Raw genomic sequence first — 131,796 nt, forward strand, 5'->3', positions numbered from 1 at the left:
ACTCGGCGTACTTGCCGTCCTTGAGGAACCTCGTAATCCTGCTGATAGGGAATTGGATCCCGGCCTTGGAGCTCCTCGATGTCACCTTCTTCGTTGTGCCCACGCCTATCGCCTTGCCATGACCAGCCATCTCTCTCACCAACTGTCGACGACAAAACCGTTTTGTGCTCGAGGAGGCGGCAATGGAAACCAGAGGTTGTGGGAGGCGAGCCACTAGGTACGAGAGGGGTTGGGGTGAGAGTGGGGACTAGGGCGCAGATGGAGGCAGCAAGCAAGGGGCGTATATGGAGGCGGTAGGTGGGGGCACAGATGGAGGCCATAGCTCTCTTCTCATGTTTTTCTTTTGTGTTGATGAGTTATCTCTGTTTTCTTCCGTATGATTCCTTTATGTGGTTGTATGTTGTATACAAGCTTGGATTTGTACAACCTAGATAGTTCTCCTCAGCCAGCTCCTCCACCCGACCGAAAGGAAGCGCTTCAAGAGGAGATCAACAAGCTCCTGGAAGCAGACTTCATACGAGAAGTGTTGTACCCAAAGTGGCTGGAAAACTCCATCACGGTCCAGAGGAGATCTAATTTGTTTAATAATGACATGGTTTACATTTTTTTCTCTTTTCCATGCATGTGTGTCATATTGTAAATACAAGACATCTTAGTACCTTTCTTATGGTCCTACATCCTTTTATGTTCTGAAGCTTAGAGATGACTTTTCAATATTTTGGCGCTCTGTATGATATGTTCCTGGACTATGTTGTTACCACTGCAATTCCAGGGCACAATTTGTCAGTACTCACTAAGCAGTGAAAATACAATAAAGATGTTTTCCAATTTTCCATATAGCATGATGGCAAAGTCTCTGCAAAATGAGAGAGAGAGAGAGAGAGAGAGAGAGAGAGAGAGAGAGAGAGACTTCCATCACAAAGCAGCTAGGGCAGTAGGGCTGGACTGGAAACCCTAAGGAAGTGAGTGTGAAGCTTATATATTAAAAAAGTGGGTCCATAGGTTAGAGGTGTGGAGCGGGTACACAGACGAAGCAGACACGGGTAGACTAATTTCAAACCCATCTCTCTGTATCCGTTTGGTTCAATTTCAAACCCACACCCATACTCACGGGTAAAAATTGAAATCTAAACCCGCGCCTATTAGGATTTTTACTCACGGACATGTAGGATATGCTCATTGCCATACCAAAATTGTGGAGTCATTTAGAGCATATACATCTATTAGTGCTAAGGAGAAGCTAAGGGAGAGAGAAATGAGTTACTATCGGTGCTAAGGGATGTAGGTATGTGTGCTAAGGTTAGAATGCATGGTATCAACGCTAAGGTTGACTACTGATGCTAAACTTAATTTTAGTAACAAAATTAAATATTTTAAATCACTTTAGCACATATGAATAGGTGCTAAGAGATACAACACAAGTAACTAAGAAAGATGTGAAGCTAGTTAACTACCCTTAACGTCTAATAGAGGTGGTAACAGATGTACATGCTCTTATAAAGTAACAGGAAAGCGGAGTATAATTTTCCGCTTAGCTGTACTGGCCTGGTGGGTCTAGCATTTTTGGTGGATTGGATATACCAAAGTTTTTTTCTCAAATTTATCTACTTCATAAAAGAAACTATATGTACGCTGCAGGACATAGGATGGCACCGTGCATCATGTTCCCTGAACCACGCTGGATCCGTTCAGGCTTTTATTTAGTGTTTTGCTTCACTGGATACGCGTTTGTCTGGTTTCCAATAGATTCCTTTGGACGTATCCATACTTGTTTCCACTGGTGATCCAAAAACCGAGATGGCAAGGTGTTAAATTATTAAGCCAATAATTTGAATTGATTAGGATATTAGGATGGTCATGGCGCTCTAATCTTAACCGGGAATGAAGTTGCCACGAAGGTGCCCTTTGCAATGATTAGGAATAATCCTCCTTGTGTTATCTGTTATGCATGATTCTCAAGGAAAACATTCTTGATGGCTAGTAATAGCATAGGGGAAACATACGGTAGAGAGTGTGCGAGAGAGAATAGAGTTCTGTAGATCCGGCGTCTCTGCCGTCGGAGAAAAGAGGAGAAGGGTCGGGTGGGAAAGCAAAATTGATAGGGTTGGATTGTTAAGAGAGGTTATTCCGTCCAATTCGTACCTAATGGTTGAGATGCACCGGGCTCATAAGGAGCAATAGTCAAATACCGATGCCAAGAGGAAGGGCAGGGTAAGAATAGAGATGCAAATTAATTAACCTAAAGTTTTTCACTGATTTTTTTAGTTCAATCAATAATACTAGTTTTTTAAAATTATTATACTCCTAGGTTAATTAATTTGCATTTTTAAGACAAGGGGAGGGGAAGCGAAATTGAGAGGAGGAATAAGAGAGGTTACTTCGCCTAATTTGCACCCAACAGTTGAGATGCATGGAGCTGATAAGGAGCGATGCTCAAATATTTATTGTGTTGTATTGTTTATACAACAGCTATATTGTTTCACCTGTTAAAAAAAATATTGTCCGACACTATTTTTTTCCCAATGCAACACACAGGAAAATTTGCTATTAGAGGAAAAAGATGTTAGAAAAAGAACGCAGCACAAGCATGGTGATGTAGAATGATTGTGGTGCATAGGATGTGTGGCTTAGGCACGCCATGTGCCACAACAGAGCTTAGTTGGGCTAACCAGACGCGCTGTAGACCGAGCACATCCGCAGAACACACAATGCATTGCTTGCCGAGGTGGAGCTCAGCAAGGCGGTCAGGTGAAGTGCCTTAGCTGACAGCGCCACGGTTAGATTTTTGTTATACATAACAAAGCACGGACATTCAACTAGTAGAACTCTAAAAGAAAATTCACACGATGTTCTTGTGATTAGTGTGCAAATTCTCCGCGTTATTCCGGAGGTAGAGTAGTTCTCACTTGCGAAAAAAGAATCCACCGCGCGTGACATTTCCCCAAGCTCTACGCGGCACCGAGATTCGAGGCACGTCGAAAACGTTCGGGGGCTGGAAGCTGCTGGGTGGCAGGACTGAGCACTGGCACGCCGACCCAGCCGACTCGGGTTACGTCACGATACGTGCATGCTCTCGCAAAACCGCTCAAATCCGCACTAGCCCGAGAGCCGAGGGCGCTGTGCTCACCCAGCGCGACAAAGTCGGCGAGCATGCTTCGCCTGGCTCGGCACGCTTGCCGGCAGGTTTCGCCTCCACCGCGCGACAGGCCGAGGGGCTCCTGCGTGCTCCGGTTGCACGGGCGCGACAGGCCGAGGGGCACGCCTGCCGCGCCGGTTGCACGGGCGCAGGGGTCGCGTCGATCGGCCGTGCGTCCCCTGAGCCCCGAGCGTTTTCGCTATTAGGGCCGAAGATTTTGGGTGGGCGGCATGCAGCCGGGCGAGGGAGGATAGTTTAATTTATCGTCGGTAATAGTTATCACTGTTATCAGACGATTCGACATCGGATTTATAAATCAAGCGATTATCGATTAAACTCAAATTTAAAATTAAAAAAATCAAATAATTGGTGAAATTTAACCTGTTTCTATCGAATTACACCGAATTACTATGTGGTTATCGCCGGTGGGTGGTTTTCGGGATCTAAACGCATTTGTGAACCTTACAAGGGAGCTGGAGGATCTCTGGGGAGCTGGTGATTTCAGTGGGTTTGGATGCAGCCATGTTAGACTGCATGGCATTGTCGTGACTCATGTTAGTACAAAACTCTAGCGCGTGTGTGGGTAGTGCCGCAGTGTAGATACGGGGAAGTCTGCACGGTCCTGACGAAGACTGTATTGACAAAATAGACAATATATCGAACTTATATTGTAAAAATAGACAATACGTTACCGTATTTATAAATATAGTATATGCATTCGGCACTTCATTTACTAAAAATGGGTTTTTGGTACACTGTGCACCGAAAAGGGGGCCTGAGTGTCTTCGGCACCTCACATACTAAATACGGTGAACAGTGTCGTATTCAGTACGTGAGGTGCCAAAAGAGGTGCCGAATACGGTGTATAAGTATTTGGCACGTGAGGTGCCAAAAACACTCGGATCCTACACGTGCTGCACTTTCGATGCCGTATTTTTGTCACGTGTAGCGCTTTTGGTGCCGTGTCTTGTCGCGTGTTGTTTTCGGTGCTAGCTAGTGCTATAAAATGAGAGATGACTTCAGTTGAGAAGCAGCAGTGAGGAGAGGAGTAGCAGCGCGAGGAGATGAGGAGCAATAGGAGAGGAGCAACGGGAGCAACAGCAACACGAGTCGAACATTTTGAGAGTGTCCACTTCAGTTATAGTAAGTAATTAGATTGTGTATTTAATTAATACTTAGATTAGTAATAGTTCAATTACATTTGTTTAATTATATTAAATTGATAAATTAGAGTACTTAGATTATTTGTTTAGTTTGATTATATGAATTTGATTAGTTAGTATAATTAGATTATTTACTTAGTTTAATAATATAATTTTTATTAATTAGTATAATTAGATTATTCCTTTAGTATAATTGTATGAATATAATTAATTAGTATAATTAGAGTATTTATCTAACTTAATCAGAGTATTAGAGTTATATGATTAATCAAATTAATTAGTTTAATTCAACTAGTTTTATTAATTAGCTTAATCACATATGTTAAGTAGAGTAATATGATTAATCGGATTATTTAAATAGGATACTGTGAATTTATTTAATGGTTGTCAAATAATTATTATGTAACTTTAAATATTAATTTTTATTTTTAATAGATGTTTATTATTTGATAATTATTTTAGGATTCCTGCTATTTAATATTTATGTAATAGTTATTCAGTAAATATTTATGATTACTTTTAATGTTTACTAAATATTTAATCACAATAATTATATATTAATACTCAATTAATGTTTATTAAATATTTTAGTTCAATCTTAAATATTAACTATTTCATTTGAATTCAACATTGATGATTTAATTAGCATTGTTAATTACTTAAATATTTAACATTGTTAAGTACTGTGCTATTTAATTTGTATTGTCAATTTACTTATTATTTATCAAGTGACATAATTAGTTATGTACGTATATACATATAAGTAGTTATTTTATTGCATGTATGTTTGTTTAGCAAATACAGTATGATTATCTATATTTATTATAGAGCGTTCCACTGTTTTGCATGAGAGGCTTATAATAATTCAAAACTATCAACACATAGAGAGTCCGGTTAAGCTACCTATTGATCTAGATGGTCTAAAATCACATCTTATGATCTTTTTGCGTGTGAACCAGCAGTCTCATACTGTTGTCCTAGAGGATGTGCGGCTACGACTTGTTCCAAACAGCTCGATCATTGTCTATACATTATTCGAGATGAGAAAGAACAACGCATGGGCTTTATACTCACGCAAGGCATTTGAGGAGAATTTTGAAATAAGGGTATATGTAAATATAGTGTCATGACTAGTGCAATGTGATGCAGTGACTAGCGTGAAAGAATCAGACCAGCATGTGATGCATGAAGAGGAGGGAGTGCGTGTCAGGGAGGATGGTTTTAGTACAGAGAGAGCCGGACTGAACCCTTCTGAGATAGATGCAGGATGCATGAATGATGAAGCCGGTGGTAGCAGGGATGATGAAGCTGCTAATAACGATGACCTGATGCCGGTGATCCAATACTTTCGTAGTGCTAGGCTGCTGGATTGTGCCGTCATTGAGTATAACACCTAATCTAACTAGGGATATCAGAATAGCGGTATCTAGGTTGGACAAAGGTTTAGTAACAGCGAGGAGGTAATCTACTTTATTAATAACTATGTTGTAATCACAAGAAGGGACAATAGGTGTGCCTGGTCTAACCTTACGGAGTATGAGGTTAGGTGTATGAACCACTCGAATTGTCCTTATATCGTACGAGCATGTCGGTGACATAGGAACCAGGGGTCCCCAAGTCCCGAGGCCAGGACAGCAGAGTGCCACATAGCGCCCTCCCTCGGGGATTATCTTCCCGAGGTCCGAGAAGACCATGTCCCGGGAGAGAGTGCTCGGGGCTATGAACAGTGGCCCCCGAGTACCCGAGTTCCCCGACGACCCGAAAAGGCCGAGTTCCGGGAGAGGATGCTCAGGGTCATGAACAGTGGTTCCCGAGCACCCGAGTTCCCCAATGACAAGAGAAGTCAATTCTGGGAGAGAGTGCTCGGGGCCGTGAACAGTGGCCCCCGAGCACCCAAGTTCCCCGAGGACCCGAGTAGTCAAGTTCTGGGAGAGAGTGCTCAGGGCCGTGAACAGTGGTCCCCGAGCACCCGAGTTCCCTGAGGACCAAGAGAGGGCATATTTGGGATAGAGTACTCGGGGCTGTGAATAGTAGTCCCCGAGCATTCACAGTTCCTCGAGGGCCTGAGAAGTCCTTCACCGGTGGTCCCTACAGGGGCCCAACGGTGAGGTGTCAACTGGTGAGAGGCCCGATGCTGCATTTAAGAGGGCGCGTGACCTGTCACTTCCAACCACTCCCCCAACGCTTGCTGTCAGTCCCTGCCACGGCTTAGTAGGGAGGCGTGGGGACATTTAATGCACGGGTCCCATCGCGCGTCATCCGGCACCCCTCGGGATAACATCGCAGGGCTCGAGGTACAACGCCTGCTGCGCTGCTGTGTCAGGCACGCTCTGACCGGGCAGGCACGCGTGGCTGCTCGGTGGCTGCCCGACAGACCCTCCCCGCTGCGCCAGCTGGAAAGCGAAATGATGACGACGAAGACCGGACGGGGGCGCGTTTTCAACCCTCCCCGTCACCTCACGTAGCAGCCCATGATGGTTGCTTTCCTTTTATAGCGCTTTGAAACTTGCGCCAATCCTTTCTGGGCACGCCACCAGCCCCACTAGGTATAGAAGAGGGGTGGGCTCACCGGAGAAGAAAAAGAGTTTTTAGAACACTGAGACTGAGCTCTGAGAACACCGGGGCACATCAAGACGAACTCTGGATGACGTTGGAAGAAGCACGAAGCTCTAGACTTAGACAAACATTCTTGTAACACAGCAGATTCTCAGAGAGACATTCTTAGAGCATTTATAGCATACACACAAGAGTAGGGTATTACGCTCCGTGCGGCCCGAACCTGTCTAAAAATCCCCTGAGCATTTACTTCCTCCTGCATCCTATCATCCCCTCCACCTGCATCTCATTTACTCCCATTTATTTCACGTATAAGGCGGACTCAGAATCATCCCCCCGACCGAATCTCAAAGGGGTCCCTCCGGATCCCCGCTTGAGGAGTTCATCCTCCGACAGAGCACATAAGCCAAAGTATGAGAACTATTTTGTGATCAATAGATATACCCCACATACATACAACGAAGAGACTGTTAGGAATATGAGCTACGCCATTGATGCGAGGTCATAGCCTAACTCCTCATCATCCTTGTTGGTACACACATATGTTTGTCACCAAACACGATTATGGAGGAGGTGCAGACTAAGACGAGTATGTTGATCAATTACCACACCGCATGGTGAGCGAAACAGAAGACATTGAAGATGATGTTTGGAAGCTTTAAAGATTCTTACAACTATGCTTCGAGGCTACTATAGAAGATTGCCATAACGAATCCAGGGACTCAGTGGGCTATGGTGGATGAGCCGATCAAGCTAAAGGATGGGCCATATAACACCACTGATTGATACCTCATTAGGTTACTCTGGTCATTTGGATAATGCATCAAAGTTTTCAGACATTGCAAGTCTGTTGTATGCGTGGATGCTACATTTCTAAGCGGCAAGTATCATGATACTCTTATGACAGCGATGGCGACGTATGCAAATAATAAGTACATTCCTCTCTCCTTTGCAATGGTTGAGGGTGAGAACAATGATAGCTAGTTGTGGCTCCTCACCTTGGTGAGGACACGTGTCGTGGGCAATAGGGAATGAGTCTACATCATCTCAGATAGTAACAAGCGCCTTCTGCATGCGTTGGATGTGATGTATAATAGCCCAAACTACTCTGTTGTATGGTCTGTGTGGAGAGAAGATGATGCATATGAAACTTGGGCGTGAACCTGTACACGAAGTACCATAATAAGTCTCTTGTAAAGATATTCAAAGGGTTGTGTCTTCAGAACCAGCAGACAAAGTTATGGAGAGAGTTAAATGAGATCACTCGTAAGATGATGACAGAGCAGCAATCACATAAGGACCATCTGTGGATGCAAATAGTAGGGAGGGAAAACTATCATTAGCCGTTCATGTGCTACATTTAGCTAGTGGATAGTAAGGAAACTGGCAGAGCATTGGGCCCTAATCCATGACACTGACGATATTAGGTTAGCACATAGCATTTTAATGATCATGTTTTACCCTTTCTTATGCAAATAACCCTTCTAAAGTTATTGTATCCCATATTAGATACACCATCATGACAACGAACATAACGAAGGTGTTTAACAATATCGTAAAAGGTGTACAAGGCCTCCCGTTATGTGCCATCATTGAGCTCACATTCTATAGAATGACCGACTACTTTCGAGACCATAGTAATACTACTATAGAGTGCAGTACCAGTTCACATCTAAGGTAGAGGAAATCATGTCCAGAAAGTGGAACAAGGCACACTTTTATCAGACCAGGATCTACGATATGACCAACAATGAATTTGAGGTCATGTGCCATCGTAAGTATGCTTTAGTGTATAACGCAGAAAACACCATGCAACAATGTCAATTTGGGCCTTATAAGGTTTATATGCAATAAGCTAAAACTGCATCATATCTCGTGCTCCAATGTCTTCGCCGCTTGCAGGGACATGAGCGGCAACGACGGATCACAGTACTTCACGATCGATACATCGAGGAGCTCATGACTTCCAAAGATGTGTTTCTTCAAGATCGGAAACAACTAAACAACAATCGAGGGGACTAAGTGGGTACCTTATCCCCGAGTACGACGCACGGATTCTGGAAGGCCTAGAGCCACAAGGCTACAAAGTGGCATGATGTAGAAAATGCTATTGGCGGCCTACGCAAGTGTAAAATTTACAAACAACCTGGCCATGACAAGATGACCTGTCCAACTCGACAGTAAACTATCATGCAACTATCGTACTGTATTGTATTAGAGTTACTGTAATTTAGTTTGTTTCATAAAGTTATTCATAGACATGGTTTCTATTCTAAATTATTATTCACCTTTAGCTGTACTACCTATTTTTTAATATATTGTATGATACTAGCATCACAGACGATGTTTTTTTATTGAACCATAAAACTTGAAATCATTATCAAGGCTCATGGTGGTCATTCCGAGCTTCTTCAGTAGTGGTACGACGAGAACCATAGGGAATGGATAATTTGCATACGGCATCAGGTACCACGGTTATATATGTTTTTTAATTACCACATAATTTGTTACTTACTCAATACATATATTGGATACATTTTCAGTTGCTTCCGTTGTGTGCATAGAGTATCCACATGATTAAGGAGTTAGACCCTCGATTTCACAAGTCACTCGCATAGACAGGACTACTACCTTTTGCTCTCATGATGGTCAGAGTTCCTATGGCGAGCGGTGGCAGGACATCTCTCTCACCGATTGAGGTAGCACTGCTCACAGGTCTCATCGAGCAGTGGCATCCTGAGACGCACATGTTCCACTTTTCTTTTGGTAAGATGACCATAACATTGAGGGCCGTGGCTATGTTGATTGGGCTGCCGATCAGGGGTGCCCCGTTAGTAGTTTTGCAACCAACAAAGAAGTAATGTAAGGGTTACGTTGATGGTAGATAATTATTTGTTATGTAATACTGTGAGGAACCGTCCAAATAATATTTTAATTAATCACCAGGAGGATCATTATTTATAATCATAACCTCGATGATTAACCAGAATATTATCTCGGTAGTCTCGGTACGTGTTTTGTGTCCAAGATCGGAACACATGCCTTCCAACATTTAGCATCACAACATAGCTTAAGAAAGAGCAGGTAATTAACATTTATATTACAAGTCTTTAACAAGGACGATGATGATGACGAGCAAAGGCACACGTGGCAGGGGCAAGCTCATGCCGCTGGGATGAGGGCCACACACCCGCTAGACGCTTACACTCTTGAGGATTACGTGTAGTGTCATTGTCATTGAGTAGTCAGTACAATTATTCGGTGCACATGTACTTGTTCATGATACATGTATTATTCACTTTATTTTTTAATCATCTCTATTATATATTATTCATTGTATTATTAATGTAATTATTTTTAATTTCTTTAATGTTTATCAAATAATTATGGCATATAACTTTATTTATTAGTTATTTATTAAGCATTGTTACATATTAATTATTATATTTAATACTTGTTTAATGTTCTTATATAATCAAGAATTCGTGTTTTGGTGTAGAACCAGAACGTTGCAGTCATGGTTCAAAGAATCTATAGCAGGATCTTCTAGTATAGACTTTCTATGAACACCTACAATGATAGATATAGCACTTAATGCCTCCTTTCTGCCGGATCCCGCCTCTTGTCGAAGAGTCACTGACCACCAGAGAGATAGATCTCAGTGGAGGGGTCGAGTGCCTCCTTAGAAGGAGGCACGAGGAGGCCTACCGTCAAGGAGGGGTGATAGGTCGGTGCGGTGAGCGACGAAGGCACGCACGGAGACACATGTCTTTTGTTGAAGTCACGCGCGAAAGGGCGTGGTGGTCGTGGAACTACGTGCTGATGCCCACGTGGTGGCCATCGGAGGAGCGCGTGGTGGTGCTTGTGGTGGCCACGGAAGTGTGCATGGAGATCCGCGTGGTAGCCATCGGAGGTGTGTGTAGAGGCCCGCATGATGGCCGTTGGTAAGTCCTTTCGTCGGGGATGGACACCATCGACGCCCTAGATAGCGAAGGGAGGGGTTCCATGGACGCCATCCAGAGCGTCATTGGTGGACGTCGATGCTTTGGGCGTACAACGTGACGGCGACGCCGTCGGTGAGGGCATCATTGATAGAAAGCTCCGAGCCGTCAACGTTGTATTGTGCACTAGAGAAGCCTTGAGTGCTTACTCTGTTTTTGTGCTCGTCGTCTTACCACATGTTGATTTGTACCTTGTATTCCATAGATCAGTGATACTATAGTGCTCGCCTTGGTTAGATGTTGAGATCGATTGGTCTTTGTTCTGGCTTTCTTCTGGCTGATCGATGATAGAAACTAGGTGCTGAGATCGTATTACAAGTAATTATATAGTGACAAAGAAGTAGAGGAAATGGAAACTCTTATTAATTTATAGAGTGTTTACATATTTATACATATTGAATAGATATAATAAAATGAATTGACTATTGAGAAGATACGTCTTTCTAATAAATACAACTCTTAATAGTTAATAAATTAATTATATGATTAAATATCTAAATGATGTCTCTTCACTTGATATAGTTATTTCACCACACGTGCGACACCCGCCATCCGCACGAACGGCACCCGCACGGCGTTCGCCCGTCTCGGGTCTCGCAGATCGCGCAGGCGCCCGGTTGCGGGTCAAGGATTCTCCGTTTCGCCAGATGCCATCAACGTGCAGTGCAGTTGCACCAGGCCGGGAATCCAGATGAGCGATCGGGTGTGAAACCCTAGCCCGCTGACTGATTCGTCTCTTACCTGTCAGGCCGGTGAGGGGTCAGTGACAGAGGGACTCACGGCGAGCTGCATCTGCATGCACGTGCGCGGTGCAGCTCCAAGTAGCTGGAGATACCGGAGGCGAAGGCGCGAGGAAGCTTCGCGGGGGGCGCGGAGTCGGAGGCGCGTACATCCAACCGCAGCCGTACCGGCACCGACCGCCTCGGCGTCCGTCGAGCCCATGAAAATGCAAGCGAATCCATCCATCGTTTGGGTCAGGCTGGCAGGCACTACTGTATTTTACCCGCGTCTGGCGCAGGAGACTGCTCGGGGCCTTGGGTCACGCCACGCCACGCTGCTGCTACATGTGGCAACCAACCTGGCAAGACGTGAAGTGTCAGTACTGGCTGTACACTGTACAGTACTTTAATGTACTAACAGTGGTGTTTGGCCCCGTCTGGCGCTGTGGATCACTGGTGGCTGGCCGTGCATGGCCGTGGGTATGTCACGCGATGGACGCGAGTATCTGCCGTACGTAAAATACTCTGCCTTGCGCCGTGCTACGGTATCTGTAAACCTGAGTAAAAACAGGATAACAGATCAATCTTGCATAGTTCTTTCCCATTATTTGCCCTTTTTCTTCTGCGGTGATAAGGCCCGGTCCTCTTGTCTCTTGATACGACGAATGCTTCACATTGCAGGTGCCTGATCTCTGGTTCTGTGGTATCATATCTGCTGTTAGGCTACAGTATCTGTAAACACGAGTAAACACAGGATAACAGATCAATATTGCATAGTTCTTTCCCATTATTTGCCCTTTTTCTTCTGCGGCGATAAGGTCCGGTCCTCTTGTCTCTTGATACGACGAATGCTTCACATTGCAGGTGCCTGATCTCTGGTTCTGTGATATCATATCTGCTGTTAGGCTTTGGATATGTTTTCTCGGTGGTCCAAAGATCGGTTACTGAGAGTGTGAGACAGCATACTTAAGTTCTTGGAAAAGAAAAGGAGACATTGATGGCCGCGTTGGATGAACTTGAGAACTGGATTCATGTGGCAACAGGCAACAGCACCAGGCTACTGCACCTGCAACAGCACCAGGCTACTGTACGGTGGATTAGTTTGGTTGCACGAGTGTGACAGTCTGACAGCCTGATTGATGCCTGAACGTAGAACCTATGCACGAGATGATAGATGCCCATGCCACAAGCAACAAGGCAAGGACAGAAGGCCATGCCATAATGTGTAGTTTCAGAAGAATTTGAAAAAGCCATATCTCGCCAGCATTTTGAAAAGACCGAGGTGGAAAAAGTAATTTTAAAGAGCCATGGCTCGAGAGCGTTGAAAAGACGAAGGTGAACAGATAGTACTTAGCGACTAGCACACCAGAAGAAACACCCCAAGAAAAAACATAAGGCTCGGCACGAATGAACAACGTTCGGTAATATAATTTCATATCTATTCCAACAAAAAAAAAAGAATTTCATATGTATTCTGGGTTCAAGTTCATAGAATGTTTTGTCACACGTGGCAAAGCTGATACTTGCCAATCCCCAAGGAAGTTTTGGGTTGAATTTCACGTGTAAATCCTGTACAGGTTTCAAAATTCGATAGTTTCCTCTGCGAATGTACAAACAGTATTCACCCCAGAAGGGTGTAAAAATGGCTCTGTCACAACAATGTAAAAATGCCTTCGCCCTTTAAACTTTTCAATTTGTCCCCTCCATATGACAGATGCAACATGAATAAGCTTTAATCTTGATGACTATTCCTCATCTATATGCCTGTATGGCTGTATTGTATAGGGCATGTTATTGAAGGAAGCTGTTCTGTATGTTGTATGGCAACAATCAATTAGGCCACTGAGTGATGACTATGTCAAGTCATTTGATTGGTTATTGCCGTCATCCACATTCTGTGCATCTGTTGTGCCACATTCTAGCAGTGGCATCTCAGTTGAATTCGATACCTCGGGAGAAGGTACCTCTTTCTTAGTACTTTGCACGCCTGTAGATCGTGCAAGATCAATCCATTGCTGCAATAAAAACGGTTGTCAGTAAAGCAACACAGTGCAAGTACTACGATGCACAACTCGTGCAATGTGTCTATGGAGTTGGAGACAACAGAATCAATCCTTTTATCATAAGGTTTTCAATTCTTTCCCTGAAGATATTAAATAGAATTTCATCAAGCAAATAAGCTACTTAAGGAGCTCTACTCAGTGGTTGTGAATACTGATGATTCTCTTCATTTCAATTAAACCAGTATCAGTCGAAGATCAGAAATGCTGAAGTTCATGCAGCATAGTTGAACAGGCAGAACAAAAATGCCAAAATGGAAAAAAATAGTGATTGGTTCCAGATTAGGGATGCTAGTGCACTGAGTCAGCTTGTCTCGCCTACCCATCTTAGCTCCTTTTACTACCAACCATGCCTACAAAGTGAACCACCAATTAAATAGGGAGTCAACCACTAATTAATTGTTTGCTAAAAAGCCCGCCGATTAATTGGAAGTGGAGGGTCGCTCACTTGCACACCTTATTCTAGACTTCTTTTGGTGGGTGCCATCGTTGATTTATTGCTCAAAATACGAAAGAGACTATATTATTACTTAAAATACAAAAGAGAATGTATATTCTGTTAGATATATATATTGCTCTGTGTAATGCCCCAGTCTATAAGGGGTTTTTTTGCATATTGTCACTTGTATATGTGTATTAGAGCTAGATTTCTTTTAGGACGATGCAACACGTCCGATCAAGTTCCAATCTCCCATTACCGTCGGTTTCCATCCGACTCGCCGGCTTCCACCTAGTCGACGTCCTTCCTCCACCTACCCTGTCGGTTTGCTACCTCCACCGCCCTGCCTTGCCTCAGTTCGCCGCCCCACCCCCCATCTCCTCACCGCGCTGCCACCGCTGGGCTCTTGCTCCAGTCACGCCGGACCCGAGCCGACTCCATCTGATCCGACCGGATCAGAGGCAGATCCACCGGCCTCAGCCCCGCCTGGCATCCGCGTGCTGCGCTAGCTCAATGTCGATGCTGCCTCTCACTCCACCGCTGGCTGCCTAGGCCTTCAGTACTGTCGGCCTTCTCCAACACCACCTGTCCCGAGTCGGCTGCCCGCCTGCTCGTCTCGTTCCCGACTCGGTGTTACTCTGTTCTTATCTGAACCGAGGTAACAAGAAAAAACAAAAAAAAAATGTGCAGCAACTTGCCGCTTTCTTTGCGCTTTCGCCATCGCTTGTCGCTTCTCTTTGCACTCTCGCCATCGTTCGTTGCTACATGCTGTTTCTCGCTGCTACCTTTGCGCTCTCACTGTCGTTCATCACCTCTTCAGGATGTCATCGACCACCGTTTCAGTTCCTCGGTGCTTTGTAATCTTTTATGGTGCACACCGGGACTTCGGGCAGCATATGCGCGTCATGCGTGGCTTCATCTTTGGGGTGTTCTATGTGGCGACGTTCCTTGTCCGCCGTCCCTTGAACTTCCGATAGAGCCTGTGCAACCGACTGTCGACAAAGGAAACAAAACAACTTTTGACATCGCCACCACTGCCTTTGAGAAGGTCGTCTCTGCCTATCAGAAAGCTTTGGAGTTGTACCGTGATCGGTTATCTGACTATGCTCAGTGGATGGATGATGATGCTCGTGCGGCGTCTATTCTGATTGCTAGTATGGAGCCCATGTTTTCATCTAAGATTGTTGGGTTCTCTACTGCCTTTCAAATGTGGACTCATCCTCATCAGACCAATGAACCATCTAGGGATACTCTCTATCTACCTGTTCGTCGGGAGCAATCTCTTCAGTAGGGTGATGCCACAGTTGATGCTTTCTATGCTCAGTTGTCGGATGCGTGGCGTCAGTTGGACTCTCCTGCTGTTGCTGGTTGACACTCGTCAATATTGCTTGGATCTGCGTGCTGAGCGTGACTTTCGACATCTCTACGAATTCATGACTCACCTTCGTCCGGAGTTTGAGCAGCATCAAGCTTAGCCGCTTGCTCGACATCCTTGTGTCACACTTGTGGAGGGTCTTACAGAGCTGCGCTCAGAGGAGACTCGTCCACGTGGTTCTGGACTGCTGCCACTTCCTTCAATATTGGCTGCTCGTCCACTTGTTGCACCTACGTCTTCGACTGCACTGTCGTCAACTCCTCGTGTGACTCCTTCGTCACATGTGCTCTCTTCAAGTGGTGATGGTCACCCTCGCTGTGCATACTGCAGCAAGGAGGGCCATGTCGAGGCGAACTGCTACTGGAAGAAGCATCTTCGATGTTCCTCTGGTGCTTCTACCTCGGCTACCTCCTCGACTACCTCTTCGACTTACACTCATTAGGAGATTACAACGTTGCTTCGTCGCTTGGTTGCTACCTTTGGCTCTGCACCGACAAGTTCTGCTAGTTCTGCTACTCTCTCTTCTGTAACTGAGAGACCACCTTCTACACAGTCAGATACTTCACCTTGGATTCTTGACTCAGGAGCATTTTTTTCATATGACTTCTGATTCTTCCAGTCTGTCTTCGCTTCATACTCTTGTTTTTCCTATTCATGTTGTTACCGTTGATGTTACTTCTCTTTCTATTGCTGGTCAAAGCACTCTTTGCGCTTCTTTTTTTAGCGTCTATTCCGATGCTCATGTTCCTCAACTCACCATGCAGCTCATATCAGCTGATCAACTTACTGACATGGCTGTCGTGTTATCCTATATTCTGACTCTTGATATGTTCAAGATCGTCACACGAGTGCTCTGGTTGGTACTGGCCTTCGGCGCCATGATTCTCGGCGTCTATGAGAGCTTGATTGTCTTTGTCTTCCTTCCGCTGCCGCCGCCAATCTTTCTACTTCCTCGACTACTAGCTCCTTCCAGCAGTGACATGTTTATGAGTCGCATCTGTCTTCATTAGTTTATCGTGGTCTTTTAGGGTTTGTCTCAGGAGATACATCCTTAGATTGTCAGGGTTGTAAGCTTGGTAAACATATTCAGCTTCCTTATCCTAATAGTGAGTCAGTATTTCAATGTCATTTTGATATTGTTCACTCAGATATATGGGGTCCGACTCCCTTCGTTCCAGAAGGGGATCATAGATACTATATTATCTTTATAGATAATTTCTCTCGCTACACTTAGATTTATTTCGTGTCTTCTTGTAGCGATGTGTTATCTATATATAAGTGTTTTGTCACTATGATTCACACTCAGTTTGACACTCATATTTGTGTTTTTCATGCTGACTCTGCTGGCAAATTTCTTTCTGGGCATCTACGTTCCTTTTTTGCTGAACAAGGTATGTTGTCTCAGTTCTCTTGCACTGGAGCTCATGATCAGAATGGTGTTGTTGAGCGCAAGCATTGTTATCTTCTTGAGACTACCCGTGCGCTTATGCTTGCCTCTTCTATTCCACTTTTTTTTTTTTTTGGCTAAGACAGTCTCCACTGCCATGTACTAAGTCAATATCCAACCCTCCTCTACCCTTAAGGGTGAGATCACTTTTGAGCGTCTATGTGGACGCCTACCTAATTACTTCTCTCTTCGTCTTTTTGGCTGTGTTTATTACGTTTTCTTGCCCCTCATGAATGTACCAAACTGACCGCTCAATTTGTTGAGTGTCTTTCTTGGCTACAGTGTTGAGTATAAGAGTTTTAGGTGTTGGGACTATGTTGCTCTTCGGATGCGTATTTCTCAAGATGTTATTTTTGATGAGTCATGTCCCTTCTATCCATATACCTTTCCCTCCACTTCTTTAGCTTTCTTGATCAAGCCACTGTCTTTTCTCACTTTTTTTGCTACACCCATCACTGTTTCCTCCTCTCTTCCCCGAACACCGTTGGTGCCTCCTCCTGTTGTACCTTCTTTGGTGCCTTCCACACCTTTAGCCTCCACCTCATATGGTCCTTCTCCTTCTGATCTTGTTGAGCCTTTTTCTTTTCATTATACTCGTCGTTCTCGTGCTACCTCTCATCATGTTGTGTTGTTTTCTTCTTTTGGCGATTCCGTTCCTTCTTCCTATCCTCGCTACTCTCTTCATGATCGTCATTCGATTCGTCCTCCTGATTGATTTGGCTTTGCTAGTGTTGTTCCTACCGAGCCAGCTTCTTACCGTGATGCTATTGCTCATCAGGAATGGTAGCATGCGATGGCAGAGGAGTTTGCTGCTCTTGAGTGCACTGGCATGTGGGATCTTGTTCCTCTTCCCCACATGTTCGTTCTATCACGTGCAAGTGGGTCTATAAGGTTAAGATCCGCTCTGATGGTTCTCTTTAGCGCTATAAGACTCGTCTTGTTGTCCGTGGTTTTCAGCAGGAGCATGATCGCGACTATCATGAGACTTCTACTCTGGTGGCTCATATGAACACAGCATGCGCTCTTCTTGCTGTTGCTTCTGTGCGTCAGTGGTCTATCTCTCAGCTTGATGTCAAGAATGCATTTGTTAATCGTGAGTTGCGTGAGGAGGGTCTACATGCACCCGCCGCTAGTGTATTCTTTTCCTGAGGGTATGGTTTGTCGTCTTTGTCGCTCTCTGTATGGACTTAAGCAAGCCCCTCAAGCCTGGTTTGAGTGTTTTTCTTCTGTGATCATTGTCGCTGGTTTTTCTGCTAGTGCTCGTGATCATGCGCTCTTTGTTCATACTTCCTCTCATGGTCGGACTCTTCTTCTCTTGTATGTTGATGACATGATCATTACAAGAGATGATTCTGAGTATATTGCCTTTGTGAAGACTCGTCTCAATGAGTAGTTTCTTATGTCTGATCTCGGTCCTCTTCACTACTTTCTTGGGATTGAGATTTCTTCTACTTCTAAGAGTTTCTTTCTGTTCCAAGAGAAGTATATTCAGGATCTTATTCATTGTGCTTTTCTTACCGATGAGCGCACTGTTAAGACTTCCATGGAGTTTCCACTGATGGTGAGCCTATTGAGGATCCCACTCGCCACTGTCATCTAGTTAGGAGTCTTGTTTACCTTGTTGTCACTTGTCCTGACATTTCTTATGCAATGCATATCCTCAGTCAGTTCGTTTCTACTTTACTCAGCTCCACTATAGTCATCTCCTGCGTGTTTTGCGCTATCTTCGTGGTACTATCTCTCATCATCTCTTCTTTTCACGCTCCAGTTCTTTATAGTTTCGTGCTTATTTTGATGCTACTTGAGCTAGTGATCCTTCTGATCACTGGTCTATTTCTGTCTACTGTGTTTTCCTTGGTGGTTCTCTCATTGCTTGAAAGACTAAAAAACAGACCGTAGTTTCTCGTTCTAGTGCAGAGGCTAAGTTGTGAGTTATGGCATTGTTGACAGCAGGATTTTTGTGTTTCTTCTCTTACACCTACTCCTCTTTACTTAGACAGTACATGAGCTATCAGTATTGCTTGAGATTCAATGAAGCATAAACTCACCAAGCATATTGGTGTTGATACTTCTTACAACGGACACATATACATGATGAGGTGATTGCTCTTCAGTATGTTTCTTCCGAGCTTCAATTGACTGATTTCTTCATGAAGGCTCAGCACAAGTTCTATCTCTCCAAATTCAGTGTGGTTGATCCTCCATAAGTTTGAGGAGATGTGCGTGTGTGTATTGCTTTGTGTAATACTCCCAGTTTATAAGGGGTTTCTTACATATTATCACATGTACATGTGTATATATATATATATATTGGCTCAAAACCTTCAGGGAATACAAGTTTGCTATTCCTAGTATATTCATTTGCTTTTCTTGTTGAAAGAAAAAGGACAAAACTTGTTTGTGTAGTTGAACCAGCTTAAAAATGAACATTAACTACCAAAAATATTATCATGTCAATATAAAGTGCAAAAGTGGCGAACCTGTGTTCCCCAGTACGAATTAATTATCCTTGAGACAAAGGACAATAGGTTAGCAAGAAGTGGCTGATTATAGTAGGCCATCAGATCCTCTCCTAGACGATGCTCAATCAGACCAGCAATGACCTGAAACATGTTTATTGAAAAGGGTTAACAGTCTTTAGAAAAATAGAGGAAATCATAAGCTGCATTCACTTGGTAATAATTTCTTGACAAGCTGCATCATTGAGTTACTGAATGCAGATGAGCTGCAGTTGCAAGGCCTCATTTTACTGTTATACTATCATCCCACTCTCAGCATGTTATACTATAGCACATTTTAGCCATTCCTACCATGTACTCTGATATATGCAACCACATAGAAAATAGCTCTTCATAATTAACCAGAATCACTTAAGTGAACAGATAGGTGGTCTTGATGAAATACCTGATACCGCAGATTTGCTGATGTTCCAAGGAAGCAACTGTAAACAGTTGCTGACTTCCAGATTGGAGATCTTTTGCGTCCCACTTCCACACTTGCAGAAGGTTTCAGAACTTGACGAGCAGCATACAAGACATCTGAAGCAACTCCAGCTCCAATACTAGAAATGAATCCAACACCGGCAAGTTTAATACCACCCATTAGCACTGATGCAAACCTCTGGTTCATGCTCCAATTTTGCCCCACAATACCCTTTTGAAATGCATTATCTGGCAGTGATCCTAAAAATCCTTTCACAAGCTCCACACTCTCACCAGAGCCATCATCAGCAAAAGATAAGAGCGAGATAGTAGGTGCAGGAAGCCACACTGTAAAGAAATCAACAACAGAACCTCTAATCGTATCAGTAAGAACATAGTCGATCTCTTCAAAAAACCGTCCTTTTCGTTTTTCATATTGCGCTAGAAGAGTGGTAGTTATTGATATGCCCTCTTCAATAGCTAATCTATGCAGGAACTTGGGATCTGCCAGTAATCTTTCACGGAAACCCTGCACAAAATGATCAGTTTTAAGTTTCAACAATTTCACCATGCCACAGTCTTCTTACCTAAATATCAGCCTCTCTAATTGCATTTCTACAAGGGGAAGCAGTGAGAGATAAAGATTACAATAACTGCTTACTTGGAATCGGTGAATCAGTTCAGCCATAAAAGGGTATTTCTCAAGGTCAAAAAAGTTCTGCAATATCTCAGGAGAAACTACACCAAGATCTATTCCTTTCTGAAGATCCTGTCATAAAAATGCAGAAAGTTTTGTCAGCTCTAAACATAAGAAATTATTACAGAATTGAAAATGATTTGGTATTGCAAGAGAGTCTTCAAAGATCGAATAATTATCATAACAAACATTTTCTGGCTCTGTCAATCATATATACAATTTTTTAGTACAGTTTAAATTTGCCTTAAAACTGATACCTATTCAAAACATGTTACAGTTACTCAATTAAAAGGAGATATAGCACAAAGAGCACTCAACATATACTGAGAAAGAGGAAGTGATAACCTGGGGTAAAACTTCACGCCTCCTACCAGCAGCATTCATAACTCTAGCAATTTCAGCACGATCAAAGCAATTTCGACTACATGGCTTGGCAGCAGAGTACCACAAGAAATCAGCTACAGGGATTTCACCCTCTCTTCTTATGTCTTGTCTCTCAGGATCAAGAAGTATCACAACTTGTTTTTTCTTTTGCATCTTTTTAGATATTCTGGCAGGAACGCCAATTCCTCGAGGCCCATATATAACATGGCTTGCACCAGTTACCACAACGACCATCCCTGAAGGATCTCTACTAATAATTTCTTTCATTATTGTTTGGGACATGGTATAATCATCAACTACTCTTGCCTGTGCAGATAAATATGAGCTCGGGCCAAAGGGGGAGCCATGAGTTGATGAAATCTTGTCAATCAATGATCGGCCTGAGATAGATGTAAAGCCAGAAATGAAGCCTGAGCCAGCCGGAGGAGCATACAACTTTCTTTGTGCTTTGGAAAGGCCTCTAATTCCTTCAGCTTGGACAGTTCTTACCACCTAGTCAAGAGAAGGACTAGATCATTTTCACCAAATAAAGTAGAGAAAACTAAGCTTATAATTTCAATATACAGCATATCAGACATTTTCAAGGAGGTAAAAGCATTACAAAAAGTATACATGATACAAAAGGTGCTTAAGCAGGTAAGAGCATTAGAATACATGGTAAAAGAAAAGGCTTGCCAGTTGGAATACTGTAAATCAATTTCAAACTATTACAATGTCACAAGTCCACAATCTCAGAAGTATCAATGACCAAGATTAATGATGATTAACAATATGCCTGAATCACATACAATTATGCTGGATAACGTGAGAAGCAATTACAATTACCTCAAGTGGAGTTCCACAGGCGACAAGCTTGATTCCATTATCACGACAGTAATTCAAAAGAGGTTCATACTCCTGCCATCTCTCTGGTGCCCAGTGAGATGTATAAAGCCTTAAGTTGTTGCCATCAATTCTGCATAAAGCATAAAACTGTTAGAAGTTCATCAACAAGGAATAATTTGAAGGCTTACACAATGTACTTTCTCCACAAGAAAAAAAGTAAAGGAGAAAAAAAAACATTATCAGGCTTTAGTTTGAGCTTAGCTTGCATGGAAACCTATATGGCTATAATAGCAGTAGTCTAGTAGATGCAGATAATTCTAGCAAACCCTCAAGTATGGAACTTGAGAGTGCATCGTTTGTTTAGTTAAGTAGTATCAATTATTACAACTTACAAGACATTGTTAGCTACATAGTTGCGATCTTGCCACTTGGCCAAAGCGAAAAAGTACAACCTATTCTCCTACTTCTCAGCATCTACGAAAATCGAACTACAAGATGACAAGAACTAACTCTAATTGCATTTTGAAGTTTACGCAATTAGGACTTGGCATCTCTTAATACAGAATTAGGACGCATCACAGCAAGGGAATAATCCTCTACGCACGTCGCTCAGCTATACTCATCACAACTAGGAAGAGGTAAAATTCGCTGTCTTAACAAACAGGGAGAGCAACAACCTTCCATCCATGAACCAGTTGAGCTGCTCTTGGAGGTCGCAGGGGAAGGCCTCGAGCGCGAGCGAGATGCTCCTCCCGGCCTCGGCGCACCCTGCAGCAAGCTTTCTGACGATCTCGAGCTCGAGTACCCTGTCGTCGCGGTCGGGCGCGAGCTCGGCTTCGCCGAGGTACACCACCAGCGCGGCCATCAGCTTCTCCCACACCCTCCGCCGCGCGTCCTTCCCCACGGCCTGCGGCTCCCCGATGACCGTGGCATCGTAGACCCTTGACAGCGCCGCCGCGTCGGCCTCTGCCGCTGGAGGCGGGGGCGGGGGCGGGGCCGGAGCGGCGGGCGCCGGCGGCGGAGGCGGTGGTGCCAGCTTGTCATCGGCCGCGGCGGAGGCGGCGAGCGGGAGGGACTGGAGGACGGTGGACGCCGCAACTAGCGAGGGGACGAGGACGAGAAGGTCGCGGCGGGTGGCGGCGCAGAGGCCGCCGCGGGAGGAGGCGGGGGTGGAGGTGGAGGTGGAGGTGAGGTGCGGTGGTTTGGCGGGGAGGTGGGGTTTGAATCTGAAGGCTCCCGGGGTTCGGGAGGGCGCGTGCGGCAGCATTCTCCCGTGCTGACACAACGCCGGAGGCGCGACGCGCCGGCGGTGGCTGTGGGGGGGAATGGAGGGCCTCGAGTGACGGAGCAGTTTCGGGTGGTTGGGTATTGTACTCTCCAAGCCAGATGACCGTATTTTGCCTTTCAACTGTCAACACATATTTCTTTTTAAAAATAAGCTTTATTAACTTTAATGGTTACCTATCGTTACCAAAAAGCACAACTACACAAAAATTTATCCTAACCTTTATATAACTATAATACACACAACATTGATCTGAAAAAAAATCAACCCAATATATAAAACACATAAAACAAAAGACTAACAAGATAGAATTGTATCCCCTGGTTATTCTTCTGCTTATGCTTGAATATGGAGTCTAAGACAGATGAAGCATAATTTTAAAATTCGATCAAGGCGAATGCTTTGATATTTCTTCCAAACTCTGTTTCCAAATCCTTACTAGCCAGATGACCGTGGTTTGCCTTTCAACTGTCACGACATATTTTTTTTAAAAAAAATAAGTTTTATTAACTTTAATCGTTACCTATCGTTACCTTAAAAAACTACAACTACACAAAAATTTACTCTAACCTTTATATAACTATAATACACACAACAGTGATCTGACAAATATCAATCTAATATATAAAACACATAAAACAAAAGACTAACAAGATAGAATTATATCCCCTAAATCAAGGTTATTCTTCTGCTTATGCTTGAATATGGAGTCAAGATGGATGAAGCATAATTTTAAAATTCGATCAAGGCGAATGCTTCGATATTTCTTCCAAACTCTGTTTCCAAATCCGAATTCATCAACCTAAATGGGCCCAACTTATGGCGGACATGTCAGGAATTTGTTACTAGAGGACAAAAATGCATACTGATGCGACCCCAGTTTCTATTGGTTTGTAATTTTTTAAAAAATAAAAAGAAACGAAATTCGTCGCGCCGCCTGCAGATTGTGCAGCACAGCCGCACAGGGCTAGATATTTGGGGAATTTCTTGTGGTGGAAATCAAGGTGAATTTTCATGGCAGAGCTCGAATGGCATCGGTATCCGATCGCTGTTGTTCTTTCCCTTTGTGGCGGGGTTTCGAACTTGTGTGCTCGTAAAGCTCACAAGTGAGAAAGAAATCTTTGGACAAATGATCACAGGTTACAGACTAGAGAACGGGACAAAAACGATGCTTACGTGTAGAGGATAAGCAGTGATGCCGAAGTCGATGGCTCCAAAAGGGGCACCAAGGTGCCAACCCTATCACTGGCTCTCGAGCATGTCCAGTCAGCAGTTTGCAAGACGAGTGGCTCGCCTTATTTGCACAGACGTGGCTCTTTGTGCGTTGGTGAATGGTGATTCGGACACCCGCAATAATATGAAGCCTAATTTGAAGACATAGTTTTATAGAAAATAGTTTAATCTTCACAAGAATCAGGAAAAAATTACAAACAGGGCGTCAGTGGTTCCAAAAAATAAAAGAGAGAAAGGTTCCGAGGTTAAAGAAACAAAAAACGAGAATATGGAAGATAACATGTAAGTACAAGTGTGCAACGGCTCAAGAAGACGAAACCTCATGTACCTGGTTATCTCGGGACGCAGGGAATTCACCCAACTGGTGCCGTGTTTTTGTACAGAAAAAAACTCAATATTACATAAAGCCCAGCCTTAAAAAAAAAGGGACTGGGGAAAATGGTACTATGTTTCCTGAGAATTTTGAGGTACACAACTGGAGGTATCGATCCCCAGAAAAATCCTTGGAAATGCATCCCTTCAAGAACGGAAAGCGTAAAAATGCCATCACATGATTCTCAATGTTGTAGTCTATGTTCATGCTGCAGAATAACAGCTCGAATTCACCTGTCTCTATACATCCTACTTCAGCTGCTCCTGTTTGCATATTCATTTGCTTCTTCTGCTACCTTTGTCCATACACTAGCAAAATGATCTGAGTATGCAGCCTGAACATTGCAACAGGAAAAATCAAAATTAGCGATGCAATTTCAATCAGCTTTGCATGGTAAGATTGACTGATTGACTCATTTCACCTGCACATTGATGCCACCTATACACGTGGGTGTTTTGCAGCAATAAACAAATAGAAGATGGCAATGGTACTTGATAAAATGAGCTTGCAAACTCTTTCTCTAAGTTTACAGAGGAGATGGCGTCCCAACAGTACATTGTGCACCCTACTACTAAAAAAATTCATACCACTGCATCTAAACTGTCTGATGTGAACTTTTTAAAAAAAAAAATATTGTCGTCCCAACCAAAGGGTTGCAAAACTAAAATGGTCGTCATGCATGTCTTTTTCTGAGTCAGTAGGGCAATAAATATTGACTGCTGATGTCTTCAGCAGATCGACTAGAACTCAGTCTCAGATGCTGTCAATCATATCCAAATCAACATTAGATCTAGTTGTTACTTCAAATGGTCTCACGACCCTACAGCTTTTATAGTATATCTGCCAATAGAGACAGCATTGGAAGGTGTCATTTCATCTTCTGTAGCCTGGCTGTTCTCCTCCAATAATAATACAGATTACTAGAATTTCTCTTCCAAAGTGGCGTTGTCTGAGATATGAAGATTTACATATTACCATCGCAAAGCATACAGTGAATTACACAGCTAGACCTATAAGCATTGTTTTGATACTCTAAAGCAGTGTGTTATTTGTGCTTTCGCTCCTGTTTCTAGAGAAATAAACACAGCAATCTATTAAATCAGCTATAGCCAGTCCCCATTCCGTGTAGTGTAATATTTCACAAGCCCTGCTAGTCCTCTAGTTCTGACAGTTTTGCAACTTGACATCCCCCACACCCTGACACCCCCACGCCCCCTCCTCCTTTACAACCTCAGACTAGGTGCACATGGTGTCTACAAGATCTTAAAAACGTTTAGGTGGCGCTCAAGCTAAAGGTTCACATGCAGAGAGATAATTGAGTGGCCTTATTTTTTTAGAAGCAATGGCAGGAGCTCAGCCTTTTTCTAAACCATAGAAGAAACTGCATGGATACAGATCAAGCATTCAACGGTCATGTTTTCTTTCTCTCTAATAGCACGTTGGTAATGTTTGAAATTATGGAGGTATGAAGATAGATCTACAGTAGTAAGCAATGCAGCAGACAGCTACCTCAACTGATTAAGTTAATCTTTCTATACTTTGTTAAAGGATTCAAAGGTTAGTGCAAAATGCAAACAGCAGGACAAAGAATAAACCATGTAATTAAGTTGAGAACTCCTACCTGATCTGATACAAAGCCTTTCAGCATCTCCACCAAATCCTGGCGCCTTTCTTTGTTAAATCTTCTAATTTCATTCGTGATGTTTTCCTGCATTATCAGAAATAGTGAAAAAGAATATAAGAAAAGCCGCTAAAACTTAACGCCGAATTGCCAAGCAAACAATTTGGGATTTGAAATATAACAGCAGAACCATGTTCCAGCCTTCCAGGCACTTCTGAGAATCCTATGTTTGCTAATGAGCATTTCCGTAGCTTAAAACACTATAGTAAATGGAATTAGTTCAGACTGGGTGAATGGATTATGCTTATATAGACTATCAACTAGTGACGTCTAGTGACAGGTAATGTGTTAAAAGAAAAACTTAAGCAGCATCTCTAAAGTACTGCAAACTGGATAGGCTATGGTCATACTTGGCAACTAGTCTATTGCTCATCTCAAAATAGAGAATTATGCTCTTTGAATCTTTGTAAGAGTAATAACCATATTATAGTTGATTTTGTCACCAGAATTTATATGACAGTGTGGAACTATGCAACTAAGAAAAGCAATTATGAATTAGTAACGCATTATTCACCAGGTCATTATCATAAGCACAAAACGCAAACTGTACATGTTCTTTAATTCACAAGTTTGGACAAATTACCTTGATAAGTTCCAACTCTTTAAGTGCATGGCTTTTTGCATCTTCCGTGGCTCTTATTATTTCTTTCAGTTCTTCTATTTTCTGATACCTTGATCTCTCCTGATCCATTCCTCTTGATGTTACAGATTCAAGTTTTCCTGCCCGGATATGCAAGAAAAATAATTCTGTTGACAGATTTTGCACACGAAGTAAAGCACTGGAACGATCAGTAAATGCATTATGAACAGAAGCCATTGTCTCCATGTATTCATGGATAATGCCCTGCAAAAGCAATAGAAAATATTAAAGTTGGGGGAAAACAACAATTCTAGTAAAAACCTATGCTCAAGTAAATGTTCCTAAAAGTCACCCCACGTACCAGATGTTTTACAATTTCAGCATTTAGTTTTGTCTGAGATCTACTGACTCTAACAACCGCATTTGCAAAATTACTGATATCAGCAGCTCGTCTTTTCTGAGAACTACATGTAGCCTGCTCCCTTTCAAACTTGGCCAACTTGAAGAATGACATTCCCAATTGGCCTGTAGTTGCTCTAAGATCATCGTAAGCTTTAACAAGCGCCTCTGCCTACAAATGATGCAATGGTAGAAGATTAGCTAGTGTACTTTGCACTAGTACATAGTTCTGAAAACTTATGATGCATATTTCTCTGCAAGTTGCAAAATGTAAGTGTACGGGCACTTCTCCAAACAAGCACTCAGAATTTAATCACCTCCATTTATCCTGTGTTTCTGTCCACAATGGCAATAACAATGACACTAATTATGCAGAACAACAACAAGAGTGCTCAACCATGAAAGTAAACGATTGCAAAAAATGCTCAGTTACCTGCGGAGATGCTGCCACAAGGTGCTGCTCCAAGTCCTCAAGCTTGGTCTTGTGCGCAAGGTACTTTGTGTCAATCTCCTCCTCCACTGGAGGCGGCCTCACTGCCAACCACCCATTTGTTACTGTCTGCTTCATGTCCTTAAACACCCCAAAAAAGTCCCTCCCGCTCTTTGCAGGCGTTGCTGGAGGGGTAACAGCCATGGGCGTGGCAGCACTCATTGCGGGACTCCACCTGGGCGACTCACCCTCGGAGGTGGGGATGCCGCTAGGCTCTGTGAGGAAGGCGTGGAGGTCAGCGCTGCGGCCGACGCTGGGGTGCGCGGCGAGGCGGCGGAGGTAGCGCTGAAGCGCGGCGCATCGCTGGTTGACGAAGTCGTGCCGCTGCATGACCTGACCCTCGACGACGCTCTTGTCGGGACGCGCCGGGACGAAGAGGCCGCGGTGGGTCTCCGTGAGGCGGTCGGCGAGGGCCACCACGTCGCGGAAGCGCCGCCGCACGCGGAACTCACCGCCGTCGGCTACCCGGGTGGTGATGAGGTAGGAGACGTAGCTGACCGAGCCAGGAATGACACCCACGGCTCCAGTTGCGGGCTCCGCGTTCTTCCTAGGCTCGGAGACAGTGATCTGAGCGAACCCCGGCGACGCCTCGCGGGTCGTCGTGGCCGCGGCGCGGGGAGCGGGGACTGGCGTGACGTCATCCTCACCTTCCTCGTCGACGAACGCGCCGTGGTTCGCGCCGGCGGCCGGAGAGGATGAGGTGGACGAGGGGGATGGAGGCGGGTGGAGCAGTGGGTCGGTAGAGGCGGCCTTGGCTGCGACACTGGAGGAGGAATCGAGGGGTAGGGTTTTGAGGTCCTCGTCGGCGGCGGCCATCATGGCCACCGCCGGCTGTTAGGGTCGAGGGAGGAACGGGATCTGGCGGGGAATCCGCGGCGGAGTCAAGTCGGATTCGCCGCCGCGAGGACGCGTACGCAAAAGCAAAGGCGAAAACCGTTTCGTGCTATACACTCAATGGCAGGTGGGCCCGGCATCTCTTTCATTTGACTTCGCCGTAGCGTCCACTGGTTCAGTTTCAGAGTTGTGCAGAACTGCAGCAACTAGAACAAAAAAAACTCATGAAAGAAATCGAGTCCGTTCAAATCGGATAATCAATCAATAGGGAAAAAGAAAATAAAACTACATAACAATTGTCCTAATTGCAGCTTTGCTGTGAGCAAACGGATCTATTCAATCCCAAAGTCCAAAGTAGATATGCTAAAGTGCATTTGCAGTTGCAAAAGACGAAAGCATGCCTTATCCAACCCTTGACTCCTCCAAAAAATCGAAAAACTTTACTAAAGGCATGCTTATTTCATGTCTAATGGTGTCCCGATTAACTTTAATGGAATATGACTTTCCAAAAAAATATGGCCAACAAATTTTTAGCCCCATGTGTAACAAAATTAATTAAAAAAACTGATTGATTGGGTGCCCAACCACCTGCATGCAAATTCTTATCCGAGCGATCGGAACTTTGCAAGGGGATCGAAGTAGTTGGTTCCTGCCAATTTGTTGTTCTCACCTGCCGTTCCTAACTCGTGAAGAGGCTCGCCGGACAGGGACTCTGACGCGTTGCATGGTGGCCGTCGGGAAGGCCCGGATTCGCCAGGTCGCCAGCCTACCTCATGGTTGGTCAAGGACGGCGAGATGCAGGCAGGCTCTGCAAAGTTGGAGATCACTGCTTTTCTGATGTTTTCATTGTTCAATGTTCAGCCTTCGTGTCAAATTGTCAACTGCTGAGGCAAAGCTAGCATTGTTTCTTCTGTTCTTCTTATGGATTCAGAATAAGTGCGTTCAGATTCAGTTTTCACTTTCCAACAGAGGGAGCATTTCAGATTTTCAAATGCTCAAGGGCAGTACGGTTGCAATTTCATCAGTGACCAATCTCTCGTATTATTTGTTTATCGGCAGTACAAGTGATGGTTCATTTCACGACGATTGATCTGTTGCAAACTTGGAAGCTAAGGCTTCCAAGTTATTACAGAACGACGATTGATCTGTGGCTTCCAAGTTCATCTTATAAAATACAACACCAGAAACGTGGCATCTTGAATTGGACTGAGCAATCGGATTTTGCGCCATTGTTTCTCGTCACAAGATTGTTTCCGAAGATTTGTTGGAACAAGTATTGACATCTGTTGCAATATTGGCTACCAAATCCACCTCCTCGCTTCAAAAGTCATTACAGAATGACTTGAAGCCGGTTCAATTGTGGACGCACAAACGTAGACTGCCAAAGCTCAACGCACTAGATATATTCTGGCCAACGATTCATATGGCAGAAAATACAACTCGTGCTGGAAAAAGTCATGGTTGACTCCTAATCATTGTTGTGTTTCGAAACCAAGTTCCTTTGTCCACAAGTTTTTGCAAACGATGATACGAAAATGCACAGACATGCATGCTTTTCGCCATCGCTGGCATATGATAGCGGCAGAATAACTGATCACGAGAAAGATGGTCAACAAACACTCTATCCTGACCTCTACCGTTTGAAACTGAAGATGCGTGAAGGGATGAACAAGAGCACGAGCAGATCCGAATTGGAGCAGTAGATCGCAGCAGGAAACAAAACCGTACCTAATTCGCGTGAAATAGTTTGCTTCTTGGCTGAATCTACTGCTCCACGCATGGACACAAATGCTGATGATTTACATAGAGTTGAACGTGGATCATACAAACTTGGAAAATTTGATTATATGCCTTAAGTTAATCAAACTTTTATAATATATCCGAAGTTGATCTTACTTTGATTAACAAATTTTCATATTAAGTGAATAATAAACTTTGTTACAAACTAGTCCCTATAGACTAGACTTGTCCCTATGAGACATATGATCAAAAGATTACTAACTTCGAATATATTATCAAAGTTTGATCAACTGTAGAACATGTAATCAATTTTCCCTACAAACTCTGAAGTGGACGCAAATGAAATAACCGAATGACATGACAAGTTTGACTACGGTGCAGATGCAGCTCTACGTACGCGGAGGCGTGTGGAGGAAGCGCTGCCTTCTTCGGTGAGCTCGCGGCGCCAGCGGGGGGCAGGCCAGTGGGTGCACCAAACCATCTGCATAGTTGAATGATCACACGATCAGCTTGGAGCTGCAGGCACCTGTCAATGTGATGGCTGCAGCATTTCCCCCCATGCTGAATTCAAAAAGTTCAAAACCTAATCGACCAACCAACCAATGCAAAGCGGGAACGGGCGAGACAAACGCTTGGAGCCTGCGCGTTGTTTCGAGCGCTATATATACCGTGCGTGCTCGGTGGCGAAGCCTCATTACCAACTCGGAAACCTTCAGGCGAAAGCTTCCAGCAGCTCCTGTCCGGTGCGCGAACGCAGACGCGGCAAAGCTCGGTCGTCATGGCGTCGTCGTCTTCGTCCCGGTTGCTCGCTCTCCTCTCGTGCCTCGTGCTTGCCTTGCTCGCCAACGCCGAAGTGCACCACCACGAGTTTGTTGTACGTGATCCTGACTCTGCCACGGCAATGGATGTATGGTGCAGCTGTTTTTAGTGTGCGTTTGAACCATTTTTTTGGCTGACGCGTGTTTCCTTGGGTTGCGTGACGACTGATCAAGGTCCAAGAGACGCCGGTGAAGAGGCTGTGCAAGACGCACAACATCATCACGGTGAACGGGCAGCTCCCGGGGCCGACGCTGGAGGTCAGGGAGGGCGACACCCTCGTGATCAACGTCGTCAACCGCGCGCAGTACGACGTCACGATCCATTGGTACTTCTTCACTTTCTCATGCATAGCATGGTGGCATGCATCTAGCTAGCTCAGGGCGCGGGTTCAGTAACCTCTCCTTCGGTTTTGTGCGCGGCGCGCGACGTGCAGGCACGGCATCCGGCAGCTGAGGACGGGGTGGGCGGACGGGCCGGAGTTCGTGACGCAGTGCCCCATCAAGCCGGGCGGCAGCTACAAGTACCGGTTCACCATCGAGGGGCAGGAGGGCACGCTGTGGTGGCACGCGCACAGCTCCTGGCTCAGGGCCACCGTCTACGGCGCGCTCATCATCCGCCCCAGGGAGAACAAGGCCTACCCGTTCGGCAGGCCCTCCCGAGAAGTCCCCGTTGTCCTCGGTCTGGACCCTGCTCTTCCTTCCCCTGTCGTTGTTTCACGTCTAATTTGGCCGCTGCCAGTACGACAGCGATAGATAGTTATCTGAATGAAATGAACAAAAGGGCGAGCCAATGAAATAGACACTGAAAATTCTGGCAATGGTGGATGGACAGGGGAGTGGTGGGATGCGAACCCGATCGATGTCATCCGGGAGGCGCAGAGGACAGGCGGCGCACCGAATGTCTCCGACGCGTTCACCATCAACGGCCAGCCCGGTGACTTCTACAACTGCTCCCAAAAAGGTACTGCTATTCTCACGTGCCCATATTTGGGAGCATGACACGCAAAACTTACACAAAACACACCATGCTTAACTCCTCTCCGTAATGCGTCTTTTGGTCGGCAGAGACCACCGCCATTCCGGTGAAGCCCGGCGAGACGGCGCTGCTGCGGTTCATCAACGCTGCACTCAACCACGAGCTCTTCGTCACCATCGCGCATCACAAGATGACCGTCGTCGGCGTCGACGCGTCCTACACCAAGCCCTTCACCACCTCGGTGCTCATGATCGCGCCAGGGCAGACAACCGACGTCCTCGTCACCATGGACCAGGCGCCCACCCGGTACTACATCGCCGCGCGCGCCTACGTCTCCGCGCAGGGCGTGGCCTTCGACAACACGACCACCACGGCCATCATCGAGTACGACTGCGGCTGCGCCTCCGACTTCGGCCCCAAGATCCAGCCGGCGTTCCCGGTCCTTCCGGCCTTCAATGACACCGCCACTGCCACCGCTTTTGACGCAGGAATCAAGAGCCCCGAGAAAGTCAAGCTTGCGGAGCACGTCGACGAGTACCTCTTCTTCACCGTCGGCCTCGGCCTGTTCAACTGCAAGCCCGGCCAGCTATGCGCCGGGCCGAACAACAACACTCGCTTCACGGCCAGCATGAACAACGTCTCCTTCGTCTTCCCGCAGACCGACTCCCTCCTCCACGCGCACTACTACAAGATCCCCGGCGTGTTCACCACCGACTTCCCGGCCTACCCGCCGGTGCAGTTCGACTACACTGCGCAGAATGTCAGCCGCGCCCTGTGGCAGCCAGTCCCGGCGACCAAGCTGTACCCGCTCAGGTTCGGCTCCGTGGTGCAGCTCGTCCTGCAGGACACCAGCATCGTCACGGCAGAGAACCACCCCATCCACATCCATGGCTACGACTTCTACATCCTCGCGGAGGGCTTCGGCAACTTTGACCCCAAGAAGGACGCCGAGAAGTTCAACCTCGTCGACCCGCCTCAGCGGAACACCGTAGCGGTGCCGGTAAGCGGCTGGGCAGTCATCCAGTTCGTCGCCGACAACCCGGGGGTGTGGCTCATGCACTGCCATCTCGACGTGCACATCACCTGGGGGCTGGCAATGGCGTTCCTGGTGGAGGATGGGTATGGCGAAATGCAGTCCCTGGAGCCGCCTCCTGTTGATCTTCCGATGTGCTAATGATCACCACAAGATACTGTGCCGAGGATATGGAAGCCTGCTCACGTTTTATGTTCAGTTGCTTCTTTTTTGGGGGGTATTTGTGATCTTAAGTTCTAGGGGAGTTGATTTTCCAGCATGTTTTGAACTTTTCCTCTGCAAATCTATGTAATTTTCAGTGATATTCAGCATATTATTTGGGAATAAATTCTTTTTTTGTACCGACTGTTACTGAATCAACGTGCAACAGCAAATATAAATGCTGTCCTTGATGAAATATCCAATATGGACGACTTCAACGGTCCAAACCCAAGAAAGCCTCGAAAAAATTCTTAGCAAAATGTAGCAAGTATGAAGTATAAGAAAATTCAGCCAACCATTAGTCGATACCTAAAATGGACATTTTAGACGGAAGAGATTGCGATTAACAAACCTACAGGCCCACTCTTAAAAAACAAAAAGATCAAACAGAAGCAAAAATCTACTATCAATTCAAAAGTCTGACAATGATAAGAGTATGGAGCTCCAGATGTTTCTCAAACTTCCAAGATACAAGCCTCAATTGCAAATCCTGATAATGGTCGAGTATGGAGCTCCAGGTGTTGTTCAAAATAGGAAACATACAAGCCTCAATTGCAAATTTGCCACTAAAAGCTGAAAGCTGGATTCAGAGTCAAGGTGCCCTCTGCCCAGCACCAACTTCCGTTACCCATGAATCAGACATCGCCCCCGATACAGTCAGGCAACAGTCTACATAAGTTACTATGAAGAATTCCTAGAAACTGCAAAAGCAAGATCAAATACTCCAATGACAGGTAAATGCTACCTTCTGTACAAGAGAAAGAACCAACGGCAGTTTCAGAAGGATGAACCATCCTCTATAGGTAGGCAAGCAAATAATATATTCCTCCATGATCCAGCCACAACATAAGACAATGGTGTATAATGAAACTAATCTCAAATTCTCAATCCTCATCTGACATTTTCAGTCATAGCCAGGTCAACCACCGCTGAAACCCTACTAAAGTTTTTTGTGCGAATGAAATCCTACTCAAGTTGATTCAGCATCAACATTCAATTGCATTCGACAAGCAATCGTAAGCAACATAAGGTATCTGTCTGACATATAAATCATGGATAGATGGCCATGAGTAGTTCAAACAAGCAAGAGCCATTCGGGTATGTTTGGTTTTCTTGCCCACCCTTGCCTAGCAAGGTTAAAGGACAAGTAAGCATGTTTGGTTCTTTTGCTTGGTTTGAATTTGAGCAAGGTGGACTAGGATTTCCTTGCTTTTGAGGGAAAACCAAATTGGCTCTCCTTCCCTGGCATTGCCAAGCAAGGCTAGTGAGCAAGGAAACCAAACATTCCCGAAATTTTCATAGGTTGACTTACAATTATGAGACTGCCTGTTGTGACTTGTGTGATAAAAATATATTTATGCAGCACTCAACAGGATTCGTGGTTAGCCAGAAGGATACTACAAAACAATTCCAACATCGTATTGGCAGATTTTTTTTTCTTTGGCAGCCTGAGGTGTTTGAAAGCAAGAATTTTCAACCACCATAACCTATTCCAAATGTGACGTAGATTGAAACAATTTAACTATGAATAGCATCTTAACTGCAGCGAAACACAATTTGTACAGTGTGGATTTTTTTCATAGTAAAATATTAGTAGGCTCTAAGTTGTATAGCTTTAGGATTACAGATACACATCTCACTCAACGCTTTATGTTCCACTTAAGATTTAGCTGGATGCTTACCTTTGCCACAATGGTGGTTCGCCCAGTTTTCTTAGCCCCATGGCTAACCTGTCATATCCTATAAGACTTTGGAACTGTTGTGGACAGTGGCAAGCCTAACCCAAGAAATAAACAGGACGTAATTTATTTGAGCTCTTAGCTAACGTGCAGCTTTTGTATATCAGAAACTACTAGTTCTATTCTCTCCAAAATGTATACTGCAAGAGTTACACCTAGCAATCTCACATGATCCACCATAGTGCAATATAACTCAGAACATTAAAAGACAAATATTGCCTATAGGATCCAATATCCACCACAGCACCGAAACTTTCTGAGTTCACATTGAATTTTGCACAAGAAGATAAAAGTTCTAAGGAGAGCAGAAAATAACCGGAGATCCATAAAAATCGTCATGTTGTCCAAAACACAGAGATACATGTTAGCAAATTGACAATGCTCACCGTCACCAAATCTGGTGAAATCTAAGAGAAGTATAGCTCTCGCAGATTTTAGCATAATTCGAGGCACAAATTAGAACCACAATCAGATCTGCATGTCCATAGCTACTGGCACTTAATACCAGTCGTACGCAAAGCATACCAATTCTGACTTCAAATAAATTCCTCGAGCCAAGTACCCTACCGGATTTTACCAGCCGTCGACGCGTTAGACCCCAGATCCGGGTGACGCGAGGAAGGAGAGCAGCCTGCTGGTGGGGTTGCCATTGGTCGCAGCGCTCGGATCGTCAAGGAAGAGGTCCTCGGGCATGCGGAAGGCGCCGTGCGCGGCGACGATAGCGCCGCCGACCAGCAGGCCGGAGATGATGAGCGAGGCCACGGACGTGAGGAAGAAGGCGAGCAACGATGCGACGACGAGGCCGAGCAGCATCTCGCGGTCGGTGAATGTGCGGCCGAAGAGCACGACGGGCTGGTCGGAGGCGCGGAAGACGTAGAGGAAGCACCAGGCGCCGAGGATGCTGAGGAGGACGAGGAGGGAGAAGGGGTGGGCCAGGAGCGAGGCCGCGAGGGAGAAGACGACCACGGCGGCGTAGTTGACGCGGAAGTAGCCGACGTTGCGGCGCAGCCGCGAGGTGGCCTCGGAAAGGGAGTCCGGCCGCGAGAAGGCCGACCGGTCGAGCAGCTCGAACCACGGCCGGCGGTCCGCGAGTGAGCGCCGCGCCGTGTCTGAGAGCCGGCTCACGAAGAGGCGGAAGGCCGGCGTGGCGAGCGTCGCGTCGGAGAGGCCGGTGCCGGAGGACGGCGCGGAACCGCCGCCGGCCGCCGGGTTGGTGACGGGGAGCAACGGCGCAGGCGTCGGTGCGGAGGCCATGGCGCTTGTTCTGCGGAATCGATTTGGGATGTGCTCGATTACGGGGTGGCGCTTTCCTTTATGCTTCCGCGTATTGGTGGTTCCATGCCCGCCTGCACTACATAGTGGATACGGGGCCAACTCGGGGCCCACATGTCATGCTCGTCCTCCGGTTCTTCGTCTCGTGTTTAGAACATGGCTTTGTCACGGTATCACGTAAAATGGTCTGTCAATCTCCTTTACCTGTGGGCCTATACCTAACGAAGGGAACTATTTTACGGCCACACGCCACGTGTCGCTCTTTCTCATCCCGTCTTTCTCTTTCGTCCTCTTCAGATCTTTCACGAGATGAGAATGTGTTTGATTGAAAAATAAAATATATGGGGTAGAATTATTTTTGTTTTTTAATAAGATGTTTTTTATTATTTGTTTAGATAGATGAAACAAGTTAATTTTTTGTTTTATTAGTGGGATTAGAGTGGATAGTATGGGTTAATTTTTTATTTGGTTAGATGAATAGTTTGGACTTTATTAGTTATGATAATCTTTTGATGAACTTATCTATTAATCCTGAAAGCAACTATATAAATTGATTTTCAAATGATATTAGTATATAATTATTATCTCTAAATTATATTTTATTCCACAGTCTTAGATTCACATCTCATGTTTTGTTGATGATTCAATAGATGACTTGCGAAGAAGTTTTCAGCCTCCTATGCATTTGTTGTGCACTTCAAAAGATGGTAGTTGTCCTGAGCACAGAGCCTCTTTCACCATAAGAGATAGCTAAAAAAAAAAAAGAAATACAGTACACAACTACACTAGATAATAAAATTAACTTGGTTACTTTATCGAAGTACGGATGAGGGAAAAAGCTATACATACATAAATATTGGAAAAAAGGAAAAAGAAAAATAATGACCATAATCAGTTTCTAGCCTCTTTTCAGCACAGGAGTTGTGCCAAGTCAGATGTCTACTTCATAAACAATTGTTCTTACTGCAAGTTGCAAATACAACATAGAGTTCCAAATACAATTATCTTAACCAATCGAATCGGAATATGTATACATTTAGAAGAGAGAGTAAGCAACAACAATTAGAATTTTCAAGTTACAGGTGTTGATCCCAACCATATCTATTTAGATCTTCTCACAGAGAAAATTATCGCAGCTTAAGTACCAATAACTTTTACATATACTACTAATTCCCAAGAAATAACACAAATTAACTAAACACAAACTTGTCTCCATTGCAAACACCATCACAATACACCATATTGTGAGTTCCCCCTTCTCTGACTCCCACGTCACTCTTCCTTCCAAGATATACCTCTCTATTGCTACTATCTGCTTCTCTCTTGGTCAAAATTAGCCAACTTGAGTCATGAGTATAAATAAAATTTGTTTTTTCTTTTCTGTAAGGAAATTAATGCAAGCCATAGTCTAATTTCTATCTACTTGTATTGTAGATAGAAATTCGAATCATTCCCTCGAGCCGTATGAGGAGAAAACCTCCTATATGTTTCTAGGTGGGCATTGTTTATCTACATCTATTCAATAAGCTGTCTATCGAATCGTTGCAATTGATGTTCGATCTCGAAGAGAAGGAAGAGATCTTCAAAAAGTAGGTTTTTATGATCCGATGCAGGGGAAGAAGGGCACATGGGAGATGGCTCGGGAGCAGCGCCAAAACAACCTATGCCTTTACAAAAATCTCTTGTTAACAATACCAAAATCAAACAATTTTAATCTTACTTGAGTCAATAAAGAATAAGCAATAACAAACTGAAACCTATGCACCTATGCATTGTTCTACTAATACTCCCACTTTTAGATATGTACGGAGCATTTGAAATTATAACATAGGTAGCATTTAATATGTAATTCAAGTTCTGCTCAATTCAAATACTCAATCCAAAGACGCTAATCATTCATTCTGGCCATGGTTGTTGTGCAGAGCAATTTGGGATGGGCACTAATGCAGAAAGAAAACTACATAGAGGCGTAGGGGATGTACTGGTAGACGCTGCTCATCTGTCTACGTGGCGCCGACTCCCACCTCAAGGTCTATGAACGTGCACATGAGCTGGCTCTTCGACACATTGCTGATGGGTTCGTCCTCCAGCATCTCGTAGCCATAGCTGTGCATGACTCCTTAGGCAACCTGAAGAGGACATGGTCCTGCGATGCCATGGACAAGTCAAGAGCGGTGGAGAAGGAGTGGGCCATAATGGAGATCTGCATCTATTGGGAGATCTGCAATGCTTGAGGGGGGGGGGGGTCCAACGAAGGAGGGAAACGTACCAGTGCTCGGAGGAGGGAGCGTCCTAGCGTTGTCATGGGGTCTTTGGAGTCGGGAGAGGCCCAGCGGTGGAAAGATTTCTTTAGGGGCAGGGGGCGGCATGAGTCCTTCGAAGGAGGGAGGTGGCTGGCGATGGCGATGGGTCACCGGAGGAGGGAGGAGGTCAGGTGGCACTACTTCTGGGAGAGGTTAAGGGTGACTCATTGTGAGAGGTGAGAGGAACGCGAAGGGTGAGGAGTCATGAGACGCGAAAAAGAAGGTGGGATGGCCTCGTCTGGCTATTTTTGAGGGACCAGCTCATCCAGAATATTGACGAATATCCTCTCATATTGGACGATCTCATCTTGTCCGGATCCACCAACCAAACATGGGATCATCCAAAAAAAAACCTTAACAGAGCCATCCTATCCAGTCTTATACCATGAACCAAACACAACACTAGTGCTCCATGATGCCTAGCTCCACGCCTCTATCGCTCGACGGCCACAAGCGCCTCCATCATCATGGTTGTTCGACACCTCTTCCTCAACAGACAATAGAGCAACATGCCTCCATGATGACGCTCGTTATGCATAGTTATTAGTGTCATATTCTCTTAGTATATTAGTGATTATTTATTATTAATAATAATACTAGCCTTAACGGTATTCGTGTATAGTATCGTATGATTATGACTTGTAGAAATTAGTAGAAAAATATGACTAAATCATACACAAATGGACCCTACTGGAATACATGCATCGATCCACTAGGAAGTGGCCCACTTGGAGCCCAAAACCTAGTGATGATGCGTAGCATGGCCAGGGTGCCACACGACACTATCATTTCAATCCTCACCTCAGCCTGTAAACGGTCGAGACACCTTCCCCTCACACAAGCCTTCCAAAAGCTACAACCGACTTTGCTAAGGATATTTCAAAGATGTCAAATATGGAAAACTAAATTGTCAAAGATCTAGACATATCTTTGTGAGTATATCTCAGAAAATCTATACTACTGGAGCCACACGAAAGCCCCTAGGCATCTTCTAGAAGGAGGACAACCGACCTACGAGTTGGTCTTGGTGTGATGGCCAACTCCTAGCACTATATTAAGATGACCCTCTCGACATTTTTGATATGGAAGATCCAAAGTCTGGAGTCAATAATGGTGCAATAACTTCAACTTTAGCTTTAGTTATCTAGACTAGTTTAAGCTAGTTTAAACGATCTAATTAGACCAGGAGGCTCTAATTAAATCGAGGTTTAGAGTTAGAACTGGCGCCATCAAGGTATGCTACGATGATAATTGTATCTTATACTTTATGAAGTTTCAATAGTTTTTATATTAAAGATTTATAATCATGTATTCCTTTTTGGTCCTTATTATCGTACATGTTCATTATCCTTAGTCTATTTTGCTATTAGATGATTAGTTGGTAGATATAATTATGGTGATTAAATCTATTAGTTAAAATTAGCATGGTAGTTAAGGTATGAACTGAGCTAGGTAAACTGGACACACACTAATCATTCTTAAGTTTATATTCAATGAACAGCCGAGGGTGCATGTACCCTTCCTACGTGACACTCTAGGGAGGCAAACCATGAGAACTTAGTAGCTGATAATTGAGGGGAATTAACATATTTAAGAAAGCTTATCATGTATTATGCATTGATATCTTTATTCTATAAATCATACATATTTGCTACCAAGATAATACTCATTATATATCTAGCTAAGGCTTGAAGATATATCTGTTCTTTAATCTTTATGTTTAAATACCATCATAACTATCAACAAGCTTAACCTTCTATGTAGTTGCTTTGATGAATAGATTTAGTTTGTTAGTTTAAAGTAACCTTCTATGTTCTTTAATCTTTGATATCTGTGGATACAATAACCAATGTCTAGTTTAAAGTGTTACAATTGATCCGTGCGTTTGCAGTATTTTTATCGTGTGCATAACTAATGTCAACAAACTCTTTTTGACGTTGTTGCCAGGAACCAACAACATGAACTATAGGGTGTTTTATTTTATTCTTTCAGATTAATTTTAGTTCAATTACATTGTATATTATACATATTGTATATATTCTGTTTGTCCACTAACATGGACAGGGTTAGCAAGAGAAAAAGCTAATTTGCCAAAGAATATTATGTTCAATCTGGAGTCACTCATCAGAGCAGCTAAAGCTCGAAAGAAAATCATTGCAACCTCTTCTGCCATAACCCTATCAGATGACAACACAAAGTCACCATACATTGAAGAGAAGCCACTGGAGGATAACAACAAGAGAAAGAAGCCAGATCAGCCCCCATCAAAGGCATGGGTTCACGACAATCTGATTCACCAATCAACCGCTACGGAGTGCCAAGTCCATCGAAATCATTTTCACTCAATATAAGGATGATAAGGGTGGAGATCATGATGATATCAAGCCTTCCTTCATCCATATGGTCAGACAATCGTTGTACATGGGAAAAGAAGATGCAAACCTTCACCTCCGACAATTTCTTTAGATCTACAACACATTCACAATGAGAGGCATGAACGATGACGACATGAAGACACACCTCTTTCCGTTCTCTTTTGCGGGAAAGATGTTTCAGTGGTTGCATAGCTTGCCAAGAGAAACAATAGCAACTTGGAATAGTGTGGCTACAACTTTCATCACTAAGTTCTTTCTGCCAGGCAAGACTAACCAGTTGCGAAACTAGATTAAAAGCTTCACCAAGCACAGTGATAGGACTATTGTTGAAGCTTAGTAGTGCCTCAGGGAGTACGAGACTACATGCCTAATCATAGGCAGATATTACAAAACTTCTATGAAGGACTACACTGCTCATCAAGGGATCGTCTTGATGCATCAACTGAAGGGTCGTTCTTAAGCAAATGAGTCAATGCTGCTAAAGTACTCTTGAAGATTATTCTAGAGAACCAAGGATGAGTGTTAGAACATACCATTCCAACATCTACAGGGAAAGATAAAGAGCATACTAGAGGTAAATGGTGTGGACATTCTGGTCAAAAAAATTGAGACACTCACTAGAAAGTTGGACTACTTGGGAGCACCACGTGACAAAACTCACTCAATTGAACTAAAGATTTACTTTCATCTAACTAACTTTAAAAAATAAACTAAGTAATGACTTAGAACTACCCGTTGGATACCCACCTACATCCCTAATGACAGCTTACAATTTGATTCTCTTTTGATCCAAAAGCTTTCAAACTTGATTAAAAAAAAATTCAATTCCAGAACATTCAATTAGTTAGTAAAAACTTTTAATTGCAAAGCTTTCAAATTAATTAGAAAGATTTTGGATTGAATATGAGAAATTTTTTGGTTGATTCACAAAACTTTCCATTGGAATTTGTTTGATTTGATCATAGAACTTTCAATTAAAGAACATTCGAATTGATTTGAAGGACATTCTAGTCAGACGAGGAGAAAACTATTCATAATATTAAGAGGAGAAAAGGGATGAGAAACAATAAAAGGTGAAGAAGAAGAGGAAGGGGAAATCCATGAGAGATGGAAGAAATAGTGGCACTAGCTCGACTGGGCTCGCCGATGATGGCTCCTCAGACACACGGACGCCTTGTGAGGTGCGGCGGTCATGAAGGAATTATAAATCCTAATTTCATTCCCTTTTTCCCTTCACATGTTCGGTCCCACTCGTCCCGCTCTTGATGCGAAACACCGAAACAAGAAGCCATGGACTCGTAGTGGTGGTGGCCTGGTGGGAGCAACCACAGAAGCCCATGTGTCGCACGACGAGATGTGTCCGCGATAAACCATTCTAGAGGGTAACCTCTAAGTAAGATTTTTGATTCTTAACTTTGCAATGGGCCGATTAGATCGTTAGCCTTCTTGGCAGCCCGTGTTACCGGTGTGCATGCCAGACAGCCTACCATTTGCTTCATCTATGTTTAGGTTAGCACCAGGCTAAAAATCAGTACGAGCCTCTGTAAAGCTCACTAGCCCAAGCCTCTCGGTTCTATGTTCACCTCCACTTTCGCGTCAATCACAGCGACATCAGGCTATCTCCAATGACTTCTCATCGCGAGTCCCGTTTCCTTCACGAATATATTATTATTCACTTCAACGCTCCAACGCAGTCTAACGATTTCTCTTCACCGAAATTCTCTCTTTATTTTCTTCACCAAGATTCTCTCTTTATTCTTTCCATAAATCTCTTTGAATTTTTTTATTAAAGATAAAATATTAAAATTAGAATGAAATAAAGAGAATATAATTCTAGATGGTCTCACGCCATCCCCGTTCAACACCAACGGGCAACAGCAGCACCCCGGCACGACTCCGTCTCGTCTCGAAGTGCCGCCACAGAATCATAAACTCCGTCCCTGTGGCCCCACCTGTCAGCTAGCATTTAAGTTTCTCATCTGCAACGCGAACGGAGTTGCGCTGCATTTATCTTTCCCACCCACTGATCCACCACCGGCACCTGCCTTTCCCCTCTCCCGAGGTCACCGCAGTTTTTACCAACCTTTTCAATTCACCACCGTCGCCATGACTTCATCTGACCGTCCATGCGACCAAGTGACCAACCCATCCATCCATTGACTTCATCACCGCCCCGAATTACCGCCCGGTTCTCTGCCATGGGGACGGTAAATTTGCTAACCGGCGTGACAGTTACTACGGCGCCACCACTCCGGTCCAACCGGTGAGCGGCCACTCCTTGTCCCTTTCCGCTAAACCACCACGGCACCACCGCTCCCTCCCCTCTCCGCCGTAGCCACGCGAAGGAGCTCAAACCCTAGCCGGAACCGCACGCAGATTGACGGGAGTTGGGAGGCTTCCGGCGACGGGTTGCTCGCGCAGCGGCCGATGGCGGAGGACGGCGAGGAGAAGCTGCTCGCCACGGTGCAGCACATCGTCCAGACTCTGGGCCGCACCGACACCATGACGGAGGATATACTGAAGGTGTTCTCCAACTATGACGGGCGCTTCTCGCTCGACAAGCTCTACGCCACGCGCGCCGCCGCCGCGGTGGCGGCGACCGCGGTTGGTGGGGCTGGGGAGCGCTCGATGCCGGCCTCGCCGCCGATGCCGCCTCCGCCGGCGGCGTCCTCGGCCGCCGCGGTGATGCCTCCGGTGACGTCGCTGGAGCGGACCGTGCGCACGCTGGACCGGCAGATCTCGCAGTTCGTGACGATGGATAAGCTCATATGGGCGGACTCGGGGGACGCGGACGCGTTCCTGGAGGCGGTGGACGACCTCATCGGCACCGTGCAGGAGCTCGACGCTGCCAAGACCAACCGCGGGTTGCTCGACCGAGCCGACGAGCTTCTGAGCCGGTGCATGGCCCGGCTGGAGGACGAGTTTCGGGCGCTCATCGAACGCCCCGACGACGCGGCGCCGCAGGTGCCCGGTGGGTTCGGGTCTGATGAGAGCGAAGAGGAGGACTACGACGCGGACGACGGATTCGGCGACGAGCCAATCCCAATTGCCAAGCCAGTCTCGGACTTCGACGTGGTCATCGACGCTCTCCCCCCGGGCTCGGTCTCTGACGTCCATCAGATTGCGCGGCGGATGGTGGACGCCGGTTTCGGCCGCGAGTGCGCCGAGGCCTACGCCGCAGCGCGCCGCGGCTTCATCGACGAGAGCGTCGCTCGCCTTGGCATCCGTTTCCGCACTGCCGATGAGGTCCACTCCTCACCATGGGAGGAGCTGGAGTTCGACATTGCCCGCTGGATCCCGGCCTTCAAGATGGTGTTCCACATCTTGATCCCCAGCGAACGCCGCCTCTGTGACCGTGTCTTCGACGGCCTCGCCCCTTACGGCGACCTCGCCTTTGTTGCTGCCGTGCGAACCCAGGCGCTCCAGCTTATCTCATTCGGAGATGCAGTTGCTGCTGCTAGCCGCGCACCTGAGCGCCTCTTCCGTGTCATAGACATGTATGAAGCAGTTCGAGACCTCCTTCCTGACCTCGATCCTGTCTTCTCTGATCCCTACTCTGCAGCACTTCGTGCTGAGGTCTCAGCTGTTTGCAACACCCTCGGCTCCTCAATCAAAGGTATATTCATGGAGCTCGAAAATCTCATCCGCCGTGACCCCGCCCGTGTTGCAGTGCCAGGTGGTGGCATACACCCAATCACTCGTTATGTCATGAACTATCTCCGTGCCGCATGTGGGTCACGGCAAACACTGGAAGAGGTGATGGAAGATGATTTGGGTGCTGTTGGCGCAGCAGCTATTGCTGTTGATCCTGACCGCCCCACTTCATCGTTAGCTGTGCACATAGCTTGGATCATGGATGTGCTTCACAAGAATTTGGAGACCAAATCTAAGATATATAGGGACCTGCCACTTGCTTCCATCTTCCTAATGAATAATGGGAAATATATTATTCACAAGGTGAATGACAGTGAGCTTGGGATTTTGCTTGGCGATGAGTGGATGAAGCAGATGATGAGCAGAGTGCGCCGGTGGAGTATGGAGTACCAGCGTGGGGCTTGGGCAAAGGTCATGTCAGTGCTGCAGACTGGAGGTCCTGGCATTGGCAGTATCCCTGCGAAAGCCATGCTTCAGAAAATGCGAATGTTTAATGGTTACTTGGAGGAGATTTGTGCGGTGCAGTCAGATTGGGTGATCACTGATGAGCAATTGCGATCAGATGTTCAGACAGCAATAGCAGATTCCGTGATGCCTGCATATACAGGCTTAATTGTGAGGTTGAGATCATCTCCAGAAACTGCGCGGGAGTTGTTCATCAAGTACACCCCAGAGGATGTTCAGTCACAAATCCAACACTTATTTGAAGGAGTGGCCAAGTGATTAGTGCATGCTATGGTGCTATACCTGTGATTTTGTTGTCATAACTATTCTAGGATATTTGAACTTTGGTCATGGTGATATTCTGGGCTCGATGATGTGGTGCCATACAGTTTGGCTTTGTCTTAGATGAGGAAGTATTGTCTTCTGACTCTTCTCCAGTTGTGTAAATTTGTAGGTGTTTCTGTATCAACTAGTGATGGTAATCTAATTTGTCATATTAATAGTTGATTCTTGCTTGGCTTAATTTCTCCTTTAGCTTTGAGAAGTCAGCTGTGCTTTGTGTATTTCATCTTATTTAGTTATCTTAGTATTTTATAATCAGTTACTCAGCATATGTGCACAAGTGATGAAGGTAGTGTACTGTTTCAATATCGGTTCCACCAAGATTTAGGTATTGTGATATTGTACAGTATAACACAGCTTTTACGATGGTTAGTGGTATTGGTTACAGGATAAGAGCCCTATTCTAGAAACGATTGCTAGCTAATTTGCTCGCTCCTGGATTTTTGCCCCAACAGATCCAATCATGATTCTTCTTTTTTTTCTCCAACTGTACCATGTTTACAATGTAAATCTTCAATATCATTTATTCCATTTGTGAAATAGAGTCTCATCATTAAGTTGCAAAACAAAGGTGTTATGGTTAGGCCACTATGAGGAATTTTGTTACTTAAGGCTAGTATTGAAATTCAATTTTGTTAGCACATTTGAAAGAAAATTAGAAAGGGCTGCTTGAGTGATCAGGCGTTATACACAACTGTACTTATACCTTCAAGGTTTCAAGAATTCAATAACAGTTAACTGAAAGATGAGTTCAATGCACACAGCCTCTGAATATATTTATGTATATCAGTATATGAGTTACTCATGTTTATTTGGTTGTTCTAACTATGGATGAGTTCGATCCTAAGTTTTTGCACATATGCGCTAGATGGCGCATAGCACATCCATGAAATTCATCACAAATTCGGATTGTGCATCATGTAGCAAATTTGTTCTTATTTTTTTCCCCATGCGACTGCATTGTTTCTCAAAGTTCGCCTTTCAGTTTTCAACAACTTGATGTGTTGGTGGAAAGAAAAGTCAAAAGAGTACAGTTGCCACGAAATAGTGCTTTGAGGTTGTGTTGTTGGATGTTACTATCCTGATGTAAGCTCGTTGTGACCCTCCAACCAATTGTATAGAAGTAATGCTGTGGTTGTCCACAATGGACAACCCATTGCCCCTCGTACATAAATGGTGGTCTGTTGCGATTGTGTATCATTTTAGAACATCAGTAACTCATTTCCATGGAGATCAAGTTAGATGTATCTGGGCGTGGCAACAGGAAGACATAGTTTTGCATCCTCAATTTCAGAATTCGCCTTGGTGAGGTACGTTTTGCGCTCTCAGTTCTTTCATGATTTTAGTGTGAATTATGAAATGTTTGAACTGGTCAATTTTGCCAGCTGCAGAAGATCGGATTGGGTCCACCATCCTCTTTCTATGACTTCTACTGAGGACTCAGGAGGTTCACATATTGAAAGTTATAGATCTGCACGGACCTAAGAATGGTTACTTCATAGCATTGGTTACTGGCATGGAGGATACTCTGCAAGCCCTTGATGATCTGATTTCCCAGTTCCTTGGCTTGGAGCGGTCCCTCTGGTCCAGTTCTGATGATGCTGATGCCTTCCTAGAAGCTGTGGATGAACTAACTTCCACCATCCATGACCTCGAGAAAACCTCAGCAGATCATGTGCTCCTTGAAAGCTTTGACCTCCTTCTAGAGCGTTGTTCCTCGAGGCTTAAGGATGAGTTCCAGCGCCTGATTGGTACATCTGGCTTTGATGACAACCATGGTTACCACGATATCAAGAAAAGCCATAATGATGACGACAGTCACACACTTGTAGCACTACCGATTAGAAACTTTGACATCATCATTGATGCCCTACCAGAGGATGTAATCATTGAGGCAAATCGAATTGCAAGAAGGATGATTGCTGCTGGTTTTGGTGATTCATGTGCGGAGACCTATGCTTCTGCACGGCGCAGCTTCATTGATGAGAGCATTTCCCGCCTTGGGGTTCATGCTCACTTGGCAGAAACGTTCAAGACAGCACCATGGGCGGAGCTTGAGACTCAGATCAGGCACTGGATCCCTGCAATCCGTGTTGTGTTCCACATCTTAATCCCAAGTGAGCACCACCTATGCAATTGCATTTTTGAGGGATTCGCTTCCTACAGTGACCTTGCCTTTGCCACTGCATGCAAAGCATTTCTTCAACTCCTGCCCTTCGCCAAATTTATTGCTGCTTCTGGACAAAATCCGGAGTGTCTGTTCTGCATAGTAGACATGTATGATGTTTTAACTGATATCCTTCCTGTCATGGATGAAGCCTTTGATCATGAGGTGGCTGCTCTTCGTGAATGCCTCGGATTGTCAATTAAGGGCATATTTATGGCTCTAGAGAATCTGATTCGCTGTGATCCAAGTGAGTCTGCTCCAACAGATGGTGGAGTGCATCCGATAACAAGGTATGTAATGAACTACCTTATGGCAGCATGTGTGTCTCGCCATACTTTGGAAGAAGTTCTGCTTTTGGAGTTTGGTTGTGCTGAAACATATCCTATAGATCCTGATCGTCCAACATCGTCACTGGCAGTCCGCTTTGCTTGGATTGTGGATGTGCTCATGGAGAATCTTGGGTCGAAATCCAAGGTTTATGGTCATGTCCCTCTCAGCTGTGTCTTCCTGATTAACAATGGGATCTATATAATGAAGAAAGTCAATGGTTGCGAGCTTAAGATCTTGTTGGGTGAGGATTGGACCAGGGTAATATCTTCAAAGGTTCGCCGGTGGGTTTTGGAATATCGTCGGGCTACCTGGGGAAAGGCCATCTCAATACTTGAGATGGCCAGAGGGTCTGAAGGCAGTCCAAATATTATGATAGAGAAGCTGAACCACTTCCATAACTTTGTGGAAGCGGTATGCCAGGTGCAGTCACGGTGGGTGTTGGTGGAGAAGAAGCAAGCAGTGGATTTGAGCAATTTCGTGGAGGAGCTGGTTATTCCAGTCTACAGGGATACAATTGAGACGTTAAAGGTGACAGGGGCTGGAAGGGAGTCATATATGCAATCTGAGGAAGTGAAGTCACGGATTCAGCAGTTGTTCAAAGCAATGGTGCGGTGATGAAGTGTCTCTTCTTGTTACTGCTTGCTGATATTATTACTCTATAGAGTAAAGTAAGGTGTGTTTCTATGTCTCAGTCACCTGTACTGTTTCACAATATATATGTTATAGTTGTTCATGTTTTACTAACAAGGATCATGTGAAGTTCCATAGAAACTGTTGCTGATATACTAAACTTGCCCAATATATGTATATACGTTTATAGTGGCTAATATGTACGCTATAAGATATACTGAACTGACAGAGGATGCTTTTTCAGTGGAATATATGAAGGCTATCCTAGCACCTTTTGTTATCGAGGAACCCTTTGTTTTTTTAAAAATATCAGTATAACTCGTAGACGCACGCACACATTCAAACCCTTTGTTGAACCTACAATATTTCTGTTTAACTATGAATCAGACTAATACTATGAGCCATTGCAATTCAAATTCTCTGTAACTTCTCTTGTGAATCACATGCCTGACTGCCTGAGGGAGACCCAGAGTCATTTACCAAGTGTAGCCATCTCAACTCTAGTCTAATCACAGTTCTATGCCTTAGAGTTGTATACTCTTTCCTTAAATCTGAAGGCCAAGGCATATAACATGATAGGTGCTAGACATTCATGGGGCTCTCTATATATAGTGGACTGAAAGTATAAAACCAACATAATGAGCTGGATGCATTAATACGAGAAAGAAAACCTTATTGGGGCATTTGATTCATTAAAACTGTGGGATAACATCTTTAACTATGTAATCATTTACTAACCTATAAACCCTCTCTGTTGGGTGCACTGCATCATAAAATACATAAGATGACACATTTTTGCACATAGGAGTCAATGCATTGCAAAGTAGAGCGACCTCTCTGAGCCCAGTCCCACAACATCCTCGTGTTGTCTCTGTAAATCCTGTTATCATGGAAAGCCTTTGTCACAATTGGCACAGTCAACAAGAAGGCAGCCTGTGTTGACATGAATATAGAACTAAAAACTGATACATATGCATTTTGCAATTGAATCATTACGTGTTCTGCTTTTCTGCCACCTTCTAGTTTTTAGCGGCCAAGTTTAGCTCTGTGGTGTTTAATATTTCTGCTTTGGCTAGGATTTAAGGCGTTGTCTCTGTGTTTTTGTTTCAGAATTGTAAGTGATTAACTTACGGCATAGCTCTTGCCTCTAGTGGATTAGCCATAAATCATGGCATTAATAGAAAACATTACCATATTTGGCTGGGTCATCAAGGATCTCCATGAGAGCTTTGTATGCATCCAAGTACACAATTTTGCTTCCATGCAGTGAACCTTGCAATGTTGGAAGTAACTTTTGAAGTTTAGAGTTGTAGACCTGAGCATCTCTGTTTTGCTCATCCACACATGCCCTCTCAGGGTCTCTGCTCAATGTGATTTGGATAGGTGTGCAACCGAACGGTGGAAGGCCTGCCAAGCAGAAACGTCGGCCCCCAAGATCAAATAGTTCCTGCATTTCAATTTAGAGAGATTGAAAGTGGAGTTGTGCCTACTTTTGAATTGGAATAAAAGAATTGTGTGGAAACAATTCAAAACGGAGGAAATCCCTGTTTTACCTTGACATAAGCTTGTGCTCTCTGGAGGATAGTGTCTTGGTAGTCACTAATGTCCATCTTCCTCCTCTTCGATGAACGATAGTAATGTGAGAAATCATTGGTTCCTGAGCTGATAAATATTAGAGAGTTGGCAATGATCCTGGAAGCCTCCTCATGTCCTACAATGTCCCTGAGCCGGAGGAGGTAGTCCTTGAAGAGGTCCACCTGCGTCGACATTGGCAGAGTATTGGACAGCTGGGACGTCTGGTCGTCAAACCCTGAACCAGCCGATGCAAAGTTCACCCCTGTCATGATGTCATTGTTTGACAGCTTTGTATCCAAAAACGGTGGAGAGAATTCTTTGAGTTGCAGCTTCTCGTTGAGGAGGTCTGGAACAAGCCGGCCATTAGAGAACCTCCCTGTCGGCTTCTTTCCTGGGAAGTCTCTTCCGTAAGGAACATGGTTTGCCACAGCCAGTGTGGGGATATGATTGTTGTTGCCAGTATCGAGAACGGAGTCGCCAAAGTAGAAGATAGCCGAGAACTTTGGTTGAATTCTCTTGGAGGAAGAAATGGCAGTGGAAGAGAGGAGGAGCACTAGGAGAAGAACAGGATGTGCCATCAGAATGACCTCCTTTCCTGCGTATTAATCCTCACTTATTGCTCTTATTATATTCTAGAAGGCCCATGCACGCCTAATAAATTTGGGAAACATTCAGCTGATTTGCTGGAAATAAGCATATCTTCTGATATTCAGTTTTCATAAATGCCTTTTTTCTTTTCGTGACTCATGGCCTGATTGTCTTTTGCAGCGTGGAAGATTTTGTATCCTACTGTTGGTGGACGGCATGCAAGCATGCAGTGATTATTGTGCAGAGTGCAGAATTTGGCGCAGAGCAAACATGCTGATGCATTGTATGGCACTTTTGATCTTGGAGTAACGCCGCTGAAATTATACAAGATAATCTGTTTTCATATTTGTGGTGCGTAGTTCAGATTGTATATGACGTGAGCATTCTAATATGGTTCCCCTCCCCCCCCCCCCCCCCCTCTCTTATCTGAAGCAACTATATTGGTCACAAGAAAACAATGTACAGATCAATATTTGCTGTAAGACAGAATGTGCGCCATACACAGCAATGTACGGACGATGTATTAGAGAATTTAGAGGGTCCCTCCCTGTTGACGATTGGTGTCGGTCGGGAGTCAGGACAAACTGCAAGCTCACGGGGTGTTGGAACGTAGTCTGATACCGTCCTGAATGGGATTGCCCGGTTGCCTTCCACTTTCTACACGCAACCGGCAAGCTGAAGCAGATGTCCGCTAATCTGTGCGCTAGCCACTTGCGCATGGAGAGTAAATGTGTGCAGTGATCCACTCTGCCAAAGTTTTGGTTAGTTTATGGAAATCGAACTAGCTAGACTTTAAGAGCAATGGTTTTGTGTGTTATGGTTTCAGTCACCAAGCGCCTAGAGGCAAACCAATAGGGCTAACAGACTTTTATCCTCCGTGACAGCACTCGTCAGCGTCGATGCTAGTACGACTCCGAGTCTCTTCTGGCTCTCTAGCAAGAAGGATCCGCAGTTCCACACCAGTGTAGGTGAGAGTGTCGTCGTCCAAGGCTCTCAAGCAAACAGAGAGATCTCGCGGACGCGGACCGTGTGTGTGGCGCGGCACGCGCACCGCAGCTGGGCGGCGTTTCGGCAGCGTGCAACTGTGCAAGGTCCCCGCTCGCACAGCAAAGGCCTCGGCGGTCGGCCCACGGAGTTCCGCAGCACGCTCGCCCGTCCCAACAGGGAAGGGAAAATTCTCCCTATGTCAGACTGTGTATTTAAGATTTATGCTGGAAGGTTAAGTAAAAAACATAAAAGTAGTTAAGAGAATGAACAGATGAACAAGATTGATGAACGATACAGATAAATGGTACTTGCGCACCACACGTTTGCGGAGTTTCGTTTTCTATCCCAACAGCAACCCCCAATCGCGATAGCTGGGCTGTTGCAGACTTGTGGCACTGCCTTTCCGCCCGGGCCTGCGCCGCCCTCCCCAGGTGTGCAGCTTCATTGTTTGGACCAAGTTTTACTAGCTGTGGTTAGCAGTTTACTGGTTACACGTTAACCGTCTCATATAATACAATCTAGAAATTTAGATGATGTGGAGGAAAGAGGAGGTGAGAAGAAAATATGCTTATTTCACGAAGCAACGTCTCATAAACTAAAATTTAGAACTACAAGATTATTCAAACACTATTATTCGAGTTGTCATTACTATACAACTTACAACATTTATTTTCTGTGTACAAATTAAGAGGCTATAGGGTTACTGAAAAGATAACTTATTATAAGTGTTGCCTATTAAATCGTTTTAAGCTTACATATTAATATATAAGATGACTAGGACAGCACCAATGTACTTCCCGTTAGGCCCGCAAACACATTTGGAAGCCGGCATAGACATCCCAATGCACGTTGACCGGGCTAGCCTTTCCGTCTCATCAAAGATAAGGTTGTTACATGATGGCAGGTCGGCAGCTTTCTCCATGCATGCACTTGATATTTGTTGACGGTGAAGATTAAGGAACGGCACGACTGTGCCTTCGCTACCACGATGGCAGACAATTTCCGACCACCCACGAATGCACTAGTAGTTCAGTTAAATAATGGGTTCTGGCTCTGCGCGAGCTGAAGTTCTTGTCAAAATTTTGGGCTCGAAACAATTAATAATCGAACTAGTAGATGATCAACACTACCGATTTAGTTAATTCCAAACCACCTTCTCCCTTTTTGTTCCTTTGAGAGGAGAACAACAACTAGCCAAAGCAAATAAATCGACAACAACTAGCAATTCCTTGTCCATACTAATATCTGTCTTTCACGTATAACCATTTTGGTTTATTCCTCTTGTGTTTCTCTTCTATATTTTATGCGGCCAATGTGGGCCAATGTGGCTATTGGCTGACACATCAAAACTTTTAGCTAGTCAGCTGATGTCGTACAAAGTGTCCAGATTAGCTTGATCTCTCCTTTGTTCATCGATCATTCATTTTGGGAAGTTTGCACCTCATTGCGTCATTTGTTCGTTCGCGTTTTCTTTAATATTTACGTATATAAGTGAACACTGAATCTGTACCAAAATGTTGAAGTGGACCACAACATAAAAAGGCCATATATAGATTTTGTTTCCTCATGCATCCCGATAACCCGGCCATGAACATGAGCGATTTACTAGCAAACGTACGTTACGAAAATCTAAGCTAGTTCAACATTGACATCTCGGTAGACCAAAGAAACAGATTGTTATGAAGCGCAAAGGGGCAGCGGAGACAATCTGGTCATGTCACGCGCGTTCTCTCGTTTCAGATAAAGACATCTCTTTTCAATTTACTAATTCAGATACATGGGAGTATATAGTATCTCCACGTACGTAACCTCATTTTGATTCATATTTTTCTCAAAGAAAATTATATTGATTCCTATTATTGTATCCAGTCCACGAACGAAATCTGTTTCATTTGGACAGGAGAGACACTGCAGATCGACTTCTGATTGAAAATTAAAGGTACGTCGTCCCTGCACTGCGTCTGCACGGTGGAATCCTCGTTGGAAGTGCAACCAGTTCAGGCAGAAACTGGGCGGAGGAGCCCTGATCGAGCCTGCGCTTTGGGAAATATCACATCGGTGAAACGGTCAATTCACTAGTTTCATTCATCGGCTGCGTGCTTCATTCTGTCCGATTCTGATGGGATATATTCTGGCGCTTTGCAAATTTTAAAACGGATGCATGCTCCTAGTACGTACAACTTTAATTTGGCCAGAGAGCCATCTTGCTGACAGCGTTTCCACAAATTCCAGGGCATGCAAGCTAGGAGCAAAGAGGACAGCCCGATGAGTTGCAAGGCTTTCGTGATTGATAATTACGTGTGAGTCCATCAAACTTAAGTTACTGAAACAACCTACAGTAGGACACATAAGGCTAGATAAATTGAAGTTAACATGCATGGATGCACATCCATTACCAGAAGTTATCACTACTCTCAAATGGTGCATAATATAAACACCACAGGCACAACATGATACTCAAATGGCATCTACATTCTATTATCAAGTGGCCAAGCATGCATTGATTTACCAACTGATCTAGCCATGCGTGCATGTACATCACACTTAAGAAACTTTGCATCAATCTATTTCTGACTCCATGTCTATTTCTCGCGAGTCTATTCTACGCTTAGGTGTACTGTAGTTCATTGTTACGTCACCTCAGTTCCAACTCAAAAATCTGTCAGTTACGATTAAGAAAATAGTCAGGTATGATAGCATTATAGTTAAGTTATGATCACATGACAAAAGATATATAATTACGATCAAAGAAGGTATCCGATTTGCAATCATATATTTATAGTAACTGACCTATCTTGTGGATCACAACTATACTGCTTTTGTGATCGTAACTGAAAGGTGTGAGCAAAGGTGAACAAGTTACAATTACATGATAAAAAGTATATAATTACGACTAAAGAAGGTATCCAAGTTACGACCATATATATTTGTAATAACTGACTTATCTTGTAGATCGTAACTATATTATTTTTAATGTAACAAGGGTGTATGTAGAGATGAATCACGTTACGGCTAGACACAAAATATATATATATATGTGTGTGTGTGTGTGTGTGTGTGTGTGTGTGTGTGTGTGTGTGTGTGTGTGTGTGTGTTGGTACAAAAATATGGATTCTCGCGCCAACACATGAGCACCTCGTGTGTAATCCGTAGCACTATGCGCATGACGTTCAGCAATGGAGATAATTATTGCATTTTCGCGGCAACGAGCGACCGATTTATGAGAAAACCAGCAAAGGATAACTAACCCAGCGAGCAGCACCTGAGAAGTCCATTCTGGCATTGCGGCGATGGATCTTCGTCAGCAAATCGCACCCAAGAGGGACTCCGTCAGGGCATGGTTAGCCGACGGTTTGTCCTTGATTGTTAAGATAAAAAAATGAGTAGCAGGAGGAGGAGGAAGAAGGAGGAACATGACTACATGAGCTAGGCAAAAGAAGAAAGATAATGTAAATTATGTTTGATTGATTGGTTGATGTCCTCAATCGGCCATGACCCTCTCATATTTAAAAGAAAGCAAGTCTTAGCCGTAAGAGATTAGGACTCCTAATTTAAACCGAACAAGACTTACAGATATAATTCGGCTATGCCTACCTGATCTCCAAACTTTCTATAATAAACATATATTTCCTATTTGAACAAGAACTATAAAACTACTGAAACCGTAAGAAAGTATTCGGTAAAACCACATAAAACTGGCTACTTTGACGTCTCTGCCATAATGAATTAGGTGGAGAAATAGAGCTAAGACATCATAGATCTGTAATAAGGGAAAAGGAGAGAAGAACTAGAGAGTAGTGCCGAGCAGCTACCCATACACATTCATGCTATTCCCAAGTCATGGTCATTTGCCATATGATAAAACAAAGAGAGGCTATAATGATTTTTGGACTTGATTGTATGAATCGGTGGGTGGCCTTTCCAAGCCATGGGATTAAATAAAGAGAGGCCATCATAATTTTTTGACGTAATTATCATGGATCGGTGGGTGGCAGGGTACGCGTGGGTGGCGTGCATGAAGAGCGGGCGCAGGGCAAGCAAGCGCGGTGCATGTGTGGCCCGCAGCTGCAGGGGGCGCGAGGCAGGCGCGGGGCGAGGACCTGTGGGACGCGTGACGGGCGCAGAGGGGTCGGGGCGGGTGTAGGATATGGTTGGCTGGTTGGGTTCGATTGGTGGGGAGGCCGGTTGGTTATGTTGTGTCTATGGTGTAGAATAGGTGTAGACTAGAAAATTTGGGGCACCGTTGGCGTGCCCTTGGTGCCCTCTTGTGGTAACTCTCTTACAAGCGGTATTTATCTTTAGGCTATGCAAAACATTACTCTACAGTGGCTCATGTAATATAGTTCGAGTGACACACAAATGAATTGCATGTGTGCACCTTGCTTGAAATCCTCAGACAAAATGAACATTAGATTAAATCCTCATAAAAAATTTCACAGCATGGTTATGTATTTATACAGATGGACTTAACCAATACAATATCTTGAAAATGCATGGTATAGAAATCCATTTTGTTTCATATCTATGTACAAGCTTTTCCCTATTAAAGCATAGAATATGTAGAATGTCCAATGCAATAGCAGTTTGATACAACTAAGGCTGTTACTTAGACAATAAAAAAAAATGCTCAATGCAAAGGTAGCATAAGAGAGTACTAAAAATAGGTAGATGATTTCTGCATGTTGCTAGGTGGAGCCTTTAATAATAAAAGAGGTGAGCATGAATTGAAAAAATAGCTAGAAACTAAAAAGAAGCTACAGAACAACATAAACTATGACAAAAGAAGATGATCTGTCATGGCAGCATGGTAATATATACATTGATCTTGCAAAACAAAAATGGTTTAGCAATTTTAATACTGTAAGTTGTACTCTGCAGGAGCTGAATAAGACACATGAATTGATCGAGTTGTAAACATTAAATTCATGAATTGTTACACTGCAGACGCTTAGCGCACAATTCCTAACGGCCACATGCTAGTCACTAGCACCTTAATATAACAACTTAAGGGATCAGGCTATGCATATGAATTGTCACATAGTTAAGTTATCACAATAGCAAATAATTCATTAAGAAAGTCACCTGTATAGGGAAGCGTAAGGGATTTTTCGCCACTGCAATGGTTGGGATTTGTGCATCATTCACAAGGGCCTCCTTATCATCCGGCTTTGTCACTGTGGTGAACAAACCAGCACCTGATGAAGGCAATTAGGTAAATCTTAAGCGAAAGAGTATGTTGTTGAAATAATTTTTTTTATTAAATATTACCATAAGGTTCTTCAATAGTAGAGATCAGCATATTATAGGCCAAATCAAACTATTGAGCATGGTTTTTGCCTTCCTGTAGGCATGGTTCTAATATTAGTATTATATCATATAGAACTTTAGCATATATGGAGTCACCGTAAAAGGTTACGTATTATTTTAGACTATAACAGAAATAGCTAATAATAAGTAATATAATATAGTAATCTAGATTGTAAAGCTCGAAATATTTTATAAACTTACCTTTTGATAAATGATTACAAGGTCAAGATGCTTAACCTCATCCTCTTCATTTCTTCCTCTAAATTTCCACATCCTATAAACTCAGACACAGATAATATGTGTGCTCTCCTGGTTGTATTTGTGAAAACAAGCCGATATTCATATGTAAAAAAGAAAAGAAGAACATGTGAATGTGTAATATTTTTTTGTTAGAAATAACAAAATATTTCCTTGTAGACTATATTTTGCGTCCTTGATCCACATGTCCCATTATCATTCTCTATTAGTATTTTTAATCCATCTTTACTTGTAACACGAGATGCTGCAACATATAATTATCCATGAGTAAATACATGTTTTCTTAAATACACCCTTACTTTTGACAATGTTTGTCCTTGGCTTTTATTTATAGTCATTGAGTAGCAAACTTTTATAGGAAATTGACGATGGTTTAAAGTAAATGGTCATAGAAATCCTTTTGCTGTTAGATTAATACGTGGAATATAAGTTTTTTCACCAATATGTGTTCCGGTTATTATAATCGCCTCTATGACATTGTTTCCCAAATTAGTTATTATTAGTCTAGTACCATTGCATAGTCCCAAACTTTGGTTTAGATTTCTTAGTGGCATGATTGGAACTCCTACTTTTAGCTAAAGTTTATGTTACAGAAAATTATTAGCATTTAATGTATTAAGATACTCAACAAGGTATAAAATATCAGCATCGTTGCATGTACCAGAACATTTTGAGATAGAATCTGTACTTAAATAGTCTCTATCTTCACCTGGTACGAGTTTTATCATATAAGAATTTATCTCATCAACTATTTCATTGGTTGTTGCTACTATTGCCCTGTCTTTTAGATAATCTGATTGTAAATATTTTGATTGGAATTCAGGATATATTGTGTATACTAATGCTTTGATTTTAAAACCAAAAGTACGTATCAATAATTCTTCTGGTATACCTATCCATGTGGAGTCTGTGTCATCATTATTGCATGATGGTGTTAAAGTTCTATTCCCTAAGTTTAAAACCTAGTTGCTTAAAGATTCTACGTCTTTGTAGTTTGGACTATTCGGATTTATTTTTTGCAACCACATATTTTCTGTGAGGTAAATAATTTGCACATGTTTCCAAATATATGACTTTATAATAGCAGCGTTAATGATCTAAGATGTAGACCCGCTTCAATTACTAGTAGTATTTGTTTCGGGTCCCCACCGAGTACAACAACTTTGCCTCCAAATGGTATATCTTTAACTGTTGTATCTATCTAGCTCATTATATCCTTTAATGATCTGTCTAGTGCTTCAAAGCACTATTTATTCATCATTAGAGCCTCATCCCATATTATCAGTGATGTTTCAATAAGTAGCTTGGCTAGCATAGTTCCACGCTTAATATCACACATTGAGGTTTCATCGATATCTACTGTTATCTTAAACCTTGATGTGTTGTACGACCATTTGGTAGCAATAGGGAAACCACTTGGACCAGCTCGAAGGCAACACCAACTCCTCCATCGGCTTTGAATCTAGGGCAACGAGATCCTCCAGCACTCGCCCATTCCGCACCCTTTCCCCTGGTTCAGGGGAAAGCAGGATGGAGAGTCGGAACCTGACCGGGTGTACGAACACCCTGCACCTCCGCGCGATGAGCTCGACGATGACCATTTTGGCCGTGCTCAACAAGACGCTCAGCACGGTAGGCGAGAGCATGGTGACCATGTATGCGACAGATGTGGTCATGGAGACGACCATGCGCCACACCATAGACACCAATGCCACCGCGACGACTCTAACGATGATGACTATCGTCCCAGCTGTGACACCTGCCCTAGGCGTCCACATGCCCATGGTGGTGATGGGGGTCGTGACAGGCCTCACAGGGAGCGCACTCGCTCCCGACGATGGAGGGAGCTGGACATGGGACGTCGTGGGACTCACCATCGCCATCAACATGACACCGTGTCCGAACCCACAAATGCGCTCCCTGTGAACTTCACTTTCAAGCTTCCGTCGCTGGAGGAGCTTTGGGCCAAGGAGCTAACCGACCTACAACACCTATTCTCCACCCAGGCTGCGGCTCTTCGCGTTGACCTTTAGCACGTTTTAGGTGAACAAGTTCATTCATCTGTGTGTTATTCCATTTTATCGGTGCATTCTTGGCTACGTGACTTGCAGGACTCTCAAAGGCGATGGATGAGGGACATAGAAGAATACATCGGCAAAGCCTGTCACTTGGTGGACATGCTACTCACTGTTGATTCATCGCCACTGGCTGGCTCGCGAAATGAAGCTTGGTTCATCAGGTCTAGAACCGCAAATCCTCCCCCTAATGTGGGGCCATCGAAGAACCTTTCAGCTACTCCCTCAGTACAATAGGTTGAGGAGGCCCTCCGTCGTATGGAGCCCACGACGGTCGCTGACCTCACCACCTTACCACTCCACTCGAGCCCCTCTATGGTGGTGGCCACCCTCACTCAGGCTACCCTGAGCCTGGACTCCATGTCACCGGCTTCTGCTCTAGTTGCGCCACCTGACCAGTTCCTGTTGGGACTGGGTGCTGGGTCTGACCATGAGACACCCGTATAGGCCACGTTGAGCCTGGAAGCTAAGGGACTTACGCCTCCTGTTCAGTCCTTGTTAGGGATGTCAACGGGTCTCCGATCCCAGTTCCCAGACGGGGAATTCCCCTATTAGGGGACGGGGATGGGAGCATTTTTTTTCCCACGGGGAGTTTAACGGGGAAAAAATCCCCTCCGTTGGGTATGGCGGGGTAGGGATGGTTACCCATCCCCCGTCCCCGTTTCCCCGCGAGTCCCCGTATTGAGCTGGGCTTATGTAACCCTAATCGATTCAGCCCAAAAAAAAAGTCCTGTGGGCTGTGGGCTGTGGGCTGTAGCTGGTCTTTAGGCCTACTGATCCTCCACTCCTCCTGTCAGCCGGCCCACTCCAGTCTCCACTCGGTGTCTCGGTCGGGCACTCGGGCCGCACGTTCAAGCGACTAAGCCTCTGGCCTCTAGACGGTTTTGGGCTTCTAGCCACTCACCGACAGACCCTCATCGGCTCACCCACTCTCAGTCTCAGCCGCCAGTGCCACAGCACAGATCCTCATCCTCACCCACTCCCACTCTCCCAGTCGCCAGGCGCCAGCGCCAGCCGCCGCCAGGCCCCTAGCGGCATGCCTGCACCCTAGCGGGCAGCGTCACGCCGGCACGCACCAGCGCAGAGGCAGCGCCCGGCCCTGCGCCCCAGCGAGCAGCGGCACGCCGCACGCACCAGTCGCTGGACGAGCAGGCAGCGCCCTGCGGCCTGCGCCCCACAGCCCCAGCCCCCAGCGTTGCGCTCGCTGCTCGCGCGGTCGCGCACTCGCCGTACCTCCGTCGCGCTCGTGCACGCCAGCAAACAGTAGCAGGCCCCGTGCCCCTGCCGCCGTCCCGCCGTCAAGCTCGCGCACGGCGCACGCACGGCAGCAAGCAGATCGAGGCACACCGGCCACCGTCCGACCCGTTCCGTTGCAAATGGAGCAGATCGACGCCGTCATGGCTTCGCCCTCCTCGCCGTTAAGCTCCGACGGCGACGACGCAAGGTGAGAAGCGAGCTCCCCCTTCCCAGTCCTCCTCCTACCTTTGTATTTGAGTTCGAGTCGTGTCGCTGCGCTGTTGTGTAACTAACCAACGTCGGGCGGTCCACGCGAAGGAATGCTAGCAAGGACCGGCCACCACCTGCTCCAACCGACACAGCACTCGACGCGGCGACCGCTGTTGTACCCCTCGATGCGCAAGGTGCTGCACCTGCACCTGTCATCATGCGCAAGGTGCTTCGAAATCCGGCTGGGAAAGGTGCCGCCGTGAGGAAGAAAAGCCGCCTTGCGATTGCAGGAGCCCCAAGTTCCCCAGAAGCTACCTCCTCCGGCGTGCATTTGTTGAAATCCATGGGGTTCGATTCCGAAGCTCGCTAACCCTCTTTTCAGTAACAAATTAGCATATGGTTGTTATTGATTCTTGGATTCTATGGTCGATCTGTATTGCAATTTGTATTGATGTATGTCTTGTAGCTTATTTCTGTATTGCAATATGTATGTGTGGTCAATCTGTATGGATGCTATTGTCAATCTTGTAGCTTATTTCTGTATTGATGTATGGTCAATCTGTATGGATGCTATGTCAATCTGTATTGCAATTTGATTCCTGATGCTTATTTCTTTTGTTTGTCAGATTCATCATGTCAAGTCCATGTACTGAGAGTAGCAGCCAACAAGAATCACATTCTGTTAATGACTCAGAGCCAATACAAATTGATGATGATGATAATGAGAATGTGGCTGAAGATGTGAACTTTGGCACAAAGAGAAAGCTTACTTCTGTTGTTTGGAAGGAGTTCAAGGTGAAAGTCTTGGGTGAAATTAAAGCTCAATGCCTTCATTGCCACAAGCAGCTTGGAGGAAAAAGCAGGAATGGAACGAAGCATCTTCATGATCATTTGAAGATATGTACATTGAGAAGAATCAAACTGAAGGGAGAGAACAAGACACTAGCACAATCAGCTTTGAGGTTTAATTCTCAAGAGGGAGGGAAAATATATGTGAAAAATTAAACATTTAATCCAGAAGTAGCTAGAAAAGAGCTTGCTACCATGATTATACTACATGAGTATCCTTTATGTATTGTTGACCATACTGGCTTTCGGAGGTTTGTGAGTGCACTTCAGCCATTATTCAAGATGGTGACTAGGAACACTATTAGCTAAGAGTAGTACTTTTATGTATCTATCACAACATATAAGGATATTGTCTAAGTTTCTATGATGTAATTTTAGGAAGGACATTATCGATGCATATAACGAAGAAAAGAAAAAGGCCCTACAGTACATGGCAGGAGCTAAGTCAAGAGTGTCTATTACTACAGACATGTAGACCTCTGAAAACCAAAGAAGAGGGTACATGGCTATTACAGCTCATTTCATTGATGACTCTTGGACGCTTAGAAACATTATCATGAGGTAATTTCTTGTTGCCATTAACTTGATTGAATTGTAATTTAGATTCTTGATTGAATTCCTTGCTACCATCAACTTTAATTCATAAATTTGATTGCATTTCTTGCTGCCATCATGTAGGTTCATATATGTTCATGCTCCACATACAGCTGAAGTTATTTGTGAGGAGTTGTATGAAGCTTTGGTTGAATGGAATATTGATGAGAAGATCTCTACGGTGACTCTTGATAATTGCACCACAAATGATGCGGTAATTCCTGAACTTGTCAAGAAGATTGGTAAAACAAAACTCATGTTGGAGGGGAAACTATTACATATGCGTTGTGCTGCCCACATTCTTAACTTGATTGTGAAGGATGGTTTAGAGGTGATACAACTTGCAATTGCAAAAATTCGTGAAAGTGTAGCCTTTTGGACAGCCACACCTAAAAGAGTAGAAAAATTTGAAGAAATTGCTAAGTATGTCAAAGTCCCAATTGAACACAAGTTAGGTCTTGATTGCAAAACTCGGTGGAATTCTACATACAAGATGTTTAGTATTGCTTTACCTTATGTGGCGGTTTTTAACCGTGCAACACGTGTTGAGAAACTATATGATTGTGCTCCAAGTAAGGAAGAATGGACTTTTGCTAGAGAGGTGGTTGAGAGGCTCAAGATGTTCAATGACATAACTGCTGTGTTTTCTGGAACTAATTATGTCACTGCCAATATTCAGCTCCTTAAAATTTGTGAGGCCAAAATGCAAATTAGGCAATGGTCTGCTTGTGCAAATCCTATTATAGAAAAAAATGTCAAGTAAGATGATTGACAAATTTGATAAATATTGGAAGGACATTAAAGGACCAATGGGAATAGCCACTATTCTTGATCCTCGATTTAAGATCGACTATCTCCTTGGGTTTTTTGAGACCCTGTTAGTTCAGACCAATGAAGTGTGTATTGAGAAAGTTAATAAAGTTAGAGACTCTCTATGTAATTTGATGAAGGAGTACCAAGTGGAAGAGGATGAGGATAACACAGAATCATCAGCTCCTCCACTTGACAATTCGGGTTTATTATCTACAATCAGTGCACGTGTTGCAAGTAGAAGACCAACAATCACAAGAGTCAAATCTGAACTAGATAGGTACTTGGAGGATGAGTTGGTTCCAATTGCAACAGAGAACTTTAAGATTCTAGATTGGTGGAAGGTGGCTGGGACACGTTATCCTACATTGAGGAAGATAGCACGTGACATATTTGCTATTCCAGTCAGCACTGTTACATCCGAATCTGCATTTAGCACTAGTGGGAGGGTTCTTAGTGAGCACCGTAGCCGGCTCACTCCGGAGATCTTGGAGGCCCTAATGTGTTCACAAGATTGGATACGCAACAAGTACAAAGGTATATATGTTGTACAACTCCTATTCATTCAATTTTCAATGTCATGGTTGCAATGTAATTGTTGTCATCTTGTGATTGTGTTTTGTAGATGATGATAATAATGATAAGCCTGAAACCTTTTGGAGTTGCCTTCAAGAGATCCTAGAAAAGATGGAGGTGATGTTCATGTTTTGTTACAGTAGAAAAATGTATGTTTACTCATTTCCTTGTTATATATTTAACTACTTTGCTGCATGTAGGGACTTGCACTTTGTTGAGAGCCTCAGGAGGACAAGAAGTCAAGAATGCATGTGCTTTTGTGCTTTTGTTGCCTTGTTTCTTCCTAGCTGTTCTGAGGATAAGAAGTCAAGACTCAAGAATGCATGTGCTTCTGTTGCCTTGTTGCTTCCTAGCTGTTCTGAGGACAAGAAGTCACGACTCAAGAATGCACGTGCTTTTGTTGCCTTGTTGCTTCCTACGTGAACAATTGCTTTGTTGGTATAGCTCTCTCAATCTCTCTAGAACTATATCTGTGTGAATTGTGATGTTATTATGATGTTATGATGAACTGATGCTCTTGTTAATTGTTATCTTGTTTTTTTTTTCTTATGTGAATTTTTGATGTTGAGGTATTGTTTTGATCACCTACTTGCAAGATCAATTGATGATATTTATTTCTTGGTAGCGGGGACGAGGACCCTGCCGGGTACCCATTCCCCGCGCGGGGGCGGGGATGGGACAATTCCCCCCCCCCCCACGGGCGGGGACGGGGACGGGGACAGGGAAATTTCTCTCAATCGGGGACGGGGATGGTTACCCATTCCCCGCGGGAATTTTCCCTATTGACATGCCTAGTCCTTGTCGCGTGCTGATCAGCCTAGGCATGCTCTGGTGGAATAGGTTCGAGATGTGCGCGATCTGGGGACTCCAGCACCTTGCTAGGTAGGACGACATCTTCGCTGGGGACTCCAGCACCCAACTCGATAGTGCCCCAGCTGGACTAAATGTCCACACCCACGGCTACCTCTCCGCCGGGCACTGCCACACCGAGTTTGGCAAGGATGTTCGTGTCTCCTCCACAAGCAATGCTCCCTACCTCGGCACCCCCCATCATCAAGTCGAAGATCAAAGTACAACGCTCTCCGATTGACCCCACCAAGCTTCGGCACAGTAGCAATATGCTCAAGTGTCTACCGATACAAGAGCGAGCACGACGCAATCTCTGCAAAAACCTGGGCTATCTCAAAGACAAACTCTCTCCGATTGAGTAGGCGATCAGGGAGTACCTCGACATGTTCAAGTCCCCCTTCCCCCAGGAGGTTATTTCCACTCTGACAGCTCTTTTCCACATTGATAACGAGGACACCAAGGAGGTGGACCTGACTCTCATTGCCCTCGGCGGCCAGGAGGCAACAGATGGGGTTGCAAAGACAACCCAAGTAGCCAGAACGCGGCCTGATGCAGCGCTTCATGATGTCAAGATTGTGCTACCTCTTATGTTTCTTCGATGGCTTCTACACTCTATTTTTATCTAGGTCTGTATTGTGTTTCGCGTCAGTGTAGTCCACTGCATTGGGTTTTCAGTTGCATGGACGCCCGGTGCACTACTTGTATAAGAACTATTTGCAACATTTCACTTTGCTTTGTCTGTGTGTTGGCTTGTGTTGTTTTGCAGCTCCAACCAGCTTGTCAAATGAAAGCTATTTTGCAGCGCAAGCACCTATTATCCATGTTAAACCCATAGTTTGATATACTATGTTGGAATGTACAGGGCTTGAACAAGAAGGCAAGAAGAGATGCAGTGCACGAGTGTCTCGCGTCAACGAACTGCTATATCGCCTGTCTCTAGGAAACAAAAGTGGGTACCATAGACCAAGCACTTGAATGCTACGTGAGTGGCTTCCGTCTGAGAAATTTTGCATTCCTACCAGCTAACGAGACGTGTGGGGGAATCTTGTTGCTATTGAATGATGCCTACATTGATATCTCAGAGCTTGAACAAAAAGAACACTCCATCTCGGCCAAAGCATCAGTCAAAGAAACCGACACTTCCTTCATCCTAACCACAATATACGACCCATCGCGTGATTGAGATAAGTTAGCCTTCCTCGATGAGATTTGGGACACATTGCCGCCGACTGGGGAAAAGTGGATTATCTTGGGAGACTTCAACCTCATTTACACAACACGTAACAAGAACAATACAAACCTGAACCATTAGCATATGAAGCAGTTTCGCGATACGCTTAACCTTGGTAGTCTGAAGGAGATCCATCTCCAAAATCGAAAGTTTACTTGGAACAACGAGAGGGAGAACCCAACCCTAGTCAGACTAGACAGAGTTTTCTACAATGAAGCGTGGGACCTTGCTTTTGATTCGCACGTCCTACATGCGCTTGCATCCTCACTCTCAGACCACTGGCCTCTACTCCTTTTGAATCAACGAAACCCGCCTTAGCTGAAACACTTCAAGTTCGAGAATTTTTGGCTAGCCATGCCGGGTTTCAACGACATGGTCCAGACTGCTTGAAGTGAACCAAACCCACACATAGAACCGATGCATTGGTGGTATCATAGGCTCATCACGGTAGCAAAGAATCTGCGAGCTTGGAGCAAGAATTTGATGTCGGGTAACAAGATGTAGTTCCACATGGCCCAAGAGATCATTCTCCAGCTTGACATTGCCCAAGAGAGTAGAACACTCACTCCCGAGGAAAGGGAGTTGAGAGCTAACTTGATGAACAGGGTTCTGGGCCTTACCATTCTTGAGCGTGCAAGGAAATGACAATCTTCACGCATAACAAACCTTAGGGTGGGGGACGCAAATACAAAATATTTTCACCTGAAAATCAACTCAAGGAGGAGAAAGAATTTCATCATGAAACTACAAAAACAAACGGTTGGGCGACCTCTCGTGAAGAGAAAATGGAGATAGTCCAAGAACACTTCATTGTAGTAATGGGAGCCACACAACAAAGAGACTTAGACTTCGACTGAGAAATGCTTGACCTCCCATCGATGAACCTAACACACCTTGCTAACCCCTTCCCTCAGGAGGAGATCCTCGCAGCTCTCAAGAAAATGCCCAAGGACAAGGCCCCTGGGACTGATGGTTTCACGGTAGGCCTTCTTCATATCATGCTGGGACATTATCAAGCAAGATTTAATGGCGGTAATCCATGCTTTCCACAGCCAGCGAAACAATAATATAAACTTGCTCAATTCCGCAAATATCGTCCTGGTACCCAAGAAAGAAGGCCTGACAGAGTTACTGACTATAGGCCCATTAGTCTCATCCGTGGGGTGGCGAAGCTCATCACCAAAATCCTTGCCTTACGACTGCAACCTCTCATGAACTCCCTGGTCACCAACAGCCAAAGTGCCTTCATAAAAAAGAGAGCCATCCACGATAACTACATGCACGTCTGGAATTTGGTGCGACGGTTCCATATGTCTCGAACCCCAGCACTTCTCAAACTTGACATTGCCAAGGCTTTCGATTCTATACGATGGGACTACTTACTCGATCTCCTTCAACAGAGGTTTTCTGCAAAGATGGCAAAATTGGGTGACGACTCTTCTCACAACCTCCTCCTCAAAAGTTCTACTAAATGGAGCACCGAGGACAAGCATACAACATAGGAGAGGGTTACACCAAGGTGATCTGCTCTCCCCACTCCTCTTTGCCCTGGCCATCGACCCGCTGAAACGACTACTCGACCAAGCAACGATGACGGGTTCCTAATGAAGTTGAAGGGCAACCATTCCAAGCTACGTCTATCACTCTATGTTGATGATGTTTTCATCTTCCTAGCACCCATGGTGCGAGACGTCAATGCAACCGTTGAGCTTTTGAACCGTTTCGACAGAGTAATGGGTTTAATCACCAATCTACAAAAGAGCACGGTGTCCCCCATTAGATGCTGAGACATTGCCCACGACTCCATCTTGGCAAACCTCCCGACAGTCCAAACATCTTTCCCAATTAAATATCTGGGCTTGCCAATCACCTTAAGGCACAATAGAAAAGAGGATTTTTAACCGATCATTGATAAAGCGAGTGACCACCTCGCAAGTCGGCAAGGATGGCATCTAAACCCGGCGGGGCGCAAGGTCTTAGTCAAATCTGTGCTCACCTCACAGCCTATTTATTTCTTGGTGGCGTTGAAGGCCCAGACAAACGTCCTTGAGGAAATTGACTCCAAGAGACACACTTTTTCTGTGGTCTGGAGTAAACAAGATTGAGGGAGGAAGATGCAAAGTCAATTGGAGACGAGTTTGCCGCCATACAAAACTTGGGGGACTAGGCACCCTGAACCTGATAAATTCGCAAGAGCGCTCCAGCTTCGTTGGTTGTGGTATGAATGGATGGCGGTTAATAGACCATGGGTTGGGATGCCTACACCTTGCACTAACATGGATCGGGCACTTTTTGTAGCGGCTACCACGATCTTCATCGGAAATGGGGAAAAGGCAAGCTTCTGGCACTCAGCATGGATCCAAGGGGACTCACCGAAGATGATAGCACAAAAAATCTTCATGATTTCCAAAAGGACAAATCAGAAGGTGAGGGAGGCTATGCACAACAACTCTTGGGTGTGGCACATCAACTTCACTTCTATTTCTTCCGCCCAGACCCTAATCGAATTCGTCCGCCTATGCACACGCCTCCAACACATCCAGTTAAATGAAAATGTCCCTTATGCTATCACCTGGAACTTCACCTCCCATGGAGAATATACTGCCACCTCAGCCTACCAAGCATAGTTCTTAGGCTCAACATCCTTTGATGTGGAGTGTCTGATTTGGGATGTATGGGTGCCACCGAAGTGCAAATTTTTCTCATGGCTTGCATTACATAATCGAATTTGGACCGTAGACAGGCTTATAATGAGGGGATGGCCGAACCAGAAGACTTGTCCACTTTGCGAACTGCAGATGAGTCGATGATCCATATTTTTGCACACTGCATTTTCTTCACACGCGTATGGGGGGACCATCTACACTTGGTGTACTGGGAGAGCCAACTACACAACGGCATGAGATACCTTTGACATAGTCAAGGAATGGTGGATTGCAATAGGGTCTTTGCAAGGAGTGCCTCCTAAGGCCAGTAGATCTCTCATCATCCTTACAATTTTGCAACGAGAGAATACGACGGTCGCCCTTGTGGCAAAAATCAAGGAGAAGGCTGGAGCATGGTGCTTGATGGGAGGCAAGAGTCTAGCATCTTTTCTTTCGCATGTCTAATTAGGGTTCCTTTTCCTCTTTTGTTTTTATCCCTTAAAGACTATGTAGTGTCTACTCCTTTATCAATATAAAATTGGCAGAGTTCCTACCTGTTTCTTTAAGAAAAAAATACTAGTATTATTCAACTTGCAAACCATCTCCCTTTTCTCGCGTATATAAGCCTATGGGTTCCTTTGTTAATCCAACCTAATCGAATCCTCTCCTCTTTGCAGAGAGAGAGAGAGCTGAAGAACACCCGCGAAAGGCTAGTACAATGCCGTCCGCACCTACACGGCCGTCGCCGCAGCAGCACAGCCGGATCACTGCCGGCGGGAGGGCCTCTGTGGTGGCGTGCGCTGCTCACGCGGCGGTGCCGGGCGAGGTGGCGCGGTACCACGAGCACGCGGTGGCCGTGGGGCAGTGCTGCTCGGCCGTGATGCAGGCGATTGCGGCGCCGGCGGATGCGGTGTGGTCGGTGGTGCGGCGCTTCGATCGGCCACAGGAGTACAAGCACTTCATAAGAAGCTGCCGCCTCGTGGACGGCGATGGTGGCGCGGTGGGCTCGGTTCGGGAGGTTTGCGTTGTGTCCGGGCTGCCCGCCTCGAGCAGCCGCGAGCGGCTCGAGATGCTAGACGACGAGCGGCGGGTACTCAGCTTCCGGATCGTGGGCGGCGAGCACCGTCTCTCCAACTACCGCTCGGTGACCTCCGTGCACGAGGCGGCGTCGGCGGCCGGGCTGGTCACCATGGTGGCCGAGTCGTACGTGGTGGACGTGCCGCCGGGGAACACGATCGACGAGACGCGCACGTTCGCTGACACCATTGTGCGCTGCAACCTCCAGTCGCTGGCGAGCACGGTCGAGCAGCTCGCGATGGCAGTGCCGCGCCACAACTGATGCATGCTCTTCCGGACGGACGGACGCCACGGTTGGGCTGCCGGTTTGTGGGTGGGTGGGGGGGGGGGGTTCCTTCTGAGATTAATTAATATAGTATTTTGAGTCGTTTCTCTCTCTCTCTCTCTTTTTAAAAAAATTAGATCATTATTTTCCTCTCTTGACTCCACAAAGTAGTATCATATGGCTATTGTTAACATTAACACTAGATCATATGCACATATGTTAAAAAAAAACTTCTAGGTTTGTGAGAGGAGAACGAGGGTGTTTGGGAGGTGGGTTAAGGATGTGAACATATAACAAGCCAAGTCAAGCTCTCGATATTGGATCGATCAACGTAACAAGAATTATGGTGGTCTCAGATCAACTGTCTGGAGGTAGTGAACAGCTTAATCGATCATAGCAGATGCAAGTTCTCGTGCGGTGATTACAGAGATTGAGGCCCGACGGCGTCAGTTCGAGAAACTGGAGATACGCCATGAAAGATTGGGAGACAAACGTTGATGCTCACAATTTAGCAAAGTATGCATGTCCCTAGAAAGTGGTCGCCATGTTTGGCTTCTTGATCCCCTTGCTTTGTAAACATGCATGTAAGTAATGAATAAAGATCTCCCAGCTTTGTCTTAAAAAAATACTATGTCAATTCAAGCTTAACTAATGGTTGCCAGCCAAAGGATCGACCAGGTGCCATAACGTTTCACCATGTATATATCTGGTAAGTCAGTTTTGGATATTCGATGGTGTAGTGAAAATGGTCCTGTTAGATTATAATTGTGATTTTGGTGATTAATGATAACATAGTAAATAAGAATAACATGTTTGTCAAAAATATATGTTAGTAGGTCTTATGGATGCAATACATGAAGAAGCCACCGAAGTCGGGACAAAGTTTGGTTGAATTGGACAGGTTTCAGGGAGTTTTGCCTTACCGGATGGTCCGGTATTAATTATGTTATACACACCGGACAATGCACAGTGCATAGAGACAGAGGCAGGTTTGCCTCACCAGATTGTCCGGTGATCAGTGTTGTGCACACCGGAGCAATTCCACCAAAGAGGTTACAGACGTGGAAACCCAGAGTTCAAGGCATCGGACAATCCGGTGTGAATGAAGTGCACACACCGGACAATGAACAGTGTAAAGATGAAGAAGAAATAGAAGACCCCACCAGATAGTCCGGTGATTGATTTGAACACATCGGAAGAAAGCACCGGAGCATTGTTGACAAAGGGGAGAATACAGTGACCTCACCGGAAGGTCCAGTGCTCTAAAGATGTGTACACCAGAGCATATTTTACAGAGAGGGTTGCATTGGCTCGACTGACTGAGGATAACTCACCGGATGGTCCGGTGATGAAGTGATGTGCATCGGGAATACACCAGAGCAATTTACACAGAGAAGAAGTTGGCTCGGATGGTTAAGGTATATTTACCGGAATGTCCGGTGATGATGTTGCAGTATACACTGGAGTATACGGTGTTCACAGAGATTTGAGTAGGGTTCCAATGGCTAGTTTGTGAGAGTGTACTTACCAGATGATCCAGTGTTAGTATTACTGTTCTCACCGGGTCATCCGGTGTTAACAACTTTTTAGAGCCGTTGGATTAACGACTAGTGCGCGAGTTTGAGGCTATAAATACCCCTCCACTCAGTCATTTAAGGTGCTGGAGTACAGAGAAGTTCATATACACTTGAGAAGATATCCAAGCCACCAAATTGCTTAAAGTGATCATCCAAGGTAATTAAGCATAAGATTAGGGAGTGATTAGTACTTATAGGCTTAGAGAGTGAGTTGCTAGGTGTTTGCTGCCTAGAGAGTGGATCAAGGAGTGATACAACAATGTACCTCTTGGTATGTCGGCATCTTGGAGTCTTGGTGACTCACTGGTAAGCTTGTTGACACTCAGACTTGGTGTGGAGCGGTGGCAAGGCGATTGTGCGGGGACGCGGAGACCTTTGGTTTTGTGGCTCAAGCTTCGAAGTGATCATGGCGGTGAGGAATCGGAAGAGAGGCTAGTGGTGAGATATTACCTTGGTGGCTTGGTGGCTCATCTGGGTGGAGGTTTTGTCTTTATGACTTGGTGGCTCAAAGGCCGTGACCGAGTACCGACCGGGAGCATATCCTTTGTGGAGCTCCAACGTGGACTAAGGGTAGCATTCATGCTATTGATATCACGGGAAAAAAATCCTTATGCCGAGTTTGCTCTCTCTACCTTATTTATGTTTCCGCATTTACTTACTTATAATTTACCTTCTTAGATAGGTTGTAAGCGTTTTGATCAGTAGAATAGACATACTAGATAAGTCTAGAGCTTATTTAGATACAAATTGATATAGATTTATCTTGTATTATTTTTGAAGTCGAAATAGTTTTAAGTGTCCTAATTCTCTCTCCTCTTAGGACATCTCCGATCCTTACAGATAGCCCTCCCTCCGAATATTTGTGTCCTTGTCTTCGTAATATCGTATATGTACATAACATACTGAAATACACTTCTTATGTAGTCGATATTTGCGTTCTGAAGAAATTAATAAATTTATGTAATCTTGAAAAGAAAAAAATGCAAGATATTAGTTAAGTACAAATGCCCGGTGACAGTTGTGGGGAAACATGCTTTGGGATTCTTCTCGTGCACGCTTAGACATTTTTTCCGCGGGAAGTGCATGTCAGACATTTTTTTTCGTGGGAAGTGCACACTCAAACATTAGTTGTGACCTATTTAGAGGGCGAAGTTTGTAAAAATGATTTATTTTATTTATAAGAAACCAATCACTAAATCTTTTATTAATCTAATGCTATCGACTTTTTACAGTCTTTGAAAAGTTACTTTGACCATTATTTACTTTGTAAATTTTTAATTAGAAATCACTAGAGTTATCGTTTTGTGAAAGTACGTACTTCAAACAACGAAAATCTATAGTTGTTTCTATGGTGGATTTAATAGTTGACACTTAATGACCATATTTTGAAGTTTGATCTTATTACAGATTATGATGCATCAGATATAAGTTAAAAGAACAGAGGCCCCAGTGCACGTCTGATATGTTTGTTCTCCAATTTGACCATATTTATATGTAGATAAAATCCATCAATGCTAAAAAGAAAATAACAATGTTTTGATTGTTGTTCTCTAATGTCTCTTGCATTTCTCTTTTCTTCATCTGAACCGCACTACATGGATCTCAAAATATTGCACGTTAGGTAAACGTGTGTACTGTAGCGGGGAATTAATGTCCACAGAATCTCAAGTAGTACCAATTGCATAAAGCGTACATGAATTTGGACAATTTTAACCTTGGATGAATATAGATTTCCCAGGCTGTTTAAAGTGTTCAGATTCCTTCTGAGGGCCTGTCTGTAGGAAATGTTTCGCTTCTAAACAAGCCTCGAATGGCATTATTTGTTAGCATATATAGTTTCATTATTACTATCTTTATTCTTAAATAAATATTATCCTATAATACGTGCAGTTAAATTTTAAAATTTTTAATCACTAACATACATAAAATTATTAGAATTTGACACATAAAAATAATACTAGCCGCAGATTTGCCATGAAAAATACTTTAAAATCATCTAATTTTTATCAATTTTTACCAAGAGGTAGTTATAAAAAATGATAGTCAAACGTGCTTGTTGAAAACCGTATCGATGTTCTAAACGATAAGTAAAAAAGAACGGAGATAGTATTTCCTCAGGTGATTAAGCAACTTAATGACGGTTAAAATAGAATACCACGCATCACGCAATATATATTTTGAGATGCATTGCCCATTTGCTCAATTGGCATGCAGCTCTTGTCTCTTGTTCTATCTAGGCGGAGGGGTGGGTACCTCTCTCGATCAATTCGCTTTCCGTATTCTTTTGTTTTGACACTTCTCTCTTCTGTCCAGAGTGCGGCATGTCATGGCATGCAAGTTGCCCTACAAGTTGCGCCTTGTTTTGCGTAGGAAATTAAGTTGGTTCACGTGCAAGTTGTCAACTGATCATCCGTCCGGAGCCATCCTATTACTCTATATCTCTTATGGCGATATAGTTATGATTTAATTTATCGCAACTGGAATGCTTGTTGATACTGCGTTGTAATTGGATAAGTGGGCTTCACCAGATAGTTACAGGGTGCACTACTTGCCAAGTTACTCTCTCTGATAAAGACGTACTGTCCTTGGTCCTACGATCTCATTGGCCGCCTGCATTTTAAAAAAATGAAGCACTAAATATATAATTGCAACTTACAAAAACTACAATTTCAACCATATACATATGGTCAGAAACTCAGAATCTTCAACTTCCGGAAGTGACAAGCTTTAATTTGGTGCATGCACAGAGAATTTATCAGCCTGTTAATTTGACTTATGTAACTGCTAAACGCTCATAAAAAACTATAGTAGAAGCTACGACCTTCTAAGACCATCTCTAATAGCTACCTCAAATCTTTATCCTCAAAATACTATTACAGCATCCCCTATCACTATTACAGCATCCCCTATCCCTAATACTGTAGCAGTACTGTATCACTGGATAGAGATCTATTGGAGATGGATTTCTAATGCTACAGTATACAGCAAAACACTGTAGCATTAGAATCCTCAAATTTGGAGACTCTGTTGGAGATGGCCTAAACCTGCATGTGCCTCATGATAAACACTGCTAGCAACTTAGTACGTAATAACTGTCTGTTGTCAGTTAACCATCGAGGGAGGCGTAAATTAGCTGCATACATAATTTCGTCTCAGAACTTTTGGCATGCAGAAACTCACGCACTACTGATCATTCGACGCGGTGCCTGCATGCGCTGTAATCTGAACTCTGAATAATTGCATTCTTGTACACTAGCTGTTTCCATGCTCGCTCTACATCTCCCACGTACTGAACTGCAGTCTTGCTTGATCAGCTGCGATCCTGCGATTGACACGTGGAACACTAATGGAGCCAATTCTGATAGAAATGAAAAGACAAGTGGGGCGGCACTTGGACACTAGCGCACCCACCCCTCGCCTTCCCAGCAGTCCTAGTCTCAATCGAAAGGAATGTTGCGAACCCACTTGCATTTCTAAGAAGGGCTTCAGATACATATATACTCGTATAGTAAGCACGCAGAAACTTCAGAAAGAGGCGGCCCATCTATGGAACTCCTTTCCTTGGCCTCCCAGACAAGAATCTTTCAATGAATCGTATCAGCTGCATGATTTTATTGGACGCCAAGTTGCCTAAAGATGTTCATGGTGCGCACACTTGCTTGCAAGTGGCCAACAATATAAAAAACTATTTTTCGAGACCTAGAGTATATTTTTATAGACGACTTATTTGAAAAATTATCTGCGCAGTTAGCGGAGGTCCGCTGTGGTTATGAATCGACTGTGAAAATATATTTTCGCAGACGGTTACTTCTATGAATCGCTTCTAAAAATATGATGATTATCACAGGTGATTAATATAAGGAACCGTCTGTGTAAAAGATCATTTTTACATGCGATTTCTTATGTGAACCGCCGGTAAAAATGGGGTCATTTTCACAGGCGGTTTCTTATTTCAAACAATTATTTGGACATATAAATGACTTCAAATGAAAAACTTTTCAACTATAAAGTTATAGATCTCGTCGAGGACTATAATAGAATGTGGTTCATATAAGAAATCGCATGTAGAAATAAGTGACAACTTATCTTAAAAAATTCATAGTTTTTTCATACTAAGTTGGATGAGCACAAAATCTATATGAAAATTGTAGCCCTCGACGAGATCTACAACTTTATAGTTGAAAAGTTTTTTATTTGAAGTTATTTAGATACTCAAATAATGGTTTGAAGTTTCGGATAGAAGATATCAAAAGGATTGCATATGGTGTTAGTATCATTAGCAGTTCTCTGGTGAAATGGTAAGAAAGGTTCGCGCAAGCTGAAAGATCCCGGGTTCGAGTGCTAAGAACCGCACGCACGCGTATTTCACGTGAAAAATCGTGTGACTTGTGACTTGAAAAATAATAAGAAACCGTCTTTGAAAATTGATTTCTACAGACGGTTCTCTTAAGAAATCGTCTGTAGAAATCGGTTTCTAGGCCTATTTTTACAAGTGATTCCTTAAGTGAACCGTCTGTAATAATAGATTTTTACAGAAGATCTATTTTGCGTCTGTGAAAATTATTCAGGCCTTCGATCTTAAACGGATTAGCTAAATAACTATAAAAATAAATTACAATCCGTCTCTAAAAATTACTTTCGTAGTAGTGCAATTTTCTCCTGCAAGTCTTTCTGTCCGATTTAGCCAGGACCAATGCCACATTGGCGTGTCTCCGGCTTGTGGTTTTAGTATTTAATCAGTGGCGTGAACACTACCACTTAAACACGCTTCATTAGCTACCTAAGCTTGGGTCATAACCATGCCAATGTGGCTCACCGGAAATTTGCTACTAGTTTCGAGGTCTGCATTGTGTCAGTACTCGGTAATGCCACATTCCATGCATGTATTCCCAGGATTCAGAAATTCCCGGGGGGTTAAGGCTATTTGTGGACTTAAGAATAGACGACTATCGTGTATTCATGTTGCAAGTTTGGTCGGCCATTTCTATGCCGGCAGACACAAAATTCAAGGCCCCGAAACAGAAAAGATAGCAAGATTGCGATTCAGTGTTCGATCACCTGCAGTGGATGCTCACCGTGCACGTTGGGCTATAGTCAACTACCGCGCACCGATACGTGATAAGAGATGGGATCGGACAAGTGAAATGTGCAGCCACACTTTGACGTTGAGCTTGTGGTGCGGATACATGCTGACTTAATCTTTCAGAAAGGAGTCTGATACATCGACTTTGTCCGGTTTGATCGGCCACTACGTGAAAAATAGTTATAGGTCACGGATAATAATTCTTATTGTTGACGAGTCTTGTACTCGTTACTTCAAACACGTCACTGATAACTAGTTATTAGTGACAGGTAATGATCTATCACCGTCACCAATGATATTATCGGTAAAGGGTTATAACCTCTATCCGTCACCTTTGAGCGGACATAAGTGACGGGTAACTAGATTATCTGTCACTTATGTCTGGCACTTATGTACTGGGAGGAATACTGTCAGTGGATGAACACCACGAGCAGGGATCCTGATCCCCTTCAAGATTCGGTCGGGGGCTGGTCCTAGAATTACCTCGTACGTGGGGTTAATGCGTGTAGGACTTAGGCAGGATGGATCTTCGTTAGCTGGTAGAAATAAATGCACCAAGAATTTAGACAGATTCAGGTCACACGGAGGCGTAATACCCTACTCCTATATGTCTAGTATGTTATTAATGCTCTTCGAATATCTTTCTCTGGATCTCTATCTTTTTGGCCGTCCATCAATCCTTTTTCTCTGTTCTCCAGCTGTCGATCTCATCTAATCGAGGTCCCGTTACAAGGTGCTCCCTCCCCCCTTTTATCTACCGGGGGAGGAGGCCCTTCAGGAAGTGCCCAGAACGAGGGCACAAGTTCTCGTAAACAATAAATAAAAAGTGACCACCATTGGTCTACAGTTGATGTTAGAGAGGTTTGAAAAAAATATCCCTTGGACAGTTCCATTGGTCTTCGCGTTCCAGCTTTAGCAAGCGCAGGGGCGCCCACCGACCAGCCTCTGAGTACTCTCTCATGCTCGTTTGGGCAGAGAAGGTCTGTTGCGGTCTGATGTGACAGGATGATAAGCCTCGTGCCCATCAAAGATATCTTCAAACCGCCTTCCTTCATGGGCCCCGTGAGGGGACATGCGATGGGACCTGCCGCAATAATTGTGCCCACGCCTTCCTGCCAGGCGGCGGCAGGGACTGGTGTATTCAGTATGGCAAGTGTGGGGGAAAGTGGCCGGATGTGACCGTCCATGCTCCCCATTAAATGCAGCATCGGGCTTCCCGCCGACCGACACCTCATCATGGAGTCCCTGCGGGGTCCACCAGCATGGGGCTTGATGGGTGCTCGGGGACCAATTGTTCTTGGCCCCGAGCGTCCACTCCTAGACTTTATTTTCCTCAGGTCCTTGGGGCTCTCTGGATACTCGGGGACCAACTGTTCTTGGCCCCGAGCACCCACTCCCGGACCTGGCTTCCCTCGGGTCCTCGAGGCTTTCGGGGTTCTCGGGGACCAACTGTTCTTGGCCCCGAGCACCCACTCCCGGACCTGGCTTCCCTTGGGTCCTCGGGGCTTTCGGGGTACTCGGGGACCAGCTATTCTCGTCCCCGAGCACCCACTCCCGGACCTTGCTTCCCTCGGGCCCTCAGGGACGGCGCCACGTGGCACTACGCTGTCCTGGCCCCAGGACTCGGGAACCCCCGGATCCCATATCACCGATAGCAGCCCTGGGCCTATCGGCAAGCGATGGTCTAGAGACTGAGGGTGGGGCCCTATTTCTTCGAGGTCGATCACAGCATTGGTGCCACGTGACTTTCTGTCGTCCGGTGCCAAAATCTTTACGGGCCTTGCAATTTTTAGGCCCAAGCTCTTGGTATAGCTCAAGGAGGAGCCGAAAGGGCGTGTGCCCTTTCGACTTTCGAGGAAGGTGATGATGAGGCGGGAGACGCTTAGGCTTCCGCGCGGATCGAGGAAGACGTGCCTCGCTTATTACACAGAGGAATAAGGCGTTTGAACTCCCAGCGATAAAAAAGGGGAGAGGCAACGGACCGTTGCCTTCCTTACTCGCCATTCTTGCCTTTGCTGTTCTTGAGCACTGGGAGCCTTCTCTTCAGCCTTCAGTGCACTTTGACTCCAGTCTCCTCCAGCGCACTTCCCACCCCGGAAAATGCTAAGGGCAGAAGGCGGCCATCGGGAAGCGTCGAACGTCGGCGGCATTCTGCCGAAATCCCGCCTCCTGAATGAGGAGGGCGCGGAGAAGGTGCAGAAGCTTATGGTCCCCGCTGGCCAGCGGGGAGCATCGGTGGTGACGCCGGCCACCCATCCGCCTGCCCCGCGTGGTCCCGGGCAGATCGTCATCTTTGCCTCCTTCGTGGCCGACGGTCTGGTGCCACATTTTTGACGTTCTTCATGCAAGTGCTGGACATTTACGGCGTCCAGTTGGCCCACCTAAGCTGGTGAGAATCGCTAGCACTATGCGGACGGAACTGTTGAGTAACTGTTTGCCCGCATAGTGGTTGGTCACGTGTTAAAAGCCATCTAAGTAATAAGTGACGGGTAATAATATTACCCGTCACTTATTATTTGTTATAAGCGATGGGTAACATTACGACCCGTCACTTATAACTAGCCCAGGGAGACCTGTCACCTTTGCCAAGTCATAAGTGATGGGTCGTAATATGACTCGTCACTTATGACTAGTGCATGAAGACCCGTCACTTATGAGTCCCGATCTATGACGACATAAGTGACGTGTCTGTCTCATTTATCTATTTTTCACGTAGTGGGCTACATAACTCCAAGAATCCGAAATTCCGCCGGATACATGCAACATGGTTAGACCAGTGACTGATTGATTGAATTAATTTACAATTCAACTCCTTGACCTCGCACAGTGAAGCTACTGATGAAAGTTCCATGCATTCAGGGTGTGATTGGTTATCATACTCCATGCATTCAGGGTGTGATTGGTTATCCGTATGAGTTTTGCTCGTACACACCTTATATATATGTTGAGTGGAAGCAGACTGAGTGGAGTTATATTTGTTAAAAAGGAGAGTGTTTAGTTGGTTGTATATGTTTGGACATACTAAACTAAGTTTCTATTTGGTTGGTCAAATATGAGGTTGTATAAGCTGATACAAGAATTAAGACTGTGATTGATTATTTGTATGAAAATAATTTTGTGATATTGATAAGTAGGTCTATTTGCAATTGGGTTATTATGGAGAGAGTCAAACAACAGATATATATTTACATCTATCAAATCAGACTAGAACAATATATATAGATAATCAAATATACATCCCTTGAGCCAGCATCTATTCATGTAGACAAACAATCACACCACGAAAGAAGGAACCGATCACCCGAGCTAGGCTTCAATGGAAAACCTTTAGCCCAAGACGGCCCAAAGTATTGCGAGCCCAATAGGAGCCATGCCTCCCAGAAGCCAGAATGCTTGGTTGAGCCCAATCGTTGCCAGCTCAAATAGAAGCCCAGAGGCGGACTACGAACGACTGCGGCAATCTCGCTGTTCTGGCATGTAGATACCTGTAGGCTTAGCTCATGCATGATGATGAACTGAAGTAACCGAAAAGTTAATCTGTCGATGTGGGTAATTAAGCCATAGATAATTAAGCTTCTTAGTCAAAGTCAAAAGGCACCCGAAGAAAAAAGAACTGTGTATGGCTGTACGCTGTATGTTTAATCATTGGATTCGTGGCAGGCCCCAACCTGACACCGGTACGGCTGTATGCGTGCAGCGGCTGCCGCTTGCGTGCAGCCGGGCCTAGCCTCCTTTTCCTCGTCGCACCAAACGTGCAACCGGTCCCCCTCCACGTCGGTTCTGCCGTCACTGAGTCACTGTGCCGACTTTTCGGGTGTCGGCTCGTGGGCTTGCCGCGGATGGAAGAGCGCCGAGCTGTATATTCGTTGCGAGTTGTGTTCATTTATATCTGTATTTATTGATTTTTTATTTGTATGCAGTATACTCGTGAATGTTCGTGAATGTCTATGGTGAAGAATCGGCTCTAAACCTATCGCCTACAGAGCGGTGAGACGGGTTGGGGCTGGGTGACGGTGCGAGACAATGCAGCATGGTGGGGCGGGGCGCGACCTGGGCGATGTTGTGGCATGACGAGGTGGCAGCGCTGGCCAGTATGACGAGGGATGCATGACGGGGCGACGTGGCTGGCCAGTGTGATGGGGATGCGTGACGGGGTTGTGCGGGACGATGGGACTAGCCGATGTGTGGCTACGCGATGGGGAGGGGTTAGGTGACGTGGGGGTAGTCGGGCAGAGGCCTAGTTGGGGGAGGGGGCGACGGGGAGGAGGGGTTTAACAAGAGAGAGATGAAAGGGTATTTATATGATGTGAAATGTTAGGGATTAGAGAAATAGCTCGTTTGTCATAGATCTATATGAGTATATGGGTTTCATAGGTATAAGTACCTCTTACCCATACCCATACTAGTCTACCCATTTGGTAGTATTTTCTACCTATGAACGTACCCGTGAATATCAAATACTACCTATACTCTACCATATATGAGTATTTACCCGCAGGTAAATAGGTAATCGGTATAAAATGCCATCCCTAATGGCAAGCATGCTGGCCACATAAAGAGATGCCAGTGATCGATGGAGATAGTGGTGGCAGCCTCGTCTGCAGGATGGGCGGCAGCGGCTTCATCAGCTCCTGGTTTGTTCGCCTCCTCCTCGACCGCGCTACACCGTCCATGCCACCGCCAAGAACCTTCGTACGTGACATGCTCTCTTCCAGGGCCGACCCTAAGGGGGTCGAGCGGGGTAACCACCCCGGGCCCCTAAAACCGAGGGGCCTCTCATGTTCCTATGTATAGTATGTATGCCTAACAGTCCGAGTAGTAGCTAGGTCTAGGAGTCCAGATGGTAGGACGCAGGTGGCCTGGTTACTTTGATCTATAAAAAATAAGTGACTTGTCTGTCTAACCTATTTAGTTGTTTGCCTGTTTTATGTTTTCTTCTGTCTAGATAGTCCAGTTTTCTACGTTCCGTGGGACCACGACTCCAAAGCGTTCCACATGCCCGCAGCTTCGATCGAGGACATGCGTCAACCATTACATATGAGTTTTCGTCGCTGGTTTTTCTCCTCTATAGTTTCTACTCTACCTCAAATGGATTTGACCCTTGCTGAGATCGCACATTTGAAATATGGAAAGGTCCTCACTTGCTCCAGCGATCAATGTGTTCAGCGTTTGTATTGTGGTGCTGGCACTTGCAAGTAAATAGCTCCAAAGCTACTATGGTTACAAGTTACATGCTGCATATACCAATGAGTAACTAGAGTTGCACGTAGCAAATTGTACATGGGCATGTGAGTATCTCTACCTAGCTAGCATGCATTAACACAAGTATACGTACGTGTAATTCGATCCCTCACAATTTTGTTCCCGTGAGCATTTACGATAATTTTGTTCTAACTTACCGTAACGGATGCATTCCAAATTATTCAAGCTTATCGACTCTACCCAAAATATTATTTTTTAATTGATATATAAATATTTCAATATTTATATTCAATGAAATCTCGCTTTTAATTTCGCCCCGGGCCTACAATCTCAGGGCCGGCCCTGCTCTCTTCCCTCCGTCAGTAGCATCAGATTCATTTCCATGCACTGCACACATGAGACGGGATGAATCAAACCAAGATTTCGTGGTATTTCCAGATGATGAGGGTGAGACGTAGCACTTGCAGGCCCTGGAGGGCGCGGACACGTGGCTCCAAATGCTTCAGATGGACCTCCTCTGTTGAATTCAGATACCCACAATCACACGTACGACCAGCTCACGCTCCTCGACCACGTGAATGATGAGTTCTTGCTTGACCACGCGATCGACCAATACATGCTTGACCACGATGGGGCCAGAGGTGCTCGACCACACTATCGACTATGCTCGACCATGCGATCTATACGACGAGAAAACGAAGACGCCGAGTACCAGTTACTCAACGAAAACAATGAAGGAACAAAAACAAATCACAAGTTTTTTTTTGATGAAATTTCTAACTCTATTAACTCACAAAAATTAGAGATTACAACTCATATTTATAGCAACTGCTACTTGAAAATAAACCAAACTCTAAACTGAATCGGATCCTCTAGTTTCTGACTCCAACTCTTAATTAAACTCCTACACAAAATACGAACCATAGTCCTACACACATACGAACGATGCCCTTGTCGTATACGAGCCGTATATGAACTCTATGCTTCCATGTGATTCGAATCCCCGATGCCTATGCTGGGATTAAATCCATTATACTCCCCCTTAATCCTAATGTGAGCCAAGATCATGAACTCCAAGTAGATGCCGCATTGATGTTCGGGCCGGATTCGAAATATTCATTCAATCGACTTGTGGCTCACACGACTCGGCCTTATCTCCAGACTCCAGCGACTCATCTCTCTCTCTCTCACACACTCTCTCTCTCCCTCTCTCGAATTGATCCCCTCTAGTCTCCTCTCTCTCCCTCTCTCGAATCGATCCTCTCTGGTGCTCCAGTGGCTGGTCGCCGCCATCCTCCTCCTCTCTCTCCCTCATCCCCAGGCAAAGAGGGAGGAGATGAGGCGGAGACGGGGTCGGCGAAGCGGCTAGAGGAGCGCACGGAGCATGCGTGGAGGCCAGAGGAGCGCGGTGGAGGGATGGGTCACCGAAAGCTCGAGCGGGAATGATGTTGTACGACAGGCTAACTGGGCGGCGTGGTGCGGCGTGGAGTGAAGCCGAGGTGTGCTGAGGTGAGCTGGCGAAGAGGAGCAGGTGTGATGATTGTGGATGATTGTGTTCGTGCGTCATGTTTGTGGATGATTGTGTTCATGCAGGTGTGCGAAGAGGAGCAATGTAGAGAGAGATGGGGGAGAGAGGGGCTCACCATGATGTTTTGGGGCATTCGACAGTGGAAGAACATAGGGAGGAGGGAGCAGAGAAGTGAGGGATGGGGAAGAGGGCGGTGAGGTAGAAGGGGAGCTCAATGGTGGAGTGGCAGCGAGAGCGACATTTGAGCCGGCTCGGATGCTGCTCCCGCCGTCGCCTATTTTCTCCTTCTTTTTTTTCTAAAAAACCATATCAGTGCCGGTTCCAAAAATGGCAATGTTGGTCTCTGACCATCAGTACTACTTATAGAGTGCCGTTAGAAAATCGGTACTGATGAGGTTTTAAAACTGGCACTGATTATGTATTTTGGTGTAGTGCTACTATTCTACTAGCCGATTTCGTCTTTTTACATCAGAATGCATGAGGACAAACAAGACTGGGTGGTGAGGGCAAAGGACCCATCCAAGAAATTGATCAATCTGGGTGTTCGTTTCACTCCATTTGACAAAACCGTCAGGGATATTATGGACTGCTTCAGGAGCAAAGGACTCATCTAGACGTTATCTAGCTTGTGAACATGTGTTGAATAAAAAAAACCTCTTGTATAAGGGTTCCTTAGCTCAAAATATGCATTGACACATCTTGGTGATGCTTCTGCTGTTTTCTTGCCCCTTCGTAATTAAACTTGTTTTCTTATATCTAGTTACTGCCCCCATCCAAGACGAGAATTCAAGTGCTTATGCTTCCTTGATTATTTAGGCTGGACAACCGTTTCATAAGAAAATTAGTTAGGTGGCCCGTGCAAATTTGCGTGTGCTAGGACTGATCTATTTTTTTCCCCTTTTGAATTGAGGATTGATCCAGTTATAGTTACAAAACAATGTTACAACTTCGAAACACTAAGTATAAGCAGAGGCCGGATGGGTAGCGAGTGCTACTATCTATGCGGCAAAAAGAAAACTATTAACCATATTTTCTTTCATTTTGTCTTTGCTAAATTCATATAAAGTGTGATCAGAGAGTGTTTTGGCTAGATGAACTAACCCAGGCCTCTTAATGACCTTGTTTTTGTCATTTGATAAATAATATGAATATACCCGTAAAATTGTATCCCTTCTTTTTTGCAGGTCTCAGCTGAGCTATGTTGTATGCTTGCAACAAGATAACGATTAAAAAGGTCTTTCCTAACAAGTCAATTGATATTCTTCTAAAAAATCTTTCTTACTTGCGGAGTTAAAAAATCCTGCTCAAGAAGGGTGAAAGGAGATGTTTGACCTAGCTCTTGATCATCTTATGGAGTAGCGCATCAACTTCTAGCCAAGCTATCTTACCTAAGTTCGATGTGATCGATGTGATCGAGTTTGTAGCTTGTTTATTATGTCTACTGTGTGTATATGTGCTTCTAGAGCCCTGGCCTGTTTGATGTATCTGATGAGATTATGTCTGGAACTTGCTTATCAATGGTCATAGGGTCTTTAGTCTAGCATGGGTGCTCTCGGTACTTTGCTGTTGCATCTAGCGAACTGGTGTATGTTTATTATTATATTGCTTTTAATTGAAGCAGAGCTCGTTCTCCTGTAAAAAACACTAAGAAAAAAAGGTGCTAAAATATTTTTTACTACTACAAGCCAAAAGATAAAAAATAGATAATATTAAAGTGCTTTTTTTTTTTTTGCCTAACATAGCATAAGGCAACACCTTGTATAGATATATGATGCATATGCCAAAAAAGTTTCAACACGGTCCAATATTATTTCAAGGTACTTCAAGTAATCTCCGCAGGACAAATGGCTTACCCGACATAAAATCAGTTAAAAGAGTATAACCACAATTCTATGAAGCTAGATCATGTATGCATAAAATAATCCTTTTTTCGTGAAAAAAAGGTAATGTAGGACTTTGCATGCTAACAGTATTAATATAGAGTAAAACAATATGCATTTTCTTAAAAAACAGATATGCATCTAAATATGCATACAAATAGCATCTAAATTATTTGTAGTTCTCTATCTACGTAAATTTTTTCATACATACACCGGATTGATCAGTGTCCAAAAGAATATCGCTTCTATCTTAGCAAATTGATAAAAGTATTATGCATATTGCTCAAGAAGACATGTCTCTCCTTTTCACTTAATATTAGGTACGACCTTTGTAGATCTATAGACTTATGCATTTTTTTAAAAAAATACTTGAGCAAAGACACCCCCACATATTTATATTTCTCCGTTCTACTCCTTTTGTCATTTGATATTGTCTTATAAAAAACTTGGCTAAGGGACAGTTTGAAAAAGGTGGATGAGATCCAAATCCTTAGAACATCTCCAAGGGATTCTTGTTAGGGATCAAATTTCCTTCAATAAGGAATTTTCGTTCCTTTCAACGCTTCAATAATTTCTCTTCACGGTTCCTGTCACGAAGAGATTTCTAAGATCATTCCCTTCAGAACGAGTTTTTCTCTCCTTTCTCTTCACAAATCCCTTCGAAATGAAACTATTGAAGATGAGAAAAAATAAAAGGAATAGAAACAGAGAGGAGAATCTAAAAAGAAACAAAATGAATGAAATATAGTTGAAGATAATCACCTATAAATAGCATTCCTATTCTACGGAAGACTTAAACATAGGCGTCTTCTTCTACTATTCCTTCGGTTAAATCACCTACAAGAGCAGCCTTTTGAATTTTACTATTCATCGTTTTTCATTCATCTTGCTGTTTTCTAATTAAGCTGCTATAAATAATTAATGAACAATTTCCAGCCCAATAAAGTGTTTATCCGTAAGAAACAATTAATAAGCACAAATCCTCCCGGTAGTGTCTTTGCTCATTGATTTGGTCCGGATGCATGGTGGCCGTCACTCGTCAGGCCGTGCCTGAACCAGAATGGATGAGCTTCATGAACAAATCAAGCTAGGTCGTCCGGTATGGCTCTGCTGCTCTGGCGTCCGACGAATGGGGCTCTGCTGCTCTGGCGTCCGACGAATGACATCGTGAAGAAATTTTTGTCCTTTTGGAGGTCTGCAGATGAGGCAGCGACGTCCCTGCCTTATTTGCCCATTTCCGAATGTGGTTTGGATTACTCGAGTTAATTTCATTGTCAAGTTGATGCTCGGTGGAGTTGACTTTGGGAGTTCTGTTATGTGTTGTATCGTTATGAAAGGGTGCGAGCTTCTTATCCGAGCTGACAACGTGCTCGTTGAAGGTGTCAGTTCTTCCTTCTGCATCGTCGATGCGCTCGACAGCATCGAATCTTTTTCTGTCCAGCGCGTTCATCATGCTTTACACATCCTGGCTGTGGGATTTTTTCTGTGGTGGTTGTCAAAAATCTAATGGACTACAATTCAGATTTTGGCTTCCGTTCCCTTGACCATGTTCGGCGGCGATAGATTGGAGAAGAAGCTCAAGGTGTTAGAAACAGGACTTATATTTTTCTTTGTGTTATCATTCTCAGACTTCTATTTTCTGATATGCATACATTACTTTTTATCTAATGGATATCACCCCTTCTAAAAAAGCTAGGTCGTTGTGCTAGCGGGGCACCGAACCTGCTGCTCTCGATGGTTGTGGGGCTATATGCTGCACGCCTTTCGGCTCCCTACTCGTTCAATCCATCGCCAAGGTGAAATTGAGCCCCGATAGTCCCTTCCGCTCATTCTCAATCCAAAACTGCCTACCAATTTTCCTCTAAGACCAAACCCAACGGGTTCCCGTCCCGGGCCGCATTCCCTTCGCGATGGGAAAACGCCTGAGACGGGAACGGGCGAGCACGCCCAATCGATTCCCCTCCCGGTGCGGCGTGGGACGGGAAAGGAGAGAGGTTCCCTCGGCCGTGGGAACCTCTCTCCGTTCCCTTCGCGCAGACGGAGAGCGGCCAACGGTCCGGCAGTTGGCGTCGCGCGCTGGTGCGGAAGCCGCGGAGAGGCGAAGCGGAGGCGGCACGAGCCGGGAGGACGGAGGCGCAAGGGTCGGCGGGCCGGCGACTCGGGCGACGGGGGCAGGTCGACCGCGCGGGGACGGGGGCAGGTCGACCGCGCGGAGGAGGCCAGGTGGCGCAGCGTCAAATCGACGGCAGGTACGCCCACAATAGCTTGCCCGTATAGGAGTCGTAGATCCGGGGAAGGGTAGGTCAATGGATTGGGTTCCAGCTTGTAGTTGAGGTCCGGAGGGTCGTCGGTCCTTGCGCGGCGGGGGAAGGAGGAAGGGGGGGAGGAGGCGGCGCCTTCGGTACATGGAGCGGTCGTTGGACAGGGGGGGAAGGACGCGAAGGTCGTCGGTATGTTGCAGCACAGCCGAAGGTTCGGCGAGATATAGTGCACAGGCGGAGGGGTAGGGAGGCGGCGGCAGAGGTCGATTGCTTCGTTGTCGGACAAGGGGGTAGCTCGGACGGGGTGGGTGATGGAGGCATCGCAGGGGGTGATGTAGGCCCTGTGCTGCGCACAATGGCGGCGATGGAGGTGGGAGGGCGGAATGCTTCCGTACTGGGGCGGGGGGAACTTGTGATGCCGGCGGTGAAGGGGAGTCATCGGCCTCATGGGATTGCCGTGGTGAACTATGTAGATGGACGCCGCGGCTCTGGCGAAGCTTGTGTCGTTGATGCAAGACCAAATCCAGGATGCGGCTGACGTGTTGAAGAAGGTAGCATCCGACAACATGAGCCCAGAGAGCACACCAGCGGCTGTCGATCTGAACATGGCGCTTCTGCAAGTGGATGCTATTACCGCCGATTTGGGTCAGCTAGTCTTCCAGGTGGAGGATGCCATGCGCCGGTGTTCTCTGTCCGTGTCTACCGAGGAGGAGGACAGGAGTAGCGTTGGGGAGAAAGGAGAGGCATGGGCTTCCTTGAACGTCGGCGGCGATGACTCGGACCAATCTGAAGGGAGCTCGGATGACGTGCTATGCTCCAGTAGTGAAGATTGCGGTTCGATTGAGTCCGATAGGTCCTGGCGGCTGCAATCTGGCTGCCGGTTAGGATAGAAAGGTGTCTTTCGTTGTCGTGGTGTTCTGCGATGTGCGTCTGGTGCCAGTACTTTGGTTGCTAGCCCTACAAAGCTTGTTTGTTGCCGGCTTAATCTGTGTGATGAACTGAACCGCTATCATCAATATTGTCCCCACTGTGTAATGTATCCGTATGGCACAAATATTTCGTCAGTATTGCAATAATAATGTTGTTCGCATGTTAATTTCTTCTAGTGGTCCATGGATACTACATCACTTTGTTTCCGAGGACATGCCCTCTATGTTTGTGTTATGTTTCATGAAGAACAAACAATGGCCGACTGCAGCTAGCCTTTAGTGGCTATAGTGTGGTTTTTTTTAGCTTGGTCATGCAGGTCATGCAGGTGTGCAACCTTGATTAGGTACATTTGCTAGATGCATCGGTTAAAGTTGGTAATGGCATGATTAGGTAGTAGTGTTTCAGTAATAGGCCATAGGTGTTGGAAAGGCCATGAATTGGGTACATTCTGGTGCATCAAGTATTGATGTACTATGCTTAATGTTTAGCAATGTTCGGCTTGCTATATTTGAGTGACAGGGCTACTAGCAATGGGATTGTACTTGTGATATTTATCATAAATAGCTGCTTGTTGCTATATGAAGTGTGATCTATATCATAGATACTGAAACTTATCTTATTTCAAGGGGTCGAATGGATCCTTTTTACGAGAGCATCCTGCAGGACGGTTTCGACCGTATGACTTGGGGGGGGGGGTGAAGACATGGGTACCCAGGGGGGTCAACCGACATTGCACAAGTGGAGATGTCGCAGTTCTAGCAGCCTGCTGGTCTTGGAGGGCAGTCGGAGTTAGGCCAGTTTAGTCTCGGGAGCGATGAAAAGGGCAGGAAGAAGGTCACCTCGAGGAAGAAGAAGAAGGTGGATGCGAAAACTGATAGGACCAAATGGACAGATGAGGAAGATGAGTTGTTGGTGTCGGCGTGGCTTAACGTGAGCCAAGATCCGGTTGTGGGCACAGATCAGTCAAGGGAGACATATTGGGGCCGTATCGCGAAGTACTTCAACACTTATAAAAAAGAAAGCATGATGCCGAGGACCGAGAAAGCGCTCATAAATCATATGAAGCTCATCACGGATGCCGTCACAAAATTTACGGTGCATTACAGGAAGGTGGAGCAGCTGAACCCGAGTGGCACGAATGAACGTGACAAGGTAACTCTTCATTTCAGTTAAATTGTCCATGCATGTATGGGCAAACATGACTTCTATTTACATGCTTCGCAGATGGCTCGAGCGTGCTCTGCATATAAAGCAATCGAGGGCAAACCATTCGCGTACACACACTGTTGGGTCCTGCTGGCCGAGCACCCAAAGTGGCATGCTCACGAAACGGCAAAGGCGCAGAAGGTCTTGGATCTTGCGGAAGCACAATGCAGCCAAGCTGCAGGCAACGACGTCCCAAAATGATGCGGCTTCCAACGCGTCGACGGACCTTCCCCGACCTATTAGCTGTGACCAAGCCAAAGCTTCCCGAGCCCGCAAGTCACCGTCGCAGTCTTCAATTCCTACTGTGTCCGGAGGAGCATATGAAAGACAATTGCAGGACATCAGTGAAACAAAGAAAGTGATGGTGGAGCTTAAGAAGGAGCAGCTGGAGGTGATGCGGCTCCAAGCCATTGTCCGAATGAATGACCAAGACGAAAGAATTATGAAGGTTGATTTGGACACCGTTTCGGGACCCCTGCGCGAGTATTATAGGAAGCGCCAGGAAGACATAATGGCGCGGTGGAAGCTCCTGGAGGACCGAGCGTAGCACGGATGAACTAGTCAAGCATTTGTTATTTCGACTGTAATATGGATGGACATGTGTGTGTGATGCTACTTAACAACGTTTGGAACATTTACCTTTGCTTTGTAATATTTGTCACATTCAAGTACTTTCATTGAGGACTGCAATAGTGGTTCATGTATTGATTCCCAGCTACATTGCACACGGTGCCTGCGTAGTAGTAGCATTACAAACCAAAGTACATGCCAAAGCCGACCCTACTGGAAACATAAAACCAAAGGACATGTCAAAGCTGACCCTACTGGAAACATAAAACCAAAGTACATGCCAAATCCGACCCTATTGGGAACATAAAACCAAACTACATGCTTGAAACTAGCTTATGGAATACATACTTTCTGAATTCTACTGTGCTCCATGAATACTCCAAAGGTGCTCCACAAGGTCAGCACGCAATTGGCAGTGCACTGCACGGTTGCGGATAGCTTGAGTTGTTTCAACATAATGCAGGACACCTTCGTCACCACTTCGATGGACTTGAGTTGGTTCCCCCATGAAGTCGAACACCTGCACCGGGGAAGCGGTACCGCGCTCGTCCTCAATTATCATGTTGTGCATAATAACGCAGACGGTCATGATATTGTGCAATGTAGACTGATCCCATACTCTAGCCGGTCCGCGAACAATAGCAAACCTAGCTTGCAACACACCAAATGCACGTTCGACATCCTTGCGGAGAGCAGCTTGCATCGCGGAGAAATGGATGCTCTTGTTGCCTCGTGGAGCAGAGATTGCCTTCACTATGGTCGCCCATTCGGGGTATATGCCATCACCGAGGTAGTATCCCATGTCGTACCTGTTACCATTTATGCTGTACGACACAGGTGGGGCAGTCCCATCGATAAGCCTAGTAAATAAGTTAGAGCGGTGCAATACGTTTATACCGTTAAGACTCCCAGGCATGCCAAAAAAAGCATGCCAAATCCATAAGTCATACGACGCAACCGCCTCCAAAACTATAGAAGGCTTGCGAGTATGGCCTGTGTACGCGCCATCCCAAGCTTTTGGACAGTTCTTCCATACCCAATGCATGCAATCGATGCTCCCGAGCATCCCGGGAAACCCACGGCGCTCGCCTTCTGCCAGGAGACGGGCGGTGTCAGTTTCATTGGGAGCCCGGAGATATTCTTCTCCGAACACCTCCACAATAGCTTGCACATATTTCCGTAATGCCATCATCGCCGTGCTCGCCCCTATCCGCACGTACTCGTCAACTACATCGGAACTGACTCCGTATGCTAGTTACCGTATGGCCGCTGTCATTTTTTGCAAGGGGCTAAGGCCGAGCTTCCCCGTTGCATCCCTTCTCTGCCTGAACCAGGTGTCATGCTCCTCCACAGCGGCCGCAATATGCAAGAACAACCGCCGCGACATACGAAACCTGGGTGCGTGAACATACATGACTCAGTGTACACAAGGAAGGTTACGGCTTCCATTACAAAATCGCACTTACCTCCGACGAAACAGGACATCGCCGTACACAGGGTTGTCGGCGAAGTAGTCGTTGTACAGCCTAGCAGCACCTTCGCGGTGTTGCCGGTCTATAACCGCATGGCCGGGCATCGACCCACGCTGCCTGCTACGACGCACAGCTCCTGCTTCTTCCTCCTCGATGGCAATAAGCACAAGCAGCTCGTCCTCTTCGTCACTCGAATCTGAGGAGAACATCATCATTTCCTCCGAATCTGAGGAGTTCATCTTGTATTTGGAAAACGAGGAACTAGTGTGAGTCCGCTTTGAGGATGCCGGCCCTTTTATAGTGCTACAAATCTTCCCTACGAAGCCACACTTCAGTAGCTTCCATTGCAAGCCGCTTGAAAAGTCCAACGTTTCCTTCCACCACAAGCCGTCTACCCAGTCAACACTCTAATCCCGTACTGCATACGCCCATACTTTCACCGTATAAACGCATTCATCGCAAATATACGGATTCGGTACCAAATATATTAAAATATTGAAAGTCTGTTGGGGAAGGGAATAGGGAAGGGAATGCTGTTGGAGTGCAGGATCCTGAAGGGAATGAATCTGGGAAGGGAATCCTGCTGGGAAGGGATTTTGGAGTGGGAAGGGAAGGAAACGGTTGGGGTTGATCTAATTCCCATTTATGTTTAGCATTCCTCTCAAATTGATTTTGGCACCTTGTTCCCCATGACCCCCTCTTGTATCCATTGCAGGCTCTTCGATCCCTTTCTTGTGGACGTGCAAACTGTAGACTCCTCTAACCTGGTAAATAAAAATTGCTGCTGCCTTTGACTTAGAGGTGTAAATTAATTAATCTAAATATCAAATTAATTGTCATTGCCAGGCTCTAAACTTTTGCGGGCCCTGGACCGTCACCCGTTCATCTTGGTCCAAGACCGGCCCTAACACACTATATGTAGATAGAGTAGTATTGTGGTTTGTGTTTTTACTACCCTGTTTGTATAGGTTTGAAAACGGTTTTCTCTATAAAAAAGCTAAAAGCTATTAAAACGCCTAGCTTTTGGTCTGGTTCCTATTGCCTTTGATTGACTGAGAAAACGACTGTAACTGAAATGAACTAAAATTTAAAAAACAGGCTAAAATGAGCTTTTCTGTCTTTTGATATGTTAAGAAACTAAAAATTTATTATAAACATTAATTTAAAATTCAATAGTTGTAGCTGTTTTTTAAGACCAGAAACTTAGAAACTATATCCTAGACATTGAACAATAGGGTGAATACCCTTGAGCGGGCATGATCCAGCCTATCATGGCATGTGGAGCGGAGCCCCTGCATGCAACTGCGTGTGGTCAGAAATAGCCAAATGGGCTAGTCGTGCTAGCCTGGCTCGGCACGGCCCGGATACGATACGGCCCGATAGGCGCAGATACTGTAACAGACTGTGCTGTGCCGGCCCACGGTACGGTCCGTGAAGCACAGTATCGTGCCGGGTCAGCCCGGGCACGGTTGCGGCACGACGGGCCGTGCCGGGCCGCTGGGCAGTGGGGCAGAGAGGCAGGGCAGGGGCGGCGCGACCGGGCGGCGGGGCCGACGGGCGGGGCGGGGACGGCGGGGCCGACGGGCGGGGCGGGGACGGCGGGGCGAGGGCGGGTGGCCGGGGTGGGGCACGGGCGGGCGACGGTCGAGGCGAGGTGGGGAGTTGTCGGGGTGACCGGGCGGCGCGGTGAGGTGGCGCAGGGGCGGGGGGGGGGGGACGGCGATGCGAGGCGATGCAGGGGCAGGTGGCTGATGCAGGGCGGGGGCGGGCGGCCGGGGCAGGGCGGGCGACGCAGGGACGGACAGTCGGTGCGGGACGAGGTGGCGCAGGGGTAGGATAGGCTGTGCCCGTACCAATCCATCTAAATTGGACCGTGTTGTGCCGAGGTGTCGACAAAATACAGCCCAGCTAACCATATCATATCGATCTGACCTGTTTACACTCGTACCTAAACTGTATCTCATACCGGTCTAATAGACACGATATAATTGGCCATCTTTATGTGCGGTAGGCAGTAGCTTCCTGCAAAGCTGCAAACGACAGCTGACCCACGCCCTGATATTTAGCGAGGACAAAATTAAGTGGAAATTTCTTTCATTGCTGCCTACCTACACAGCCCACAGCCCCACACCGCCACACGGTGCCTGCCCCTCAGGCCCTCACCCTGCTGGCCTACTCCCTGCCTACACGGTGTCACATCAGAAATTGAAAGAAGGGCAGAGGGTTTTATGTCCCAGCAACGGCACCAAATTCCGTGCTATTGAATTTGTAAAATTCGCAAACGCACATCTTGCGCCTTACTATTATGTCCCAGTCCCACACGTAAACGCACATCTTACGTATCAATATAGGACGCCAAATCAGGTGGAGTAGAATGATCTAACAGTGTTAAAGACGTGACGTCTTACGAAATGATCTATTTCTATAAAATATTTTTTTAGAGAGTCTATTTGAAAAATTATTTTTAAAAACTAAAAAATTAAAAATTCCACTGCAGTTGTTTGCTTGCGGCTCCACATCTTGTCATCTTGTGCCGGCGCTGTGCCGGCTTGTGCGTGCGTTCGTGCCTTGGTGCCTAGAGCGACGGACACGTAGGCCACCGAGTCAACGGCGGCATGGAGGCGGCCGGGGACGGCGCCGGTGCCCATCGCGGCCTCGTCTGCGTGACGGGCGGCAGCGGATTCATCGGCTCCTGGCTCGTCCGCCTCCTCCTCGACCGCGGCTACGCCGTCCACGCCACCGTCAAGAACCTCCGTGCGTAACATGCTCTCGCCTCTCTATGTGGAGTGTCGCCCCCCACCACCACCCCCCTTCTCCACGACTCCGCGGAGTCAAATTCACTTGCATGCACACACGAGACGGGGCGAGGACGAATCGAAACGAGACTTCTTTTCAAGTTCTTGACCGGTTGTTTCTCGCAGAGGATGAGGGCGAGACGAAGCACCTGCAGGCCCTGGATGGCGCCGGCACGCGGCTCCGGCTGTTCCAGATGGACCTCCTCGACCCTGCCTCCATACGGCCCGCGGTCGAGGGCGCCCGCGGCGTCTTCCACCTGGCGTCCCCTGTGATACTGCGGACAGAAGATCCCGAGGCAATTCTTTCTTCATAATCATCCCTCATCGTCGCATAGCCGCATCTGGCAAATCTATTACATGGCGCAAGTGTAGGTGATCCTTGTAATGTGAATTGGTGATTCTGCTGCTCGCAGAAGGAGCTGCTGGAACCTGCGCTGAAGGGCACACTCGACGTCCTCCGTGCCGCAAAAGACTGTGGTGTCGGCCGTGTTGTTCTGATGTCGTCAAAGGCGGCCATACTGCCGAATCCTAACTGGCCTGCGGGTAAGATCACAGAGGATGACTGCTGGGCCGACGTTGAGCTCCTCAAGAAACTTCAGGTACAGACGTACGTACTGTAGCTTTTGCCTGTTAACAATGTTACTTGTAAAATAAAGGTGCAAATTGCACCACCACTACAATCTCCTGTGAGACAGGTGCAACTACATCTTAAAACTCGCGATATACAGTTGCTTAAACAGGTGGCAGAACTCGTTTATTAAGCGGTGCATGCATATCATGTCAGAATTGCGCGCACTGGTAGATTTATCGTCAAATTGCGATCTACTTGCTTGATCCTATTTAGACAACATGTTTTAGGATTCCCCTAATTTACTATTATATTTGAGGGTGCAGCTCTGGTACAACGTCTCTAAAACACTGGCAGAGAAGGCTGCATGGGAATTCGCCGTAGAGGAGGGGCTGCAGCTGGTTGTTCTCAATCCAGGGATGGTGCTGGGACCATTTTTTACACCATCAGTTAACGCCAGTATCAATGTGCTGCTGCAGCTTCTGGGAGGTTAGTCCTTTACAGCATCACAGCTGAGTTGTAAACTTTGCAATAGACAGATGGCACAGCTAGTTTCTAAGAGTGCAAACTACCCAGGCCAGAGGCTGGAGTTGGACTTCTACGCGGGGTGCGTTGATGTCAGAGATGTGGCGCTGTCACTGATAGTGTTGTATGAGAACCCATCTGCACAGGGACGCCACCTATGTCTGGAGTCTATGGAACCCTGGGTTGACTTCACCAATAAAATTGCTGATCTTTTCTCTGAATTTCCAGTTCACAGGTGATTCATTTCTAAGGACGCAGTGCTTCCATCACGCGGGCAATGTTATCCGCTTTGCTAATTTTTCTTTCTTTCTTTTCACATCAGAATCAAGGAGGACAAACATGGCTGGGTGGTCAGGGCAAAGGACCACTCCGGCTCCAAGAAGTTGATCGATTTGGGTGTTCTTTTCACTCCATTTGAGACCACCATCAGGGATACTGTGGATTGCTTTAGAAGCAAAGACCTCATCTAGCCTGTGAACATGTTTTATTGTATGCTTGGTTCAGACTTCAGAGAACTGTTGTACGACAGTTTCCCAGCCCAAACATGATAAATGGCAGAATGCATAGACATGTCTTCCTGGTTAATACTCGATAATATGTGTTTTCAAATGTTTTTGTTTCTTCTTAATAGTTCTCTACTTGAGCTGAAAAGTGTAAGAACTAAGAACTAGGAACCAAACATGTAAGAGCCCAAAAATTTAAATCCAAAACTAAAAAGACTTTTGAAATATCTAAGATAGCTCCTAGAATTTTCCCCTGTTTTCCCCTTGCATTTTGGATTTCCTGCATATTGAAATATGCATTTAACAATATCCTTGAACATTAGAATAATCAATATGCTAAAATGGCTAATAAATAAATCACCAAATTAATTCTCAAGGCTTCTGGAACACCCTAGTATTTATGGTGAATTTTCTAGACTTTTTTAAATCAAGTTTGAATGCAATTTAAAGCTACTTTATAACTATATGTCAGTTGTCGGCCCTGATTGGGGGTATGATAATTGAAGTGGTATCAGGGCCTTAGGTTTATAAACATCTAAGCAGCGCCAACCCTTATGGATATACATACATGTGCGGGTCAAGAGCGTGGACACTTGGCGCATGTTGGCTTTGTGTGAGCACACGGCATGGCACATGTGCCGCAATGGACGTGCAAGAGCATGTCTCTGGTTTTATAAAAGTGAATAATAAAAATGATGCAGGGGTAAATGGGTAGCACTGTACTACCACTTCGTGAATTATTTTCCTTCCCATTTTTTGTTTCTTAATTACTTTCTACATCGCTGATTCGGTTGATTAATTCCACCTCTTTTGTTTTATCTCATTGATTGGTGCACCATATTTCGTTTTAGTATTCTTTGTTCATATTAGTTGTTTTATTTTCCGGCTCAGTTGTTTAAAATCGATGTGTCCATGTATCGAGATGGACGAAAACAACCACATCTAAGTAAAGCATTGTTGGCTACTAAAGTTATCTTTTGCCAGTCTGTAACTGTACACATGTTCAGCCTCTAGGACTAGCTATCATGTTTGTAATGTAGATCACGTACTAGTCTAGCGAAAAACAATTGTAAGCATATAAGCTTGTTCATCGACAATATATAAGTGTGCATGTACAAGAACAGTAGCACACCTAGCTCAGAGGAGGTCGAAATTTTGTTGCAATGATATCATTCCTCTCTATGTAATACTAAAATGTAGTAGGGTATGCATCTTCTTGTAAATCTTTTCTTCTTGCATGCCTTATACTCTTTTCCATCTTCTAGATGGCTACTAATATTAATGGAGATCCATCTGCCACCCATGGTGAAAATAATGGAACTAATTCAGAAGCTGTAGGGTAGGAAAACCAAGTGTTAAGCCATACATCGTCGTTAGTACAAATGCTCTTAGGCATTTTGCAGCGTCAAGAGCAAACTCATGAGAGACAAATTGATATCTTGGAGAAGCTAGTACAATCAAAGGAGTCAATACTCAAGGCGGAGGAGAGGGCGCAATCCGTGAATTTTTACAACTCAAACCATCATCCTTCTCAGGGAGTGCAAACCCAGTAGATGCAGAAGATTGGCTCGCTGAAATGGAGAAGAAATTTGAGGCCATGCATTGTTTCGACCAAGAGAAAGTTACTTTGGCGACTTTCATGCTTCAATGCGGTGCATTTGATTGGAGGGATGCAAGTAGGAAAAAGTACCCTGAAGCTACCTTAATTACTTGGGAGTTATTCAAGGAGGAATTTCACAAGAAGTATTTTCCACCAACTGTGCAATGCAAAATAGAGCTTGAATTTTTATAGTTAAAGAAGGACCATAAAAGTGTGGTTGAATATGAGATGGAGTTTTCACGACATGCTCGTTATGCTCAAGCATATGTGCAACATGATGAGATTAAAGCCCGACATTTTGAGCAATGACGACGCCGACAAATTAAAGCACGTGTTGAAGTCTTTGAGTTGAAATCATTTCATGAAGTGGCTAACAAGGCTCTGTCAGTGGAACAAGCATATATTGAGGAACACATTGAAATTGAACGACAATGTAAGAAGCCTAGGACAGAAATCCAGAACCAAGTCACTAATCAGATGAAGATGACAGGAGATAAAAACGTTAATGAAAGCATAACATTGCTGCTTGAGAGTGCTAGATTTGTTATATGCCAAGAAAATCACCTAGCGTCCCGGCATGAGCATCGTAGAGGAAAATGTTTTGGCTGTGGCAAAGGTGGCCATGTTATTAGTCAGTGTCATAATCCGCAAAATCCGACTTATGCACTAAGGTTGACTATGCCTAAGGTAGCCCCTCCGCAGTTACCAGCGCTGCAGCAACCACTTTACTTACCAGCTCCGGTGCCAACCAATATCCCGGGTCAAAGTGAATAATCTAACTAACTCATCAAGGGATTGAAGGAGCTAACAACACGGTGATCAGAAGTGACCCGGAAAACTGAGGAAGATTTATAAAAATATTTCTGACAGCTAAGAAAATAGTGATTCGAGGATGAAATTTATTTAAGGGGGAGAGGATGTAATACCTCGTATTTGAGAGTGAGTTGATTATATCATATTAATAACCATGTTAGTTTAATGACCTTTAATTATACTTGAGTATGCGAGATCTTGTCCAAAACGTCAAGAATATTGGAACCGGAGGGAGTATTAGAGATAAGATAGTCGTATTTTAGTTGAGAAAGTTCTTTCACGGGTCTAACTAAATTATTTTAATAAGCATTGAACCGGGTAACCGAATTGTTTTGTTGTGTGCCTACACCTGCATGCATGTTCAAACGGCTAGGTGTATGTGGAATTTTTTAATAATATTATTTTATTAAAAATTTACAAAAAATAATAGTCAAATTCATAAAATTATAAGAATAGTTATCTGTCGGCCCATGAAGAACCAATTAGGGATTTGTCAGTACTTCGCATGTTGACTTTCTACAGGACAGTGGGCCTAGGGACCTATCGGCACGTGGAATGTCGGCATGTGGTGGACTCAGCTAAAGGGGTGCCACACAGAATGTTCATGGTGTGAAGGGCATGTTGACACACATAGTGCTGACAGGTGCCACGTTAGGTTCGTTAGTACTCTGTGTGCCGACATATCTTTATATATTTGACGGCTGCCGATTCGTCTCCCACGCACGACCGTACAATAGAGATGTGTAGTGGGCGGCGACACGCGGATGAGCAGCGGTGGGGCGGCGACTACACCGGTGATTTTTTTTCTTCATATTTTAGAAATAGTTAGGAACAGTTAGAAATTTAGGAATAATTAGAAAAAAACAGAAATTAGGAAAAATAGTAGGATATGAAATTAGGAAATAGTTAGAATAATAGTAGGTGATTTAGGAAAAAAGTAGAAAATAGTTAGAAAAATTAGAAAAAATGTAGGATACTTAAAAAAATGGTAGAAAATAGTTAGAAATTAGAATAGCTAGAAAAATTAAAAATACTTAGAAAAATAGTAGGAAAATAGTTAGAGAATATTAGAGAAATGTAGAATAGAGTAGATAATTTAAAAAATAAGAACATGAAATTTAGAATAGTGTATGGTTCGAAAATTAGCTATAGGTAGAAAATATAGTATAATTTGTTAGAAAACGTAAAATAGTCGGAAAAGTTCAAATATTTCAGTAACGTAGAGTTAAAATAGTTAATTTAATGTTCTTCAAAAATTTGATACTATGTAGGAATTGTATAATTGAATTATTGTGGATTTTTACAGTATTGTATTTAGAATGGGGGGGGGGGAGTTTTTTTTATTCATTTGAAATTTAGAGCATGAAAATTTAGATACATGTAGAATAGATAATTTAGCATAGAGTATACATAGTTCGAAATTTTTCAATAGTTAGATAATCTAGACTAGTTTGAAGTCCAATTGTTATGAATATGTAGTAGAAATATTTCATAGCTGTAGTCTCTGTCATCACTATGTGACTTCATATAGTGGATCGATAATGAGGAAAGTGAAGCATCTGTTTTCCTCATGCACACCCAACACCGGATGGCATGGAGACGATTCCATGAAATGAAAGCCAACAAGAGGAGAGACGACTTTCAAATGCCTACATGAGGAAGAACAGAAGAGGAGAGAAGAGCATAACCACCTCAAAGCGGGGGCGCGTGAGGCAAATAGGGATCAAAAGCGCAAGAGGGCATATTGGCTTCGTGAAGTTGGACCTGAGGCAGGGAGGATGGGAAAGTACTTACGCCACACTCAATAGAGTGTCAGTAGTAATCGGCTAGTTTTAATTCTCTAAAACATGTTAGATTTGTAATCGGTACATGTCTCGGTTACTTTCAAAATTACACCATACATACCAGTATCGTTGTTACTTTCTGTATGTGCCTTATTTAAATTTTCTAAGGCATGTTAGTTTTATCATCGATACATGTCTATCTTTGTTAGAGTCGATGCATGGTATGTGGTGCTTCACAAACTTTAACATTTCAATATTAAAAACGGTTTAGTGTCAACCTATGCTAAACAGGTCATTTGGATGTACTTTAGCTGGATGTGCCTCACTTCCCAAATTAACAAATAATATTACTAAAAAATCAAAAATTACTAAACTGCAATCTGTCGGTACTTCGTATACCGATATGCTTATCGGTACTTCGAGTATTGACATGCCTGCCGGCTGAGGCTTGGCTCGACAAACAAATCAATGTCCAACCAGGGACTTGTCAACAGGCAAAGTTCCGACATACTTTTTTGGCCCCACATGCATGCCGACAGGATCTCAGGCCTACTGCCACATAGGCTGTTGATATACGGAATACTGACAGGTCACTAGTCGGTACTTCACGTACCGACATATACCTATTTTTGCAATTTTATGAATTTAACTATTATTTTTTAATTTTCCAATAAAAATATTATTAAAAAAATACTCGTTGTATGTGAGTGTGAACCTGCTTTGTAGTTGGTTAGAATATTCATGGGGCCTGGCTGTTATAGAGGGACGCATTACTCAAAAACATTCTGATGTAACACTGATGGTAAAGAGGAGAGCGGCCCTATTGGTCGGCGGCTGTGTGGTAGGGCCCAGCTGTCATAGGGCAAACAAATTTTAATCAGGTTACCAACCTACCTTTGCATTAGAAGTAAGCAGCCAATAAAATAATCGACGTTGGTCCGAGGCAGTGATCACGAAGAGGACAAGACTGGTCCGTCGACGTGTTTTCTTACCGCATACGTGTTACGGCTGCATTGGCCTAGCTTCAAGCGATTGGAGTTTTTAATCGGCTGAGTCCGGTTCACTGCCCGGCCGAGTGACCATCTGCCCGAGCTCTGCCCATACATGTAAACTTACCTAAAGACATCTTCAACAAATACTTAAAAATTTATCTCTTATAATACTATTATAGCATCCTCTTACATTATTATAGTATTCTTTATTTTTTTTATCTTCAACAGCTATCCTATTTCTTACATTCTACTACTCTTCTACTCTCTTCAGACCCACAATCAACCTCTATAAATAGTATTATGATTGCTACAGTATTTTAATAAATTTAGAGTATCAGATTCTCTCTTATCAATGCTGTAACACTAGATACAGCATCTGTTAAACAGCACATTCGAGCGCTACAGTATTTTTCGGTACTATAGCAGTGGAGAGTTGAAGATGGATCGTCACATAGAGTCCGCTCATCCCAGAGTTCCGGTCGCGTATGCTGGCGGAAGAACAATGTTAGATATTGATTGTAGGCAATGATAGTGAGCAGTAATTCGTAATAGTGATCGGTACTATTGTACAAGTGGCTCGACCGCTATAGAAACATAGCTGAAGAAGCCGTTAAGTGTTGTCAGAATACTACTCTAAGAAAGCAATAGAAATAAATATTGGTCGGGTTATGTTAATTAAGGCAAGTGACGTGTGTGTTGTTGGCATATTTACATTCTGCATGTATTTTATTTTAACATTGTTGTATAGTCTCTATAAGCAAGCAAGATATGTTATTAACATACTAACATTTTACGTTTATTTTTACGTTTCAAGCGGTTGTGCTACTAATATTATATTTATGTGTGTATAGTTGTTAGGCCGCTTACATTATGCGTGAGTTTAGTATTTAAATTTGTGATGTAGCTTATATTTGGCACGTGTTTTATAACTAAAATTAATTATGTCGTTTTTCTACATGCAAGTTATATCTTAAGTTGGTGTAATATTTGTATAGTTATGATGCTTACATTCAGTGTGTATTTTATATCGGATGTCGGTATGTTGTCTCTGTGTTGATCTTATAAATTGTTGTTACGATAAAAATCGTATTATACCGTTCATAGTTCAGGTATGTAACTATCTAAGTTCTCCAACAGGGACAACTCTAGTTCTAAATAGGATGTTTGGTGATGAATTCATAGGAGCGACCAAGTACTAGTATGTCAAGAGATGCAATTCATGAAGGGCTAAAGAGCTATGCTCTTCTAGAACATGTATAGATGTATGGTATTCTAGTAGAGATTGTTGATGTCAGAGTACCCTTCTATAGAGTATAAAAGTGTGAAATTTCACCCCTTGACTCACAGGTTGGGAAGCTTGCGGTCATGTGTGACATCAGTTAAATTATTGTTTTTTTAATTATTTGTTGACTTGCATATTGGTTGAGTTGCATCATTATTTTAGCTTCCGCATATTATGTTAGTTTTGCTAATATTATGTACATGTTTGTTGAATGTGATTTATCATACTCACTCTTTCTTGTTGCTACTATTTTTTTGGCCTTTAAAATATGGACCAAGCTAGGCAGGATACGGAAATGACTAGGCATAGCAAAAGCTTTAGCTTAATATTTGTTTTTCACTCATGTAAAATATCATCTTGGATATAGTAAATGTTTTGAAATAATAAATAAAGAAGAAGAATAGTTGTGATCCACTTCTCGTCTTTATTTAATTATAGCCTTAAACTATCATAAGTTAATTTTTATAACTGTGCGGCAGCTATCGCGTCTACGCCCTGGTTGGGGGCCTGACAGTTGAGTTTGAAGCGCAGAGAGTGCATATAAGTGGAAATCATCTGTGTTGGTTAAGGACTAGAAATTGATACCCCTAAATTGAGACTAAAATGTGCAAGAATAAGTCTAATATGGGTACGACCTTAGCTAACTAAGTTATTTATCCATAACTTTGTCTATGTGGCAAAAGAAGAAAGTACGGACCAATATTTCTCGCCACTTGATGCAGGTGTAGAATTAGGTATAATCGATGTAAAGGCTCTGCCATGATAGCTTGCCAGCACACCAAAGGAAGTATGTAATTTGTGTATCAGCAACAAAACAAATCATGTCTTGTGGGTAAAGTATACAACCTCTGTAGAGTTAACACTGTTCAAACAGCCGTGCTCATGGTGTTTCATTAGGACTGGTTATAGTGTTTCATTAGGACTTGGGTTTTAGGATTAGATCATCACATGCACCGGTACAACATTTGTTGTTCGTAGAGATGGTATGTGGTTGATGTTGTTGAAGTTTAAGCATGTATTATGCTTATCATGAGTATATACTTTTATATGTCCACTGCTTTACATAAATATCATTAGAATCATTCTTTGTTTATGAACCACTGTTATGCCAAATGGAACCTGTAAAGTCATTTGTTTGAAGTCTTGCTGAGTACAAAAAGTACTCACCCTTGATGCTTGACCATTTAGAACTGGAGAAGCGGTTTAGTACCTCGCAATAGGTTTTGGGGATGCCGATGTTGGATTTTTCTAAGTCTAATCTAGTTGGTTGCACGTGGGATGGTAGTTGGTTCACTAGAGAATAAGTGTTTCTGTTTAATAGCTTTCGCTGAACTCTATATTATGTAAGTAACTCTGTTAAAGAATATCGGTATTATATGATGTTGTAATATAATGTGATGTTAATGTTGTTGTGTGTTCCACGATGAGGGACCAACAAAACATCAAAAGCACCTAGTGGAAAAGCTAGAAAATGAAGTGGATAGAAAAAGAAACAAAAGCATTCACATGTGAGTAAAGAAAAGTATGGCGTGCAGATCTGAGACCTCTTTCGATCAAGCTCCATGTCTTTTCTATGCATCTTATTTATTTTTCCTGAAAGAACAGAGAATACCACCTCCAGCTAGGTGCATCACCCTACAGTTCAGTTATCAAAACCTTAATGTTCAGATACCAGTTCATCAGTCCTATTGACAGTTTCAGTAGGAAAAGAATCGATCTCGGCATCAAGCATAAAGCTACCCGATGTTCTTGACAAGTTGGAGTGTAGACGGTAGAGTACCAGAATTGGATCTTGGAAGCGCTGAGCCCACAGCGTCTAAAGAAAGTGTACACCTGCGGTGGCAAAGAATCAATCTGCGTCGCTTGATTCGAAGCAACACTCCTCAAGAACCTCTCCCGCGCAACCTGGGAAAGGGATCACCGAACAAAATCTGCCTTCTTCTTGTAGATCAAGGAGCACCAGCATCTCCTTCTCCCTCTCCTTTCCCCTCGAAAGGAAAGCATTTCTCGTGCATAGGCATAGACCATAGTCCTCGACTAAACTAAAAGGCAGTGCCTTTTCCTTGCTCCATCATCGCCATGGCTTCCGCAACACCTCTTTTTCTTCCCCTCGTTCCGTTCCTCGTTCTTCTCTGCCTCTACCCGGCATGCGCCGCCGGGAGAGTCTCGGTGTCGGTCTACTACGAGACGTTGTGCCCGTTCTGCTCTGGGTTCGTCGTGAACGACCTCGCCAGGATCTTCCACGACGGAGTCTCCTCCATCGCTGACCTCCGGCTCGTCCCTTTCGGCAATGGGCGCGTCTCGGCCGACGGATCCATTACCTGCCAGGTCAGTGCTGACCCTCGTACTGTTCGTTCCTGACTCATTTCTTGAATCGAGTGTGCCTTGCTTATCCCCAGTTTTTAAGAGGATTGTACTGTTGCAGTGTATTTGGTTCTGGTTTTAGATGAGCCGCTAGCATTGAGTTTATCCAGTGCTATATGCAGTGGGGAATATGATGTTTGCTGTGCTAGTGTGCTTGATATTTTGAATAGAGCGTATGAACTTTTTGTTCGCATATTTGTATACAGCAAGGAATGAACTATTTACCTTTGATACACAGGCTTCAGTTTGCTTACTCCACTAGTCCACTTGCTTTGTTTTGCAGCATGGAGAGGACGAGTGCCAACTCAACGCTATAGAAGCTTGTGTGATCAGACTATGGCCTGATACGGTAATGCCTGTGTTCATGAATACATGCATGTCCTTTTTGTTAGGAAAACAAGAAGTAGTTCTGAAGTTTATTCGATACAAGCATTTCTTAACATTTCAGTCTCTACAGACCGTTATCACATTCTGAATTCTGATAGTTCAGTATCCTATAATTTATCTTTCAGATTTTAATGATGCATTTATGAGAGGCACTGAGTTTTTCCAATACTTATATGATATATCTGCCAAACTTATTTCTTCCTCAGACAAATGAACTTAAGGCAGTGCACTAAGTGTTCTAATCTATATTTCTCTGAATGCAGGAACAACATTTCCCTTTCATTCAATGCATTGAGCATTTAGCACTGACTCAAAAATGGGACGCCTGGCAGTCTTGCTTTCAGGAAACTGGTCTGGCATCTCAACCTGTTATAGACTGCCACAACTCAGGATATGGCAGACAGGTGGGGTGAATAGTTGTCGGCCTTCCTGCTGCTTCATTTTTCAGTTGCATTCGAAACTTTTGCGTTGGTGTATGCTACATAGTAGCTAGTTTTCCTTTTCAAACGAAAACAAGTAGTTGTCTAATTGTCAGCATGCGTTGTTTTGACGGTGCTGATCTGTTAGCAAGAGTTGTTTTTGACGGTTCTGAACTTCTGATCAGAAACTACAGTTTTTCATCCATACCCATCATGCTCCTAGTTTCATTTTGAGCTAATAAAAGTCTCAACACCACATTGGATGATGGCTGAATTACTTCAGAAATGTTGGTACTGCGAAACAATGGGATCCAATTATTTTCACTATGCTACATTTTTTTTTTTTTTTTGCGAAGACACTATGCTACATTTTGTGCACAATATTCATATGCGTTCCTTCGGTTTTTGAAATCTGATAAGCAATCAACTGGAATTACACAGCTTGAACTCCAGTATGCTGCGGAGACAAATGCTCTTCAGCCTCCTCATCAGTTCGTACCTTGGGTGGTCGTTAACGGGAAACCTCTTGGTGATGTAAGCTACATCATTTTCCCCCTTTCTGAAGCTGTAGTCATATTATGCATTCAGAAATCCAGCCTAATTTAGCATCTGCAGGATTACATGAACTTTGAAGCCTACATCTGCAGCGCTTATGCTGGCGAACTTCCAGAGGCATGCAAGGGGAAGCACCTGGCAATTGCTCAACAGACGAGAGCGAGCGGAGGAGACAAGGTGTGCCCAGCTAGCAAAATTACCAGCTATTTCGAGAACAAAAAATTAATCTTTAGACAAAACTGGGCGCCCTGACTTAGAATTTTGTTTGAAGAGGTTTTGCATTTCTATTGGCCTGCTGGGTCTCCTTGTATTTTGCAGTTAGTTTGAATAGCAGTGTTGTCAATTTTTCGACAGAAAACATCTAGCTTCTTTCGAAACAAATGCAACATTTTTCGTGCTTGATGCTTCTAGAATTTTAAGAAAACTTTGCTTCCGGTGCTAGGCACATTTGTAAAGAATGCACGCGTGATGAGTCATTTTATTACCTTTTTGTTTTTGAAGTATGCACATTATATTTCGGTGTTCTTCTAGTCAGATTTGGACCCACTGGCCTAATCAGTTGGTACTTGGTTTTACCAGAGGAATCCACATGAGATGGCCATTGCACTTGCAATTGGTATTGCCCTATGGTTCTGAAGCGCCGTCCCATCAAGGCCAAGTCCAATTTTTTCAAAAGCAGACAGATCATGGAGCTAGGCCAGTAGACTAATAGATAACACCATACCAAAACAGGAACTTGTAAATTTCTTCATTCTTCTCCCCTTCAGCAACAGAGGCAAGAAACCATATTGCTTCGTTCTGTACTGTTCAGCTGTAAAAATCAAAAGTGATTCATTGACCCAGATAAGGTGTCTTAGCACACCTTTTGTAATTTTAGGTCTTTAACACATAACAATTGAAGAGCTACCAGCCCTCGAGGTAGACTAGTTTGCATGTACAATCCACAATTCAATGCTCCAAATTAAGCTTTTAACCAGATCTGCAGTATCTTGTTCTGAACGCACCATACTGTGTTTCTAGTCCTGCATTCGTGAAGAAAAAAACCGGTGCAATCCCATGCATTTTTTTCTATGTTCACCACATGCACTCGTACACACCCGATCCAACGGTAATCACCAAATGCACATAATTAAAAGGGTCCCAAGTTTCTCCAGTTTCATGGAATGCGGTGGTGTATTTTTCTTCTTACTGTGGCGCGATTTCTACAAGCAGAGGAATTTTCTTTCCCTGGGTGTTCGACAGCATTTTGCCAAAGGTACGCTTAATATGCATTTATATATCTATATATACGTGTATTATATATCTATAAGTACATGTATAAAGGAGAAATAAAGAGAAAAAAAAAAGAGAAAAGGGAAAAGAAAAGAGAAGAGCTATCTCTCTAGGCCAATTTGGCCTGAGCCCGTTCCTCTCTCCCCACGGCAGGGCCCGGCCTATTCTTGCTAGCCTGAGCTCTCTTCTTTCTCGGTCTAGCAAAAGGCCAGCCCATCTCTCCTTCCCTTCTCCCTCCCCCTTTGCTTCTCCTAACCGAGCTGGCCCAAGGCCTAGCTCCCCTCTCCCTCTTCTATCTTGCACGCCGAGCCGAGCCTAGGCTGGTGGCCCTCCGCCCCTCCCCTTGTGCTTCTTCCACACGAGTGCATCGATGGCGTCGCCTCCCCTCTGCTCCGTGGACCACGTGCTCCTCTGCTCCCCACCTCTTCTACTGAGAGAAGAGCTATCTCTCTAGGCCAATTTGGCCTGAGCCCGTTCCTCTCTCCCCACGGCAGGGCCCGGACTGTTCTTGCTAGCATGAGCTCTCTTCTTTCTCGGTCTAGCAAAAGGCCAGCCCATCTCTCCTTCCCTTCTCCCTCCCCCTTTGCTTCTCCTAACCGAGCTGGCCCAAGGCCCAGCTCCCCTCTCCCTCTTCTATCTTGCACGCCGAGCCGAGCCCAGGCTGGTGGCCCTCCGCCCCTCCCCTTGTGCTTCTTCCACATGAGTGCATCGATGGCGTCGCCTCCCCTCTGCTCCGTGGACCACGTGCTCCTCTGCTCCCCACCTCTTCTACTGAGTTGTAGGCCTGCCACCATTGCCGCCCTCTATCTTTATCCTATGTGGGTGGATTTGGGTGGATTGGGATCGATCTCCGGATTTCCCCAAATCCAAACCTCCCCGGACTCTATCTCCTCGCCCCACTTCCTCATATGCCACCTAAATATATCAGGGAGGCTGACCAGTTTTGGAGATCAATTTTGCCATCCACACGAAAGCTCTGCCGAATCATGACCTCATTGCATAAGCCGCCGCCATCGTGTAATATTGATTTTTGGCTAGCCGTGACCACTGCCACTTTGTCGCTGTCAACCGGAGCCTTGTTGTCGCCCACACCACCAAAGCCTCTACCCACTGCAACGCTGGGATCATCGCCGCCAGCCAACAAGCCATCGTCTAGATTCGTCGACATCGTAGCCGTTCACGGTGAGTCCTGGCTATGATCCCCTCCTCCCTTTTACTGAGTTGGTGCAGGCCATCATGTCGTGGTGTTATGGTGCGCGTGTTGCTGCCTGCCCGAACTCGATCACTTACCGTCGAGAGCATGTCAAATCGGGGGCGACAGTTGGCTCTCTATCTCTCTCATCTGTCTGCGCGTGCTTGTACCTAGCCTTCGTGCCTTGGTGCTACCGCTCGTCGACGTACCTGTTGTGGTGCTTGCTATGCCTGTGCTCGCATTGCTGCCGACCGAGACTCGATCCCTGGAACAGCCAATGCGCGGCCCGACCACTGGTTCTGTGTGTGTGTGTGTCGAGCAATGTGGATGCTTGAGCTCGGACCGTGTGCTATTGGAGCATCGGGCTGCCACCATGCGCCGTTGAAGTCTTGTACTCCGGTCGTGTGCTATTGACGCCCTGGCTCCGGTCGCGTGTCGCGATAGCCTTGCATCGTTGCAGCTCCTGGCTGCCGGCTCTATGTTGGTACCCAGCCAGTATGCGCAAGTGGTGCCCTATTGAGATGATCCTCTATTGCCTGTAGCAAAAATAGCCCTATTAGTCCATGATTGTGATTTTAGTGATTAATAACAACATAGTTATTGAGACTAATATATTTATCAAGTATATGATTTAGTATGTCTCATGGATACAATACATGAAGAAGCCACTGCAGTCGGGACAAAGATGGACTGAATTGGACAAGTCCCAGAGAAGAGAAGCCACTGGATAGTTCAGTGCAGAAGAAATTGAACTCATCAGAGCATCTTTGATAAAGAGGGAGAGAAGGCTAAAGACTTCACCAGATAGTCTGGTGCTTAGCAAGGTGTAGCACTGGAGCTTTATCTGCAGAGAAGAGCAAATCTGAAGAAGCTATCGAATAGTCCGGTGTTGATGAAGAAGGTGCACACCGTAGTATTTTGGCTCGGGATAAAAGAAGTTGAACTCACCAGAAGGTTCAGTGATCAGCGGAAGATATACACCAGAGCAATTCTTGCAGAGAGGTTTGTAGGTGTTGAAGATCGGAGAACAACAGACTGGAAGGTCCGGTGATGGAAAGTGAGTGCACTGGAGGCTTTACCGAAGTATTTTTTACAAAGGTGATTCTAAATGACAAAGTATGAAGATGAACTGATCGGATGATCCGGTGTCAAAAGAAAGTGCACCGGAGGCTTACACCAGAGTGTTTTTCATAGAGAAGAAGTGGTGCCGTCTGGTTTAGGATAACTCACTGGATAGTTTGGTGATGGAGATGAAGTATACACTAGAGTATCTGGTGTTCATGATGACTTTGAGTGGGAGTCCAACGGCTAGTTTATGATGATGTACACACTGGATTGTCTGGTATTTGTGCTATTATTGTCACAGGATAGTCCGGTGTTAACAGCTTTTCTGTGCCGTTGGGAAAATAGTTAGTTGACAGGTTTAAGGCTATAAATACCCCTCCACTCAGTCATTTGAAGGTGTGGCATGCTGTTGGAGTCCAGAGAAACTTGAAAAGATATCCAAGCCACCAAAGTGCTTAATGTGATCATCCAAGACAATTAAACACATATTTAGTGAGTCATTAGTGCTTATAAGCTTAGAGAGAGTGTTGCTAGGTGATTGCTTCATGGAGAGTGGATCAAGAAGTGATCCTAGCTTGTATTGGGTGGTACGTCAGCGCCTTGGAGTCTTGGTAACTCGCTGACACCTTGAGCTGGAGTTGCTCAAGCTTGTTGACCCACCAACTTGGTGTAGAGCGGTGGCAAGATACGTGTACGAGAATGTGGAGACCCTTTCCTCGGTGACTCAAGCTCCGAATGGAAGACATCGACAAGTGATAGGGAGAGAGGCTAGTGGTAAGATCTTGCCTTTGTGCCTTGGTGGTTCATACAAGTTGAGGCCTTATCTTTGTACCTTGGTGACTCAAGAGCTGTGATCGAAAGAGTCTTGGTGACCGGGATCATTTCCTTGATGGAGCTTCAATCTGGACTAGGGTTGGTATTCATGCCATCGATATCACACGATAAAAAATCTCTTGTGCGAGTTTATTTTCTCTACTATCTTTACACTTCCGTATTTACATTCTTGCAATCTACCTTTGTGCATTTACTTTCTCAGAATAGTTTGCTAGGATTGGCTATAGGTTGCAAACCTTTTAAGCGGTAGAATAGACACACTAGATAAACCTAGTGCATATTTAGATAGAAACTAATATGAGTTTATCTTGTGAAGTTTTTGGAGCGAATTAGTTTAGGCTTTTAAGTGTCCTAATTCACTCCCCTCTTAGAACATCACCGATTTTTTCAAGTGGTGTCTGAGTCTCGTGCTCTTGATAAATTTAACCACCTAGAGTTGTGACATCCGGGGTTGGGATGGATTCCCATAGTGATTCACTCTTTGATGGTATAAATTTCTCTTATTGGAAAGTTCTAATATCTTGTTATTTGAAAGCTCAAGGTTTAGATGTTTGAAGGGTCACTGAGGAAGGGATGAGACCTCGCGTCACCAACAAGGAGAGGCAATTAGACGCATTAGTGAAAAATATCCTTTTATCATCTTTAAATGTTGATGCATTTAATCGTGTTTATTCTCTCACCAATGCACATGATATTTGGACTAGTCTTATTAAAATGCATGAAGGCACAAAGGATGTGCGCAATGAGAAATATCATGTGTTAGTACTCGCTGGTTAGTACTGCTGTTGATGAGGTTGGTTCCCCCGGGACTTGCGGTCCGTGAGCCCCTGTCAACACCTTGAATATGGATGCCTCTGCTGTTTTTTATTGAACCCTGAGGCCTTCGGGTCCCGGTCCAATATGCTAACTCCGGAACATATTGGGTTTGTTTGGGTTGTATCCCACGAAGAACACCTCGCAGCGACTCAGATCCTTCGAGCGGGACTCATCGGTCATTTAAGGATTCGAGCATGGATAACTCATAAGAAATTAACGGCACTTACCAGAACTCGAAAACGCACCCCCTACCTAGCGTGCTAAATGTCGAGGGTAAATCCCTAACAATGATTCCGGGGTATGCTGGACAGTGGGTGCGTGATTAATGTTCTGGGTGTGGCTATAGAATGTGTGTGTGTTTGCTACTCAAGACCACCAGAGTTATCCAGGTTCAGACCACTCATGAGGTAATAACCCTACATCTCGTGTCTTCTTCTTCCTCTTTTTTTACAGAAGATATCCTCCCTTTATATTTCAGGGGGGAAGTCTTACAAGTGAGCCCAACCAGCAGACCCATACCTGTCCTAAGAAACGATATAAGCAATCATTACAAGCCTACATTCGCTGTGACTGCCCTGGGTCCCTGTGGTGGTCATCCCGTCCATCATTCGAACCCCCGTTTGTCGCGCCCGAAGCGCCCGACCTGCCCTGTCCTGTCGCAGGCTTCCCACGTGCGCCTGTTGCGCCCCTGTCACGCCTGCGCACCCATCCCGCAACAATTAATGTCTTTGGGACGAGATAAGGTAACTCTGCGCCGATTATACTGCCTCAACCAGAGTGGACTGTCTGGGGAAGGAAAATGGAGTGAGTAGCGGTATTAAATGAGGTTTGACTGGCCTAGATGAGTACCTGCCCCGCAACTAGTAAGGACTGGTCGCGGAGAACCCTGTGGAGGCCCTGGTCGTGGTCGTGCGGGGGTCATGGGTCAAAGAACGAAAATAAGTACTGCCCAAAGTTGATCGTTGCGAGCTATCACGGTATGGGACCCTATATTCTTTACAGCGACTGCGATATGTTTTTCCAATGAGGCCAAATGAAGCAAAGTTTAAAAAAAAGTAGTATAATAGAGGTGCATATGTAGTAATTAAAATGTTGAAGAGATACGTTATACATCTAGGTAATAGCATGTAGGACGATCGAATCTGTTCTGGAATATTATACGTGTAGAAGCACATATTATGATATTATCTCCTAACGAATTTTTGTTGGCAAAGAATTGGACGTGCTTGTTAATTAGTGGCAAAAAAGAGCAATCATAAAATAGTGTTGCTTGCAAAATCAGCATAAAGCACACCAAGCTAGTGTGGTTTTACATGTTGGATTCTGCCTGTTTTACATGTTGGCTTCTGCTTTGTGTGTGACCAGTTCGTGCCCGATCACGAACATGCATGACCACGATAAGTACTTGTGCGATCAGTTCGTGTCCGACCACGACTAGCTTATACCTGACCACTCGATCACGTGAGCAACTAGCAGTGCATACTCGTTCACGTAATCTCTTAACCACACGAGCGTTCGACCATGCTGGCACTTGAGCACGTGACCACCAAGTACATGCTCGTGTAGCTACACACGAGCTACGACCTACTCAGCGAGATGCAAAGACATATCGAACATGTGTAACTCGAACTTGACAATTACGTATTTCTGCAATCTTGTCGAGAACAAGCATGACTCGAGAGCAGATTGAAACTTTTCAGAAAATTTAGATTCTATTAACTCGCTACAATTTAGGGGTTACAACTCAATATTTAAAGTCATTACTAACCAAACTCTAAACTGAATCAATTTTAACTCAAACTCGAACTATACATACTCCTGCATACATACGACATCCGATCCATATAAGAACATATACTTTCTAACTTGAACAAGGCTCCTTACTTCCGTTCCATGTGAAATGAATCCCCGAGGCACACACTAGGATTAGTCCAACATTACAGATATTTCTGAGTCTGATGACGCTATCGAAGTGCAATAAACTAAGTCAAAATCTAGTCATTCTCTTCTTTTCCCCTGAGAAATAATGGAGCACGGAGCCACGGACGCGTAACGTAGATATCTGACCGAGAGTCATAAAAAAAGTATCAACATTAATTTGTTATTTTTCCTGTTCATAAAATAAGCGTAAGAATGTCCCTCCTGTAAGTATGTAACTAGGTTGGCAAGATATTCAGCTAGCCCATCTACAAACCACAATGTATTAGTTTCAGAGAAAAGTTCATCCAATTCAGAAATTCAGTAGATATGGGGCCTAGTCGGTACCCTAGCTCTTTGCATCAATCTATACTGGTCTAACCCTAAAACAATACTAAATTGATAGGTTGAGGAAGGAGCGTCATGAAAGGTGTAGGGTCTGTCGACTGGTTTCCTCAACTTTAAGAACAGGAAAAATGCTTGTGCTTTCCTACTCTATTGGGCACATCAGTGTAAATTATTCTTTATTCTTGTTCAAAAGCTGCAAGCTTGTGTTCCTTCTATATACGGCATTATTATGCTCACACAAATGATAGTGAAACCTTGCTAATTACAGTGAGCATATGTTTCTCATATATTATTGTCTCATATATGTTCAAACTTTACCATCCAAATTTGGGACCTCCCAAGTTATAATTCTTGGTATTGTAAAAACGCTCTTTATTAATGCACGAGTGAGCTCTCTAAGGCCTGAAAGAAGCAATTGATTATGGAAGCATAAGGCAAGTACTGAAGCTGCCTATATATTTATAAGCAATATAAGAATACACACCAATAATACAATGTATTGCAGAGTGGCACAAGAAGCATCCAATATATAGGGAGATGACTAACCACCAAAGAGGAGCAACAGTGAATGATACATTGCTGTTACAACATATACGTTATGACGGACAGCAAATACAGTGTGATAAATTCGGTTTAGTTTTTGCCCTTGAGGTTTCATAGATTCATACGCTAGACAGTATTGCTGAGATCAAATAATCAAAACAGTTTCGGTTAGCTTGTTTTCTGGTACGCACCAGGTCAATATTAATAAAGAACAACGCGACGATGGAGACGATGGTGGCTTGTACGTCTGCATAGACACACAGTACGTAGTACAGTGCACTCCCTGGAGCCTAACCACACATGCATGTTTTTAAAATGGGAACACAATCATATCATCGTTGATGAAGAATCCAATGATGTCTGCCGACCGTTCCTGAGATATAATTTCGCCCGTACTGAAGAAAAGGATGAAGGAACGGAACACATAATGAAGCACACCAAGCCCGCAATTTTTAGGTTAGGTTACAGAATCGAAGATCGACGCATGTATCAGAAATTGAAGAGCTTATGGGGGCCTGTTGCATGATTCCATGTAGTACTGTAGTTATTAAATAGAGAGACACAACAAATTGCAAGAAAATATTATTCCAACAACACCAGCAGTTGTTAAGCCTTTTGTCTTGCCCAATATGGTGCAAGCCAGGGGGGACTATGCAGATATGAGTATAGTGTTTGTCTATATGCACAATAATGTTAGATCAGACCTGACATTTGAGATCCGAAAGGCAGCCAGCAAGAACACAGGGTGCCTGTCATCGATGAGAATGGAAGTAGGCTGAAAACGGTTCGAATATTTTTCGTTTCAAATTTAGAAAAATAGACATGGATGTCCCTGTCCGGATACGAATACAAATATTTTCGTATCTAATATAGATATTTCTTATCCAGATAAGTAAACGGAAACAGAAACATTTTTTTTTTAGCTAGATACGGATAAAGAAATGGATAATATTCAGATAAGGATATAGATAATATCATATTCACCCGGCTCATTGAAGAACAAGACTATCACCATCGTCAATAGGACAACAGCCTACCACGATCCTAACTACTTAGACTATATTATTTTTTTATTATTTTATACGTATAATTTATTTTCATTATACGTGATATTATACTACATTGTTATTTTGTTATTTTTATACGTACAATTTAAGAGATCTTTATAATTTGACAGATATCCAGATCCATATTTATTCTCAATACTCTCCGGATTTGTTTCCATATCCGGAATTTCCATATTTGTTTTTATTTCTAATTAAAAATAAAGATAAAAATATGAAATGATCATTACCTGTCTATATCTAATCCGTTTTCACCTATAGACGCAAGGACAGGAGGAGAAGGTTGTTGGTGGCTAGCTACAATGCAATTGCACGGTGGAGCCGAATGAGCGCGGCAGAGCAAAGGAGACCGATGCGAAAAATCTAAAAAAGACGTTGATGGCACTATGACAGCATTGACGAAGCTAGGATTTTTATATTAGATAGGCACCAACTTTTCATAAGATCGTAGAATCAATATATAAGTAAAAATTCCTAGAAGCACAATACAGATATATTAAAAAATATATCATAAATTCAACAGATAAGTTTAATTTTTGGAAAATTACAATATAAATTATTCATAAATAAGGTCTTACATAAATAAGATATTACAATACTACTATAGATTTTTAACATTGTGTTCTCTCATGTCCATAAAAATCTTAGTTATATCATTGTAACACCCTAGGACTCACAATTGACTGGAATGTTACTCGACTACGCCTCATAGCAACTCCTCGTAACATAGGCTATGCGGAAGCAACCAAAAAACACAGATATATTATAAGAATAAACCTACACACTAACATTTTAGAACATTCTAGCGTTAAAAGAACCAGAGCTTAACTGCTCTAGGGCATTGTTAAAACTATCTAGCAACGACACTAGCAACTAGTAATTTATTATTACCACACCACTCTAAATTATTTATGATGGTGCAAAAGTGGATGACGTGTTGCTAACCCATTTCTCCATGCTAGCTTCCAGAAAACAACCTAGGGAGGAAAAATATAAGGATGAGATTGGATAATCTCAGCAAGCGAACTACTTTAACAAGCTATTTAAACCACAATATTTAAAGCGTCAATTTAAAACTTAAACATGTATACACATTATTCATTATGTTCATTTTTAGGCAAGTTAAATAGCTACTTCTGAAATTCAATAATCACATGTTCATAGCGAACTTAACTGTAATATAAGCTAGATAAAGAAACTATATATCCCATATAACAAGATATCAACGGTATGATTGACTTCAACTTCTAAGAGATAAATAGGACTTGTAATGGAATATCAAAATCCAAGTCATCATGACTAGAGATCAAGCCGCATCAATAATAAACGACAATTTTACACGAATGACCCACTCATAATGACATACCTTCTGCTTTTTAATAAGATTACTCAAACATCTGCATACAATTCACCGTAATCAAATTGTATATGGAATATCATTGCAATACACTATAATGCACATGAATAATGTGCAATGAAAATCCACATAAGACGTCAATATCCTCATAAATCCACAAGACATACCACAATAGACATATACGGAGAAGCATCGCTTCTCATATCAACTTCCAATGCAACTTTCAACATATCCGAACATTCAATTCCATACAACAATGCATATAGATATGTCTTCTTTTACATCGCACCTCTCTTCAAGCAACGTACGATACGTATCGGTACGATCGTGACCCTAAGATCACGACATAACTTCCAATGCATATGAAATACAATGACATCTTTTACATCGCACCCCTCCTCGGGCAACGTACGATGCGTACCGGTACGATCGTGACCCAAAGATCACGACATAACTTCCAATGCATATGAAATGCAATGTAGTGAAATGTACATGATATACTTTAAATGCCAGAATATAAACCGTATAGTTCACAACCATGAACATACATCAACATAAAAACATTTTCTAGATAATTAATATAAGCCACTTTCATCCACATATATCCACCATTCATTCTTCATGTTAAAGTGCAGATGATATGAACATAAACATACAGCAACAATAAACTTACTTTGAAAGAGCAAAGCCTACCCCATTTTATAACCACATATTACAAGTTTAATTATATGTAGGGCACATAAAGATAATAACTATGCTTTTGCTAACTTATCATTTAACATATATTGGGTTTCTAAATGTTTTATTCCAACTAGTTATAGACATATGAAACAGCCCTCAAAAGAATTAAATGCTCACCTACAAATCAAAGCATGTCCTCTTCTATAAGCTTCTACATAACCAACATCATTATTCTCAAGTAAACTAGCCATTAGACATAAGATGGGATTGTGCTAGAAATGACTAGACTGACAAGGCATCATCACTATTGCATAAGATTCTATCAACTATAACCAAAAGATTAAGCCGAATTCATAGATCCAGAGCAAGTAAGTATAATCTTCTAAATTAATTAGTATAATTATATGTTCTGTATTATTGTAAGTGGAGGAAGCAAAAATAACAAATTAAAGTTATGACAATAACCGTCACGTTCATTTGCCTTGACCGAAGATGAAGCCAAGCTATGCACGCATTGGTGTAGTATCACCTAGAGTTTTCCATAAAATCCTTGCAGCAGCACCCCTCTTCCTCCTCCTTTTCCCTTCTCTCCTCTTCTCTTTCATCTTTCTTCTCTTGCTGCAGCAGGAAGGCATGGCAACAACAACAGTAGCAGGGAGCTAAGGGTAGTGCTGGACAACAAGCAAGGGGTGCAGGGAGGAGGCCAGTAGCAGGGCATAGGGAGGAGACGGTCTGGATAGTAGGGCTACCTCCTTCTCTCTCCCTTCTTTGCTCCTTGGTCACCTAGCAGCAACAAGGCAGCAACAGTTAAGAGAGGTGGCGACCAGGGGTGAGGGAAGGAGAGAACGGCTGTGGGGTGGGGTAGTAAAAAAAAGTCTAGAGTTAGGACATGGGTTACTTGGGACCTAGGCTCAATTGGTGGTCGGTTGGGCAAGGTTGGCCCCACTCTTCTCTTCTCTCTTCGCAGGTATTACAATCATCCTCGTTTACTTTAAAGAAAATATTCAGCTCAGTAAATATTTGGCACAATCCACACAATCTAATTTTTAAAATTTTGCTAATTAAGTATCATGTGAGTAATCTAAATAATAAAGAAAAATAATAATATCGATATCTGTTAAACAAATATTAAAACATCTAATAAGATTGATCAATCTCAACCACAAAAAGTAGTACTCTATCATACAATGCATCAGCTCCAGCTGCTAGTTAGTAGCTGCAGCCAGTTCTCTTCCCTCTCTCTTTTCCCTTTTTCTAGACAACAACCAAAGCTAGTACTTGATTTTCTAGGAAATGATAAAGCAATTAGTTACTTACTTGTTGTTAAGCTCTTGTTAAATTTTATCATTGACGCCATAATACATTCTTTTCTATAATAATCATCAATTGCTTATACCGGATAAATTGAAGCTTACGGCATTGCAAATTTAGAAATTGCAATCAATATTGAACATGCAAGATTACAAGATCAATTAAAGCCCACATCAATGCAATATTGAACCTCAAATATACGTGTTGGCTGAGTGGCTATGCTCTGTGCTTACAGCCTCACGCTCCCTGATCCCTACACATACTTGCACAAAAATGGGCCAGATCCTAAGGTAGTCCCAGACCCACCTGGACTACCCACTAGATCCGCCTATGGATGGTAGTTAGGTGTGCAGCCAACTTGTGGGCGGATATTCGTGCACAACACCTGACATGGCGCTCCAGTGGGCGGCGAGAGTGGAGATGCACGCGCACCAGATGTTGGGTACTGTAAGAGGATACATGAATATATATCATTTGTATTGAGCATCATGGATTGTTTATATATAGTACATGGTAGTATAGATCTCAAATAATTATATAGATAAGATAAAAACTAATCATATCCTACTATAATATTTGGATCCTTCTGAATCCTCACTATATAAACTTTCTCATAGTCGTAGCGTGAACAATGCGCGAGCACTCAAATTGGAGTGAAAACCGACAATTTGCTCAACATGAAGATATCCCTTTTATTACCGAGGTAGCAGAGAGCGAGATGATTGTGGTCATAACCATAGAGGATGGTGCAGTCCCAAAGCACCAACACAAGCACATACATGCACAAAGTCAAGTTGATTCGTCCGAGGACCACTAGCGACGAAGGCCTGAAGGTGTCAGAGGAAAACACTAACTTGGAGCAATAGCTAGTATGGTAATGAGGACAAGCATCATGGGGGTGGAGCTACTGCCCAGAGAAGCGTGCAACCCAGGCAATGACGATGTGACCATGAGTGTCAGCACTGCAACTTGAGAGGGCACGCAACGACAACCTTGTTCTCTGTGGTGCGAGGCTTGTGCCCATGGATGACGGGCCAACGATGACGATCCAATGTGATTATGATGTGTATACCGTTTTCTTGAAAGGCCATGAAGGAGGGGGTCATGTTGACGAGCGTGCCATCAGAGGAGAAAAGGCGCTAGAGAGATCAAAGCCGAGGCAGAGAAGTCCAGAGCGAAGGAGCCTTGATGAATTAGCAACACAAACTGATCTATGATCGAAAAACTAATAATTTTGTAATCAACAGAAAACCCGATATAAATAGGACCAGAAAAAACTCTAAGTGTTAGCTAATCAGATGATTGGCAACACAATTAAACTATAGGTTGCATAGCTTCTTGAAGAGATCATGGAGATTAGATCATCTCCTAAGGATGGCGTGGTAGAAGCTGTGAAGGTAGTGGCTCAAGAACGGCGTCGGCCTGATACTAAGTAAGAGGATGAATATACTACAATAGATAATTTTTATTGAACCTCGTGAGCTGTTTATGTAGAATACATAGTAATTTAGATCTTAAACAATCTTAGAGATAAAATAAAAACTAATATATCCTTAAAAAACTAATCGTACACCAACATTACAATCTGAGATCCTTACCATATAAACAGTGCTAGGGCCCGCCGGAGCCATGGTTGCAACAAATGGACAGGATCACAGGACACGGAGGGAAGCAGCGGCTCCTGGGCTTAACCTTTTCCTCCCAGGCCTAGTGCGCACACGAGCAAGCCTGGCTTAGCCCACCGCCCTTTGTTAAGAAAGCGAGTGAAAAAGGCTAGCTAAGGCTAGGAGCCTATAGACAAGGGGAACCACTGTTCATCTTCTTCATCGATCTCTGAAAGCAAGAAATGCTCATCAGATGTTGGTAAAAAATGATGTTACAAGGCAAAACAGTATGTCGACAACAAGAAACGAGTCACTTGACGACCAATTAAGCTCTAACGAGACACAGTAATTTATCCCGCTTCGAGTATATGGAAGCAAGTGATAACTTAAGAGAAATAGAAAAAATGAAGAAAAAATAAAAAGGAGAGAGGGAAATGAAGATCCATAATGCAGTTATGCAGAGCTAGGCAAGAGGACTGAAATTAGAAACAGAAAGAAATAAGAATTTGAGACTTTGAGAGGACTCTTGGCAAACGACCGGCGTGAATGCAAGAGGATCGGTACCACGCCCACTCTGGCACGGGGCAGTGGCCATGCAAGTATATGGAGATGCGTGCGTGCGTGCGCGCGTCTGAGAGAAAAGGAGGCACGGATCAAGCAGTACTCGCGTGAGAAAGAGAGAGTCCGGCCGGTGGAAGAGTGCCGTTTGGTCAGAGATTCAGTGCGTTCCTGCGCCGTGCCATGGGCCTTATTCTCTTCGTGCGTAGTCCACAGTCCCCTCCAGTCCGCCGGCCGGGGACCAGAGCAGAGATCTCCTCCTCCTCCCCTCGCCCTTTTCTATTTAAGGCGCTCAGGACAAACCCCTCGCGTGTGCATGCCTACCCTCCCTCTCGCTCTCTTTCCTCTCCTTTCTCGCCATTACACATGCATGCACCTCTCTCTTCATGGCTGCTCTGTCGAATTTGGGCGCAAGCATGCATGTACATATGGTAAACCGGGGAGTTGGTCAAATGGAGGAGGGCTGATCGATAGGCTGGGAACTGTAGCGCCCGTCAGGGGTGTGCGCCATGCGTGCCAGGAGGGAGGGAGCAGCACCATCAATTCCGTCCTCTGGTGACTGTATGCCTCCCCATTTTTGAACAGTTCGTCCAGGAGAAATTCCACTCATGGTCATGGATCGAGCGCTTCAAACCTCCATATTGAGCAAGAAATGCGTGCAAGAAGAGAGAATAGTATATAGTATTACGGACTTACGTTGGATGTGCTTTGAATGTATTACAGTATATAGATCAAAATGCAAATTAAACTACAACTTAACGAGATAGATTACGGTGTTAATTTAAAAGAAGTTTGCGATGAGAGAAACAAAAAAGGCTTCGGCTGAAATATTAGCAAGCTAGGAAGCCATTAACATGGCCTCAAATCTTTCATTTCTTTACCAAGGATCATGAACGCACTGTTGCAACGATTAATCAGCTCACTTCCCCTCCTTCTAAGCCATACAGTAACCTAATTAATAAAAAAAGGGGACTCGAGAACGAAGAAAGAAAAGAAGAAGAAAGAAGGAACAAAGCGTAGGAAAAGTAGAAAGCTTAAATCTTGTGATATGCAGAGACGAGAGGAAGAAATTACGATAATTAAACAAGATCTGCAGGTCTACTGTACTCAAGAGGTGCCCGGTGCAGTGCCGATCCCTCCAGCTTGAGAAGCGGGCGCAGCTGCAGCGCCACTGCTGCTCCCGCCGCCGCCGCCTGGGGCGGCGGCAGCAGCGGACGAGCTGGACGGCTCGACGGCCGCCGCGGCCTGAGCGCGCTTGCGCTTCTTCTTCTCGTACGGGATGCCGCGCGCCTTGGCCTGGGAGTCGCGCACATCGCGGAGGTAGATCCGCACGGCGCGCTCGGCGAAGGGGTTGGACTCGGGCGTGCCGCCGCTCTCCTCGTAGGCCGCGCGCAGGCGGCCGATGAGCGCGTCGAGTGACCCCCACGCCTGCCGCAGAGGGCAGGGGCAGGGGCCCGGCGGGCTGGTCTGGCCGTAGTAGGCGCACCCCGCGGCGTGCACCTTGGTCTTTCCGAACTGGTTCAGGTACCTGAGGAACTCGATCACGTGCGCGCCACTGCACCGCGCCAGCGTCAGCGGCGGCCGGTGGTTCCGCAGGTACTGCAGGAACGCGTTCCAGTCCCGCCGCTTCTGCGACTCGTACCTGCTCAGCTGCGCCGGCCTCTGCGGCGCCACGGACGGCGTGCCACCGCCACCTCCGCCTCCTCCCCCCGCGGCCAACGACGGGCCAGGCCCGGATGGATCCATGCAAGTGAGAGAGAGCTAGCTAGCTAGCAATCAGGCAACAAGCAACAGCGAGTTAGCTCGTAGCGATCGAGCGGGCGATCGCAGCTGAGTGGACGCGCACCGGGGCGCGGGGTGTGGTAAATCAGAGACCTGGGGGACGCGCTCGACGGGGTGGATCGAGATGGGACGTTGGAAAGGGAAGGGAGCGGGGGAGCGGAGACGGAGAGCGACGGGGAGCCGGGGACGGGAGGAAGGGGAGACGAATGTTACTGGAGTGAGCGGAGCGATGAGGCTGATGGGAGCTACGCGGGCCATTCACCTGGGGGCTACGCGGGCCATTCACCTGGGGGGCCCCGCCCCCGTGCGTGACGGAACAATCCGCATGTACGTACGTACGTACGTACGTACACAGCACTGACGTATTATACGTAGTGTATGCGAGGTAGGGCGTATACAATCACCATGTTCTCCATGCCAAGTGTAAGTCCAGGTAGGGATGTATTGTATATAGTGCTTATCTGCTGCTTATGTTTCACTCTATGCCTCAGCCCTGGGACGACGATTTCCTGCTTCTGTGTTACGCTGGTCTGTAAGCTGTAATCACATGATATACTTGTCACTTGAAACCGGAACGCTTGTCCACATTTCTCAACCCGTTTTCTTCCCCTCCAGCACCCGATTATTTTCTTCGTTATCCCTTCTTAACGTTCCCTACGTAAAAAAAAAATTAAAGGTGACAAGGTTATAATGAACATGGGTGATTGGTAATGAGTCTTTATTTGTCATCAATGAGATTATAAATAATGAGTCATAACCTATCACTTATAAACGTCTCCTATATGTTTGAAAGTAAGACATAATTGATGAGTAACTTTTTCATCTGTTACTTATATTTTAACATAAATGATGGGTAAATAGATTACTCGTCACTTATGTCTTTCACCCATATACTGGAAAGAAGATATAAGTGATTTGTAACATCTTCATCTGTCACTTATGTCCTAATATAAATGACGAGTAACTACAATATTTGTCACATATGTCTTTCACCCATGTGCTGAGAAAAAATCATAAGTGACAGGTTAATAAGTCATTTATCACTTATATGAATGCATAAGTGATGGGTAACAAATTACCCATCACTTATGTGTATTTTATTCTGCATGATTGTATTGTTTCCTGACTACATCCTAGCACATAGGTAGAATTTGGCAGTCATCTTCTCCCTGTAAATAATAGCAACGCATCTAAATCCATATCGATAAACACACTTATATAATAACTCATTTCATCACAGAATCACAAAAGGTTACAAAGTTTTCATCAATTCATTACTAAATCACAAATATTTTAAAGTTCCAATCAACTCATATTACAAAGGCATCTAGGGTTTTTATAGTGCAACTCGTCGTGTAGGTTGATGACTTCAGATATCATGAACTTGATGATCTGTTGTCGAATCCTCAGGTGCGCACCGTCGTCAAGAAAGCAAGCTGAAAAATCCTGCATAATTTAACGTGTAACCAATGTCACGTTATCAGGGAATTAAACTAATTACTGAAATTAGTATTGAATAATCTTATATTTAACTTACATCGGGAGATTTGATATACTTTGCTCGGATCATGAGAAGTATGTTCCACGTAACATAGAATCCACAGACGTTACCCGATGGTTATTTGTGGTACTGTGGAAAAGAAAATTTATGTTTAGATCAAAAGGAAATTAGCTCGGAGGTACATCTATTTGGTAGCACTTACTACGAACTCAGTCTTGTGTGTCAATCTACGGCCATTTGTCACGTTGTAGTCAGGATCAGCTCGAAGTTATTTGTCAAAAGATCTACATAAAGAGAGATCGATTAGAAAACATTTGAATGTTAGAAAAGTTATACATGTAAAGTAAGCTAGGCCGAACTTACATGTCGATGAGTCCTTTTATAGCACTGTAATCACGCTCTCTAGGTTTTCATTTTGGTCCTACTGTTATTGATGAGTAGAGATACCACACTAAGTTTCACTTGAGGCAAATGACTAGTAAGATACAATGACCACCGGTGTTGTTGGCGCCCAACAAGTAGTACATTTTGGAATAATGTTTTATTGCCTTGGTCATATAGTCCATAGCATAGTCGGGGTGAAGTTACATAACCAAGATTGTAATGGTCTTAGGGTTAAGAAATCCAAAGGGCTCCTTGTTCTTCCTTGTTTCATCGATCAAGTGCCTACAATAAGAATATTGTTAGATTTAAGAATTAGTAGTATTCATTATTGAATATCCAGTTCAAAGGACTTACAATGTGAAGGTCCGTAATAACGATACATACATGGCATGAGATCATATAAGTAATTAAAACCCACAAGGAAGTAGCCATCATGTTTTAAGAAGTATCATCGTTTGTACTGTACGACTATAACTTGATCATTGGTGTCTCTAAAAGTTTGCATGTAGTAATTATGCAGGTCAATAAATGCTTGTCCTGCCCTTGTTAGGTTATCTATCGTCAGCAAGGACTTCCCATATTTGAATTTCGCCTCTCTTCCCCTGGATCCTTTGCCGAAGAGCTTCACCCAAAATTGTGAGTTCATCATTAGGGGGAGCTCTAACATGTGACTGGAGGCATTGTAATGTATCATGTCCACTGTAATCATAGCATAGCCAACATATATCAGAACCGTATGTAAGATACGGATGATTGGAAGCACCTAGCCCCTTGCAACCTCGATGAGATACCCGTCAGGCCTGATTACAAGGCTATAGGGTGTGGGCCCTTCTAGTAAGTCAATAGTATCTAGTTCAGTCATAGCAGTAGCTACTTGTTGATCAACCTTTTTGGAGGCGTATCTACTCTTCCCTACAGTTCCGAGGCTAGCTTCCGTTGGGATGGTAATCTCTATTCCTTGTGCTGCAAGCATTTGTATGATGTTTACATAAACTTTTTGTGTGATGCCCTGTGTCAATGCATCCACATCCACTGCACCCGATATCTTTCTATTCTTGTATATTCCGAGGTCTTTGGGAAAGTCTTATTTCCAGCTCTAAGAACTCGATACACCTCGCACTCAAGCTGGGTTCTATGGGTTTCCCAACACTGCTGAGAGAACATCAAGTTCTCTGACCCTGTGAAAGAGCTTTGGCTAGCTGTGGCTGCATTTTCTTTTTACTTTTTCTGTGACTGATTGGGTTTCACTGTTTATAAATGTTATTTCTCCGCTTTCAGACAACTCACTCCTTGCATGCGAATATGACCATGATCGTCCCAGAAATTACAACCAAGGATTCTCGTGGCCTTCTTTGACCAACTTTTCATTCTCTGCATGTCATTCATCCCTTTCCCCATGTAACTGATTGCCCCGATCATATGGTTGTGCTTATTCCTAGCCCGAAGCTACTTCTTATCCTCACTCTCCTTTTTGAACTGCCCTGAGTTATTCATTTGCACAAAAGCATCACAATCTTCCTATTTCAAGTGCTTGTAGCTCTCAAATTGTGCCACCCCTTTAGTCAATAACCGGTTAACGAGCTTGCTCAAGCTTTGGTGAAATTTCACGATCATTTTCATCGATGCATTGACCGTAGCGATCGTTTGGCATTCACTCATGTTTCCAGAGTACTCCAAATACTCCTTGACGACATTCTCAAACAAGCCCCTCTTAGCTTCGTCACTGAGGTCATAAAATTTAGTCGTTATTGTCACCCTCTCCTAAGTAATGAGCCATGCGACCCTCCAAAATCTATTTAAGGCTTTTTATTCATAGGCAACCTGTCAGCATCGATTCCCGTAGCAGTTATCTTGTTCATCAGCCACTGTGTTTGTGACATTGGCTTTCGGGCTCATACACCACTACCAGTTATCTGGCTTAGAGAGTGTGCTTCATTCATCTAGAGAGAAAACAAGGGGAGTAGACATATACAAAAAATATTCCTGCGTTCAAGAAGTATAAAATGCATTGACTCATATCAGTTCCTTTTTGACAGGATTGTATTATTCGCTACTTACCCGATGTCGGCTCTCTCGCTTGCGCCGAATAAGGCTTGGGCTATGATATTAGCTTTCATTGCTGCCGAAGGAGGACGATAGGTGCGGGTTTGGACTCCTATCCGCCCTATCTTATACTGGAGCGTCTCTAGTTGTGGTTTATGAGGGGTGATAATCCTCTTCTATCCCATGAAAATCAAGTGTAGCATATTTTGTTCTTAATAGAGGAAAGAAAATGAATCAAAGTTAAGAACAGGGTAGCATCAGTCTAAATAATAGAGGTGTAGATAGGCATCTAATTTCGACAAATTCATCTATTGAGAACAACTGTAACACCCTAGACACCGCAAAAGCCTAAAATGTTACCGCATAATGGTCATTCTAGAAATCGAACAATAGTAAACTATCTTCTGTTCTACAAACTTCATGTTCCACATTATTGCAACAACAAAAAAACCCAATCCAAGTAGTATAGAAGATATTCTCCGTAGGCGGTTCTAGAAGATCTTCTCAGTCTAGCAGTTCTCCATCATGCAGTTCTGCCTCCGTGTGTGATCGTTGCCACGGCGAGAGTTGTTCCCGTATGTACACACCTTTTTCTTGTGGGCAACCATTGAACTGTGTCCCATGTGGAACCAAGGGTGGTTTGCACCTCAAGACGTGGTTGTGTGGGTGCTTGGAAGGCAGCCTTTGTAATGCTAATTAAATAGACTTAAAATATGCTCATAATTTCAATAACTTCAATCTAAAAAATGCATATGAAAAATTACACGGTAGCAATATATATTACCCATATGAACAATAGCTATATGAAAAAAAATCAAAAAACATAGATATGAACTAGATCATCTAATATAAACATTCAATTGGATCTAAACTTTGGTCTACACATTTTACAAGAATGTATAAAGAGTAGATTGCAATCTATTTTTGAAATTAGAGTTTAAAATTAGACCTCTAGCTCTAGAAATATGCATCTTCATTAGTATTCAAACTTTCAAAATCTAGAGCATATTAAAAAATGAAACAAGCAATCAAATAAATAGTAGAACAAATTACTAAACTTGAACGACGTTTCCCGGGGTTCTCCTCCTCTTTCTTCTCCTCCTCCTTCCCCTCTTCCCTTCTTCCTTTTTCTTCCTTCCCTCTCCCTCCTTGATCGGGCCAAGTCGGGGACGAGGAGGCTGGGGTGGCACGTCAGCGACAAGGAGGTCGGGAGGCGTGTGGGGAGGCTGGGTGGTGTCGGGGATGAGGAGGCCGGGCCACATCAGGGATGAGGAGGTCGGGCGATGCACGGGGAGGCCGGGCGGCGTCTGGGACGAGGAGGCCGAACCACATCGGGGACGAGGAGGCTATGCAACGCGTGGGGGGGGGGGGGGCAGGCGATACGGTGGGGACAAGAGACGGCGAACCCTAGGAGCGATGAAACACGGGAAATGACTTAGGCAAAATGAGATAGAGAATGGTGTGTGGGGATATACATATATGGTCATAGGTGACGTGTTAAGAATTTCACCTATCACCTATGACTTATAATAGCTAACGGGTGAAATTCTTAACCTATCACCTTTTACTTATGTCCTATCACTTTGACAGAAATCTTTCAAGTTCAAATTCATAAATTGTTTTGTGGAAGCAAATACTTAATATTACAGATTTGACATTAATATACAAATTCAAATAACTTGCAGCTTATTATAAGTCATAGGTGACAGGTTATAATCTTAACCTGTCATCGATGACTTATAATAGGTGACTGGTGAATATTATAGGTAACGGGTGAAATTCTTAACTCGTCACCTTTTACTTATATCCTATCACTTTAACAGAAATCTTCCCGGTACAAATTCATAAATTGTTTTATGGATACAAACACTTAATATTACAAATTTAAATAACTTGAAACCTAAAATTTAAATTTGACATAATAATATACATATTTGACATTAATATTACAACTTTAATATATAAAAAATAAAATTTGACAATAATATTATAAATTTGACACTCAAATTCAAATTCGTTGTTTTTATGCTTTCTTCACATGATTGAACTCTTCCTTATTAACGACGTTTGGAACTCCGACAATGCGTCTTTTCCCAGCAAGAAGTACATGTCGTTTTTTCTTGTTGTGTCAGTCATATAAAAGACTTGGTGAACATCTTTAGAGAGTTCAAATGGTTCAGACTTGTATCCGACATGTTTGAGATCAACCCTAGTGAATCCATACTTGTCATTAGTGATCCCTTTGCCCCATGTATCAAACGGTACCAAAACATGGATACCTTGAATCCCAAATAGTTCCACTCCTAGATCTTCTCTATTTGACCATAGTATGTGCCTCCCTTCATGTCGTTGTCATAAGCATATGTATGGATGCCACTTTTCTGGTATATGCTTTTCTTATCTTGGGTAATCATGTAAAATGTGTATCTGTTTATATCATACATTTGATATATCATAATTATATATAGTGCCCAATGCTAGTTTTTTTTATCAGAGCACTTGTAGGAGTACTTAATTGTCTGATTCAATATCGGAACCAAGTCGTGAACCTTTGTATATGTTGTCTCACAATCCAAGCTTTTGTTTGCCCTAGATTCTCTTCAAGTAGCATCTGCTTGTGATTATCAACATATGTGCACACTTCGCTCATTTGTTGCAGCACGAGGAATTAAGCTTAGTCGTATGTCTTCAGATCAGGAGTTATTTCCCTCTTCCCCAGAGCCCCTACACCTGCAAGCCTCCCCTCATGACGAGACTTAGGCACACCAATTAGGATATTTAGGTTAGTGTAATTAACAGACCACACCAATGCCTCCTCCATCACGTAACTCTGCCAATGATTCCTTACACACGACTTGAGAACACTCATATATCTTTCATATGGAAACATGTTATGCAGTAACACAGGACCAATGTAGTGTATTTTCTTCACAAGGTGAGCAATGAGCTATACCATGATATTAAAAAAGGATGGTGAGAAATACACCTTAAGAATACATAAAGTCTCAAAATATCTTTTTTCTATCTCCTCTAGCGTATCTAGGTCGAGGCTCTTTTGTTCAATTGCATTGAAGAAAAAGTACAGACTTAAGATAGCCTTATGAATCTTAATTGAGAGGATATTACTAATAGCTATCGCAAGCAATGACATCATCATCACATGACAATTATAGGATTTATTATAACGATATTAATTTTTAGCCGCTAATTTGATAGACCAACATCTAATTTGATAGAAGCAACAATAAAAGTAATTTCATCTATACTCGATCTTTTATGATTAGATCAATTTATTTTGCCTCCGTATATTAATTTAGCAAGCTAGTGTGAGTTTTACACTAGCGTGTTTATATTAATAACATCATTTCAAATTAGACAACCCTGAAAAGTAGACCCCTGCTTTAAAATTATGCACGATCTTGGACTTTAATTCTCGTCAATCCAGAATTTTACTATGATACTAAAGAATGTACGTACGTTAGATTATTGTTTCCTGCAAAATTCCTGTTCTAAACATAACTAATATAATCCGTACTCTTCCTAGCAAATTAAGGCCCTGGCCTCCAATTCTGACGACCTAGTTGCTGACAGATTAGTTAAGCCCTCCGTACAGCTTCGTTGAATTGCTCTAGGTGGAGACAATCGCAAAAGACGAATCGAGTGGAGTGGGGCAGACAAGGCGCGCGCAGCGGTGGCCACGAGCCCACGAGATGCACCAGAGTTTGACCCAATGCCGGGCGGCGCCAAGCTGCTGCCTACCTGAGACCGACGTTCCTGTCGCGGGCTGAGCTGATGGCGGCCGCAGCCCGCAGCCAGCCAAAGGGCGTTGGTCTGACACGCTGCGCCTGTTCATCAGCCAGCCAAAGTGCGTTGGTCGGACGGGATCACAGGAGAGCTGTTTCAGCTAAAATCAAACGTAAGAATAAAGAGAAGGTTGGCAATGAAAAGGAAAACACGAATATTTAGGAAGAAGAAGAAGAAAATAAAGAACTGGATCACCTAGCTCTTAGTCACCTGAGTTGTGATTTGCATGTTATACCTAGGAAAAAGAAATCCAGTTTTTTTAAGAAAAACAAACCTCAAAGGGGATGGTGGTAAAAAAACATTTTCATAGTTCTAGATGAAAGACCTTAGGCACTTTTGTGGGGTTGTAATTTCTTATAGAGTTGGACTCAAGCACATGGCACATCAGGCGGTATTTTTACGGGAATTAATATTTTGGTGTTTGACATTTGGATTATCATTGAAGGGGAGTTCTTTTTAAAGTACCAGCTAAGAAATAAGGAAGATGGCTTTCAATAAATTTTGATGAGGTATATGGTGCTGCACAACCAGAGTTTAAAGATAGTTTGTTGAGTTAGTTCATGTTTGCCGCGTAGAATTGTTACCATTGGTATTTGGGGGGAGATTTTAATATTATTAGAAGCACCACTGAGAAAAACAATAATAACTATGATGATATAGAAAGACGAGGGTCTTTCAATTATAACATGGAGACCAAGTAATACGAGGGGACGAAGCTCTTAAGCACATATCACTCAGTATTCTAAAGATATGTTTTGTCCAGAATAGTCATTTTTTAATAATTGAATCTCAAAGGTGGACATACCACAAATGTCCGAGGCTGAGAATGCTATGCTTAATGAGTTGTTCACTAAAAAATAAGTGAAAGATGCAGTATTCCAAATGAAACATAACAAAATGCCAGGCCTGATGGCTTTTCCATTGAATTCTATCAAATTTTTTTGGAAGTCATTAAAAAGTATTTGGCACTTTTTTATGCGTTTTATGAAGGTTCACTACCTCTCCTCAGTCTAAACTTTAGGATAATCACTATGTTGCCTGAGAAATCTCATGCATGTCAAACCCAACAATTTAGACCAATTTGTCTATTAAATGTGAGCTTCAAGATCTTCACTAAGATGAGGCTCAATAGACTTGTGGGCATGGCTAAAAATGTAGTTAGACTAACCCATACTGCTTTTATGCCAGACAGTTTTATTATGGAGGGGACAATCATTCTATATGAGACAATTCATGAGATCCACATAAATAATCTTAATAGGGGCATCTTAGAGCATGATTTTGATAAGACTTATGACAAAGTCAAATGGTATTTTCTTCAACAGACATTAAGGATGAAGGGCTTCTCTGAACAATGGTGTGAATGGATAGAGCAATTTGTCACGAAGGGCAGTGTAGGAGTGAAGGTTAATGATGATGTTGGGAGGCTATTTCAGTCTAAGAAAGGGTTAAGACAGGGTGATCTTTTTTTCACCTATCCTTTTTAATATATTAGTGGATATGCTAGCTATTTTAATTGCAAGAGCAAAAGAAGATGGTCAGATATGGGGTGTTGTCCCTCATGTAGTCGATGACGGCATGTCAATTCTCCAATATGCATATGATACAATACTTTTTATAGATCATAATTTTGAACATACTAAGAATATGAAGATTTTGTTGTGTGTTTT

The 131,796-nt window shown here is 44.1% G+C and overlaps 12 protein-coding genes and 1 long non-coding RNA gene across 18 annotated transcripts; 7 read left to right on the forward strand and 6 right to left on the reverse strand.

The window, feature by feature from the left end:
• Positions 1–13,095: 13,095 nt before the first annotated feature.
• On the reverse strand, positions 13,096–28,729 carry LOC133907575 (protein RETICULATA-RELATED 5, chloroplastic-like). Its single transcript, XM_062349646.1, has 13 exons — positions 27,708–28,729; positions 27,237–27,446; positions 26,879–27,139; positions 26,236–26,322; positions 24,876–24,948; positions 23,311–23,363; positions 22,401–23,131; positions 21,724–21,853; positions 20,860–21,390; positions 20,479–20,586; positions 19,801–20,346; positions 19,377–19,499; positions 13,096–13,590 (listed from the first exon to the last, which is right to left on the reverse strand). Exons 1-13 carry the CDS (start codon positions 28,581–28,583, stop codon positions 13,429–13,431), a joined length of 3,891 nt encoding a protein of 1,296 aa, XP_062205630.1. The 5' UTR covers positions 28,584–28,729; the 3' UTR covers positions 13,096–13,428.
• A 2,291-nt stretch (positions 28,730–31,020) lies between these two features.
• On the forward strand, positions 31,021–33,506 carry LOC133909047 (laccase-3). The gene is made up of 5 exons (XM_062351323.1): positions 31,021–31,212; positions 31,331–31,482; positions 31,591–31,835; positions 31,989–32,117; positions 32,222–33,506. Exons 1-5 carry the CDS (start codon positions 31,117–31,119, stop codon positions 33,304–33,306), a joined length of 1,707 nt encoding a protein of 568 aa, XP_062207307.1. The 5' UTR covers positions 31,021–31,116; the 3' UTR covers positions 33,307–33,506.
• A 1,911-nt stretch (positions 33,507–35,417) lies between these two features.
• On the reverse strand, positions 35,418–36,438 carry LOC133909049 (PRA1 family protein B2-like). The gene has a single exon (XM_062351324.1). The coding sequence runs from the start codon at positions 36,357–36,359 to the stop codon at positions 35,697–35,699; it is 663 nt and encodes a 220-aa protein (XP_062207308.1). The 5' UTR covers positions 36,360–36,438; the 3' UTR covers positions 35,418–35,696.
• A 6,627-nt stretch (positions 36,439–43,065) lies between these two features.
• On the forward strand, positions 43,066–45,676 carry LOC133909050 (exocyst complex component EXO70B1-like). Its single transcript, XM_062351325.1, has one exon. It carries the CDS (start codon positions 43,483–43,485, stop codon positions 45,430–45,432), a length of 1,950 nt encoding a protein of 649 aa, XP_062207309.1. The 5' UTR covers positions 43,066–43,482; the 3' UTR covers positions 45,433–45,676.
• A 1,245-nt stretch (positions 45,677–46,921) lies between these two features.
• On the forward strand, positions 46,922–51,397 carry LOC133909051 (exocyst complex component EXO70B1-like; the record flags this gene model as incomplete). The annotated part of the gene is made up of 2 exons (XM_062351326.1): positions 46,922–48,665; positions 50,966–51,397. A coding segment is annotated over one exon (1,686 nt), but the record flags the coding sequence as incomplete, so codon positions are not given.
• LOC133909052 (GDSL esterase/lipase At1g58430-like) lies at positions 49,279–50,970 on the reverse strand. The gene is made up of 3 exons (XM_062351327.1): positions 50,176–50,970; positions 49,814–50,069; positions 49,279–49,502 (listed from the first exon to the last, which is right to left on the reverse strand). Exons 1-3 carry the CDS (start codon positions 50,773–50,775, stop codon positions 49,315–49,317), a joined length of 1,044 nt encoding a protein of 347 aa, XP_062207311.1. The 5' UTR covers positions 50,776–50,970; the 3' UTR covers positions 49,279–49,314.
• Positions 51,398–62,405: 11,008 nt separating the features above from the next.
• Positions 62,406–64,003, forward strand: LOC133909054 (uncharacterized). The gene is made up of 3 exons (XR_009908294.1): positions 62,406–62,515; positions 63,252–63,804; positions 63,888–64,003. It is a non-coding gene; the product is annotated as an uncharacterized LOC133909054 (long non-coding RNA).
• A 4,994-nt stretch (positions 64,004–68,997) lies between these two features.
• LOC133909053 (abscisic acid receptor PYL4-like) lies at positions 68,998–69,791 on the forward strand. The gene has a single exon (XM_062351328.1). It carries the CDS (start codon positions 69,131–69,133, stop codon positions 69,749–69,751), a length of 621 nt encoding a protein of 206 aa, XP_062207312.1. The 5' UTR covers positions 68,998–69,130; the 3' UTR covers positions 69,752–69,791.
• Positions 69,792–90,349: 20,558 nt separating this feature from the next.
• Positions 90,350–91,702, reverse strand: LOC133907585 (uncharacterized). The gene is made up of 3 exons (XM_062349659.1): positions 91,458–91,702; positions 91,251–91,385; positions 90,350–90,851 (listed from the first exon to the last, which is right to left on the reverse strand). Exons 1-3 carry the CDS (start codon positions 91,700–91,702, stop codon positions 90,350–90,352), a joined length of 882 nt encoding a protein of 293 aa, XP_062205643.1.
• Positions 91,703–92,775: 1,073 nt separating this feature from the next.
• LOC133907594 (vegetative cell wall protein gp1-like) lies at positions 92,776–93,324 on the reverse strand. Its single transcript, XM_062349669.1, has one exon. It carries the CDS (start codon positions 93,322–93,324, stop codon positions 92,776–92,778), a length of 549 nt encoding a protein of 182 aa, XP_062205653.1.
• A 658-nt stretch (positions 93,325–93,982) lies between these two features.
• LOC133910143 (phenylacetaldehyde reductase-like) lies at positions 93,983–95,946 on the forward strand. Its single transcript, XM_062352658.1, has 6 exons — positions 93,983–94,217; positions 94,385–94,554; positions 94,672–94,857; positions 95,153–95,315; positions 95,403–95,586; positions 95,674–95,946. The coding sequence occupies exons 1-6, from the start codon at positions 94,079–94,081 to the stop codon at positions 95,819–95,821; spliced, it is 990 nt and encodes a 329-aa protein (XP_062208642.1). The 5' UTR covers positions 93,983–94,078; the 3' UTR covers positions 95,822–95,946.
• A 7,990-nt stretch (positions 95,947–103,936) lies between these two features.
• On the forward strand, positions 103,937–106,885 carry LOC133910144 (gamma-interferon-responsive lysosomal thiol protein-like). 2 transcript variants are annotated; one of them, XM_062352660.1, is made up of 6 exons: positions 103,937–104,653; positions 104,973–105,038; positions 105,340–105,480; positions 105,937–106,029; positions 106,111–106,227; positions 106,630–106,885. In XM_062352660.1, the coding sequence occupies exons 1-6, from the start codon at positions 104,405–104,407 to the stop codon at positions 106,684–106,686; spliced, it is 723 nt and encodes a 240-aa protein (XP_062208644.1). In that variant the 5' UTR covers positions 103,937–104,404; the 3' UTR covers positions 106,687–106,885. The 2 variants fall into 2 exon arrangements, with proteins under 2 accessions (XP_062208644.1, XP_062208643.1); XM_062352659.1 differs by lacking the exon at positions 106,630–106,885 and having other exon boundaries at positions 106,111–106,450.
• An 8,511-nt stretch (positions 106,886–115,396) lies between these two features.
• On the reverse strand, positions 115,397–122,611 carry LOC133909055 (protein G1-like7). Of its 5 annotated transcripts, none has more exons than XR_009908295.1 (3): positions 121,687–122,611; positions 120,049–120,283; positions 115,397–116,078 (listed from the first exon to the last, which is right to left on the reverse strand). XR_009908295.1 is itself a non-coding variant. In XM_062351330.1 (2 exons), the coding sequence occupies exon 1, from the start codon at positions 122,356–122,358 to the stop codon at positions 121,720–121,722; it is 639 nt and encodes a 212-aa protein (XP_062207314.1). In that variant the 5' UTR covers positions 122,359–122,611; the 3' UTR covers positions 119,898–120,283. The 5 variants fall into 5 exon arrangements, 3 of the variants coding, with proteins under 3 accessions (XP_062207314.1, XP_062207315.1, XP_062207313.1); XR_009908296.1 differs by lacking the exon at positions 115,397–116,078 and adding an exon at positions 118,566–118,895; XM_062351330.1 differs by lacking the exon at positions 115,397–116,078 and having other exon boundaries at positions 119,898–120,283; positions 121,720–122,611.
• Positions 122,612–131,796: the final 9,185 nt, after the last annotated feature.

The sequence above is a fragment of the Phragmites australis genome, chromosome 2 (genome assembly GCF_958298935.1).
Source record: "Phragmites australis chromosome 2, lpPhrAust1.1, whole genome shotgun sequence".
NCBI lineage: Eukaryota > Viridiplantae > Streptophyta > Magnoliopsida > Poales > Poaceae > Phragmites > Phragmites australis.

What these genes read in the sequence shown, in the direction of transcription:
- LOC133907575 (XM_062349646.1), bottom strand. Translation starts at nt 28,583, where the DNA reads ATGATGGCCGCCGCCGACGAGGACCTCAAAACCCTACCCCTCGATTCC. An exon ending in AACTGGTTCATGGATGGAAG is followed by an intron (nt 21,854 to 22,400) that starts GTTGTTGCTCTC and finishes TGCTTTATGCAG; the next exon opens with AATTGATGGCAACAACTTAA. An exon ending in ATTCGTACTGGGGAACACAG is followed by an intron (nt 13,591 to 19,376) that starts GTTCGCCACTTT and finishes TTTTTATTGCAG; the next exon opens with CAATGGATTGATCTTGCACG.
- LOC133909047 (XM_062351323.1), top strand. Translation starts at nt 31,117, where the DNA reads ATGGCGTCGTCGTCTTCGTCCCGGTTGCTCGCTCTCCTCTCGTGCCTC. An exon ending in TACGACGTCACGATCCATTG is followed by an intron (nt 31,483 to 31,590) that starts GTACTTCTTCAC and finishes CGCGACGTGCAG; the next exon opens with GCACGGCATCCGGCAGCTGA. An exon ending in AGAAGTCCCCGTTGTCCTCG is followed by an intron (nt 31,836 to 31,988) that starts GTCTGGACCCTG and finishes GTGGATGGACAG; the next exon opens with GGGAGTGGTGGGATGCGAAC.
- LOC133909049 (XM_062351324.1), bottom strand. Translation starts at nt 36,359, where the DNA reads ATGGCCTCCGCACCGACGCCTGCGCCGTTGCTCCCCGTCACCAACCCG.
- LOC133909050 (XM_062351325.1), top strand. Translation starts at nt 43,483, where the DNA reads ATGGCGGAGGACGGCGAGGAGAAGCTGCTCGCCACGGTGCAGCACATC.
- LOC133909052 (XM_062351327.1), bottom strand. Translation starts at nt 50,775, where the DNA reads ATGGCACATCCTGTTCTTCTCCTAGTGCTCCTCCTCTCTTCCACTGCC. An exon ending in GAGCACAAGCTTATGTCAAG is followed by an intron (nt 50,070 to 50,175) that starts GTAAAACAGGGA and finishes ATTGAAATGCAG; the next exon opens with GAACTATTTGATCTTGGGGG. An exon ending in TGATGACCCAGCCAAATATG is followed by an intron (nt 49,503 to 49,813) that starts GTAATGTTTTCT and finishes CCATGATAACAG; the next exon opens with GATTTACAGAGACAACACGA.
- LOC133909053 (XM_062351328.1), top strand. Translation starts at nt 69,131, where the DNA reads ATGCCGTCCGCACCTACACGGCCGTCGCCGCAGCAGCACAGCCGGATC.
- LOC133907585 (XM_062349659.1), bottom strand. Translation starts at nt 91,702, where the DNA reads ATGAACTCCTCAGATTCGGAGGAAATGATGATGTTCTCCTCAGATTCG. An exon ending in GATGTCCTGTTTCGTCGGAG is followed by an intron (nt 91,386 to 91,457) that starts GTAAGTGCGATT and finishes TCACGCACCCAG; the next exon opens with GTTTCGTATGTCGCGGCGGT. An exon ending in AAAATGACAGCGGCCATACG is followed by an intron (nt 90,852 to 91,250) that starts GTAACTAGCATA and finishes CTTATTTACTAG; the next exon opens with GCTTATCGATGGGACTGCCC.
- LOC133907594 (XM_062349669.1), bottom strand. Translation starts at nt 93,324, where the DNA reads ATGGATTGGTACGGGCACAGCCTATCCTACCCCTGCGCCACCTCGTCC.
- LOC133910143 (XM_062352658.1), top strand. Translation starts at nt 94,079, where the DNA reads ATGGAGGCGGCCGGGGACGGCGCCGGTGCCCATCGCGGCCTCGTCTGC. An exon ending in GCTGCTGCAGCTTCTGGGAG is followed by an intron (nt 95,316 to 95,402) that starts GTTAGTCCTTTA and finishes CAAACTACCCAG; the next exon opens with GCCAGAGGCTGGAGTTGGAC. An exon ending in TCTGAATTTCCAGTTCACAG is followed by an intron (nt 95,587 to 95,673) that starts GTGATTCATTTC and finishes TTTTCACATCAG; the next exon opens with AATCAAGGAGGACAAACATG.
- LOC133910144 (XM_062352659.1), top strand. Translation starts at nt 104,405, where the DNA reads ATGGCTTCCGCAACACCTCTTTTTCTTCCCCTCGTTCCGTTCCTCGTT. An exon ending in ACTCAGGATATGGCAGACAG is followed by an intron (nt 105,481 to 105,936) that starts GTGGGGTGAATA and finishes GGAATTACACAG; the next exon opens with CTTGAACTCCAGTATGCTGC. An exon ending in ACGGGAAACCTCTTGGTGAT is followed by an intron (nt 106,030 to 106,110) that starts GTAAGCTACATC and finishes TAGCATCTGCAG; the next exon opens with GATTACATGAACTTTGAAGC.
- LOC133909055 (XM_062351330.1), bottom strand. Translation starts at nt 122,358, where the DNA reads ATGGATCCATCCGGGCCTGGCCCGTCGTTGGCCGCGGGGGGAGGAGGC.